At 37.1% G+C, this 108,884-nt stretch overlaps 6 protein-coding genes and 1 non-coding gene across 7 annotated transcripts; 5 read left to right on the top strand and 2 right to left on the bottom strand.

Annotated features, from left to right (window-relative positions):
* Positions 1-6,619: 6,619 nt before the first annotated feature.
* On the top strand, positions 6,620-15,612 carry LOC132712406 (vomeronasal type-2 receptor 26-like). Its single transcript, XM_087893601.1, has 5 exons — positions 6,620-6,898; positions 7,497-8,354; positions 10,775-11,002; positions 11,588-11,714; positions 14,711-15,612. The coding sequence occupies exons 1-5, from the start codon at positions 6,620-6,622 to the stop codon at positions 15,610-15,612; spliced, it is 2,394 nt and encodes a 797-aa protein (XP_087749727.1).
* A 3,641-nt stretch (positions 15,613-19,253) lies between these two features.
* Positions 19,254-23,586, top strand: LOC148113992 (vomeronasal type-2 receptor 26-like). The gene is made up of 4 exons (XM_087893600.1): positions 19,254-19,336; positions 21,206-21,497; positions 22,196-22,852; positions 23,536-23,586. The coding sequence occupies exons 1-4, from the start codon at positions 19,254-19,256 to the stop codon at positions 23,584-23,586; spliced, it is 1,083 nt and encodes a 360-aa protein (XP_087749726.1).
* A 9,416-nt stretch (positions 23,587-33,002) lies between these two features.
* On the top strand, positions 33,003-33,904 carry LOC117668696 (vomeronasal type-2 receptor 26-like). The gene has a single exon (XM_034422758.2). The coding sequence runs from the start codon at positions 33,005-33,007 to the stop codon at positions 33,902-33,904; it is 900 nt and encodes a 299-aa protein (XP_034278649.2). The 5' UTR covers positions 33,003-33,004.
* An 8,168-nt stretch (positions 33,905-42,072) lies between these two features.
* Positions 42,073-53,236, bottom strand: LOC117668695 (vomeronasal type-2 receptor 26-like). The gene is made up of 4 exons (XM_087894505.1): positions 52,370-53,236; positions 51,510-51,728; positions 48,638-48,764; positions 42,073-43,237 (listed from the first exon to the last, which is right to left on the bottom strand). Exons 1-4 carry the CDS (start codon positions 53,234-53,236, stop codon positions 42,339-42,341), a joined length of 2,112 nt encoding a protein of 703 aa, XP_087750631.1. The 3' UTR covers positions 42,073-42,338.
* A 6,868-nt stretch (positions 53,237-60,104) lies between these two features.
* On the top strand, positions 60,105-71,556 carry LOC117668694 (vomeronasal type-2 receptor 26-like). The gene is made up of 6 exons (XM_034422756.2): positions 60,105-60,161; positions 61,925-62,130; positions 63,781-64,072; positions 67,923-68,150; positions 70,012-70,138; positions 70,655-71,556. Exons 1-6 carry the CDS (start codon positions 60,105-60,107, stop codon positions 71,554-71,556), a joined length of 1,812 nt encoding a protein of 603 aa, XP_034278647.2.
* A 4,435-nt stretch (positions 71,557-75,991) lies between these two features.
* LOC117668693 (vomeronasal type-2 receptor 26-like) lies at positions 75,992-76,893 on the bottom strand. The gene has a single exon (XM_034422755.2). The coding sequence runs from the start codon at positions 76,889-76,891 to the stop codon at positions 75,992-75,994; it is 900 nt and encodes a 299-aa protein (XP_034278646.2). The 5' UTR covers positions 76,892-76,893.
* A 15,338-nt stretch (positions 76,894-92,231) lies between these two features.
* On the top strand, positions 92,232-92,338 carry LOC117669058 (U6 spliceosomal RNA). The gene has a single exon (XR_004592361.1). It is a non-coding gene; the product is annotated as a U6 spliceosomal RNA (small nuclear RNA).
* Positions 92,339-108,884: the final 16,546 nt, after the last annotated feature.

The following is a 108,884-nucleotide window of genomic DNA, read 5'->3' as shown; positions in this document are numbered from 1 at the left end:
AATCCAACTACTGGGTCTACCCATTTATTTTTGCAGGCGTCAGTCTACTCATTTGTTTTCTTTTAACACTGATTAGCTGTAGGGCGGCCCTTTGAAGCCCCACAGCAGCTGCAAGGCCAATAAAATTATAAAAAAACACCGAACCATTTGTTAAATTGCTGGCTCACCCACCCCTTGCCCAGTGGTGCGGAGGGGTGGGGCAATGGGCGGGGCAAGCCAGCAATTTAACAAACGGTTCGGCCGAACTGCCTAGAACCGGCAGAATCCCACTACTGAATATATATAGTCTAACCAACACATACTTCATCCACAATGGACAAAGATACAAACAGATAGAAGAAGCACCTATGGGATCACCCCTCTTACCCGTCATCGCAAACCTATACATGGAACACTTTGAAACCAACGCCTTAGATAAATCTGAACACAAACCCAAACTCTGGCTGAGATATGTAGATGACACTTTTGTAATTTGGCCACAAGGGAAAGAAAAACTGGACAACTTCCTCACACATCTCAACAGCCTACACCCCAAAATACAATTTACTATGGAAACAGAAGCTAACAACAAACTTCCCTTTCTGGACATCCTAATCTACAAAAAACCCAATGGCTCCCTAGGACACACCATCTACAAGAAAAAAACACACACCAACCGCTACTTAAACGCACAATCACATCACCACCCTGCACAGATCAACTCCAGAGCCAAGACTCTCATCTCAAGAATCAAACGCCTAGCCGACAAAGACCACCTGAAAACTGAATTCCATATTCTCACAAATGTATTAATTTCTAATGGATTCCAAAGAAACACTATCACCAACCTAATCCAAACGGAGACACCCCCCAAGAACCAAGACACAGAACAGGACAACGACATCGCCCTCCTCCCTTACATCAAAGGCACCACAGATAAAATCAGCAAAGTTATCCACAAATACAATATCAAGACAGTCTTCTGCACTGACCAAAAAATAGCCAGCATCTTAAGAAACCCCAAAGACAAGATCCAGCTAGAAAACCAAGGAGTCATGCAAATACCATGCAAAATCTGCCCAGCCACATACATACATACATACACTAATAGGAGAATAAATGCACGCATTGCAGAACACAAGAATTCAGTCAGAAAAGAAGAAAAAATTTCCTCTCTTTTCCAGCACCTTAAAGCTACAGGACATGAAATTGATTTTGAAGGAACCAAATTAATCTCCAAAACTGAACACCTCAACAAAAGAATAATTATGGAAGCCATTGAAATAGAAAAACGGCCCCATAACATGAATAAATGTGACGATACCTCCCACCTATCAGACATCTGGAAACTAGCCCTTGTCAACAAACGAGTCCCAGCACCCACAGACAGAAAAATCTACACCCCAGAAGCCAGACACCCCCCCCGAGACCTCCAACCAAATCACATTCCAGCCAGCCACAAAGATGAAGCCCTGCCACCTGGTGGAGAAAAACCAACCATACACCCGAAGCCAAGCCAATAGACACAGACTGTGACTCTCAACAAATCAGAATGAAGAGGTGGGGCCATCCCAGCAAAGCAGACTATCAGCACCAGATTTGAAAAGTAACGGCAGCTGCTGCAGAAGACCCCTTGCATAAGCCTGATGATGGCAGATGTGATTCTGTTGAAACGTTGCCAAAGTGCTCTTACACGGGAGAAGACCCGAATACAATATATATATATATATTGTATATCCTCCCTGTAAAGATCAAATATTTATTTTTATTTTGTTCTTTTAATTCGTAGGTTCATATGTATAATACTTTTCTAGTCAGGGTTTTTTCCTACGTAGCTCAAGATGTTTGTATAGCCATAGTGGGGAGATATCACCCCACACCCCACCTCAAACATCTTGAGCTACATAGGAAAACACACACACACACACACACACACACACACATATATATATGTAGGTCTTTGGTTATTCGGGTCTTCTCCCACGTAAAATTGGAAGTGTCTTGGCGACGTTTCGATGAAGTCTCATTCGTCATCTTCAGGCTGGTGTTCTCGGCTTCGTGCTTCCAGGAGCAATGTGAGATCGCAGCTGTCTCTTCCTTTTAACTGCTAGTGGGGGTGTGAGCTGATTGGGTGGGAACTTGGCTGTGTTCTGATTGGGTGGAGGTGTGTTCTGATTGGTTAGGGGCTTGGCTGTGCTCTGATTGGCTGGGGGTGTGTTCTGTTTGGGTGGGGGCTTGGTTGTGCTCAGCTTAGTCTGAGTTGCAGGGGGATTTGAGCTGGTGAGCTGCGTTGTTGTTGTTTGGCTTCGTGTTTGTGGCCGTGCGAGCTCTTCATGGTGGGTGTCAGTCTGCTTCATGTATGGATTGGAGGGGTTTAAAGTGGCTAATGATGCAGCTGCGGTCTGGCTTCTGGTCCTTGGTCGTGGCTCATTATCAGTGTGGGTTTGAGTCTGCTTTCTGCGTGGATGTGTGATGGTGACATCAGGTGTGGCACTCGTGAGTGTGGGTCTGGTGTCATTCGTCGTGTTAGGGACTCGTTTGTCAATAAGGGCGGGTTTCCAAATGGCTGGTAGGCGGGAGGTATCGTCTCGTTTGTTCATGCTGTGTGGGCGTTTTTCTATCTCGATGGCTTCTCTGATTATTCTGTTGTTAAAGTGTTCAGTTTTGGCGATAGTTCTGGTCTTTTTAAAGTCAATATCATGTCCTGTGGCTTTAAGGTGTTGGACCAGGGAAGAAGTTGGTTCCTCTTTTCTGACTGAGTTCTTGTGTTCTTCTATGCGTGCACTTATTCGTCTGTTGGTTTGTCCGATGTATGTGGTGGGGCAGGCGGTGCATGGGATTTCATATACTCCTTGATTTTCTAACTCAATTTTGTCTTTGGGGTTCCTTAGGATGGTGGATATTTTTCGGTTTGTGCAGAATGCTGTCTTGATGTTATGTTTGTGGAGGATTTTGCTTATTCTGTCTGTGGTGCCTTTTATGTATGGGAGGAGGGCCTTGCCTTTTTCTTGTTCTCTGTCTTGGATTTTAGTGGGGGTTTCTTTTTGGATTAGGTTGGTGATCTTATTTCTTTGGAATCCATTGGATGTGAGTACGTTAGTGAGGGTGTGTAGTTCGGTTTTTAGGTGTTGTTCGTCAGCTAAGCGTTTTGTTCTGGAAATGAGTGTCTTGGCTACAGAGTTGATCTGGACAGGGTGGTGGTGTGAGAGTGCGTGCAGATAGCGGTTTGTGTGTGTTTTCTTCTGGTATATAGTGTGTCCTAGGGAGCCATTGGATTTTCTGTAGACTAAGACATCCAGGAAGGGAAGTTGGTTGTTCACTTCTGTTTCCATGGTGAACTGTATTTTGGGGTGTAGGCTGTTGAGGTGTGTGAGGAAGTTGTCCAGTTTTTCTTTCCCATGTGGCCAGATTATGAAGGTGTCGTCCACATAACTGAGCCAGAGTTTGGGTTTGTGATCAGATTTTTCTAGAGCTTGGGTTTCAAAGTATTCCATATAGAGGTTGGCAATGACAGGTGAGAGGGGTGATCCCATGGGTGCTCCTTCTGTTTGTTTGTATTTCTGTCCATATGTCCAATGTCCTTTCCAAAGGATTCAACTTTGCAGTCGCTCCCAAAAGTATCCCCACTGAAACCATTATATGCGGAGTTAAAACCAGCCTGACCAAAATCAACCCCGACGATGCAAACAGAATCAGACTCGAAATCACCAATATCCTCTGCACCAGCAAGCCACCCAAAAGTAACTTACCCAAAGAGGAACAGACAGCACTACTTAACCTGAAAGAAGACACCAGCATAATAATCCTACCAGCAGACAAGGGCAATGCCACGGTGGTTATGAACACATCTGACTACCAAACCAAATTAACCAACCTACTCCAAGACTCCATATACAAACCCCTAAACACAGACCCCACCACCTACCTGGAAAAAACCACCAGATCCAAAATAAAAGCCTCCCCCATCAGCGAAGAGATTCAGCAAAGAATCATACCCAGACAGAAATCATCCAGATGCCCTAAGCTTTATGGTCTCCCCAAGATACACAAAGAAGGAACCCCACTTAGACCCATAGTCAGCTCCATAGGCTCACCTCTACAAAACCTAGCCAAATTTCTCGCCAAACAACTACAGCCCTATGCAGAATCCATCACCTCATACGTAAAAAACTCATTCCAGTTCATAGACATCATAAAGCAACAAAACTTACAGCCCAGTGACCAGCTCGTGAGCTTTGATGTCATATCCCTCTTCACCCAAGTACCAATCAAAGAAGCCTTGACAGTTATCCAAAACAAATATAACCCCCCCAAGCACATCTTAGATCTGACCAACCACTGCCTATCCAACACATACTTCATCTAATATGGACAGAAATACAAACAAACAGAAGAAGCACCCATGGGATCACCCCTCTCACCTGTCATTGCAAACCTCTACATGGAACACTTTGAAACCCAAGCTCTGGAAAAATCCGATCACAAACCCAAACTCTGGCTCAGATATGTGGACGACACCTTCATAATCTGGCCACATGGGAAAGAAAAACTGGACAACTTCCTCACACACCTCAACAGCCTACACCCCAAAATACAGTTCACCATGGAAACAGAAGTGAACAACCAACTTCCCTTCCTGGATGTCTTAGTCTACAGAAAATCCAATGGCTCCCTAGGACACACTATATACCAGAAGAAAACACACACAAACCGCTATCTGCACGCACTCTCACACCACCACCCTGTCCAGATCAACTCTGTAGCCAAGACACTCATTTCCAGAACAAAACGCTTAGCTGACGAACAACACCTAAAAACCGAACTACACACCCTCACTAACGTACTCACATCCAATGGATTCCAAAGAAATAAGATCACCAACCTAATCCAAAAAGAAACCCCCACTAAAATCCAAGACAGAGAACAAGAAAAAGGCAAGGCCCTCCTCCCATACATAAAAGGCACCACAGACAGAATAAGCAAAATCCTCCACAAACATAACATCAAGACAGCATTCTGCACAAACCGAAAAATATCCACCATCCTAAGGAACCCCAAAGACAAAATTGAGTTAGAAAATCAAGGAGTATATGAAATCCCATGCACCGCCTGCCCCACCACATACATCGGACAAACCAACAGACGAATAAGTGCACGCATAGAAGAACACAAGAACTCAGTCAGAAAAGAGGAACCAACTTCTTCCCTGGTCCAACACCTTAAAGCCACAGGACATGATATTGACTTTAAAAAGACCAGAACTATCGCCAAAACTGAACACTTTAACAACAGAATAATCAGAGAAGCCATCGAGATAGAAAAACGCCCACACAGCATGAACAAACGAGACGATACCTCCCGCCTACCAGCCATTTGGAAACCCGCCCTTATTGACAAACGAGTCCCTAACACGACGAATGACACCAGACCCACACTCACGAGTGCCACACCTGATGTCACCATCACACATCCACGCAGAAAGCAGACTCAAACCCACACTGATAATGAGCCACGACCAAGGACCAGAAGCCAGACCGCAGCTGCATCATTAGCCACTTTAAACCCCTCCTATCCATACATGAAGCAGACTGACACCCACCATGAAGAGCTCGCACGGCCACAAACACGAAGCCAAACAACAACAACGCAGCTCACCAGCTCAAATCCCCCTGCAACTCAGACTAAGCTGAGCACAACCAAGCCCCCACCCAAACAGAACACACCCCCAGCCAATCAGAGCACAGCCAAGCCCCTAACCAATCAGAACACACCTCCACCCAATCAGAACACAGCCAAGTTCCCACCCAATCAGCTCACACTCCCACTAGCAGTTAAAAGGAAGAGACAGCTGCGATCTCACATTGCTCCTGGAAGCACGAAGCCGAGAACACCAGCCTGAAGATGACGAATGAGACTTCGTCGAAACGTCGCCAAGACACTTCCAATTTTACGTGGGAGAAGACCCGAATAACCAAAGACCTACATACAAACACCCGCGAAAACCTGAGAAAACATATATATATATATATATATATATATATATATATATATATATATATATATATATATATATGCATATATGTATATATATGCATATATGTATATATTTATGTACAGTTAATATCTCGGGTTTCTTCCCGTGTAATTGTAAACATATCCTTAAAAGGGTAGTAGCAATTACACGGAAAGAAACCCAAGATATTAACTGTACACACATATATACCCGTGAAAACTTACATACATACATACATACATACATAAATACATACATACATACATACATATATATGTGTGTATGTGTGTGTCTGTGTGTCTGTGTGTCTGTGTCTGTGTGTGTATTTGCTTTCACCTTTTCCCATACTAAAAGTAAAACATTTCTTATATAATGTCTTTGAAAATATCAGTAGTTTTACTTTTATCATACCATAAATATCATGCCAGCCTAATTCAAGATTGTGATCTTCTGAAAACAGTAATCTTCTATGTCTAAGAATGATCTACTCTCTCACCCATGTTAATATAGCAGCTTGATAATAAAGCTCCCAATCAGGTTGCACAAATCCCCCATTATTTTTAGACTCTTGCAACATTTTCAATCTTTAGTTATATAGATATTTTTTGTTGTAGCTCTCTGCCAAAGATGTATCAGCAAATCCTTGCTTTGGTGTTTGCTGTCAAGGAGATCAATAAGAACTCTGAGCTCTTACCGAACATCACATTGGGTTTCCACATTGTGAACAACTATTTCCCTGCAAGGATTACCTATAAAGCAATCCTGAGCTTACTTTCTACACAGCAGAAGTTTGTCCCCAACTTTACCTGTGATTTAAAGAAAACATTTATTGCTGCTATTGGAGGACGTTTAACAGAGACCTCATTCAACATGGCCACAGTTCTTGCCAACTACAAGATTCCACAGGTAGATCCTTGGGATGGCTCTCTAGAAATCCCAAGTTTCTTTATTTCTTTCCATTCTTAAAGTACATTTAGGGTCCTTTCCAGAATTGACATTCCGAGAGAAAAAATCTAGGAGAACACTGTGTTATACATTCAATTAATATAAATGAGTAATCTATAGGGATGAGTAATTATTTAGAAATTAAGCACTGTACAGATGATTAAATAGTTAGAAACTAAGAATTCTTTGCAGTTTCCCCCAAATATGGAAGATTAGCAAACTCCTGTTGGCACTGAGTTTCAAAGTGGGTCACTACAGAAAACACTTTGCCTTTCATAGAAGGTACTTGATTCCCTTCAGGTAGTCAAACAATAAGACCTTTGCAGATAATAAATGCTTTGCTTTCAGTTTTGAGCTGTGTTTTAAGTGTTTTCACATTCAGTTAAAATGTACTCCGACACAGATAGACAATACTGGTAATTGATATAATATTGCTGGCATATGAACTGACTGTATAATTTCCAACATTTCAGTGCTGACTTTCTGCCTTACCTATGATGAATATGAATCCCATTTCATATGTAATGGTTCTGATTATTTGCTATATATTGACTTTCAGCTTGCCTATGGAACATTTTCTTCAGCACATGGTGAGAATAATGTATTTCCATTCTTATACCAGATGGTCCCAAATGAAATGCATCAATACACTGGGGTTATTCAATTACTTCAGCATTTTGGATGGAATTGGATTGGCATTTTGGCTGTGGATGATGACTATGGCGACATGTTTTTGCAGAAAATTGAACCATTGCTTTTCCAAAACAGCATTTGTTACGCTTTCATACTTAGAACACCACCGAAGGCGTATCTAGATGAATATATACACTTCATTTCAATGGAAGTAAGATATGATCAACTCTTTATGGATGATAAAGTCAAAGTCTGTTTAATTTATGCCCTATCTCCAGCCATGCAAAATCTGAGAGTGATCATCCTTGTAGCATCTTGGAGTTCACTGCAACCTTTGGGTAAAGTATGGATTGTTACTTCCCATTGGAATTTTGAATCCCTGGCCATTCAGAGACTTTGGGGTATACAGAGTTTCTATGGTGCTCTGTCATTTGCAGTTCGCTCAAAAGAGCCTCCCGGATTCCAAGAATTTCTTCACACTGTAAGGCCATCTTGGACAAAAGAAGACAATTTCATTCAGAATTTTTGGGAGCAGGCATTTGACTGCCCATTGCACATTTCTGGTATAAATGAAAATAACAAGGTATTGTGCACTGGGGATGAGAATTTAGAGACCCTGCCAAGTATATTATTTGAAATGAGCATGAGTGGACACAGCTACAATATTTACAATGCCGTTTATGTTTTGGTACATTCTTTGCATGCATTACTCAAGTCCAGATCCAGATGTAGAAATGCAATAGGAACAGAACAAGTAATAATTCAGAATTTACAACCATGGCAGGTATTTTATTTTATTTCTATTACATAAAAATTGTTTGTTTAATTGTACCATCATATATTGGGAATGATGTTACACATAAACCTATTGGGAATAATGTTACCCAGCACTGTTATACCAATAAATTTTGTTGAATAAAAAACACTTTTCCTTTTGAAAATAAAAGCTTTTATATAAGTAGTTGTTTTGTAGGGATATTTCTTTCCTAAGTGGCAAAAATATAACTACTAATTTAAATTATCTTTGGTTTAGGAGAAGCGTTTTTCTATTCTACAGAATTTACTAGACCCATAGCCTTTATACAGGGATGGCCATTGTTGTTTTTCCTAAAAGCAGTAGTTTTACATATTAATCTGTTTTGGAATCTAAGAGCCATAGAAAATATACAAACTACGAAGTGAGGCTGTTGAAGTGAGAAAGAACAATTATGTTAAGATTAAATATTTATTATGTTTAGAGTTTCAGAATTCAGTAAAGATAAAACTGTGTCTTCTAAATTTCTGGTTGGGTTATTAAATGTAGATCAGTGGTCACCAACCTTTTACAGCTTTGTGGACTGGCGGTGGGGAGAAAAAATGGTTCTGTATGAGTGGTAGGTGTGCAGCTCCACTTGCATAAGTCGCAGGCACTCTCACGTGCACACATGAAGGTCTATTTGTCCAAGCAGTGAGCTTCACAGATGAGAGTGCATGCCCATTGCTTGTGGAAATGGAGCTGCAACTGCACTCACCATCCATTAATGGGCTATAGCCCAGAGGTTGGAAACCAGGGGTGAAATGCTCCCAATTCGGACCAGATCCCCCGATCAGGTAGCAATGGAGGTTGATGGTTCGGAGAACCGGTAGCAAAAATCCCTGCCTCCCCCATTGCCCAGCTGAGCCGCTCAATCATCAGAGGCTTTTTAAAAAAAATTTAAAAGCATTTTTTCTACAACCTCTTTGGAGGAAAAAATGCTTTTAAAAATAATTAAAAAAGCCTCTGATGATCACGCGGCTCAGCTGGGATCATCAGAGGCTTTTAAAAGCATTTTTTCTACAACCTCTTTGGCCGAAGAGGTTATAGAAAAAATGTTTTTAAAAGGAAAAAAAGCCTCTGCCGATCAGGCAAATCAGCTGGGATTGTCAGAGCTTTAAAAAAAGAAAAAGTTTCTGCCGATCAGGCAAGTCAGCTGGGATCATCAGAGGCTTTAAAAGCAGCCGAAGAGGTTGTAAAAAAAATGGTTTTAAAAGTAAAAAAAAAAAAAAGTTGGCCATGCCCACTCAGTCATATTATCCCCCCCCCCACACACACACAAAGCTACACCACAGAACCGGTAGTAACAAATTTTACATTTCACCACTGTTGGAAACCCCTGATGTAGATAATTCATCTGTGTCAATGAGGACTGGCCACTTTGTCATGGAATTTGAGAAACACTATTTGATAATCCATTCTGCAGTGTGTTCATATTTCAGCCAAAAAAATGTGGGTTTTCTAATTAGGCAAATCATTGTGAGTTAATTTCTCTCATGTTCCTGAAAAATCTGTTTATCATAAAACCCATTATAATTTATATAGCATAAATCTTTGCTTTGAACAAGCAAAGCAACAATTACATTTAGTATTTTTTAAAAGTGGGACTCATATAGTGGTGGTTAAAAGGGATTAACAGTCAACAATTAATGAGATGAAAGACAGACAATTTCAATTTCAATTTAATTCAATTTATATGCCTCCCCTCTCCGAAGACTCAGGGCGGCTCACAATACATTTAAAATCCTAATAAAAAAAACATTAAAAAATTAAAAACATTAAAAACTCATTTATACCATTCATGGCCAGATCTCGCCAGATTGCAAGAGCGAGATCAATGGCCCCAGGCCTGCCAGAAAAGTCAGGTCTTCACCACTTTTTTAGAAGGCCAATAGGGTGGGGATGGTCCGGATCTCAGGAGGTACCTGGTTCCAGAGAGCTGGGGCAGCCACAGAGAAGGCCCTCCCCCGTGGGCCCACCAGCCAGCATTGTTTAGCTGATGGGACCCGGAGGAGACCAACTCTGTGGGATCTTACCGGTCGCTGGGAGCTATGCGGTAGAAGGCGGTCTTGAAGATAAGACACTGGTTGTCATCATACATGTTCCATATTGTAAAATATGGAACATATAGGATGACAACCACTTTGGTTAATGCACCAGATTAGAAATTGGGACTTCTACTCCTGGTTAGGCACAAAGCCAGTTTGTGAGCTTAGACTACCCAGACTCTCTTAGTCCTAGAAAGGTTGCAATGGCAAAGCAGTTGTGGACATCTTACCAAAGGACTTGAAGCACATTCAATCCTCATTTGTATTTTTCAAAGCAGGCTAGTTCAGCCTGAAATAGTTTTTAGTTTGTTATGATTACAAAGTCTTGCTGTTAATTTCTTTCTTTTTAAAAAAAATATATAGTTCCATTCTTTCTTGAAAAGCATCATATTCAACAACAGTGTGGGAGACACTATTATATTTAATGAAAACAGACAACTGATTACGGTTTTTGATGTTGCAAACTGGATTACTTTCCCCAATAATTCCTTTTCTCGAGTGAAGGTTGGAACCTTTGAACCTTGGGCTTCACCAGGCAGAGAATTAACTCTTGATGACAATCAAATTGTATGGCACAGAAGCTTTAACCAGGTGAGAAGCAGCTGCAGATTGTCAACTAATAATAGAAGTAAATTGCTCTTTGAAGCAATTGTTACATGATCACATTTCTGGTACATGGCAATTGGCTCAGAGTCCCATGGTCACATAAAAATGATCTGGAGAATTTTTAGCTAATTACCAGCAAACAAGTGCCAATTTGGCAGATTTCCTTAATGAAAATCTGTATCCTGACTTTGAACTGCAGTATCTTATGATTGAAATTCTGCATCCCATTGTGTTTGTATATCTCAGACTATCTGTAGTGCCACATTCTGGTTTTAAACATTCTGGCTGCAAATGGCCCTAGATTGCATTTGCTTATCTTCAATCAAAAAATATTAACTAATCAATCCATTAGAAGTAATCCAAATACCTGTCAGATCCTATGAAAACATAATTTTCTGCCATTCTAGGTCCTCTGATAGAATATCCAAAGAAGTCAATGCCAATTCATTAACTCAAGTCTCATTTGCATTTTTTTCTGGTTCTTCATCCTGGTTGTGGCTTCCTATGTTGGGAAGTTCTATTAATGCAAGTTTTTTATCCTTTGATTCTCACATATATATTATTGTCCAGGTGCTTCCTCTATCTGTGTGCAATGACCACTGCTATCCAGGGTCCTACAGAAAGAAGAAGGAAGGAGAGAAATTTTGTTGCTATGATTGTGTGCCCTGTTCAGAAGGACAAATCTCAGATAAAATAGGTAGGTCAAAAAGAGGAGTTTGGCTTACTGACTAGCAAAAATCCAATCTAGAGCTCTGATTTATTTAAAGAGAACCACATGAACCAGAGCAAAAACAAAAGTACATAAGGAAAAGACCTGTCCATAATATTCTTTCTTTTCTCTCTCGGTTTCTCCTTGTCTTGCTCTCTCATTTATCTCCTTCTCATGCATGTATATATGCAATTAAAATTTTAAACAAAAGTTTTAAAAATAGAATAGAATAGAATTCTTTATTGGCCAAATGTGAGCACAAGGAATTTGTCTCCCATGCATAAGCTCTCAGTCTACATACAAACAATATGTGATATATTATGATCATAGTTATCGGAAAAATACATTCATCATAAATTATAAAATACACTTAGTGATCATCATAGGATACTAAATAAACAATATAAATCATAAGATACAAGCAATAAAGTTATAGTCATAAGAAGATAATGAGATAGATAATAGAAGAATAATAGTAATACAGCCTTACTAGTGTTGACAGTGTTGTAGGAATTAGGAATTGTTTGGCAGAGTGATGGCATGGGGGAAAAACTTTCTTTGTGTCTAGTTGTTCTGGCATGCAATGTCCTATAGCAGTGATGGCAAACATTTTTGGCACCGAGTGCCGAAAAGGGAGTACTTCACATGCATGCAAGCATTTGTCAGGGCCATGACCAGGAAGAGGACGTGTCCAGGGGGCATGTGCGCACACCAGATGAGGTACTTCTAGTTTCCAGCCCATGCATGCACAATGGTCAGCAAGTCTTCCAGTTACTGCCATGCATGCGCCAGCAAGTTGGCTGCCCACATGCTCATGACACGCATGCTCACACGCATGTGTGCCTGGCCAGATGCTTCCAGCCCTAGATGAGGAATCCACAGTTCTGCATTGAGGGGGAGGAGGTGTTTATCTCTGACTTTTGAGATGGGAGGGGCCAGAACAAGGGGCAGCATGAGAATTCTCCTTCCTTCAGCATCATCGGTCTCCAGGCAGAGTCCTTTGGGACTTCACCTGAAGAAGAAGAACCAGTTCTGCGGAGAGAGAGAAGCGGAGAAAGTGGAGAGGGGATCTTGGCCTGAAAAATCAACTTGGGCTTCTTCTCTGCACAGAACTCTCTCCTCCATTGGCTGAAGTCAAGGGAGACTCTGCCTGGAGACCGATGATGCTGCAGAAGGGTAAATTCCCATTGGTCCTCCTTCTTTCTGGACACTCTCAATTCCAAAGTTCGAGGAAGCCACATTCCTGGCTCACAGACCAGCTCTTCCTGTTTCCGGCACTGCTACATGCACAAAGGCCAGCTGATCATTGCATGTGCATATGCACCAGAAACCCAGAAGATATACAGTCGATGCCGTGCATACCAGGTGACATGGCTCCACGTGCCACTTCAGGCACGCCATCATGGTTCACCATCATGGCCCTATAGTGTAGTTTTGAGGGGAGCAGTTGAAACAGTTTATGTCCAGGTTCTGAGGGGTTTGTAGATATTTTCACAGCCCTCTTTCTGGCTCTGCAGGATATAGGTCCTCAGTGAAAGGCAGCTTGATATCAATTGTTTTATGATGACATATTGCAATGTAATTAGCAGGGTATAAATCAATTTTAAAGGAATTCCTTCATGGGCTAAGGCAACACCAGGTTATAAATGTATCTGAGTAATCTGTGACATAAATTTATCCTTCCACTGTTGAAGGACTAGTCTCTGAGCAAAACAAAAAAGGAGATGGGATTGATTTCCATTATTCAGCTATGACATTCCATTTAGTGGAGATGTAGTTCAAAAATATGCTAAAATTAAATTTGTCAAATTAGTACAAAGGACAAATTGCTGTATAATATATAAGATGTGACAAAATATAATTGAGTGAAGTATTACTCTCTTTACATCTGCAATAAAATGAGAATTTAGAGTTTCCTACTGAATATGAATTCTATCTAACAAAAGTAGTCTATGATTCATTAAAACTTTTAATTTGGCTGTCCAATTTCTTGTTCCAACAATTTCTTAAAGACCCGTAAGAGCCTATTAGCAGGGGTGAAATGCTCCCAGTTCAAACCGGATCACCGATCCGGTAATGAGGGTGGCGGGTGATTTGGAGAACTGGTAGCAAAAATCCTTGTCCTACCCATGTCCAGCTGAGCCGCATGATCATTAGAGGCTTTTTTTTTAATTTTTAAAAGCATTTTTTCTATAACCTCTTCGGCCAAAAAAATGCTTTTAAAAGTAAAAAAAAAAAAAAAAGCTTCTGATGATCGTGCAGCTGAGCTGGGATCGTCAGAGGCTTTTAAAAGCATTTTTTCTACAACCTCTCAAAGAGGTTGTAGAAAAAATGCTTTTAAAAGAAAAAAAAAAGCCTCTGATGATCAGGCAACTCAGCTGGGATCGTCAGAGGATTTTAAAAGAAAAAAAAGCCTCTGATGATCAGGCAACTCAGCTGGGATTGTCAGAACCTTTTAAAAGCATTTTTTTTACAACCTCTTGGGATGAAGAGGTTGTAAAAATAAGGCTTCTAAAAGGCTCTGACGATCCCAGCTGAGTTGCCTGATCATCAGACACTTTTAAAAGCATTTTTATAACGTCTTGGGCCAAAGAGATTGTAGAAAAATGGTTTTAAAAGTAAAAAAAAAAAAGTTGGCCACGCCCACTCAGTCATTACCCCCCCCTCCAGCCATGCCCATAGAACGGGTAGTAACAAATTTTACATTTCATCACTGCCTATTAGTAACCTCATTTTACAAATGAAGAGAAGGAACAGAAAACATTTTGATTTGATTTTGATTTTCAATCAATACCTGTGTGCATAATGAAGGAGGGCGGGTTTAAATTTATGAGACTCATGTTTGTTTTTTCATTGAAAAAATAATTGCTATCCTCTCTTCACAAAATAGATCACTTGTATTAACATCAACTGTACTCTATATATTCTATACTGATAGAAAGTTTGATATATTGGAAAGATATCTTCTTTTTTCTTTTTTCCAGATATGGATGTCTGCATGAAATGTCCAGGCAATGAATATCCCAACAATAATCAAAATCAATGTATTTCCAAAGTGTTGACCTATCTCTCTTATGATGAACCCTTAGGAATCCTCTTTGTTACATTGGCTACTGTTTTCTCTTTGATTACAGTCCTCGTGCTTGGAATATTTTGGATGCATCAAGAGACTCCAATTGTCAAAGCCAACAACTGGAGCCTCACTTGTGTCCTCCTCCTTTCCCTTCTACTCTGCTTTTTCTGCTCCTTTCTCTTCATGGGAAGACCTGGAAGGTTGACTTGTCTTCTCCAACAAACAACTTTTGGCATTATCTTCTCAGTGGCCCTTTCATCTGTATTGGCAAAAACCATGATTGTGATTCTGGCATTTATGGCAACTAAACCAGGATCCAGATTGAGGAAATGGGTAGGGAAAGGACTGGCCAATTCTATTGTCCTTTCAGGTTCTTTCATCCAGGTGGGGATTTGCACTGTTTGGCTGAGTACTTCTCCCCCTTTCCCAGATACAGATTGGCAGTCCCTGAAGGGAGAAATCATTATGGAATGCAATGAAGGCTCGGTGATCATGTTTTACTCTGTCTTGGGTTACATGGGCTTCCTGGCTATTGTCAGCTTTAACATTGCTTTCCAAGCCAGGAAGCTTCCCAGCAGTTTCAATGAGGCCAGGTTTATCACTTTCAGCATGTTGGTCTTTTGCAGTGTTTGGCTGACGTTTGTTCCAACCTACCTGAGCACCAAAGGGAAATACATGGTAGCTGTGGAGATCTTCTCTATCTTATCCTCCAGTGCTGGTTTACTGGGGTGTATATTTTGCCCCAAATGCTACATCATTTTAATGAGACCTGAGATGAACAAGAAAGAAAATTTAGTAAGGATGGAACAGTAACTGTCTTTTCCTTTTTGTATTTTAAAAAAATGATTTTTAGATTATCGTGAACTGTTTTTGTGGATTTTTTTTGGTAAATTAATTTACCTTGCTGGAATTCAGAAAAATCACCCTGACCTTGATTTAACTGAATTTATTCATAAAACTTGATATGAAAAAAAGAAGCCTGTAAAATAGATCTATTTCAAGAGCAAAGAATGGATGTGTTCTATTCAGTTTAATGCGAATGATGATTACCTGAATGTAAATTTTGATTAATATAAACATAAGTGTCAGTAATACCAATCTTATAGAAGTTTTCTTTCAGTTTATAATTGAATATAAAATTCAGTCCAAAATCCACATATTTTCGCATTTCTCAATCCTTATATTGTAGCCCAAAAAATTATCCATTGAATCATGAAACCTTTATCATAGTTCTTTTCCAAATTCAATTTCAATAACATTTTGGAAACCTCATCTCTTAACATGTTCATCATTAAGACACCATGCAATTTCAAATTTACTTTTTCCAAATTTAAAGCCACATCTTTTCTTATCTATGTTAAAGCTATCTCTTAATTGTAGATATGTGAACCACTAACAAACTTTTCTTTCTGTTCCCAATTCTTCCTTCTTGTTTAAACTAGGTCACCGTAAATAAAGCATTTTTTTTCACTTAAGGGATTAATCCACCTAGTTGATATTCCATAAAAATAGAAGAGGTTGCTGTATTCCACTTGACAAGTGACCATGTTTTAATAAGAGGAGAGGGATTACTGATCTATGAAATGTTTAAAGAATTTTATTTTGTCTTCATTTTTGCATAAAGTAACATGATTTATGTACAATAAGGGATAAAACATAAGAGACAATCAAAGGATGGGTTAGTCAAAAACAGATAAAGACAATGAAAGCTTATTGTCTTTTTTGACATAGTGACTAAACTAGTGGATAATGCAGTTTACTATATTATCCACTAATTGTAACTAACTATATTACAGTTACTTTTTTCACCAATGAGTTGTATTTTGTTATATGGGGCCCAGTGTTCAACTCTGCCAAGATATTTCTGACTCTTGAGTCTATTATCTAAAGTGTTAGCTATTTCCCACATCTTGGTGTTGTCTCCAGATTTGATGGATTCTCCTTCGGTCTCCTCATGTAGGTCATTTATGAACATGTTAAAGTGTACTGGGTCTAAGACAGAACATTGAGTTACCTTACTAAATAGTTATTTCAGAATAACTATTTAAAAACATGGGGTGAAATTAAAGATATGTGAAGATGGGAGAAACTACAAGTAGTATTGTTGTGAAGAACTGCCGTGATAAAAATGAATGTTCTGCTTAGTACATTGTTCAGTTTTAATCATTATTACCTATTTATTGTGACTGAAGGCTGACTTGTCTATTTCTTAGGAAATTTGATGAAAAAAAAATGTATCATAGCACTTTCAAGAGTCAAAACACTTAACATTCTCTGAGCCAGAGAAAGATTTGATAATAAGCCCATATATTACATAAAACAGTAATTTTGGAAATCGATTCAATAAACCCTTTCTGTCAATGAGTCATAACCTGTTTCTGTCAATGAGTCATAACCTGTTCCAATGCTAATCAAGGCAGGGACAAATGTTGCTCTCTTTCAGTCCCCTCAAACAGTCTTTTTGAATTGTCATTGAGCTTTTTCATGGTAACTAGCAATTGGACAAGACTTAACAACCATTTTGAAGAAGTTAGACTAGTTAAGGGTGCAGAGCATTTCAGGGTTTCCTTCATCTCCTCATGCTGCCCTTCTATAAGTATAACTATAACCCAACTTACTAAACTTTTAACCAGTGGTGTGATTCAAATAAATTAACAACTGGTTCTCTGCCCTAATGCCCATGTCCCCTAGCCATGCTAGTGGGCGTGGCTAGGGGATGTGACAGGCAGCACTCGGCTTCCTGCATCCCCCTGCGTGCAAAAATAGGCCGTGGGGGTCGTGCTTCCCCTTCACCCATTTTGGGCCTAGTAGGCCTCCTGCAGCCTCCTGGAAGCAAAAACAGGCCATGGGGCCACACCGTATCTACTTGTGCCCCATTGTGGGCCTAGTAGGCCTTCCTGCACTTACCTGGGAGCCAAAATGGAGCAGGTGGGGACTCATGAAAGTGGTGGGGCAGAGCCAGCCAGCAATTTAACAACTGGTTTGCCTAAATCGGCCTGAACTGGCTGAATCCCACCACTGTTTTTAACCCCCTATGTTGAGAAATCATTGCATTGCCCAAACTCTCCAACTTTGCTCCTGCAGTTGCATCCTCCATCACATTTTAAAAGAAAGTCACAAAATATTTGATTTATAAAATTTTGGGTAAAGAACATATTTCAGAAAGAAAGAAAAAAGAAAAAAGAAAAAAAAAGAGAGAAAGAAATAATTTTTTTTTAAATTTTTAAAATTTGATTTATATGCCGCCCTTCTCCGGAGACTCAGGGCGGCTTACAGTGCGTTAAGCAATAGCCTTCATACTTTTGTATATTTATACAAAGTCAGCTTATTGCCCCCACAAACTGGGTCCTCAATTTACCTACCTTAGAAAGGATGGAAGGCTGAGTCAACCTTGAGCCTGGCGAGATTCGATCTTACTTTAATTGCAGACAGCTGGTGTTAAATTACAGTGCTTCTGTCTGTTGAGTTAAACCAGGCTCCTACACAAATCGTTTTGTGTATAAATTTTCACATTAACACAGGAATTGCATTGACTGATGAGCATTCGAGATTGGCTGGGTTGGAAATTATTTTACATGGAACTAAGATATTGATACTGAGAATTGAGGACAAAGTAGTGATTTATAAACAATCTACAAGGAATTAAGAGGATTTCTTATGAAAGTTGGTGTTTGATGGGAGATTAGAATTCATTGATTACCCCACAACTGGGCCAAACATCTAAGATAAATATTAAAATAACTCAGGGCAAACTACCAAAACAATTCTTTGATTTTGAAGGACAACTTAAGGCTGACTGATGTATTTACGAAAACCAATCTTTTACCTAGCATGCTTTTCAGTTTTAATCACTTCCATAAATTTATTGTATATGAAGTTTAACTTGGATATTTGTCAGAACATTTTATAAAAAAAGGCTCATGGCACTTTCATGGTGTAAAAAAAAACCCCAAAGCAAGTTACAATAATTAAATACAGATTTCTAGCTCTTTTCTCAGGAGAGATGTGCAAATTATTGAGAATTGAAAAGGACTTGATTATTTCTCCAATCATCAGAATTATAGGTCCCTTCCTTAGCTTATTAAACTCAATTTTCAGAAAACCTAATAATAGGAGTGCTTTTTCCTATCTTCAGAATATAATTTGTTGAATAGTATAGAGAACTAACATTTGAAGCATTTCTATTCTAAGTAAGTAGAAGGTTGCAAATGTTTTAGAGACCATATATACAGTATAAGGATAATGGAAAATGATGCCCTGCAGTTTATCCTAGAGATTGGATATTTTTCTGAATAGGAACAATTGTCAATAATAGGGTGGGATTGACAAGAATGATGCTCCTTGTATTTCTGTTCTGCATTACATGCAAAACATATGCTATCAATTGTAGTATACCTGATGACCCACTTCCAATCCCCCATCAATTTGCTCAGCCAGGAAATGTTATTTTGGGGATGATTACCTCTCAAGCCTTTTTCTTTCACAACAGCCCTTCCTTCACAGAAGATCCCTCTCGGACATTGATCAATGAAGTGATGTAAGGAAACTATTTTTTTTCTTCAGACCAGTAAGTGCAAAATAATTGGGTGAAAAAGAGCTAAGCAGCAGGATTATAAGTCTTTGAAAATTTTCATACCTACAATGTCATTGGGAAGTTGATGTTAATTAGTTTACTCTTTTTCTGAAGTGTAAAAAAACAAGCTACTGAGAGCCTTCACACACTGCACAAAATCCATATATGATTCTTCTGATGTTCACTTTGTAATTCATAAAACATTTGTAATTGTTTATGACAATATGTCAGTAGATCAAGCTAATAATAGCAGTGTTCCTACCTAACTCCAAAATATCTTCTGTTGAATAGTACATAGAGAAGTGTCATTTGAAGCTTTTCTATTCTAATCATCATCAAATTTCTAGTATTACTCTGAGAGGAGTAAGTTCATGCTATTCAGATGTGTGTGTGTGTATGTATTATACACAACACACACACACACACACACACACACACACACAATTTTTATTTGTTTCCCAAGTCAAAGTCAAATAAAAAAAGACAAAAAGAATTCAAAACAAAGACAAAAACAAAGGAAAAAAGTGTATAGGACAAAACATTGTTTTTTCAAAAGTTTCCAATAAGTCTTTAATGTTTAAAACTGCTGTGTCCCATTTATCTTCCTCCCAAATCTCTTTTTGGGTGCATTAAAGAGAATACGTAATATATAATATTCCAAGACTTCATTTATTATTGCTTTGATTTTAATATAGTCCAAGTCTCCCTTATAGCCAAACTTTCTCAGCAGAGTGTTCAAAGACACAGAGAATAGATATTTAGCCACAGAGTAACACAGAAGCAGCTGAGAGAATAATTGTCACAGCAGAAAGAAAGAAAAAAGAGAAAATTTCTGCCTTCTTTAAAATAAAAAGCAAGGATATATTTTAAAAAATTGAAACAAAGGACTTATTTTAGAAAGGCTAATAATATGGAAAATTCTTAGAGTATAAATCAGCTCAAGTCACTTTCAATGCAAAAAAAAAAATCTCACATCACTGACTTTCTTGTGGCAATAGAGAAAGTATTTTAAAACTCTGGAGTAAAATGATGAAAGTTTACATTTTCAATCAAGCAAAGGAATATAGAGCAAATCAGCATATATCCAGGCCAAGGGTGTCAAACTCGATTTCATTGAGGGCCACATCAGGGTTGTGTTTTCCCTCAGGAAGCTGGGTGGGCATGGTCAGCTCAACGTCACTCGTGTCGGGGACACCTGTAGTGGCCCGAGCACTCTGCCATTGAAAACAGAGCTCGGGAGGGCAGCAAGTGGTCCTCCTGTTTTTTTGTTGGCAGAACATTGCAGAAGGCCATTGCAGCCCAAAATGGAGCCTGGGTGTGCCGTGTGCGGATGTCCCAAGCTCTTTTTTCATTGGCAGAAGCACTGCAGGCTGGTCCTTTGCTGTTTCCAGGGAGGCTCTATTGGCCAGATCTAAGCACCGGCCAACATGCATTGAGTTTTATACCCCTGAGTCAGGCTATTAACAATTAAACTTCAAAAGTGATATTAAAAACACCAGCAAATAGATAAATAGAGATCAAACCCTCTGGCTTCTTTTACTGAGAATAGCAACTCTCTAGATTCACTTCTCAGGCAAGTATGTAATGATTCAAGGGTAATCATGGGTAGTTCCTAGCTGCACCATCAAATCTGGGGAGTGCATTCTTAAAGTATTAGCTTTGGCAGCAAAGTCAATTGTTCGTTGGCAGGGAGAAAAAAAATGTTCCGCTGCTCAGTATGCCATTTTCTGGAGCTATTGGCTTACATTATTATAGGTCTGTGTACACAAGTACAAGAGAAGTATAGGATACACTTTTTATGTTGTTTAATTGCATTGATAGTTTTTATTGCAGTTATGTGCCAAATGCGTATCAGCACATCCTTGCTTTGGTGTTTGCGGTCAAGGAGATCAATAGGAACCCCGAGCTCTTACCAAACATCACATTGGGTTTCCACATTGTGAACAATTACTTCCCTGCGAAGGTAACTTATAAGGCAACCTTGAGCTTACTTTCTACACAGCAGAACTTTGTTCCCAACTTTACCTGTGATTTAAAGAAAACATTTATTGCTGCTATTGGAGGACGTTTGACAGAGACCTCATTCACCATGGCCACAGTTCTTGCCAACTACAAGATTCCACAGGTAGATCCTTGGGATGGCTCTCTAGAAATCCCAAGTGTCTTTATTTCTTTCCATTCTTAAAGTACATTTAGGGTCCTTTCCAGAATTGACATTCCGAGAGAAAAAATCTAGGAGAATAGCAATAGCACTTAGACTTATATAACACTTCACAGTGTTTTTCAGCCCTCCCTAAGCAGTTTAGATGGTAAGCATATTGCCCCCAACAATCCGAGTCCTCATTTTACTGACCTCGGAAGAATGGATGCTTTTTGTATTGTCCATTCAATTAGTGTAAACCTGAATAAACTGTACAGATGATTAAATAGTTCTTTGAAGTTTCTTCCAAATATTTGAAGATTAGCAAACTCCTGTTGACACTGAGTTTCAAAGTTGTTGACTTGCTACAAAAAACACTTTGTCCTTCCTACATGCTGCTTGACTTCCTTCATGTAGTAAAACTAGAAGACTTTTGCAGATCATATATGCCTGGCTTTTGATCCTGTGCTATGTTTTAAGCATTTCCATAATCATTTAAATGGGCTCAAAAACATATAGGCAACCTTGTAACTGATACAATATTGCAAATATATGAACTAACTACATAATTTCCAGCAACACTTCAGTGCCAATGTTTTTTTTTAACTTAGTTATGATAAGGATGAATCCCATTTTTTAATCTTATATAATTGTTTGTATATTTGCTATATAATATCTTTCAGTTAACCTTTGGAACATTTTCTCCTATACATGATGAGAAAAATGCATTTCCATCCTTGTACCAGATGGTCCCAAATGAAATGCATCAATACACTGGGGTTATTCAATTACTTCAGCATTTTGGATGGAATTGGATTGGCATTTTGGCTGTGGATGATGACTATGGTGACATGTTTTTGCAGAAAATTGAACCATTGCTTTTCCAAAACAGCATTTGTTACGCTTTCATACTTAGAACACCACCAAAGGCGTATCTAGATGAATATATACACTTGATTTCAATGGAGTTAAGATATGATCAACTCTTTATGGATGATAAAGTCAAAGTCTGTTTAATCTATGCCCTATCTCCAGCCATGCAAAATCTGAGAGTGATCATCCTTGTAGCATCTTGGAGTTCACTGCAACCCTTGGGTAAAGTATGGATTGTTACTTCCCATTGGAATTTTGAATCCCTGGCCATTCAGAGATTTTGGGATATACAGAGTTTCTATGGTGCTCTGTCATTTGCAGTTCGCTCAAAAGAGCCCCCTGGATTCCAAGAATTTCTTCACACTGTAAGGCCATCTTGGGCAAAAGAAGACAATTTCATTCAGAATTTTTGGGAGCAGGCATTTGACTGCTCATTGCACATTTCTGGTATAAATGAAGATAACAAGGTATTGTGTACTGGAGATGAGAAGTTAGAGAGCCTGCCAAATATATTATTTGAAATGAGCATGAGTGGACACAGCTACAACATTTATAATGCAGTACATGTTATGGGGCATTCTTTGCATGTCTTACTCAAGTCCAGATCCAGATGTAGAAATGCAATAGAAACAGAACAAGTAATATTTCAGGATTTACAATCATGGCAGGTATTTTATTTTATTTCTAATACATTGTTTGTTTAATCATATAGTGGGAATGATGTTACATATAAAGCTATTTAGAATGATATTATACAGCATTTTTTCACCAATCAGATTTTACATTAGTAGTTAACAGTTCTTTTCTAATTAGCAAACATTATAACTACTAATTTAAAAGCTTATCTTTGGTTTAGGAGGAAGTGTTCTATTCTACATAATTTACTGGGTCGCAGCCTTTATCTAGGGATGGCCATTGTTGTTTTCCCTAAGAGCTGTTCTTTTACATGCTACTTTGTTTTGAATTCTAAGAGCCACAGAGAACATGGCAGACTATGAAGTGATGTTGTGGAAGTGGGAAATAATAATATATTAAGCTTAATTTTTGTGTTATTTTGGAAGTTCAGAATGTAGAAAAGGTAAAGCCATGCCTTCTAAAGTTCGAGCTGGATTATGATTATATAGATGATCCCTGTGTGCAATGTTTACAGGTCTTTGTCATGGAATTTGAGAAGCACTATTTGATTATCCATTCTGGATAATTTGAATGAACATCAGAATGGATACCGAAATATATTCATATTATAAAATATAAAACATATATGATGTTAACTAGTTTGGTGTGATGGTTAAGGCACTGGGCTAGAAAAAAGGAGAAGTTTCTTCTACTCCTAATTAGGCAGAAATCCAGTTGGTGACCTTAGGCCAGTCACTCTCTCTCAGTCCTAGAAAGAATGTAATGGCAAAGCAATTCTGGACATCTTCCCCCAAAAATTGCAGACTCTGGTCCAGATAGCAGCCAACCCTGACTTGAAGACACTCTCAATCTTCATTTGCATTTTTCAAAACAGGATAGTTCAAACTTGAAATAATTTTCTGTAGTTATTTGATTTCAAAGTTTTGTTGTTAATTTCTTTCATTTTTTAAAAAAAATAGTTTAATTCTTTCTTGAAAAGCATCGTATTCAACAACAGTATGGGAGACACAATAACATTTGATGAAAACAGAGAACTGATTACAGGTTTCAATGTTGCAAACTGGATTACTTTCCACAATAATTCCTTTTCTCGAATCAGAGTTGGAATATTAGAAACTCGGGCTCCATCAGGCAGAGAATTATCACTTAATGATGATCAAATTGTATGGCACAGAAGTTTTAACCAGGTGAGAAGAAGCTGCAGATTCTTAACTAATAACAAAAGTAAGACACTCTTTGGATTAATTGTCAAATACAATTGAAGTAATTGAAGAAAATGATGCTTTGGTGTTTTGGGGCTTTTCAAGCTGATGAGGTATAACATTTTCTATATATGCAATTGAGCACTGATGTATTGATGGTAGGTTTATGGCAAATATTTCCAATTGTGCTTGGGATGCACAGATTACCAATGTAACCACAGATAGTTCTTGACTCATGATTGGTCATTTAACAATCTTTCAAATTTAAAATGGACTGAAAAATAGCTATTTATGACCTGCTGCTGTCTCCCTTGGGCACATAGCAAGTGACTCGGATTAATGAACAGATGTAGTTTCCCAAGGTTACATGACCATGATTTGAAAAGTTTTTAGCTAGTTTCCAGCAAAAAAATGCACTTTAGGTGGAATTGATTTCACAACGAACAGGCCATTGAATTAACAGCCATGGATCACTTTACTGCCATTGGTAAAAATGGTTGCAAAATCAATTTTTTCACATAGTATCTTATCTTTCAAGAGCAACATCTTATGACTGAAATTCTGCACCCCATTGTGGTTGTAAGTCAGGGACTACAACCTGTAAGTCAGGTGTAGTCAATGGTGGGATTCAGCTAGTTAGCATCACTTCGGGAGAACTGGTTGTTAACTTTCTGAGCAGTTTGGCAAACTGGTTGTTGGAAGAAATCATTAGGGCAGAGAACCGGTTGTTAAATTATTTGAATCCCACCACTGGTATAGTGCCATGTTCTGTTTTTAAACAATCTGGCCACAAAAGAACCTGGATTACATTTGATGATGTTCAGAAAAAGTATTAACTATTATATTCATTAAGAGTAATCTAACAAGAGTAATCCTATGAAAAAGATAACTTTGTGCCCTTTCAGTCCTCTGCTAGAACATCCAAAAATTTCAATGCCAATTTCTTCCCCATTTTTATTTTCTTCTGCTTCCTCATCCTGGTTTTGGTTCCTGTTTGGGAACGCTCTATTAATGCAAATATTTTATCCTCTGATTATCTCTTACATATTTCTGTTGAGGTGCTTCCTCTTTCTGTGTGCAATGATCACTGCTATCCAGGCTCCAGCAGAAAGAAGAAGGAAGGAGAGAAATTTTGCTGCTATGATTGTGTGCCATGTTCAGAAGGACAGATCTCTGATGAAATAGGTAGGACAAAGACTTTGGCTAACTAGCCAGCAATATTCCAGTCCAGTGTCCTGATTTATTTAAGGAGAATCATATGAACAACAGCAAAAACAAAAGAAAAAAAACCCCTCTGTCTCCCTTTATCTTGCTCTGTCATTTATTTCCTTCTATGCTTGTTTAAAAGTAGTCCTCAACTTATAATAGTTTATTTATTGACTGTTTGAAATTACAATGGCACTGAAAAAAAGGGAGTTATGCCCATTTTTAATACTTATAGCTGACTCAAATTTATGATGGTCCTGGGTTTATGTGATCAATTTTTGTTTCATTCTGACAAGCAAAGTCAATAGAGAAGCCAGATTTACTTAATAACCATGTTACTAACTTAACAACTGCAGTGATTCACTTAACAACTGTGGCAAGAAAGGTTGTAAAATGGGGCAAAACTAACAACAATTGTTTCATTTAACAACAGAAATTTGGGGCTCTATTATGGTCCTAGGTTGAAGACTACCTGTATACGTAACTAAAATGTTAAACAAAAGTTTTTAAATAATATTATAGGGTATTCAACAGTGCATAAATGAACTTTAAAGGAATTTAGTCATAGGCCAAGGTATTAAATGAACTGAATAATCTGGGCCATATATTTATCCATTCACTGCTGAAGAATTACTCTTTGAGCAAAAAGAAAAGGATGTGAACTGATTTACATTGTTTAGCTATCACTTTCCATTTAATTGAGTTGTATTCAAAAAATATATACAGCTGAAAATATTAAATTTTATCTCATGATCAAATTAGTACAGAGGACAAATCAATATGTAAGATGTGATAAAATTATTATTGTTGTTGTTGTTGTTGTTGTTGTTGTTGTTGTTGTTATTATTATTATTATTATTATTATTATTATTATTATTATTATTATTAAAATTTTTATACCGCCCTTCTCCCGAAGGACTCAGGGCGGTGAGCAGCCAAGATTAAAATACATACAATATGAAAATTAAACTAATTTAAAACATAATTAAATCAATTTTAAACCCCAATTTAAAATATAATTAAGTGAAGTAGTATTCTCTTTACATATGCAATAATATGAGAATTTAGTCTTTTGTATTAAAAATACACTTTTGTCTAACAAAAATAGTTTGATCCATTAAATTTTTAAAATTTGGTTATTCAGATTAAGTTTAGACAAAATAGGGTTCTCCAATTTCTTGTCCCACCCATTCCTTAAAATATCTTATCAAATTGATCTATTAGTACCAAATATTTATAATATTTATTTCTACAAATTTAGTTGTCTCTGAAACTGCAAATATTACTACTCTAAACTGGAATGGCACTATTAGTAACCCCCTTATTTTACAAATGAACAGAGGAGATATAACACTTTTATTTGTTTTTGATTTTCAATCAATGTTCTGTGTGCATAATTGTCACTGCGTTCTTTTTTTACCAGCTGAGCTCATCATTTCTGGACTATCAGACTTTCCGTAGCTTGCCAAGAATCCTTATCAGTAAGCTACGTGTATCCGCATTCCATTCCTTCACACACTTTTCCTTTGTTCTCTTGCCAGAAAGGTCCGGCTGAGAAATAGCCGGCACGAACTTTTTCAAAATGTAACTAATTAGATCAGCAAAATGTTTTATCTTCTTTATAACAAATAAATGAGTTTTCTAAGAATATATCTTCGGGTTTTGTTTTCTTAAAGTATACTTGCAAGGAAAGGTCTCGATCCGCCCCTCGTAATCAGGTGTGATTATCCCAAAAGCAGAATGGGATTAATCAACGCCCTGATATCTGGTAGCCAGAGGATGGTCGAAATTATGGCTTTTTCATTGCTCTTTACTTTGATAAGACCTCTAGGCTAATTAGTCAGATTTTTGTGACTGAGGAACGCTAATTAAATTATCTGCTAAGATGCTGAAAAAGAAGTAAAACAAATACAGAATGCATTTTGCCGAAGATATAGATATCTCTACTCTCACTAATGAAGAAGCGAAAAGAATTCTACAAAGGCTTCAGAAGGAAAATAACAGAAGAGCTACTTTTGAAGATAAAGGCGAAACACTATGACTGAGGTCAGTAACGCCCCCTTCTAATTATGCAAGCTCTCAAACTGTCTCCCAGAACCTTCTGAATTTGTAACGCTTGGTGCAGAGCCAGATTCTCCACAAATGGCAAAGCCTTTTTACTCCCACGCAGAGAGAGAAATAATTCATTATTCTCCTCGCACCCTTGAGCTCACCCTGGATGAGCTGGCTATGAAAGCCTATCATGACCGTATAAAATTCTATGAACATGAGCTATCCCAGGCAAAAATGGCTTTATTTATGCTTGAGCAAGATAAGGAGAATCTCGTGACTTCAAAATCTCTAAAAGCGCCATTTTGGCTTCTTCTTCGGAGCCAAAAACACTCCCCCTGGTGGATTTTGTGTCAGGCCAATCAGAACAGAGAGCTGTGCCCACATGGTGGGCACATTTGTCATATGGTGTTCTCTCTCATCAAATTACATACAATGCCACGTATGCAGAGAGATTATCTGAGCTGCCCGAAACTAAAGGTGCAGCACCATCTGCTGGTGAAAATAATTTATTAGAGATTCAGGCTGCAATGCAACAAGTGTCTCCGCAGGCCCAAACTCAAGCACCCCCTGGTGGTGCTGGTGTCCTTTTAGATGGAACACAACAAAGCTTAATGCAGCAAAGGCAAATGACTGCATCTCCAGCAGGTCATGCCAATATTGCAGCTCAAGCACAAATGGCAGCTGGAACACAGCAGATTCCAGTGCAACAGCCTCAACCACAAATGCATGCACACATGCCTCAAGCTGTACAACCAGGGCCAGCTCCTGGTCCACCTCCAGCGCAACAAGTGCCTTTACTTCCACAGCCAGCACCTCAAATCACATTCCTCACCAGACATTTTCTGTTGCTCCACTAGCTGGTGAGTCAAAATTAAAGATGTCAGGACAGAATTATAAGGCCTGGGTCAGTGAGATTGGATTGCTACTTTGTAGAGAAGGCACTCACTGTATGGTTTTTAATCCGCCTGCTCATCCATGGTCCCCTGCAATAAGAGACTTAGAGACTAAAGCTTGAACAACATTATTGATGTCCATGGATACTGAACTGCAGGTTACTTTTTCACCTGATGCAATGGCCCAACAAATTTGGGCCCAATTGGAAAATTGCTACAGGCCTGTCTCAATTGAATCTTCATGTTTGCTCATGTCTCAATTCCATGGTTCGAGATTGAAACCTGGTGAACAAATTGGAGGACATTTGACCAAACTGAAAGGACTGAGAAGAGAATTAAGAGAAAGAGGATATAACATTGATGATATTCAAATGATCAGCATTATTATTAACTCATTGAATTATGAATGGAAAGATGCCATTACAAAGATTAACCAAGTTCCTATTGCTCAATGCACAGTGGACAATGTATGCAGACTTTTAATTGAAGAAGAAGCACTCATGTTAGCCATACCACACTTGAGAGGACCACCTGCATCAAGAGCTCCAGTTAGGCGTCCCTTCCGAGGAAGGACCTATGCTCCAAGGATGCCAAGATGCTACATCTGTGACCATGTGGGACATGCCACCCGGGATTGTCCCCAACGAGTTCCAGCTCCTGTCACGTACCAGCCGAGAGGAACAGACGCCAGAGGCAGAGGCAGAGGCGGAAGACAAGGTCGTCGTGGTCCCCGGCATGATCCACAAGCTCCACTCACCACATTGGCTTTAACCAATGATCCACAAAGTCAACCAGAGTACGATAGACAACTCCTATGGACTTTGGACAGTGGTGCAGCATTGCATGTTACCTATAGAAAGGAACTTTTCACAGAGATGCACGAGCCTGAACCTGAACTACGTGAACCTTATTCTTTTTCAAATCATCCTTGTCAGGTCAAAGGAAAAGGAACTGTTTATGTTGAAGAGCTCAATGCATTCATTCCTGATGTTTATTATATACCAACAGCAACCAGTAATTTGCTTAGCCAGAGTCACTTGTCTAGAGCATTAAAATTCCAGGTTCATCACCTTGAAAATGCAAGTTACATAGTTAAAGATGGAGATATTGTTGCTGAAACCATATTAATTGGTGGTGTTTATTACTTAAAGCCAAAGCCTAAACTGCAAACACAGGCAAGTATACAAACTCCAAAAAGGGAGAGCACAGGCCCAGAGAGAGATGCTCCAGAGAGAGATCATGTTGCTATTCCAAAGGCTCCTAAAGCCAACAAAAAGAAAATTGGGAAACAGGTTGCTCAGAGCAAGCCTGAGGTTCCTCATAAAACTGTTAATGTTGAGAATTCACTAACTGGTAAACCTTTGCATTCCAGGTGTATCCATAAATGGCATAGAAGATTGGGGCATGCCAGTTTCCGTGTTCTTAGGAAGATGCTGGAGTTTGCAAAAGGTTTGGATCTAAAGGGGTGTAAGGTGTTTTTGGATTGTGCTGTCTGCAAAAATGCCAAATCCAAAGCAGCAGCCATTCCCAAACGCGCTACACGCCTGTCAACATGCATTTTTGATTTGGTTCACATTGACATAGTTGGTCCTTTTCTGCCATCATTTGGTGGTAGAAAATATTTTCTAACAATTGTTGATAATTACTCTAGATATGAATATGTATATCCTATGAAAGAAAAATCTGAGACTTTTCAGATCTTTAAAGACTTTGCAGCCCTTGTTTCTACCCAACACCAAGTCCGCATCACCAGAATCCAGAGTGATCGTGGTGCTGAATTCATGTCTCAGTGTTTCCAGGACTGGATGCGTAAGAATGGAATTCTTCATCAGACATCGGCTCCTTACACACCGGCTCACAACGGAGGGGTACTGCAAACCCTGATGCGTTGTCTCCTAGAAGATGCCAACCTTGATATGATATACTGGGGTGAAGCTATAAAATATGCAAATTACATTGTCAACCGTACTTGGAGCAGTGTAATAGATCAGACTCCTTTCTTCATGTTGTATGGCTACAAGCCCGATCTTAAAAACATCCATATTTTTGGTTCATATGCTATGGTGAACATTCCCTTAGCTCAAAGAAGGAAAGGAGGTCCAGCAGCAAAGAGACTGAGATTTATGGGTATTGATGATAACTCAAAATGGAGCAAATTTTTTGACTCTAAACATGTAATTGTGATTTCCCAATCTGCTAATTTTGAGGAAGATGTTGACTGGTCCAGGATTCATTCCAATGATCCTGGAGTTTATTTTCCCAGAGATGATACTGCTGATGCCACGCAGATTGATGATCAAGATTCCACTGGTTCTTCTCAACCTGATGTTCCGTCTTCGCAAGCCGTGGATGCTGACGCTAGCGACGAATGTGAGGATGAGGACGAAGCAGAAGAAGACTGGACTGTTTTTCCGAGACATTCCAAGAGGGCCACAAAAGGAATCCCTCCACAACGATATTCTTGGCAACTGACAAAAGCACCCTTGCCTTTGATTTGCAATGTTACACTTCCACCTGATAATTTCACACAAATCAAGCAGCTTCCTGATTCAGAGCAAGACAAATGGTATGATGCAATGCAGGTTGAAATGGACAGTCTAAAGAAACTTAAAGTGTTTACACCTGCAAAACCTCCAGCAAACAAAAAGGTCATTGACACTCGATGGGTCTACAGAATCAAAAAGAAGCCAAATGGTGAGTCATTGTACAAGGCCAGACTTGTAGCTCAGGGTTTTGTTCAATGTTATCCTGAGGACTACACAAATACTTATTCACCGACAGTCCGAACTGAAAGTGTAAAAATTGCTTTAGCAACTGCAACTATCCTTGGTTTAGAAGTTTTCCAGTTCGATGTTGACACAGCTTATCTGCATGCAGACCTTGATGAAGAGATCTACGTGAGAAGTCCTCCAGGATTCCGACAGCAAGAAGGGGATACCTAGTTCCTAAACAAAAGTCTTTATGGTCTGAAACAGTCTGGTTTAATGTGGTACTTATGTCTTACTGACAAACTAAATTCAATGGGCTTTATTAAGTCTGAAACTGATGAGTGCGTGTTCACAAAAAGATCTAACAATGCATATGAGATACTTCTTGTTTATATTGATGATATTATTTATATTGGTCCAAATAAGCAAATGAGTGAAATTTTTGCCAAAGCTTTGCAGAGATACTTCACATTGAAATTATTGGGTCATATTAGCATTTATTTAGGTGTTCAGATTGAAAAAACACAGAAGGGGTTTAGTCTTTCACAAGAAGATAAAATTGAACAAATTTTGCATCATTGCAACATGAAAGATGCTAACACAACAAAGACACCCATGCAAACAGATTTTCACAACTTGACACAAGAAGCCCTGAGTTCGAGGATCAAACACTTTATCATTCAGTTATTGGGTCACTGTTGTACATTAGTAGTTGGACCAGACCCGACATTGCACTTAGTGTTAATCTCTTATCTCAACACGTAGGTAAGGCAAAACAGTTTCATTGGACATGCGTTAAGAAATTATTGAGATACTTAAAATACACTAAACACATGAAGTTATTGTTAGAACCAACACATACTGATAATGCAGAATTAAGTTGTTATGCAGATTCTGATTGGACAAGTGATAAGAAATCACTTAAAAGTACTTCAGGTTATATGATGTTCTTAAATGGATGTCCTGCAAGTATGTAAACAGAATTTTGTTTCTTGTTCCTCTACTGAAGCTGAATATGTTTGCATTTCAGATGCATGTAATTCTCTAACTTGGTTTCATGCTTTAGTCACAGATATCTGGGCACACCCGATCAGACCGATCACAGTGATGGAAGACAATGAATCGGTGGTTTATATTTCTGAGTCACATTTCACAGGTTCTAGGTCCAGACACATTGACATCCGTTATCAAAACATAAAACATTTAGTGAAAAAAGGTTTTGTTGAAATGCAGTATGTATCTACACATGATCAAATTGCTGATATGCTCAACAAACCACTTCCAACAGCTCAACACGAGTATCTGCGTAAGAAGATGTGCCTTATTTGATGATGTACCTCATATTCGCTCAACTGGCAAAAGAAGGGGATATGATGTCAGGGCGTTGATTAATCCCATTCTGCTTTTGGGATAATCGCACCTGATTACGAGGGGCAGATCGAGACCTTTCCTTGCAAGTATACTTTAAGAAAACAAAACCCGAAGATATATTCTAAGAAAACTCATTTATTTGTTATAAAGTAAATAAAACATCTTGCTGATCTAATTAGTTACATTTTGAAAAAGTTCGTGCCGGCTATTTCTCAGCTGGACCTTTCTGGCAAGAGAACAAAGGAAAAGTGTGTGAAGGAATGGAATGCGGATACACGTAGCTTACTGATAAGGATTCTTGGCAAGCTACGGAAAGTCTGATAGTCCAGAAATGATGAGCTCAGCTGGTAAATAAAAGAACACAGTGACAATAATGAAGGACCTCAGGGTTAAATGTAGACTGATGTATGTTTTTGAATTAAATAATAATCATTGCTATTCTCTTTTCAAAAAAACAGGCAACTTGTGTCAACATTAATTGTACTCTATACATTCTAGACTGATAGAAAGTTTCATATATTGTAAAGATAACTTTTTTCCTTTTTGCAGATATGGATGTCTGCATGAAATGTCCAGACAATGAATATCCCAACAACATTCAAAATCAGTGTATTCCCAAAGTGTTTACTTATCTCTCTTATAATGAACCTTTAGGAATCTTCTTTGTTACATTGGCTACTGTTTTCTCTTTGATTACAATCCTGGTGGTTGAAATCTTTTGGCGGCATCAAGAAACTCCAATTGTCAGAGCCAATAACTGGAACCTCACTTGTATCCTCCTCCTTTCCCTTCTTCTTTGCTTCTTCTGCTCCTTCCTCTTCATGGGAAGACCTGAAAAGATGACCTGCCTTCTCCGGCAAATGACTTTTGGCATTATCTTTGCAGTGGCTCTTTCGTCTGTATTGGCAAAAACCATGACTGTGATTCTGGCATTTATGGCAACAAAACCAGGCTCTGGAATGAAGAAATGGGTAGGGAAAGGACTGTCCAATTCTATTGTCCTGTTGGGTTCTTTCATCCAAGTAGGAATTTGCACTTTTTGGCTTAGTATCTCTCCTCCTTTCCCAGATACAGACTGGCACTCACTGAAGGGAGAAATCATAATGGAATGCAATGAAGGCTCAGTGATCATGTTTTACTGTGTCCTGGGTTACATGGGCTTCCTGGCTATTGTCAGCTTTAACATTGCTTTCCAAGCCAGGAAGCTTCCCAGCAGTTTCAATGAGGCCAAGTTCATCACTTTCAGCATGTTGGTCTTTTGCAGTGTTTGGCTGTCATTTATTCCAACCTACCTGAGCACCAAAGGAAAATACATGGTAGCTGTGGAGATCTTCTCCATCTTATCCTCCAGTGCTGGTTTACTGGGGTGTATATTTTGCCCCAAATGCTACATCATTTTACTGAGACCCGAGATGAACAAGAAGGAATATTTAATAAGGAAAAAAATGTAACTGTCCTTTTGTGTTCATGTTTAATGAAATATCTTTAGAATATTGATGAAATATTTTTTGAATGTTAATTTAGTTTGAACAAATTTAGAAAGATTTTTCTGACCTTGATTTAACTTCATTCATACATAAAATGTGATATGGAGAAAAGAAGTCTTTAAACAGGTATCTGTTTTAAGAGCACAGAATGGATATATCCTATCTACATATGTAGTTTAACATGAATGATGATTACATGAATTAAATTTTGATTGACAAATGTCCACATATGCCTAAATGTGAAAGCATTGCCATATACAAATAAGGAATTTTACTAGATTTTGTGTGGCCCCTTTGGATATTATAGGATAATGGGATAGTGAATGTTCCTTCTTTGGCTATATATTGATTGAAATATTCATGCCCTGTGTAATCTGCAAGTTTTGAAACAAATTCTCAGCCAATCACAAATATTAATTTTAATTAAATCACATACTCCTTCAAAATAGTCTTGACTACTTCTATATATGGTAAGTGCTGTGTTATATACTTACCAGAAAAGATGTTTGATGCCTACCTGGGAAACATGAATAACCAAGCTGTGGGATTATGCTTTGAGTTTTGAATAACTACGAGTTTAAAAACATACTTAAAATCAAAGTATGTTTTGCTGTTCAAAATAAACATGCATTAAAATATATTTCAATTATATTTCAATTAGAATTAAATTAGAGAAATAAGACAGACCTTCACTGGAATCTGCTTTGTTTATTTTCAAAGAATGCAATATATAATAACAAAGTTCTATTTTTTTTAAAAAAAATTATTTAAAAAGTACAAACAAAAATACGACAATACAACATACAAAACAAACAAACATCAATCAAGTCTTACGACTTACTCATAAAGTTGTCACATCGGTAGACTATTTTTCCGTATTTATCTATATATCTGTATATTTACCTATTTACATGTAAAATATTAATATACGTTCCATCCTTAAGATTGTTACTTTCCTTAACTGGTATTCAAAGTTTTGTCCCAAAGTTGACTTTATTCTTTAGTGTTTCTATAAATGTATTTCTAACTTTTTCTCCAACCGGTTATATCATTTTTGCCATGCTAAGTAGTACTTTGTATCATCTTTCTCCTGTAGTTCTTTTGTAAGTTTATCCATTTCTGTGCATTCTGTGATTTTAGTGATTATTTTGTTTTCTGTCGGTATATGTTCCTGTTTCCAATTTTGGGCAAAGAGTATGCGAGCTGCAGTTAGGATATGGATAATTAAGTATTTTATCTCTTTCTCATACTGTGCTGTAATTATTCCGAGTAGAAAGGTTTCCGGCTTCATTTACAACTTCTGATTTGTGATTTCTTCTATCATTTTCCTTATTTCATGCCAATATTGTTTCGCCTTTTGGCATGACCACCATAGGTGGTAATATGTTCCTTTATGTGCATTACACTTCCAGCAAATTGGTGAGGTGTTTGGGAACATTTTTGCTAGACGCGCCGGTGGGAGGTGCGATCGATAGAATATTTTAAACAGATTTTCTTTGTAGGGTATAGAGATTGTCAGTTTATAATTTACAGTCCATAATTTCTCCCATTTGTCCAATTCAATATTATACCCGATTTTTTTTGTCCAAATTATCATGTTTTCTTTAACCACTCCTTCCTCTAATTTATATCTTAATAAATAATTGTATATTTTGGTTATCATTTTCTCGTCTGTTCCTTGTAAAATTTTATCCAATTCATTTGGTTCATTTTGAAATCCGAACTGTACTTGATCTAATTTATACCTTGATTCTATTTGTAAATATGGCCACCAGTCAATGTCTATACCCTGTTCTTTCAATTCTTGTCTCGATTGTAATTCTCCTCTATTATTCAATAGTTCTTTGTAGTTTCTCATTTTCTCTGTGTCCATAGTGTTAGGATAAATCAGTGCCTCCATAGTCGATAACCATCTCAGAATTTTGTTGTAATGTGTTTTTCTGATCTCTTGCCATATTCTATGTAATGATCCTCTAATAATATGTTGTTGGAAATATTGATGATGGTTATCTCTTCCCTCCACAAAAATGCATGCCAGCCTCGTTGTAGGTCGAACCCCTCTAGAAGTAGTGTTCTCTTATTTTTAAGATCTATCCAGTCTCTAATCCAATTTAATGATGCGGCCTTATACACAATTTCCAGTCCAATAACCCTCATCCTCCTTTCTCCTGGTTATCTTGCAAGCATTTTATTTTAATTCTGGCCTTCTTCCCCTGCCAAATATACTTTGCTATCATTTTATTGAAGTCTTTGAAAAAATCCTTTCCTGGCCAAATCGGAGTTACTTGGAAGAGGTATAGCAGTCTGGGTAGTATATTCATTTTAAGGGATGCAATTTTCCCTAAGAATGACAATTGTAATTTACTCCATGTTTCCAAATCTTTTTTAATCTGTTTTGTTAATTTAGTATAGTTATCCTCTCTAATTGATGTTGCTTTATTGGTGAGCCAAATTCCCAAATACTTTATTTTCTTTACTGTATTCCTAAATTATACTCTAATTCTTTCTCCTGTGCCTTTGTCAAGTTCTTCGTTAATGCCTTGTTTTTTATTTATTGATTTTAAGACCAGCCACTTTTCCATATTCCTCTATTTTCCCTAACAATTTAATTCCTGTTGTTTCTGGTTGTTCCACGATGAACACCACATTGTCAGTGAAGGCTTGCAGTTTATACCCCTCTTTTTTTATTCTCAGACCTTTTATTTCTTTGTTCTTCCTAATTTCATTTAATAAGACTTCAAGGGATGTTATAAACAGTAATGGGGATAGAGGGCATCCTTGCCTCATTCCCTTTGGTATCTCAAATTTTTCTGTCATATCCCTGTTGATCATAATTTTAGCCGTTTGGGAGGAGTATATTTTCCTAATCATGTTTAAAAATTTATCGTCAAATTCCATCACCTCCAATTGTAGTATAAGAAAATTCCAATTTAAATTATCGAACGCCTTCTGCACGTCCAGGAACAAAATTCTATTTTTTAAGCTGTTTGCTACAAAAACGAAAAGGAAAAGTTTTGTTTTCATTTTTATATTTATTTAATTTTTTTATTAAGATAAAAATCTGATACAAATATTTTCTTTGTCATAGATCCTCTAGAGATATTAAAAATACCTTCTTTATAATTACATTTCCAGAATATATTTGAAACGTCTTTATAGATCTTTGACAATTTTTCAGTCCAATGATACATCATCTTATATAAATTTTATTTCAGATTATAATTGAATATAAAACTCAGTCCAAACATTCATATATTTTCCCATAGGCTAATAATTATATTATAGCCACAATTTTTTACCTATTGAATCATGCAGGTAGGATAGATAGTACCATCACCAGATAAGTGGTGGGTTGCCCCCAGTTTGCACCGTTTCTATAGAACTGGTAGTAAAACTGGTGGAGGTTCCACCCACTGACCCTGATGTCATCAAAATGCTTCTGCGCATGCACAGAAGAGTGCGCGCGCGCGCGAGCGAAGCAAGCACGCACACGGGGCCCTGCTGCAAACCAGTAGTAAAGGTAAAAAGAATCCACCCCTGCACCAGATGGATTTGTAACTAGATGACCAACCACATTCAATGGTTGGAACTACACCTACATGGAAGAAGCATTCAGTGGGGTATCTTGATGCTTTCTCTTAGGCCCAGTATTCTTCAACATTTCATCAATCATCTAAATGAAAAGATAGAAGGAGAACTCATCAACTTTGCAAGGGGGGATAGCTAACAATTTATATAATAGACTCAAGATTCAGAAGGACCTTGACAGATTTGAAACCTTGGCTCTATCCAACAAGATACAATTTAGTGGTGAGAAACAATTGTACCACAATGTTTTTTGTTTGTTTGTTTGTTATATAAGAGAGAGTATTTTCTGATAACATATTTTCACTGTCTTAGTGATTTCCTTTCTAGAGTTCTTATTTTTATTAGAATTGCTTTAGAAGAAAGATTGGACTTTTAAAGCAAAGAAAACAAAAGTGGACTTTTAAGGTTTTCTTTGTTGCTGGGAGATAAACTATATGATTTTTAATACATATTTGTCTACATATCTACATTTTTTTACAGTATTTGTTTTTATGGATCTTGGCATTTTTTTTCTTTTTGCCTACTTTCCCATGTTTTTTTTGCTTATCTATCTCTTTATGGATTGGATTGGAGCTCAGGAAATTAGTGATTCAATACCTTTTGTTTTAATTTATTTCCTTTTTCTGACAATCTAGCATAAATTACTTTTCGATCAATAGAGGGAGCTACTGCCATTGGCATTGAAATATGGCTCAAAAACAAAAACGAAAAAAAAATGTATCTTTTTTGGAACACTTTCCAGCACAAATGATGGGTTTGCGATTGGAAGAATGGGAGAAAGTTCTAGATTTAAAAATGGATAGATTGACTGCTGTTATCAAGCAAGTCAATAGTTGGATAGACCTTGAGAAAAATAAAATGAATAATTGTTGGAATACAGTGTACTGTACAACAACTACAGCAGTATTCTCCAACCAGTAGATGGCAGTAGATGGCTTATGCAGTCCGTTGGGCTCTACTAACTTGGAGACAGTTTGTATAGGGCAGCAATAACTCTTTCAAAGTGTGGAGTGATCACAAAAATTTGAAAGCCCTAAAAACTCCAAGGATATTCTCCCCAAAACAAGTTAGATGGCTGCAATACTTCAAAAGATTCAATTTACAATTAAAGAACCTCCCAGGGGAAAAAAAAAACTATTAGCAGAAGCACTGTCATGGAAGCTCCAATTTAATAGCAAACGAGAAAAAGTAATTCACCCAATAATTCCACCTTCCCCCCAGAAGGCGGCTCAGGTGATTACTAGGGCATCAAAGACAAATCAAAAATAACCACAAAGTTACAGAACGAGTTGACCACAGACATTTGGTATCTGGAAAATAAAACCCTGTTAACAGGCAGGGATGGCATAGCATGGAAAGGGTCCAAGTTATATGTTCCCAAAACCTTTTGCCTTCACGTACTTCAGAAAAGCCACAATTCAAAACAGGGAGGACATTCTTTCCCATGGGAACAGGGGCTGTTCTTGCTGGAGGTGGAATTTTAAGACACCAGGCAATATTGAATATACTTTCATTGGCAAATGTGACTTTTGTGGGATGTTTCTAATTTACAATATTATGTGATCTGGTTTGTGTCAGATCCGGAATTACAACAGACTTTGCCAATTTGATACCTACCTAAATAAAAGAAATTTGTTTTGGAAGATGGACTTTGCATATTTCTTTTTTGAATGGATTTCATCACTGGGAAACCTGACAGGCTTGGGTTTAGGTGGGTACTTGACAACTGGCTGAGCCTTTCTGGCAGTTATCCTAGGGTTTGGCAATGGGCTGTGATCTGATACTTCCAATCCCGGATTCAATAAGGTTCAGGGAACCCATCGACCTCCATTCTAGGATTGTAGTTCTTGCCTCCCTGGTTGAGGTGATTGGGCACTCTCCCACTGGCATCTGGAATCCAGACTGGTGGCCAATGTCCTCCTCTGCCTGGTAGAGCTCCTGAGTGGTCGGCCATTTGTTGCGGACTTTAGGCTGGGTGCCCACCTAATGTGTGATCTCTGCCACTGCCTTCTCCACTCATTGAACCTCTGAGAGAGTTGGCAGGATTTCCAGGGTCCCTCCACAAGCTCTGTACACACCCGCGACTTCTCCAATTTTTTCTTCCATTTCCCCTGAGTCTTCCTGCTGCCCAAGAAGACAGGGTAACCAGTTGGGGCTCAGGACCCCTGATAGCAGCTCTGGTTGGAGTTTGGAATTTATGGGAGTCAGTTTAATGTCAGGGTTCCAAGTAATAGACCCATAGCACTCTGGTTCCTAGAGTGTTATGGGTCTCTATAGAACTCTGAGGCAGGTAGATTCCTCAGGAATCTAGCTTTATAGGATATATCGTATTGATACAGATCCAGTGAAAACTGTTTCTGAAGGTTCCCATAGTTTTCACCTAATTAAAAGTAAAAAATTGTCACTTTCTCAAAACAATGAATCACATTGTCCAATCACAGTGCTGTCTGGTTGCCTGGTGATATCACTCTACCTTCCACCAACCGGGTGTGAGAATGTCCTTGGTTCCCAAGAGAAAGTATTTTGTTTTGGCTACAAAATCCCAGCTATCTAAAATCCCCCCTCCCTATCCCTCAGCTCCAGTGTGGCAACACTGAAGATGTCAAGATGGCTTAGGTCAGGTCAGCTTCAGAATTGAAAGCTGCATGTGTTTGAGGAGGTATACTCTTCTAATAGCATTGGCAAATATTCCTGATAACACTGTTGATCTTGACAGTATCAGGAAGATAAAAATATCCCATCCATTTTTATATAGTGAGCATTGGAGAAAGAAGGACTTAAAAGTCTCAATTTGCCCATTTTCAGAAAGGGCCTCAGTAGCAGGGAAAGTTACTTGAAATATCTGAAATAATGCTCCCCAAGCATTGAACATCTTTGATCACTGGGCCACACCTGCAAGCCCTACATGCTTCTGTTTAGTGATATTATCATGAAATGTCACATGGCATTTTTCACATAAACGTCACATAAAAATATTATCATGAAATGTCACATGGCATTTTTCACATGAAATGTCACATAAATATTTTTTGATATTAAAAAATAGATAGGTACCAGGAGAGTGCTCTGGCAAATACACACCAAGTTCTCAAAAATATGATTTCAGAGAAGTGCTCTTAAAACAAGGTTGAAATTACAGAACATGCTAAACCCCAACTTAGTTTCTTTGGTTTTGCTTAACAGTTTATGATAGACCAGTGATGACGAACCTATGGCACACGTGCCAGAGGTGGCATACAGAGCCTTCTCTGTTGTCACTTACACTGTTGCCAGCTCCTTTTCTGGTTTCCAGTGCTCTGGTGCATGCAAAGACCAAACCCAAAGACTAAGTGGCCAGTGTGCGCATGTGCACTGGCCACCTGGTCTTTGGGTTTCCAAATCCCAGCGTGCACATGCACATTCTGGTTTGGGCATTCAGTGCCAAAAAGATTCGCCATCACTGTGATAGGCCATAAATTGGATCCTGGAAGCTCTTCTTTCTTGGAATATAATGGATATACCCTTCTTCCTTAATAAAGATAAAGGAATCTTAATTTTAATATTTATATACCATACATATTAGAATTTCCTCTCCCCAATTTTACTGATACGGTCAAGCCAAAAGGCAAGCCTTTTCTTCTAGGGACTATTATATTGGCAAGACATGTAATTGGGATATGTCACAAACTCGAAAATGTCTATGCAAATTCACTCTACTGTTTTCTCTTATGAAGCAAAAAGGTTTTTTCATGGCAATTTATATATTTGTGGGCAGGGATATAGGCTTTATTCTTGCACCTTCAAGCAGCCTAAATAAATATATTTGGGAAGACAAGCTGACATCTCTACCCTTTCATTAAAACAGATTCAACTTATTTTTATCCTCAATAATTATCTCCTTCCAAAATTTAAAATTTATTTATTTTTTGCTTTTAAATAACAGAAAAAGGAAACAAAGCACAAAATAATTATTTTTAATAAATAATAAAATTTTAATAATAATAAAATTTTATTATTGAATATTGAAAACTTACATACATTATCAAAGAAAAAAAGCATAACAACTGCTTTAAAATGTTCAAAAATACAACAGAAAAAAATAAAAGAAAAGTATAATATAACAGTAAACAGTTTCAATTCTACATATACCTAATGCAAATATTATGCAAACATATCTCTCTGGGTGTTTGTGTGTGTAACTATCATGCTTTTTTCTCATCTATTGTATTTTGCAGAATAAATGAGTCCCATATTTTAAAATAGTTGTCCATACAATGTTTTCATACAGTTTATAGGCAATCTGATCATCAATGGCAAGTATACAGGCCTTTGATCCATTGATTGAATGGGGTCATACATTTATTATGAATTTATTATTATAATATGAACAGCACATAAAATCACAGCTTGGTTTGGTATTGGTCTTTATTCACATTGAATTTTTTCCAGGAATCTAGGATGCCTCATTGGTGTAGTATATGTGCAGATCCAACCAGTGAGACCTTATTTTATTTTGTAACTGACAATCAATTATTATTATTTTAGAAAGTTTTTTTAGAACAAGATACTTTTAACATAATTGAAAAATTTAAAAGTTCATTATCCAACAAAAAATTGATAACACTTCTGGCAAAGATATGAATCAACCCCAATGTTTAAAACTACATCAGAAGTATTTTCAATTAATTAATTCAATTAGTAGAAAGAAACCCATGCTAAATATAATCAACAAAATGAAAAGGACATATGATACATAGCTCTTTCTATAGAATTTTGAATGAAAATATGTTGTTAAATAATAAAAAAGTAAATGTCAGCTAATACATGAATGCTATTTCTTTCTAATGAGCAGATCCTTGCTGTTTAATACAGGCTGAAACAGAATTATATAGCATTTAGGGAAAAAAATACAGCCCAATAATCCAGCACTAGAAGCCAAGATGGAAAAGACCTCCACAGCCACCATGTATTTTCCCTTGGTGCTCAAGTAAGAGGGAATAAAAGAAAACCACACACTGCAAAATACCAACATGCTGAAGGTGATAAATTTAGCTTCATTGAAAATATCAGGCAGTTTCTTAGCAAAATAAGCCACAGTGAAGCTAACAATGGCTAGAAAACTCAAGTAACCCAGAACACAATAAAACATAACATCTGATCCTTCTTTACATTCCACCACAATTTCTTCAGCCAGAGCATGAAAGTCAAAATTTAGGAAAGGAGGAAATGTCCATAACCATACAACACAAATCCCAACTTGAATCAGGGAGCAGCCAAGAAGAATGAAGTTGGCCAGTTTTTTTCCTATCCATTTTTTCAATTTGGATCCTGGCTTTGTGGCCATGAAAGCAAGTACCACAGTGACAGTTTTGGCCAATATGCAAGAAATAGCTACTGAAAAAATGATGGAAAAAGTGGTTTGTCTCAAGTAGCAGGTCAGGGTGTGTGGTTTTCCAATGAACAGGAATGTGGAGTGGAAACACAGCAGGAGGGATATAAGTAGATAGTAGGTTAGATCCCGATTGTTGGCTTTGACAATGGGAGTGTTCTGATGCATTGTGAATATCCAAAAGACCCAAACTGTGATTACAGATAACATCACAGCCAAAGAAAGTAATGTGATCCCCAAAGGTTCAGTGAAAGAGAGGAAGTTCATTCTTTTAGGAAGGCATTGATCTTTGTTTTTGTTTGAATAATGATCTTCTGGGCATTGGAAACAATCATCTGCATCTGAAAGATAGAATACATATTGTGTTAATTTCTAGCGAAAGACATATATTGCCCTACTATTGCCATGAAATATATGCTTGAGTAAGCAAGTTTAACCAATTTTTATTTTTTAAATTGTCCTAAACCTTAATGTAAAATAAAGTGTGTGGGGGCATTTCTGAATTGGATGTGAGCCCAAATTTCTCACAAGATATCAGAAAAAACAATATGAAACTAATTTCTAACTCAGTCATAACAAGACTGAGTGGCTGGGAATATTCTATTTTTGGGATTGGGTGGCATGGCATTTTTCTCTTTCCACTTTCCTCCTCAAGGCTGATAAATAATCTGGGAGTCTTCTTGGATGGGTAGTTGTCAGCGGTGACCAGGAAGATCTTTGCACAACTTCATCTGATATGGAAATTGGCCTCTTTCCTAGATTGGGTGCCCTTCAGATACTTATGTCCTAGTGACCTTGTGGCTTAAGTGTGCAAGGTGCTGTACATGGGAGTGCTTTGAAGATCACCTGGAAACTTCCATTGGTCCAGAATGAAATGGTGCAAATAGTAATGGTCTTGTCCATATAACACTTCTGCTTCATGGGCTGGAGTAGCTATCATGTAATTCAAAGTTTTTTTTTTTAAATTGATACAGCCCTATATAGCATATGGGGCTGATTATTTGAGGGCATTTTCTCCCATAACATCTGGCCAGCCAATTTTACAGGATTGGCATACTCTGGGGTTTTTTAATAAATAATTCCAAGGTCTATTAGGATCCTGGAAGCAGCATCTAACCACTGTAATGGAATCCCACTTGAGATTGGACAGCCCCGCTCTGCTATTGTTTAGAAGAGCCATGAGGTCATGGCATTTCACCCAAATCTTAAGTGAAGGTGATTACAGCTTCTCACATTATCACACTTGGCATTTTTATCCAATGGCATGTAGCGAAGAGGGGGTTGAGGGTTTTTTTACCTAAATTTTTAATGAAAATTTTAAGGGGACCCAGGAGGAAGGGAGGGGGTTGTAAAGGTAGATCTGGGGGGGGGGTCCAGATAGCCACTGAGCGGGGTGATGGGTTGATTGGCTGCAGCAGAGGGGTCATGGAAGGAAATTTAATTGAGGAGCAGGGGGGCGACAGGAAGGGCAGTGTAATTGAAATAATGAGTGAGACAGGCGCAGGGGGCCATATCATGTGTCGGGGGTGCGCACACGCTGTTTACAAGCAATTGCGCACTCCATCCCCCAATGCGGGACTCGTGTCCTGGGTTGCGCAGAGTCTCTGGCCCAGGGTCTGCGGCTGATGTTGTGTAATGCCAGGTCGGTTGTTAATAAAGCCCCCCTCATTTGTGATCTTATTATGGAGGGGGGGTGCGGACCTGGCAGGTATTACGGAGACCTGGTTGGGCCAAGAGGGGAGGGTCCCCCTCATTGAAATGTGCCCACCAGGTTTCCATGCATTTCATCAGCCAAGGGCCCAGGGGAGGGGTGGAGGAGTGGCGGCGATTATTAGGGAAAGTCTTTGTCCAAGGGAGACAACTGTTCCTCAGATAGCCAGATGTGAGTCCCTTTTTGTGAAGTGGGGCCGTGGGGTGCAGATGGGTCAGCTGACTATGTATCTGGCTCCCTGCCACATAGCGGCAACCCTGCCCGAGCTGCTCGATGTTATTGCTGGGGTGGCGGTTGATACCCCCAGATTTATTGTCATGGGGGATTTCAACCTACCATCCACAGGTGAGGCGTCAGAGGAGGCTCAGGAGTTCATGGCTTCCATGGTGGCCATGGACTTGACCCAGTTAGTTCAAGGACCCACTCACATAGGGAGACACACTCTGGACTTGATTTTTGTCTCTGGTCAGTGGATCAGAATGATCAGAATGACCTTGGTAGAGGGGACCTAGATATCAAACCCTTGTCACAGACAGATCACTCGCTCCTTCACTGATCAGATGGTTCTGATCAGATGGTAGGCACCTGATGGATCCTGAAAGGTTCCTGACAGAGCTTGGGTCATTTCCTGAGACCCTGGCACACAACTCGACTGAAGAGCTGGTGGCCACCTGGGAGAGTGTGGCCACTGGAGCTTTGGATCACATCGTGCCTTTGCGGCTTCTGACCCGATGCCGAGCTCAATTGGCTCCTTGGTTCTCTGAGGAGCTGAGAGAGATGAAGTATCAGAAAAGATTATTATTATTATTATTTATTCAATTTATATACCGCCCTTCTCCTAGTGGACTCAGGGCAGTGCACAGCCAAAACTAAAATACATAACAATACAAAATTTAAAATTAATTAAAAGAATTATATACTTTGGCCCGAATTAAAACAATGCGAATTAAAACCCATTAACAGATTAAAACTAAACAATTAATAACCATTAAAAACTAAAAAAGGGGGCGGGGTTCACGCCAGCCCTGCTTGCTGGAAAAGAAGAGTTTTCAGGGCACGGCGAAAGACCCGGAGATCCGATATCCTTCTTATCTCCGGGGGCAAATCATTCCAGAGGGCGGGAGCTGCCACAGAGAAGGCCCTCCCCCTGAGGGTCGCCAGCCGACATTGCCTGGCCGACGGCACCCTGAGGAGTCCCTCTCTGTGGGAGCGTACTGGTCGGTGGGAGGCTATCGGCGGCAGAAGGCGGTCCCGCAAATACCCAGGTCCTATGCCTAGAGAGCATTTGGAGGACTAGTCAATCCGATTCCGACCGGACACTGGTGAGGTCTTATATCAAGACCTACCTAGGGGCAATAAAAGCAGTGAAATCTAACCATTTTTCTGCTCTTATCGCATCTGCAGAGAACCGCCCAGCCGCTCTGTTTAGGGTGACCCACTCCCTTCTTTGGGGGGGAGTATGGGAAGACCCCTTACAGGATTGAGCTGAGGATTTTGTGCAATTCCTGCATGATAAAGTTGCTCAGATTTGGGAAGGCTTGGACTCCAATTGGATGAGTCCAGGGGAGGAGACGAGGGTAGGTCTTGAGAATATTATCTGGGAGAAGTTTGATCCTGTGGCTCCCAAGGATGTGGACAGGGTTCGGGGTAAGATTAGTGATGCCATGTGTTTATTGGACCCGTGTTCCTCCTGGTTGGTACTGGCCTCCCGGGAGGTTACACGAGGTTGGCTCCAGGGGATTATAAATGCTTCTCTGAGTGAGGGTGCCTTTCCTGCCACCTTGAAAGAGGCAGTGGTGAGGCCCCTCCTCAAGAAGGCTTCCCTGGGCCTGGCTGAATTAGCTAACTACCGTCCGGTTTTCAACCTTCGTTTTGTGGTGAAGGTTGTTGAGAGCATGGTGGCACAACAGCTTCCCCGGCACCTGGATGAAGCTTTACCAGCTATACCTGGGTGACACATACCAGTCCAGATAGATAGTCGGGCTTCAGGCAGGGGTACAGCACAGAAATGGCATTGGTTGCGTTGGTGGATGATCTCTGGAGGCTCGGGACAGGGATTGCTCCTCTGTCCTGGTCCTATTAGATCTCTCAGCAGCTTTTGATACCATCGACCATGGTATCATGCTGCAGGGGTTGAGGGGGTTAGGAATAGGGGCACCGTTTTGCGGTGGTTCTCCTCCTTCCTCTCCGACCACTCTCAGTTTGTGTTGGCAGGGGAGCAGAGGTCGACCTCGAGGTGCCTTGCATGGGGAGTGCCGCAGGGGTCGCTCCTCTCGCCCCTTCTGTTCAATATCTATGTGAAGCCACTGGGTGAGATCATCCGTGGTTTTGGGGTGATAGTCCACCAGTACGCAGATGACACTCAGCTGTACATCTCCACCCCAGACCACCCCAATGATGCCCTTTATGTGATGTCTCGCTGCCTGGAGGCCATGCGATGGGGATCCGTGGTCTGGATGGGGAGAAATAGGCTCAGACTCAACCCTTCCAAGACCGAGTGGCTGTGGCTTCCGGCGTCCCAATATAGTCAGCTGGTGCCATCGCTGACTATTGGGGATGAATCGCTGTCCCCCACAGAGAGGGCTCATAATCTGGGTGTCCTCCTGGATGCATGGCTGTCTTTTGAAGAACATATGACGGCTGTGGCCAGGGGGGCTTTTTATCAGGTTCACCTGATTTGCCAGTTGCAGCCCTTCCTGGACCGGGATGCCTTGCGCATGGCCACTCATGTCCTTGTCACCTCCCGGCTGGACTATTGTAATGCTCTCTACATGGGGCTCCCCTTGAAGAGCACTCGGAGGCTCCAACTGGTCCAGAATGCAGCCACGCGGGTGGTTATGGGCGCAACCCGTTGTGCCCATGTGACACTCCTCCTGCATGAGCTGCACTGGCTCCCAGTGGTCTTCCAGGTGCGATTCAAGGTGTTGGTTACCATCTTTAAAGCGCTCCATGGCATAGGACCCAGGTACCTTTGAGACCGATTTCTGCCACCAGTAGCCTCCCACCGGCCAGTTCGCTCCCATAGAGAGGGTCTCCTCAGGGTGCCATTGGCCAAGTTATGTCAGCTGGCAACACCCAGGGAGAGGGCCTTCTCTGTGGGAGCCCCAGCCCTGTGGAATGAACTGCCCCCGGAAATGCGTAAGATCTGCGACCTCAGGGTTTTTAGCTGTGCCCTTAAGACCCTGCTGTTCCGCCAGGCTGGGCTATCAATGTAATGATTTTAAATTGGATGTTTTAAATTTTGGGGGGTCTTAATATTGAGCCGAAATTATTTAATAATTTTAAATTATTTTAATTGTTGTTTGTCTTTGTGCTTTTAATAGGCTGTACACTGCCCTGAGTCCTTCGGGAGAAGGGCAGTATAGAAATGAAATTATTATTATTATTATTATTATTATTATTATTATTATTATTATTATTATTATTATTATTATTTTATTGGTTTCATTGTAATTTGTTTGATTGTTTGTGTCATTTGGAGACAGTGAAATTTTTGTAAATGATTACCTAATGATGCTGTTATTAACAGAAAGAATAGTAAGCTATTCTTAAGTATAATTTAGGTGTATTAATTTAACTGACTGAATTTCTGTGTGATTTAATCTATACTTCATCTTTGGAAGAAAGAAAAGGAGTGAGAGAGGGAGGGAGGGAGGAAAGGAGGAAAGGAAGGAATAGTTTTCTGACTGCAAATGCTGATTTAGAACTTTGGGGAAAGATCAAGTTGGGAGTATCATGTTTCATATCTGATTTTTTAAACTAGTGGTCATCCCAGGCCATATTGTGTTAATTATTCATACCCACTTTCACGTAATAAAACATATGCTATATATTGATTTTTTTAGCTTTGATAAATGGGATAGATTTTCTTTTTTTCAAAGCTATTCATGTAGAGACACACAAACTTTTTCTATCTTGCCCATTTCTCCAATTAACATGGATTCATATTAATAAATATACAATGCCATTAAGGGGTATCTCTTTAAGGGATGGTTAAGTTGTAAGCTATTGGTATTATATCTTATCCTACCCATCTGATCTGAAATTTTTCCATCTGCACATGGGACACAATCATAGCAGCAAAATGGCTTCCCCTCTTTTTTTCTTCTGTGGTAACCCAGATGGCAGTTCTCATTGCAGAGAGAAACTGGTTGTACCTGCCCACAAAGGAAAGCATAGAGATGACATAAGCATTATGTCATGAATGCTGCAATTTTTCCTAATGTCATATGAGGTCATACCTGAATATCAGATTCCTTGAAATACAGCATAATTAAAATAAAGATAATAAAAAATATTATATAAATAAAATAACAATAAAACAATAATAAAATAAAAAAAAACCCAAGTGTTCCCACCTCCTACATGAACCTGAAGACCTGGTTCTACCAGTTGGCTTTGGGTCCACAGACCTCTGTATATTCTTCTTTCTTGTCCCCATTGTCAGTTATAATTGATGTTTTATTATAATTTTAATGTGATTATTGTTATTTATTCATATATTTATGGTTACATTTTAATGTTGTAAACTTCCCAGAATCACCTTGTGGTGAGATTGGTGGCAAACAAGTTAAGTAAACAAACAAATAAATAATTTGACTTCTGGTTGACGTCATAGCGCTATCGGACAAGAAAAGCGGGGCTCTATGAACTCATGCCAAATCCCTTCATTGGACGGCACCATCAGGGACTGAAGTCACCTTGTAGAGGTGACGAAGAGTGGAAGGGCACCCTGCAGATTGTGGAGAGCATCAGCTTTCCTGCTTGATCCAGGACTAATTCCCTCTCAGCCGACAATACAGAGGAGTGGCAGCCATTGTGGTTACTGTGAATCTGGGGCAGATGAAGAAACAAAGACCTGCTGGAGCATTGTGTGAACAGTGACTGGAACTGTGTGATTTTTTTTCTTTTTAAAACCTACCCCCAAAAAATAAATTCTGGAAAAGGAACTCTTTGAAGAGTTTGTTTAAGTGGTGACCAATTGCAGAGACAAAATTCATAGACCCAAAAGAAAAGAAAAGGGTATTAAGAAGAGAATGCAGAACCTTTAAAAACACAGAAAGATTGGATTTTTAATTTTTATTAGCAGCATTTTAAAATGCTGGAATTACTTGTCAGAATTTATACAAACGGAATTTGTTAGAACCTATGCAATGTTGAAGTTAATCTGAAGGTGCCATCTACTATTGAATGGAACACATTTCATCCTTACAACCTTGAGAAAAATACTAATAAAACAGAGGAGAAAGTGGAAATAACACCTGGGGGATGCTATCCATTGCTTTATACTTATTTATTCCATGACTATTGGCGCTCTAACATTGAAAATACGGAAGACATCTAAGTAAAGTGGCTTTTAAATATCAGGAGTTATGATTGAATTTATAGCAGGGACTTAAGGAGACATTTAGAAATTTTCTTGGATTGCCTAAAAAGAGTTAAATTGACTAACTGTGGAACATAAAGAACCATATCCCTGTATTTCCAGAGGAGCAACACCAGGATTGAGTGGTTTCCAGATCAACTTTCTGAGGGCAAAAATAATTTAGACACTGGGGCAGTGATAGATTATCACTGATAATCTGACAGATGACAATCTGACAGATAATCTGACAGATTATTGAGTGATATTTGGATTTATCAAAAAAGAAGGCAAGATATAAGTGGGTTGCAAAAAGAATTGGTGGCAATGTTTCAAAGCTTCCAGGATACTATGACAAGGAACCACAGGGAGATAATGGACTTAATGAATAACATAAATAGGATGTTAGAAAGTGCTCCACAAGGGATAATGAATAACGATCAAAAAGCCCAGGAAATAGAGGAGACAATGAGAGACCAGGAGAAAAGACAGAACTAAATAAACAAACAAACAAAAAGAAGAAGAAGAAGAAGATAAGAGGGAGAAGGTAATAAAAACTTATGAAGCAATTCTGGGAAAATACATGTTAAAAGACCAAAAAATGATACTAGATAACCAGAAAGATATCTTTGAAAAGAAAATGGACAGTTGGGCAGATCCTCTGGAGGTTTGGCAGCAAAAGATAGTAGAGATGGAAGAAACACTTAAATTAAACAGGAAAGATGTAGATAGAGAAGAAGACCCAAGGGATGAATTTGGGAGGCAGATCCAAAAATGAATAAGAATCAAAATTTTAAAATGGGTAAGAGATGATAGATAGAGGAAATGTTGTGTAACACAATATTGGCTTTACTAGGAACTAGAATAGAAGCAAACACAAGAAATAGGGGGAATAGTATTATGCATATTTTTATATAATATATTAAAAGTACTAGCTAGATATAAAGATTAAAGGTTGAAAATGATGATACTATGTACATTCTAATGATATTGTTATTATTATTGGAATAGGGGATTAAAATGTTGAACAATTAAATAATGAAGGCTTATATTTTAATACAAATATGTATAAGAATGTTATTAAAATTACGTAAGTATGATTTAAATAACAAATAGTATTAATACTATCATTACTACTTGTATTCAAATGAATGATACCCAGATGCCCCGCTGTTCATGTATTGATATATATTTCAAAAATAATATTAAGATAGATTCCAAGAATTTTAAAATGAAGAAACTGGACACAAACAGATGAAAATATATAGGCAACTGAAAAGGGAACATAAGGTCTGGAATGTTTTCAAAACATTCCAGACGACTTTTCAAATAGTCACCTGGAAATAAATTTTTTTTCATGTGATGTGTTTTAGAGTTGGTGAAGTAATGAGATTGAGAATGTTAGTTACAGTGATAAATAATTACCAGTGAGATGGTATTAACTGAAATTATTCAAACAAGACATGGCAAAATTGTCAAAGACCATTTTAAGAGAATTTCTCAGCTAATTTGACATTTCTGAAGTCAAACGGCATCTTACCTGGTTAAATGAATTACGCCATGTGATGTTATCTGTTTTAATGATGAGTTCTTTGTCCTGTGGATCCATCTTTCCTACTCTCACTCTTACAAAGGTTTGGTTTGGAAAAACAACCCAGTTTAGAATATCATATCCAGCTGTTAATTCACCATTTTCATTGAAAGACACAATATCCCCAGCACTATTATTAAAAGTGATGCTCCTCAGGAAGGGGTTAATCTATTGAGATAAAGGCACATTTCTTTAATCACTGTTTCCACTACATTATTCTTGTTTTTATCTCAGTTTAGGGATTCATTCATACAAGTTTAGATTTTCAGACTTATTATGTAATCAGTCAAGAAATTGAATATTAATTTTATACAGGCATCTATTATTGTAGTCTGAAGATAATAGGCTCCTGCACAGATACCGGCTAAACTGAAAATCAAATTATTTATCATCAAAATTCTTTGATCATGCCTTCTGAATATAAATAACTTGGAGTAGCCTTATCTCTTCATCTAACAGGATAGTCTACTGGGATCAGATCAGGAATCCATTTTTTAAAAGGAAAAGGGATATTTTATTATGTTGTTTCTTTTTTCAAATATTAAATAAAGGGATGCAGGAGAGATATATTCAGCAACCTATTCAATAGAAATAAACAGAGATTGCAAATAGAAATTGATGTCTTAGTATGAAAATATATTAGCATGTGCTTTTGGTAATGAATATACTAAAATATGTCATGCAACTCTGAAACAAATATTGGAGATGCAAAAAAAAAATCAGCCAAAATACCCCACCTATAAAACTATCAATGCTTTATACTACTTTTCGTCCATTATATCAAAACTGAAAGAACAAAAATACATTACCTGCCAAGGTTTCTGATCCAGATGATGTCTATTAAATATAGCTCTTGTTTGTGGACTGGGTTTGTAGATGTCATGCAAAGCATATGCTAAGACATAAATAGCATTGTAAATTCTGTAACTCTGGGAAGTCATGCTCATTTCAAAAACAACTCCTGGCAAATTGCTCAGCTTCTCTTGCCAGGTGCATTCTTTTTCATTATGACTAGAAATTGAACAGCCAAATGCCTGTTGCCAGAAAATCTGGATAAATCGATCATTGTTATCTGAATGAGGATCTAATTCCTGCAGAAAATGGGTGAACCCCAGCAGTTCATTGGAGTGAATTGCAAAAGATAAGGCACCATGGAAGAACATCATATCAAAACTTTTCTGCAATAGGTCTGTTGAGAAATCCCAATGGGCTGTCATAATCCAGATTTTATTTACTGATTTAGTATCATATTCTTCCAGGAGCTCATACATATACATCAACCATTTAATACATGTTATAGTTCTATGGTTTGCATGTAGCACAAACACATTAACTTCAGATGAGATTAATAACATGGATTCAGGTGAGGTGTGCATCAATAAGTCATAGTAGTTTAAATAATGAGATAATGTTGGTATATTTGCAATGATGGCTGGGCAGATGCCATGCTGAGAGAGCAGTGGAGTTAAGGTCTGTACAAAATTTTCTCCATCATCATCATCTGTTGCAATGATCCCAACCCAAGTCCACTGGAAATGCAAAAGAAGTTGTACAATGCCTGAATACTGAACTATATCACTTGGCATCATTCTATACAAGAAAGGGAGAAATTTGCTAGCATTCATCATTGGAGCAAATACAGAATAGGCAATCTGCCAAGAGAAAAAAGCAAACATGAATTTTCTCAAATACTTGTCATGACTTTATTTCCTTTTTGGTGATTATTCTAACATGTTTAGCCACTCCACTGAATAAATTATTTAGAATAAGACATCTGTTTTTGAGACCAGGCATACATGTTTATTGTGACTGATTTGAACATTCTTTAAAGATATAAGGATATCATCACAATAATTGTATTTAACATGATTAGCCATTCCACAGAATAAATCATTTGGAATAAACTCTTTGAAAATCCTTCATCTTCTTTGAGTGGAGACATTCACAATATTTCAAAGATACAGTATATCAATTTCTCAAAGTCTTTTAAAAAAATATTCTCATGAGTTACCAAATCTTTCCTCTGTGGCGAAAATATATCATATGGTACAATGATCAAAGATCTTAAATCCATTCATATTTAATGACATTTCACAGAAGACATCTTTTTTTGAGACCAGACATACATTTTTCCTATGAAAATATTGACGCAGTATCATTTGGGAGAATAGTAACAACTAGAGGATGCAAGGCTGCATGTAGTCATCAAGACCTGGTAGGAAAATGTCATGTTTATTGTGACAGATTGGAACATTCTTTAAACATATAACACAATTACTGTGTTTAACATATTAAACACAATAAATTGTATTTAACATATTTGATTAAAATGTAAATTATATAAATGCAAATTTTAGTTTTATCTTGGCTTTACTAAGAAGTAGAGTGCATCACCCAATGATCAAATGCAGCTGTTGATCTGAAAATTGTCTTTTACAAATAAAAAGATAAAATATGGAAAAGTTTTGTGAAGCAGTCATTATATTACCTGAGGAAATTTATAGAGACCTGTAAGCGTAGCCATGTAGAAGGAGGTGGAAGAGTCTAGCCCCCCAACCAGGGCTATCAATTTTTTTGTCTTGTGACAGCTATAATTAGGAATGGTCCTTTTCCAAGTGGAAAGAAGCTTCAAAGTATTGTAATAAGTCATCCTTGCACTGGAATAACTGTCATAGATGTGGAATCCCAGGGTAAGGTTTGGTAAGGTTTGGGAATTCTCATTGATCTCCTTCACTGCAAATGCCATGGTCAGGACATGCTGGTAATTCTTCAGTTTCACACTAAAGCAGAGTTACATTATGAAAAAAAATACTGTCATTTCTTATGGAACCATTTGGTTGGTTTTATGTCAGTTTATATATAGAAAACCAGTCCTAGTCCATATGGATAAGGAAAGATTGACATCTGAACTTTAGCAAGAAGTAGAGGGACACTTATATAGATAAGTTATTCATAAGTTCTTCCTTATTTACAAAAAGGTAAATTTATATGCCTCTCCTCCCCTCCCCTCCCCTCTCCCCTCCACTTCCCTCTCCCCTCCTCCCCCTCCTCTCCTGACAAAAAAGACTTAATTTTTAAAAAAATCCTGAATATAGAGAAACTGCAAATCTCTTTATTTTCTAATATATGTTTATTGTGTATAATTAGTAATTCACATTATCCATGGTCTACAACTCATTTTCTCTAATGTGTAAATCTGTAAAGATTGTAAATATATTTGTATATTCTCCTCCCCCCCAAATAGTACAATTTGCTTTTTAGGTTGTTAATTAATTTCCTGAAAAACATAACATAAATGACTCAGTATGTTCACAAAGATTCATATACATTTTGAAATATGAAATGTGTTAAATTTTCAGATGTCAAAAAATCCCTCTCTTTTCATTTCAATAAAATCACCTGAGAATTTCAGCCAAGCTTTGCAGATAAATCTAGTGGTGGGATTCAAATAATTTAACAACTGGTTCTCTGCCCTAATGATTTCTTCCAACAATCAGTTCACCAAGCTGCTCAGAAAGTTAACAACCGGTTCTCCTGAAGTACTGCAAACTGGCTGAATCCCACCACTGGATAAATCCACAGGGTAATGAAGATAAAGAATAAAAAGGAACGCTGGATATGATGAAGGATAAAAAAGTATAAAATATAAAGCTATGAGAAACTGAACAACAATAACAAAATGCAGAATCATTTCTAGAAGTCAAGAGCCATGGCAATAGCAGGAAACTTGAAACTCAAGGTTAAAAATGAGATTGATTAACAGGATAAGATAGAAAGAAAGAAAGAAAGAAAGAAAGAAAGAAAGAAAGAAAGAAAGAAAGAAAGAAAGAAAGAAAGAAAGAAAGAAAGGGATAGAAAGGGAAAGCTATATGGTGTCAAAATTAACACAAACAATGAGTTGGATCTAAATTTTGGAGCAGACCTCAGCTTAGGTCATACCAAACTTAAAATTCATTGACCCAGATCATAATATAGAACAAGACTGATTGCCAAAAATTCCATTGCAAGTTACAAAAATATTCCATTTTTGTCTATTTGTGTTTTGAATTTTAAAAAAGAAAAAAGTATCCGTACACAAGGTCACATAAAGGCTTCATTCTGAAACTTTCATTGAAAAATGGCATGTCAAATACACAGTTGTACTGAGTTGTAATTGCTCCTATGATTAAGTCCCCTGTCTGACAATATTCATTCAATATCTGGATGGGCTCAATAATCATACATATAGTACTGAGAGTTTTGCATTCAGCTGAATGCTGCTGCAACCACAGTATGAGCAGGAGCAACAGAAATATTTTTGCCATTCCATCAAAAAGTAGTTCAGATTTCATACATCAATAGTGCCATCCATCATTAGCCTGGCTATACCACATTGTCTTGAGTGGCTTCAGATACTTTTCAAAATGGTAAATTTTTAGAGGTGGACACGCTTCAATAGTCACTCAGTTCAAATTGGAACCACCCAGAGATACAGTAGTTAATATAAGCTTCCACAAAGTGCTAATGTTGTATGTGTGTGACTTCAGGAAAGTATCATATGGTTTGCCAAGATGGGGATAATTACTAGATTATAGTGTAAGCTACTCTGTGTTACACAGGGGAAAAATAAACATAGTTGTTCAATTTCTCTCTAACTTGAGACATCCGTGGCAAGCGTAAACAATAGGATCTAGGTAGAAATAAGAACATTTCTATGCTTATGTCAGGATGAATTGGATTCTTGCAGAAAATGGTCTGTATAATAAGTAGGACAGGTCACTACAATGGTCGCTTTCTTATCGTACCTGAACATACCTAAAATAACTTAATAATTAAATCAGGTGGGATAAACATAGGAGTTGTAGTAATGTTTTCCAGTCAAGTTTGGGTTCCCAACCCTCTTTCAGAGCCTTAAAGAAATTGTGCTTTCCTTCTACCATAGTATATTAAAGGAGAATATTTGTAGCTCAGGGTTGAAATGTGGGGTCCTTTCTGCTCTCTGAGCTTGGTTGCTTTCTTTTATTACCCAAATTAGGGAAAATCATCACTGCTAGTTTAGACTACCTAGCTTGGATAATGAAACGTCTGTAAGAAAACAACCAACTGTGATCTGTACATTTATTATCTTTCCCCCCTTTTCATTTACTTGATATTTATGCTATGGCCTGAGTTGTATGCCATATAATATTTGGGCAACTATTTCTGCTGTAAATAATAACACATGGGACATATTGTTGCTTATGAAATTTAATTATTGTTTGTGTGCTCTTTGGGCAGTAGAAAAGACATATAGGTAGTCCTCGACTTACAGCAGTTCATTTAGTGAACAGTTTGAATTTACAATGGCACTGGAAAAAAATGATTTATTGCTATTTTTCACACTTATGACTGTTCCAGCATCCCCATAGCTATGTGGTCAAAATTCAGACGCTTGGCAACTGATGCATATTTATGACAGTTACAGTATTCCTGGATCGTGTCATCTCCTTTTGTGATCTTCTGACAAGCAAAGTCAACAGGGAAGCCAAATTCATTTAACAACCATGTGACTAACTTAACAACTTAGGTGATTCACTTAACAAATATGGCAAGAAAGGTAATAAAATAGTGTTGTGACCAAGGCCCAGGTAGTGATTACCAAACACAATTCAGTCCTCAACAAACTTATTTTATTAAAACAGCTGAGAATTAAATCATTTTCATCTTAGCCCAAAACAAAATTCTTAATAATCAGCACGTTGGTCTTATCACCAACCTTTGATGTCTTTGGCAAACTGCCAAAGGCTTTTCTTGGCAAAACCCCCACAAAGTTCAGGAGATGCTGACAAGAAGCACAGAAATCAACACTACAGAACTCAACTATAAAGAACCCAGCAGCTCGTTGCTGCTCTTTTAAGCCTCATCTTCTGGCCTTACTCCTGAGTTGTCCTTTTTTCTTTAGCTGCTCTTGCCTTCTGGCAGCTCTTTGCATGCGTACATAAGGAACAGGCTCCTCCTGATCATTTGCCTCTCTGCTGTCTACCTTTAGAAGCTCTGTACTCTGTGCATTACTCCCAGATGGCCTTGGCCCCATCTCTGCGTCCAACGCAGAGCCCTCATCTGGGCCTTCCCCTGACTCCAGGACTGGGTGACTTTCCTCTCCAGCCTCCTCACTGTCCGACTCCACTGCCAGGTCTGCAGGGTGCTGGCGGACCACAACAAATAGGGCAAAACTCATTTAACAAATTTTTCACTTACAGCATAAATTTTGGCTCAGTTGTGGCCATAAATTGAGGACTACCTGTAGTTTACTGTTAATCTTTAATGAAATACTATGCCCAAATATTTAAAGCAGGTCATCACGGCAGCATGACCTGTGGCGTATCATGACTTTTCCCCCCTTTGCTAAACTAGGCATGGATGACCAGTGTGTGACGCATCTAGCCCATAGGCTGTGAGTTTGACAGCCCAGATTTAAAGCATTAAATCTGTTCCAGTTCATGGGAATCAACTGTCCATTTGTACTTTTGTTTTTTGTTAGAAAAGATTAGCATTTTAGAGTTGTCGTAATTAATTATTAATTGTCTGAAACAAGAATTATCTTGCACTAACACAGCCATCACAAAATCATATTTAAATGCTACCTTCCATGGATGCACATCTTGGTGATCCAGTCTACCTCTACCCTTATCAATTTTGATGTTGATTTCAATGAAAGAGTTTTATGTAAAGCATGCACTATGATATAGACTGCATTATGACTGCTATAGCTTTGGCCCGTCATGCTCATATTAAAAAGGGAAAGTCTCGAGTTCCTTATGGTCAGTGCATAAGTCTGTGCTCTCATATCTGTTTGAACTGGAAGACAGGCAACCAAATAGCAAAAGCAAAACTATGGTTTCAAATGCTTATTCCAGAAGATCCTGATGAATCAGTCTCCTTTCTCAATTAGTACAAATATGGATTTTGAAGAAAATAGTGAAAACCCAGCAGATTATTTTTATTGATTATGAATTATAACATTCAGTGGAAGATGTGGTTATCCAAATCTTTATGTACTGTCTGGGATAAGAAATTAGAGTTGGCTGTTATAATCCATATCTTACTGATGGATGCATTTATCAAGCCTTGGAGAATTCCATAATATAGCAACCATTTTACTTTCTGAGAACCAGTATTCACAACAAAAACTTTGATATTACAATTGGCTAATGAAAAAGCCATGCTTATTAAGAGTTCTAAAGACTGGAATTTCTCTAAATCATCAGACAGGAATGGTGCTTTTATAATGTTGACAGTATGGATGTCATGTCTTATAAAGCAATGGTATTAATCTCTGCACAGTTTTCTTCTTTGTCATTGCTGGCTGTAATTATCCCAATCTATGTCTACTGAAAATGTTGAAGAAGCTGGACAAACCCTAAAAATTGAAATCCTTCATTAGGCAACATTTGGTAAAAGGAAATAAAATGGCTTCTAATGTTCATTCCTGGTGCTAAAAAACAGCATGCTATATAAACAAATATAAATTGTTTAATTTTTTTTAGGTAGGACAGGATGCATATCATTTTGTAATATCATAAATTTTATGGAAAAAGAGAAGCTACATATATTTTCATATAGGTCAAAATCAGAAAGAATAGAGATACTAGAATATAAAATAGGAGCAAACCCAATTCCCTACAGCCCTAAGGATGTTATCTAGTTTGGGTAATGAAATATCTGCCGGAAAATTATCAAGCATACAGACTACCAAGGACCCCTAATTTCAACCCTGAGTTATAAATATTCTCCTATATTTATCTGAAGAATTTTGTACTTTTTTCACATAAATTATAAAAATTCAGTGTTCAATGTTCCTTCACTTTTTAAAATAATCTATATAAATAAAAATGTAAATGTCCGTTGGTATATAACTGCACATCTCCGAAAGTTATTCACCAATTGCTTTCAAATTTTGACACAACATTGCATTCGACTACGGGCATGTTTTTATATACCTATATTATATACATGTCACACCTGTGACAGGTAAAAACATGAAAAACATTGGAAAACATTGAAAGAAATTGACAAACATTGAAAAACAGTGCCATTTGCTGGACGTAAAACCAACATGGCAGCCTCCCAGCCCTGATTACGCTCAACAGATTTCTGTTCCTTATATTTAGACTCTCCATATTGCTTCCAAAAAACTGCGCATTTGGAAGGCAGAGATGCCCGAGGGCCATATCCTGCCACCAGGTTTGGCAGGTAGGCAGCTGGCTCCCCTCTGGGAAGCCCTCGCAGCTGGCGCTTCCAGGGCTGGTCTGGGTGGGGCCTGCCAGAGCCTGGCTCTGACCTTCCCCTCCCCCGGCCACCCCGTGAACTAACCTCACCTGCTGCTGCTGCCCATCCCCCTCGCCAGCCGCTCTTGGGGCTCCTTCCAAAGAATACCTGGCAACGAGGCTGCCTGGGTCCACTGAGCGGGAACACTCCATCCCTCGCCTGGCCTGAATTGTGCTTGGCCCAGCGCTACCACAGGCCCTGAGGTCAGAAAGACCAGCCGTTAACTGGCGCTATGCAAATCCGGTTGGTGAGCAGGAGATGGAGGCAACTGGAGCCTTGGGCTCACCTTTGACCAGTGCTGCCTTTGATTCCCAGGTGGGTGCTCTGGCAGTTCACGGAGTCTACACGAAAATTTAGGCCTCTGGCAGAAAAGGGGCTCTGGGGAGGCTTGGGGGGGCAGAAACGGCCAGGACGGAGGATGGCCGGCCCTCCTTCGTTTCACCTGGAAGAGCAGGGGATTTAATCATTCCCCTGCCCTTGGCAGGCAGGGGAGGAGAACTGTGCAGCAGGGGTCCAGTGGGGTGTGCGTGGTTCCTGGCTTTGCTGCTTTCTTCCTTTGTCCGGGAAGCCCCAAACCAGCCTCGAACCCCCACCATACCCCCTCCCTCCCTTCCTTCCTTGCTATGAGTCTCCCCATCTAGCCCCCAGAGAACATCGGTGTAGAGAGGATGGAGGGGGCCCCTGAGTTTCTGCTGTAGTGCAGACAGCTGCGAAGGCCTGGCCTGAAAAGGTAAGGGCGATGGCGGGGGATGCAGAAGAGGCCAGCCCAGAGACAGAGATAAACAGAGAGAGAGGGAGAGAGAAACATAGAGAAATACAGAGAGAAGGGGGGGGGGAGAGAGACACATATAGAGATACAGAGAGAGAGGGTGGGAGACAGAGAGACAGAGAGAGATACAGAGAGGGGGGAGAGAGAGAGACATAGAGATACAGAGAGAGGGGGAGAGAGAGACACAGAGAATACAGAGGGGGGAGAGAGAGACAGAGAGAGATACAGGGGGAGAGAGAGAGACAGATACAGAGAGAGGAGGTGGAGAGAGACACATAGAGAGATACAGACGGGGGAGAGAGAGAGACATAGAGAGATACAAAGAGAGAGGGGGAGACAGAGAGGGAGGATTTTGTGGTTCCCATTGTTTTTTAGCAACCGGTTCTCTGCCCTAATCACCAGCTGGGTAGGCGTGGCTCGGGGGCTGTCATGTGACTGATGAAAGTGAGTGACATTGAGTTGGCTACACCCACCAAATGTTCATGGAGAGTTTGGAACTTCAGCCTCGCTCTTTTATCCCAGCGGAAGCACCAGACTGGGCCACAGCAACGCGTGGCCGGGTACAGCTAGTATGAAATATAAATATTCAGTTTTGTTTTATTTTATTTTGTTTTGTTTCCCATAAAGTTGTCCATAGTAAAATATAAAGGATTACACCATTCCCCATGGACAAGTCTTTGAACATTGTAATTATTTTAGATTATTATAGTTTATTCTTCTTCTGCCAAACTCAGATGCATTTTCTCAAGCCAGTGAACTCCTTCAGTAACAACATATGAAAGTTAATATAAAATATTGTGGTGCATTTGAAACTGAAAAATAAACTCCAAAGATAGGCAGGGTCCAATCAGTCTGATATTTCATTTATCAGAAGAATTCAGTACTGTTATATCTGATGACCTTCAGAATTTGTTTGGATCAAACATTTTGTAATTAATTAATCTAAATTGCCTTTCTCAGCCCAATATATCGAGAATAAGCTGCTTATTTGGATCATACATTCTGATTTATATGTTGCACTTCTGCACTTAAAATGTACTGCAAATTTTAAAAAGAAAGAATGAAGAGAAAATATGCATTTGGGGAAAAATAAATCTAAAACGTGCAGGGTAGCTGCATATATTTAAGGAGAGATCCAACCCCCCCCCCCAATTTTATTAAAATTGCAGATTGATTGAAATATGATTTTATTATCCTTTTAAAATTTACAGTGTGATGTAGACTGAATATTGGCAAAACAGATAGACACAAAAAATAGGCAGTAATGGACAGTGTCTTAAACCAATGCATGCCTGTATTTTTGCTGCAGCTTTTCCTTTGGCAACTGCCCCACCTGGTCCTAACCAATTTCAATGCACAGAACATCTGTTCTATGAGTGATCCCTTCCAGTTCCCATATGAGTTTTCCAAACCAGGGGATATAATAATCGGAGGGATTGCTGCACAATATGATTGCCTGCTGGAAATAAGCAACTTTGAGGAACATCCCAAAACAAAGGTGGTAGAAGAACTCATGTAAGGAAATTTCATCTGGAGCTGGCAGTGACTGGAAGTAGGAAGTATTCTGAGTATGATCTAATTCATTAAAAAAAGTTTGAAAAAATTATTTTTGAAATGTTTGTTGTTAGTGTTACAGAAATAAATTTTAATTCACTTGGTTCTACATTCTATTTCTATATCATGTCAAGTTTTGCTTTTTTCTATCATTTATAGTTCTTATCTTACAACTTCCTTCAAGGTAGTATCTGTGTTTATTACTACTTCTTTCAGATTTCATCTTCTAGTGTTTCTATGTTTGTTTTTCTGAGTCTTTTAATTCACTTTCCTTTTTTAAACAGATTACAGTATCATATTTTATTGTTCAAATTTATATGTATTTCAATTTATATTGATTTTTTTTATAATTTGTTAGGATCAAGCTAATTTGTTTAAAGGTACCTGTGACTGTACAAATATCTACATTTTTACCTGTTCTATTGGCGTTACATAGATTACACCCTTTCCACTGATATTCCACAGATACGAGTTTCAATGCATAATAATATAACACTGCCTCACTTAAGACACTTTAAACTCATTCATTTTAATAAGGAAGAATTATATCACTTTTTGGGGGTGGGGGAGAACAAAATTCAAAAGGTACAACTTTTCCCTTTCCGTGAGGAACCAGCCTACTATCTCAGAAAAAAATTGAATATTGGATACATCCTACTTTTGAATCTGTTTCCAGTGTGACATAGCTAGAAGCAGACAGTGAGAAAGAGAGGATAGGGAGATGGGAGAAAAGAGAAGAAAAGAGAAGGGAAGGGAAGGGAAGGGAAGGGAGGAGAGGAGAGGAGAGGAGAGGAGAGGAGAGGAGAAGAGAAGAGAAGAGAAGAGAAGAGAAGAGAAGAGAAGAGAAGAGAAGAGAAGAGAAATCTTATCTACACTTCTTCTATTCTTCAAGGAAAAACTCAGCAAGACATTACTTCTGTTGAAAGTTTTGATCACTGTAGCAATAGAAATATATTTTTGCCTCTTAATTCTATTATTTTTAAAAAATAAAGACCTAGATACAGGTTGTTTTTGTAGTTGCAATAGTCCAATCACATTCTATTATTGGTTGGATTTTAAAACTTTTCTTTGCACTTTCAGATAATCTATAATCCATAGTTTTCATTGCTATTGAATAAAACATCTATATGCGAAATAACTTAACTTTACCTTTTGGTTTTACAGTTAATATTTAACCACTTATCTACCCTTAATTGGTTGTAATGACTAAGAGTTTTCAGGCTTGCTTATTATTAGGAGAGGAATCTATAGGATTTCTAGATTGGATTGTTGATTAGACTGTAAGTAGAGAAAAATCACTGATGGTAGAGACAGGTTAGTTCAATAATGCTTGAAAGAAAGCTATATTTGTGTCCTTGAAAACTAAATCAAGCTTAAATTTAGAGCAGCATTTTTTTTTATTCAACATGGCTTGGAAAAATTTATAGCTTAAAATTGAGTCACAAAAATGTTATTATTTGTCAGACAGTACTCAAAATATATCTATGAAAATTTATTTCTATATAAGCCTATTTGGGACTTTTCAAACATTTAAATTTGCTTATAGATGCAGTAATATGCATACAAAATAATGTGGTAGTTATTTCATATGTTATATACATTTTTTCTTAGGGCAATATTAAAGAATTACCAGCATGTCCTTTCATTAATATTTGCTGTGAAACAGATCAATGAGAATCCCAAAATATTGCCAAATATCAGCATAGGGTTTCACATTTATGACAGCTACAATAATGCAAAGATGTCTTATCAGAACACCCTGAAACTTCTGTCTGCCCAGAGGAAGACTATTCCAAATTACAACTGCAAGAAGGAAACTAATTTGATAGCTGTCATTGGAGGACTTGATGCCAAAGTCTCTCTTCATATGGCTACTGTTTTAGGTATCTATAAGATTCCACAGGTATGTTCAGGTGGGCCATGAAGTTTACAATGCAATGCTGCTTCTTCAGGTAATACAAACTGAAAACAAATGTCTGTGTGAATTAAATAAAGGCACTATGATTAAATATACCTCTTTTGGGGCAAAAATAATGAGAAAAGGGGGTGGGGGACTACTAGTCTTCTTTGGTAAATCTTTATGGAATAATCACATTGAGAGTTTAAATAAACCAGGAATGTAATTTAGGGATAGTTTTATGGAAGTCAATTTTAGATCTCCCCTCTAGCTTCACATTCCACCAAAGATTATTAGATGCAGATATGATCAGTTAAATTTACTTCTCACCCATTTTACTTCTAAAGTTTTTAACAACAATTTAGCTTTCAAGAATTCTTAATCCTTGTAATGCTTACAACATTATGTAATCTTAAACTATTTTAATAAAATTACATCCTCATGTGGATTTTGGAAAAGATTCCCATTCTTTTCTTGTTTTGCATTCCTTTCTGGAAGAAGGAGGAGATTACAGGGATTACAGGAGAATATAACTTTAGTTCAGTCATGAAAAAGGGCAATTATTTTGTTTCAACAAATGTAAAATGATGTGAGATGTTCCCATTTGCAAATAATCATAGACTCAAATTACCGCCTTTGATGGTGGTTTTCCAAAAAGTATTATTTCTTGCCTCAAAATCTTTTATCAGGACAGTTTATTCAGAACTAAGTTTATGCCCATTGTATGGAAAAATTATGCTTTAGAATATTACAACCAATTTTATAGTAAAATAAGACAATTTTCTTCAGATATGTGTTTACTACACAGGAAATAATTGTGATAAATTATTTTTTTATAATTCTATCTGTCTTTCTTTCTTTTAATAACTTTTTGTTTCTTTTGGTTTTCCTTAGATTGCTTGCTGTGTGTTTTCTCCAGTGACGGACATTAAAACACAGCTCCCTTTTTTTTACCGGATGATCCCTAGTGAAACAAATCAATACCTGGGACTTATTCAGCTGCTCCTTTTTTTCCAATGGAAATGGATTGGAATTATTTCACCAGATGATGATCAAGGAGAAAAATTTGTGCAGGCCTTCTTACCCATGCTTTCCCGGTATGCAATCTGTGCAGCAATCATTGAAAGAACACTAACCCTTTCTGGTGTTTTAGAGAATTTTGAATCATTTGAACCTGTTTTTGAAATGGCTGCTTCATTATCCAAATCCAATGTTAAGGTCTATATAGTAAATGCAGAACCCCAAGCTGTCTCATGCTTGAAATGGCTAGTATATGTTTATGGGACAATACAAAAGTCAATACAATTAACCATAGGCAAAGTGTGGCTTATGACAGCCCAGTGGGATTTCTCATCAGAGACATTTCACCGAGACTTTGATATACATTTTTTTCATGGTGCCTTGTCTTTGGCAAGTCACTCAAAAGAAGTGCTTGGATTTACAGAATTTCTACGTACTCTACAACCTATGTGGTCAAAAGAAGATGGGTTTATTAGGATCTTCTGGGAACAAGCATTCAACTGCCTTTTTCCTAACTCTAATGAGGACAAAAATAATAATAATTCTTGCACTGGAAAGGAGAACTTAGAAAATCTTCCTGGAACTCTTTTTGAAATAACTATGACCAGTCAAAGCTACAGCATCTATAATGCAGTCCATGCCATAGCACATGCTTTGCATAAGATGTTCTTATATTCCATCAGTAGGTTAGATCCCTCAGATCTGTTACATTGGCAGGTAATGCTTTTCAAAATGTAATTCTCTTTATTATTATTTAGCCAATATATAATACCTATTGCTTCTGAAAGATTATTAAAAAGTATATATTTATTTACAATATTCTGTTTTCTTGTCTGTGATGAAATATCTTTGTTCGCCAGTCATTACAGGCCACATAGAAGCAATGAAACTATATTCTAGTTCATGGGATTAATCCAATATTCCTTTTCCTATTCTTATCTATCTACCTATTTGTCTGTTTATCTAATTTTCTGTCTATCTATCATAAAGCATGGTATACAGCATATATGCAATGATAAACAACAACAACAACAACAACAATAACCATACATCAATGCAAAAGGCCACTTTACTTGGAACAGCTTACATGCTATGGCAACATTTTTAATACTATCTGCCTATGTCCAGTGCTTGGGAAAAACATAATAGATGGATAAAAATAATAAAGTCTGTCTAAATATCTGACTGACTTTGTAAACAGACATGATAATGAACAACACATAAGCTGACTAAAAACAACACATGACAAAGTAGCAATAATGGTACACTGGAATATCTTTAAGTAATGCAATTTGTCTACAAGCAAGAAATGGTGGTAACATAAAACACACAAAATAATAGGAAATCAAGAAGCTAAATTCATCTAAGACTTTAGAATTTAAACAGACAAGCCATATATCACCTAACACATATCACCTCATACTTAACAATTATCGATATGAAAGAGAGAGAAAAAATCTGGATAGTAGATGCTGCAATATCTACAGATAGCAAAATAGAAGAGGAAGAATTGGAGAAACATATAAAATACAAATGCTGCAAATAGAAGAGTTATGGCTGGCAAAAGGAAGAAAATATGCTATTAATAGTAATAGGCATATTGGGTGCAATCTCAAAACATTCTGAACCACCTCTTCAACACCATCAACACTGAAGAAATGATGCTAATTCAGTTGTATAAGGTAGCTTTATTTGAATTAGTTTACATCCTGTGACAGTACCTTTGACACTGTGAAACTGCATTTCCCAGGTTCTTATGAAAGACTCAAAAGAAAGACAAAACTGTCAAAACTAATCTAAACATCTGGTTAACATATATGCTTTGTATGCTCAGAAACTTTGGACAGCACACTAGTTATCATGGTGCAAGGGACATTAAATCTTTGCTTCTTGATGAAAGATAAAATATTCCTTTCCTTTGTTTTCTGTTTGTACGAATTTAAGATATTCAGTAGATTTCATTTCAAGCATAACTAGGTTTCATATGGGTAGAAGTAATATAATGTGTTTCAAGTGTATTTGGAAAGTTGATAAATATCCTGTCAACCATCTCAAAATGGTAAATTTGAGTTCTCATTTGAGATTCAAAATAATCTTAAATCTGTTCTTCATGCAATATTCTGGAATAGGGCAGGATTGTATTCTATCCCTTATATTTTTCAAAGACCAAGGTCCAAAAACATTTGAAAACTAATTTAACAATAATATTAAGTGGGATATATTACAGATAATAATTGTACTTTAGCTCAAAAGTTAATGGCTGGTGGTAATAACAAAAGTATGGATTGCTGGATTTCTCAGTAACAGTGATAAAGAAATACATAACTATCCCTTCTAAAGCTAACATGATAAAACAGGAAAATGAAATGATTCATTTCCACCCTTTCATACTTGGTTGATTTGTACCTCTTGGCCTACCTTTGTGAATGCCAATGGCCAATTGTTGGGCATAGAGAAATGAGGTTGTTATTAATCTCATAGGATTTTCATCAGCTTCCCAAATCCTTCTAGGTACCTGCCACATGAACTGAATCAGATTAAACTGATATGTATTGATTCATATAGCATAGCTTTTTATTTAATTAATTGTTAATTAATTAATTTAATTTTTATTTAACATATTAACATAATAATTTAATAATAGTGAAATAAACTACTTATTAAAATGAAGGTGGCAGGACATGTATTGCTTCTTTGTTTTGTAGATATATTAATATATTAATATTATATTAATAATATAATTCAAAACTTGAACTTTCTATGTCAGGTTTAGAGTGCTGACACTCTACTAAACAAAGTTTTAATGTTTTAAAGTTGTTTTTCTCTTTCATTTCAGCTTCACCATTTTCTGAAGACCATGACATTTAACCACAGTGCTGGAGATACCATATCTTTTGATGAAAATGGTGAATTGGTAGCTGGATTTGATGTTATCAACTGGATCACTTTCCCAAACAAATCTCTTCTTCGTGTGAAAGTGGGATGGCTGGATCCAAAAGCTTTAAGTGGTTCTCAATTAACTCTTCACAAAGAGACCATCACATGGCACAGTTCATTTAATCAGGTAAAATACAAATAAAATTTCAAATATGGAAAGCTTAATGGGAAAGTGCCCAGTGTTTGTAATTCATAAATTATTTCTAGCCAATAGAGCTTAGAAGTAAATCAGTGAATATTTTCTTATACTAATATGACTCTAAATGAGCTATAAACAGAAAAGAAAAAAATATAATAAGTCCCAGGAAACTCAGGAGATCCAGACAGTTCAAATGAGTATAAAAATTTATTGTAAGCTTAAGCTTTCTATAAGAATTTGAACTACTAGTGGCCAAGATAAATTAGTGGGAGGTAAGAGTAGAAGGAATTCAAGGTGGACTGAATTTAGATCTCTTGTGGGAAGGAAGAGGCTCATGACTGATGTTACAATTGATCCTTTCCTCAGGCTCAGTCTGGTAATCTCCTACAAAGTATTCTTTTGATTTGTTTCCCCCCACCCCGATTCCAACAACATAAGTGTTTTAGAGTATTTAGAATGACTGCTTTATCACTTTCTTTTACATACGATATCAAATCACATTCATTTGGTGTTTAACTTGTTGATACTGAAAGGCTCTTTATAAAATGAACATATTCTAATCTAGCAGGCAAAGCAAATAATAACAAGATTTGCAATGGCTAAAAGCAGGAAAATTGAAGAAACACAGATGCTAATTCTGACTGCATAATGGTGGTGGGTTGCTCCCGGTTCTGTCTGGTTCTACAGAACCGGCAGTAAAAGCGGCGTGAGGCTCCACCTACCTGCCCAGATGTCATAATTGACAATCTGTGCATGTGTGCATGCTCCAGTTGTGAACCGGTAGTAAAGGTAAGTAGAACCCACCCCTGCTGCATAAGACCAAGCCTTAAGAACAAATACATACAAAGCCAGCATTGAGAAGTCACCCAGAGATGCAGCCAGAATTAGCAAATGCCATTTCTACAAAGAAAGTGAAGAAACAATGGACCACCTAGTTAGTTGTTGCTAGAGTAACTACAAACAATGGCATAACAAAATAGCAATAATGGTACATTGGAAAAAGGTACTATTGACCTGCAAGTGAGAATTAGGGGAGCTATAAAATAAAGAAAATCATAGGAAATGAACAAACTACATTGCTCTGGGACTTTAGAATTCAGACAGGCAGGCACCTGCCACAAAACACCCCACATTTAATAATTGCTGATAAGAAAGACAAAAAAGTGTGGATAGTGGAAATGGCAGTATCTGGAGACAGCAGAAAATAAGAGAAAGAACTGGGCAAGATAACTGAATACTAAGACCAGCAAATAGGAATAGAACAACTCTGACAAAAGAAAGCAAAGGTAGCACCAATAATGTACAATCCCAAACAATTGGAGCACCGCTTGAACACCATTGACAAGATTAACATCAGTCAACTGCAAAAGATGCTTTACTTGGAACAGCTTACATTCTATGATGATACCTTAAACACCATCAAACATCAATATCTGCCTATCATTCAGAAGGACTTGATAGATGAATGAAAATGTCAAATCCAATTTGTATATCTTGCTGACTGTATGAGAAACCATAATAATAAACTTATAATATTTAGTGTGGGAACTGAAGACTACATCATTTATATAGAATAGTCAAGATTATTGGCTAAAGGGGCATGTAATATTATATGTTAAATATAATATAAATCTTGAAAAGTAGAGAAATGCTGGGAACATTAGCTGTGATTAATATCTGTTTAGGAATTGTAGTCATTGACCTAATGTTGAATTTCCAAACTCACCTAGATTTTAATTTTTCCACTCAGTTACAAAAAAATGCTCCACAGATTAAAAAAGTATTCTGCAGTATGTAGACTACTATGTTTTAAAGGACATGCTTATTTATTTATTTGCTCTGTGAATAGATCCTGCCTGTTGCTCTGTGTAATGAGAAATGCCATCCAGGTTACAGACGAAAAAAGAAGGAAGGACAACCATTCTGCTGCTATGATTGTGTTCCCTGTCCAGATGGGAAGATTTCAGACCATAAAGGTAGGAAACATAATAATTAATATTATGAATTATAAATTGAATTACACAGGTAGGAAAAAGAAAACACAATAATTTATTTACTGGTCCTCTAGGATATGCTTACTTTTTCTTTGATTTAGAGTTTGGGTCAAAGCAATTAATTGTTACAAACCATAATTAGATACCATTAATGACACTAGTGAAAATCCATAGTAGGTTTAGAACACAAAATGCTTATTAGGTACTAGGTGTGAAGAATCATCTCTCACAGTAATACATGCGCCATTTGGTCAGTTCTATAAAATAAATACACAACATTCTTATAAATGTATATATTTGTAAAGTAACAGATCCCAGAAATTGGCTCTTGACTTTAGGGTAAAATGTCCTGAATAGAATTAAGAGAAAATCAGCTATGGCTAATATTCTGACACTTCAAACTTAATTTCAATGTCTTGTCAAAAGTTTTTATGTAAAATCTGGCAGAAAAGGCTATTCAGTCCATTACATTATATATCTGCTTATATTTATTTTTAGACATGGACAACTGTTTCCAATGCCCAGAAGAACAATTTCCAAATGAGAACAAAAATCAATGTATTGCCAAGAGATTACATTTTCTCTCTTTCCTACATCCTTTGGGGATTATTTTAGCATTTTTGGCTTTCTTTTTTGTTCTGCTCACAATTCTGATACTAGGAGTTTTTGTCAAGAACCAGAACACTCCCATTGTCAAAGCCAACAACCGGGATCTCACTTACTGTCTGCTCATCTCCTTATTGCTTTGTTTTCTCTGCTCCTTGTTATTTATTGGCCAGCCACAAATAGTGACTTGCTATTTACGACAAATTACTTTTGGTATCACCTTCACAGTGGCTGTTTCTTGTATATTAGCAAAAACAATAACAGTAGTTCTCGCTTTTATGGCCACCAAGCCAGGATCTAGGATAAGGAAATGGGTTGGGAGCAGACTGATCATTCTCGTCCTGTTTGGTTGTTCCTTCATTCAGGCTAGTATTTGTTCTGTATGGCTATGCACAGCTCCTCCTTTCCCAGAGTTTTATATGCATTTCCTTCCTGGAGAAATTATAGTGCAATGCAATGAAGGATCCCTTGGTATGTTTTATTATGTCTTGGGCTACTTGGGATTTTTGGCTGTTGTCAGCTTCACTGTGGCTTTCCTAGCCAGGAAGTTGCCAGATACTTTCAATGAAGCGAAGTTCATCACTTTCAGCATGCTGGTCTTCTGCAGTGTCTGGCTGTCCTTCATTCCTTCATATCAGGGCACTAATGGAAAATATATGGTGGCTGTGGAGATCTTCTCTATCTTGGCATCTGGTGCTGGATTATTAAGCTGTATCTTTTTCCCTAAGTGTTACATCATTATCCTAAAACCTGAACTGAACGTCAAGGAACAGTTGATAAAGAGAAACACTTAAGCAGTAATTTCAATTTATAATAATCTAAAATATTATTAAATTATTCCAAAATATTCCATTACAGATACCACTACTTTTTTTTTTCAAGTTTTGAGGCATTCCTAATAACCTAATCCTTAACTGACTTCTGTAAAGAATCGTATAATTTGAAATTAAGGTAAGAATGACTTGGTGAACTTTTAAAGTAATAGCTGAAGCTTTTTGCCCAATGGTTTCATGTAGCTGTTAAAAGAAGCTGTACCACATAAAAAAGGGGGCATGAATTGAACCTCTTGCTACTATCAATACTGTTTGGGACTGATCGTGGAAGAAGAAGTGAACTAGAACAAAGTTTGTCACTCATCCCAAACTCCCTATGATAGATTTAAAGTATACTATGGTTTATAGCAGGGGTGTCAAACTGGCAGCCCACAGGCTGCATGCATCACTTGTAGGCCAAGCACATCCCAGCTCCGTGAATAGGAAAAACATCACAAACCCTCATGTGACAGCAATGTGACACTATGAGTCTGACACCCATGGTCTATAGTATCAAAAGCTGCCAATAAGTCAAGAAAACAAGGATGGATACAAAATCTTCATCCCACTCTCACCAGAGCTCATCTGTGATAGCAACAAATGCTATTTCTGCCCCATACCCTGGCCTGAAACATGATTGAAAAGGGTCCAGGTAATTAGTTTCCTCCATGAAACTCTGCAGGTACAATGCCACTGCCTTATCAGCCAACTTCCTAAAACAATAATGGCATTTACATTCTGGAGGATCCTGTAAACTTCCACAGGTTCAGCAGAATCAAACCAATCCCATGTTGATGATATTGATGATGTGACTTATGCTGATATCACTTTGGTGGCACTTAGAGAATCTTTCACTGAAGATGAAAGAAAAGTGTGCAAATTAGTCTGTTGGAAAATATTAAAAAGCAGGCATAGTCAATCTATTCCAAGAGTTTGAAGTGACAACAGACCTAATCTTCCTAGGTTCTGAATCTCATGATAATAAAGAGTTTACTCAAAATGGTACACAATGTTGAGACTGCATCTATCCACGGTTGTACATATAGTTGTTAAACTCTGAGAATGGATTAGGTAATATAAAATGATGCCTTTAAACTGTAGTGCTGGAGAATATTCTTTAGAATATCTTTGTGCATACGAAATACTACAGTACTAATTAAATAAAACCTAAGTATTCATTTGAAGCAGTAATAACAAAAGTAAAACTTCAATATATTAGATACATTATGTGAAGGCACTAAAATAGGCTGAAGCTTTGAAAAACTGAAGGCAAAAAATCTGAAAGAAAATGAGATAGGAAATACTGGCAGAAATCCTGTTGGAATGGTCTCATTGGAACAGTGAGTTAGAAATGATTGAATGATTGAACAATAAAGTAAAATAAAGTTCCTCTTGACAAGAGTCATATTTTACCCATGAACATTTCTAGATTCTCAAGAATAGTGGCCATGTTAGGTGAAAGATCAGAATTAAGTCCTCCTCTTATATCAGTTGGATTATTTAGTTCAGGGCTGTCAAACTCCCAGCCCGTGGGCCAGATGTGTCACATGCTGGCCACACCCCTGCCTGGTTTAGCAAAGGGAAAAAAGTCCTGATACATCACATGATGTTGCCATGATTTTGACACCCCTGATTTACTGTATCACAACAGAAGTTGCCATAATCATTTTCCACATGTATAGAAATTTTGAAATGTTCTGAAAAGTCATCTTTTCATTGTAACAAAAGAGAGAAAGGACAAGGAGGCTCTCATAAACATTGCAAGATGGTTCAAGTCTGTTGCAGTTCACTTCAGCCTAAAAAGAAACCTACCTGCATAGTAGTATTTAGTAGCAAATCTGCAAGAGTTGCAATTTATGAGATCAAGTCTGTAAAGGACTTGTGATTTTAAAAAGAGTCAAGTCAGTGTAACAGAATTTTCAAACATTATGATGAATCAAGTATGTCCCAAACACTAAGGTAATCAATGATAAAATAAAATCATATCACTCTTAGAAAAAAATGTTTCATTCATTTTTTTAAAAAAAATCAGTACCTTTTTAATAAATATGACATAGTTTGTAAAACTGTAAAACTGGTTTGAAAATGAAACCAGTTTTACAGATTTTAGTATCTTCCTTCACTTTGGTTATATATTGTAGCTCTTAATTTACTTTGGTTATTCCTAGATTCTATCTTCTATTGATTTCAATTAAGGCAATGCCTTAATAGAACTCTAATTTGTACCTCTTTTTACCCTGTGAATCTATTGCTAGCTGTGTTTTCTAATATATTGTATTTCATTTATCAGAGATCTTTTCAGGGTTACATACTGAATACCTTGTGAATAAATATTTTTGTTACTTACAAGAGAAGCAGGAAATTACACAATTTGGGCTCTATAACCACTGAAACAATTTACATTCTAGCAGAATATTTCTTTTGCTTCAGATATGAAAAACTTTATGTCATGGGCCAGGATTCAGATTTAGAAACTGACTCCAATTCTTACAACATTGCTCCAATCAAGAAGGACAGCTAGAATCTTTAAGTCATGATTCATCTGAAAATACTGAATATTGAACAAATATAAGCATTTTCTGATCAGTTGGCATAACTGGATAATGAGGTGTGTGACCCCCCTAAGTCCCAAGCCCTGAAGCATGAAGAGCTGAGCAGAGCAATGACAGTCAATGAGGTTTCCCACTAGGCAAAGTGTGAGGCTCGAGCAACTGCATCCAGCCAACGCTGCAGACAGGTTTATGTAGTATTCTGCCTTTAATCTTTCTTGAAAACAACCATTTAGAACCATTTTGGACCACTCTATTGCTGCTTAAACTTCAAATGGACTTATTTAGGCAAGCTTTCTTTGCACAAATTTACAATCTTGATGGCCAACTGTTGTTGGCTAGCTATTAAGTCATTGATTGTTGTTTACTTGAACCAGCATGCCCTTGGGTCCTAAGTATCTAGTAAGCTGGTGGTAAATCAGAAATCCTATTGACTGACAAAGTGCAGTTTTCCAGGCTTCAATTATTTCTTTATCACTTCTAGCGGAAAAAAAATGCCTTACATGAGCCTGTTTCAGAATTTTTATCGAAATTGCTTACAGATAGTCCTTCACTTACAACCACAACTGAGATCAGAATTTCCATAGCTAAGCAAGGAAAGTGAGTTGTGCCCAATTTTACAATCTTTTTTTGCCATGGTTGTTAAGTGAATCACACAGTTGCTAAGTGAATCACACAGTTGCTAAGCAAATCCAACTTGCCCCATTGACTTTGCTTGTTAGAAGCCATCTGAGAAGGTTGCAAATTGTGATCATATGAACCTGAGATGCTACAATCGATGTAAATACATGTGGTTGCCAGGTGCTGGAATTTTGATCATGTGACTGTGAGGCAACTCTGACAATCATAAGGGCAAGAATCAGTTGTAAGTTTCTTTTTTCACTGCCATTGTAACTTCAACTGATCACTAAACAAATGACTATAAGTCAATGGCTGCCTGTATTTCTAACAGGCAATCAAACTGTGAACACTCACTTTGATCATTATATTCCTGGTTCTGCAATGCTCTTAAAGGAACTGGAAGAGGTCACTCATAGAGAAAATGATATTTTCTGTTTTCAATTTAGTTAGGACAGAGTGGAATAGTTGCCAATGGAAAAGCTGCAGCAAAAACACCCTTTCCCTGCCATAGATTATGTTACAACACTGTACAAACTATTGTTTATTTCTTGATTCTACTTGTTTTGCCGTTAATCTGCATTAGGCTGTGTATTTTCAAAGGATGCATAAAATTGTATTTCAATCAAACCAATAAATTTAATAAAAATTTATTTGTATGTACATCATCCAAATAAATAGATTATTATCAATATTTTAGGCTAAGAAAATCAATTTATATTATTTCATTACAAATTCTCAAATCCATTACTTGTAACAATACTAAGTTTTCCTGAGAAAGTAACTGATTTCATTTTGCTTGTATTCTAGCCTTTATTATTTTTTTTACTTTAAGTGCACCATAGAATTCTACATAAGCATAAACTTTCATAAATACTACTATTTATCAATATATTGTTGTTTTTACCTGGTGTTTTATCTGTTGTATATCACCCTGTTAGTTTTGGTGAGATGGCCAGCTATATATTATTTATTTATTTATCTATCAAATTTATATAAATAAAACTTCATCTATCATAGATCATATGTGAATTAAGTCAATCAATCATTCAATAAAATATTGTAACTGAAAGTATTTGCTGACTTGATAAAATGCCTAGGCAGAGGATAAAATGCAGAAGAGTAAAATAGATCAATCTGACATAACCACAATGTTCCAAGTTATGTTCTCAAGGAATGGCAGTAGTATGTTGTGTTGTATAATCTGCAACAAATACCTATAATTAAGGAAAGCCCACAAATAGCTTATTTTATCTTTTTCGTTTTATTATTTCATCTCTTTTGTTTAGTTCTGGCCTCAGCAAAATAATGTAGCATTTGGGGAAAAAGATGCAAGCCAGAAGTCCAGCAGTGGAAGCCAACATAGAGAAAATTTCCACCACCACCATGTATTTTCCCTTGGTGCTCAAGTATGTAGGAATAAAGGATATCCAAACACTGCAAAAGATCAACATGCTGAAGGTGATGAACTTAGCTTCATTGAAACTGTCAGGTAACTTCCTTGTAAAGAAAGCCACAAGGAAGCTTACAAAAGCCAGGAAGCCCATGTAACCTAGGACACAATAGAACATGGCAGTTGACCCTTCATTACACTCTAAAACAATTTCCTCAGCCATTGAGTGCATATCAAAATCAGGAAAAGGGGGAGTAGTAGCCAACCAGATAAGGCATATACCTGCTTGAATAGAAGAACAGAAGAGAATTATAGCATTGGCTAGTTTTTTCCCCATCCACTTTCTCATTCCAGATCCTGGTTGGGTGGCAAGGAAAGCCACAATCACAGTAACATTTTTTGATAGCACACATGAAATAGCCACTGAAAAGATGATTCCAAACGCCACTTGGCGGAAGAGACAAGTCAATTTATGAGGTTGGCCAATAAAGAGCGATGAAGACAGGAAGCAGAGGAGAAGGAAAACAAGGAGGATGTAAGAGAGGCTTCTGTTGTTGGCTTTGACAATAGGTGTGTTGCGATACTTTATAAAAATCCATAATATCCAAACTGTGATGAAAAAAAAGAAATATGCAGAAATGGCTAACCCCATTCCCAAGGTTTCCTCATAAGACAAGAAGGAAAACATCTTAGGGATGCATTGATTTTGTTCCTTGTTAGGATAGTGATCTTCTTGACAAGTGTTGCAGGCATCCATGTCTAAAAGAAAGAAAAATTGAACTGTAAATGTTGTTGTTTTAACCATTCAGTCATGACTGACGCTTGGTGACTTTATAGGCAAGTGCTCACTATGCTGTCCTGTCAAGCACAGCTTCTTTTAGCTGTTGGATGTTCATCTTTGCATCAGTTTTGACATCATCAAATCATATGTGAATAAGGTTTTACATGTTCTGTTTTTCAGCTGCATAATTTTTGCCAAGGTATATTCTTGATATCCATTATGGAATCAGAATTCAAACTGGTATGGTTATCCCTATAGTACCATAACAAATTGAATAATACTTTCCCTCCTAAATGTTGCTCATAGTAGTACTTTGTGCACAGAACTTGGAGGAATAGGACTATTTGAAAAGAACTTAGATACCTAGTGATGCCATCAACTTGGAAATGAAGGATTAAGATAAGAATTCTAAGAGATCCCAGCAAAACGTACTGAAGGAAAATTCCAGAGCAAGGTGATTTATCTTCAGAACATTGGAATGTTATAGTTCCAAATGAATTCACTAGGTATTATTCTTAGATATGTCAGCGTAAACAGAACATTTAAGAGTGTAGGAAACTGCCACTTTTATCTCTTTTCTTTTTTATTAGAACTGATCTACACAGAAGGCTTAACAATATCATGGACTAAAAATATTATACCTGCTTGAGGAGAAACTTTTCCTTCTGGACATTGAACACAATCATAGCAGCAAAATGGCTTCCCTTCCTTCTTTTTCTTATGACAACCAGGAGGGCAGATGCAATTGCAGAGAGAAAGGGGTATTACCTGTTTGAACAGAATGAAGACAATACTACAAAGAAATAAATCCTTTCAGAATCTTTAGTTTTAAATGTAATAAATATGGTCTCTCATTACATAAAAACATCACTTTTCTGAGTGTTGTTTCTTTGGATTTGAGAAGAATAAAACATTTGGAGGTTTTATGTTTTCTGATGTGATTTCCATTAGTTTATATACCCAAGATAGTAGCCACAGTAAGTAATTTAGTAATTTAGTAAGTAATATAGTAATTTACAATATATTCAGTGAATTTTTAAGACTATCAATTTAAATTGCCAATGGATCAACTATTTATATCGCTGCTATAAATTTTATTTCATCCCTATGATATTCCATTCATTGGATAGGATTAGTTAGCAAAGAATTGTATAATAAGGTCACTTTTAGAAAATCTTTTATAAATGAATGTTTGATCCTAGAAATGGTAAGAAACTCCCACCTGATTAAAGTTTTTAGGCCAGATGATAGAATCCTCATTGACACTGAATTCTGCACCTTGACCTGTCCAGGGATTCATTTTTCCAACTTTTATTCTAACAAAGGATTTATTAGGAAAAGTTATGACATTTGTAATATCAAACCCAACAGTAAATTCTCCATGCTCATTCAAGTGAATGATTTCTCCAGCTGTGTTGTTAAATGAGAAGTTCTTTAGTATGAGATGGAGCTAGGAGAACAAAATTCATGACTGGTTTAGAACAATAATTCTAATTTAGAGAGCTGATTTTTTACTTATGGCTCAGTTATTTACAGCATAATTCTAGGCATGCTTAAATGTTTCAATCCTCTCTGCTCTATAATGGTTAAAACAAGATATATTAATCCAATATTATTAGATTACAAGAATTAACTAGTTGTTTAAAGATATACCATAATATAGATTCTCTTGAGCTTAAGTCCCAATGACTGCATGTTTATTGGATGCTCTTGGCAATAATATGGACTTAGCTTATAAAAAGGTCATTTGGAAAGTTTGGGATATCTGTTTGTGTCTTCTGAATATTAATTATTCAAGTTAGAGCTTCAAAGAACAATACAAAATATCTCACTGATTTACTTAATACATTGTCTATGGGGTCATAGTATATTTCCATTGGTATTGTCCATGGGCATATGTACATTGTCCTGGGGCCTGTATGGGTCCCTGGATACATTTTTCATGGGTACATATACATTTTGTCCATAAGTATATGAACACCGCATGTTGTCACCACAAATCTTTTTAAACCGGTGCTCTTGAAGAATTGTTCCTGAGGTGCACATAATTAAATCTGGTGAAATGTTTCTTGCCATTTACCTAAGGTCAAGTGTGTGTAAAATATCAGGCCGAATACCCCTCATTATTCTTCTGCTCACAATTATCTACTGTAATTTTGTATAATTGTAAAGTACATTTATTTAAAGTACAAAAGTTCAATATAAAAATAATAATGAATGACATTGAAGATTATTGTGGAGCACGTCAATATGTTCTTCAAAATATTAAGAGAGGATATATATTTCTGCAATGTATGTAATCTTTACAAACTCATTTGAGCAATAACTTTTAAAGGCAATGACCTGTAATGACATCTTAATTAAGAACTTGCCATAGATATTTAAGAGCTATTACCTGCCATGGCTGCAGAATCCCATTTTCTATTCCCCTTCTGGCAAATCTTCTTTTGAATGCTGAAATGCTTGAATCAATGATATGTATAGAATTTGCCAAGGCATAGACTGCATTGTAAATACTGTAACTGTGGCCAGTCATGCTCATTTCAAAGAAAGGGCCAGGTAAGCGTTCTAGACTCTCTTCCCCAGTACAGCTGTCATCAATGTTCTCCTGAATATTAGTGTTTAGAAAGGAACAACCAAATGCCTGTTCCCAAAATGTCTGAATGAAGCCATCTCTCTTAGCCAGATAGGGATTTAGGCTTCGAAGGAAAGGATGGAATCCTGGTATTTCATGAGTGTGAGGTGTAAAGGCTAAAGCACCATGGAAGATTTCTAGATTCAAATCCTTATGTAAGACCAGTGCTGCAAAATCCAACTGCCCTGCCATAATCCATACTTTACCAAACAATTTCTCATCATCAATATGTCTTGAATTCAGCACAATCATCAAAGATAACATGGTCCTAGTTTCTCCATGGACAAAAATAACATTGGCCTTACTCTTTATAATATCTAGTAATATTTTGTGCCATTTAATTTGTGCATTTGCATAGTCATCGAAAAAAACTAATACAGAAATCCTTGCAATGAAGGCAGGACAGATGCCATTTTGAAAAAGTATTGGAAGCATGTTCTTCAAAAAAAGCTCTCCACCATCATCATTGAAGATCATTAGGCATATCCATTTCCATCTGAAATGCAGAAGTAACTGGACAATTCCCTTGTACTGATGAATTTCATTTGGTACCAGCTGATAGAGAGAAACAAAATGGGACTGATCCCTCATCATGGGAGCAAAATCACCATAACTAAACTGGAATTGAGGGAAAAAAGTGAAATCATTGTTCTATGAACAAACTAGACACTCAGATAATATATCTATATTCTTATATTTTGAAATGTTAAGATTTGTTTTTTAAATTATTTCTGTTTCCTTCTGAATAAAAGTTTCAAAATAATCTAAACTCTCCTTATTCTGGTACTCAAAAGATTTTGAAAGACGTTCGTTAAGTTTTCACAATTGATTTTCTCATATAAATAGTATATAATAAAAATAACTAAGCACACCTGCAAACTATAAGGAGATTTGTAATGAGTTCACAGCAAGCTAGGATGCTGGATCATGATCAGCAAAATGTCTCTGGAAAAAGGAGACCTTGTGAGATTGCCCATAAGTGACTTCAGAGACTGAAAGTCAAAGGATTCCATCTTAATTCAGTGATAATGCAGCCTTTATAGACAAAAAGTCCAACTGAGCATAATTTCTTAATCACTTTTGGAATTATTTTTTTTATTCCTTTTGAAATATTAAGAATCTCTGGAATGATTAGGTTTTTATCACATTCACATCAAAATAGTACTTATAATGTTGCTTTTGGAATATCGAAACCAGACTAGGTATCTGGATGGATTTAATATAAGAATTTGAAATTAATTATAAGAACCCTTGCCTTTAGGAAAATATAGTTTTGGTTTTGGGGAAAAGTACATGAGATGGGACTTTGAATGTCAGATATTGAGGGAATCAGGAAAAAAAGCTAAAGGTTACAATTAAAGGGGAAAAAATTAAAATGCTACTACAGAATGGAGTTCTGTATGGAGATTTGTAAACAAAGGACTCAAAAATTAATTTTAAATATATTTAATATAATAGATCAATGATATACAAAAGATGTTACAGTAGAGGAACATGATATATTGGATAAGACTGGAATTGATTTGAATGTGGATTTAAGCATGACAAATTACAAGACTGATATGAAAAAAGTTGATATACTGGATACATAAATGAAATTGGTTCACATTTTAGTATTTAAAAGGGGTGTACAAATAAAAAAATAGAGGGCTGATTTAGATAACCTTTTTAAACTGAATTTATAAAAGAAATCTTAAAAATATGAAGTTTTTTTCTGAGAAGAAACAAAGAAAAATGAAAAGAAGCAAACTGAGGATATTATTTGAAGGAAATAAAAATCAAAATGTTGAAAATATAGAGAAGGACTATAGTATGCTTGTTTGATCAAATTTAAAATAGATGTGATGTTTCCTCTGGTAGCCCTTAATGAACTTTTGCTGACTAGGGATGAATGATGTGTCACTGCGTTTTTTTATTTACCAGCTGAGCTCTCATTTCTGGACTATCAGACTTTCCGTAGCTTGCCAAGAATCCTTATCAGTAAGCTAAACGGTGCATGTCCTCCACCCACATTCTTTCTCACACTTTTCTTTCTTCTCCTGCCAAGAAGTCCGACCACAGAGAGGTGACCGGCATGAACTTTATCAAAAATGTAACTATTAGATTAGTGAGATGTTTTATTTTCTTTATAACAAATAAATGAGTTTTCTTAGAAGATATATCTTCGGGTTTGTTTTCTTAAAGTATGCTGGCAAGGAAAGGTCTTGATCCACCCCACTTAATCAAGGTGTGATTATCCCAAAGGCAGAATGGGATTAATCAGCGCCCTGACACCTGGTAGCAGAGGGCGCTTAAAATTATGGCTTTTTCCTTCCTTGTTACTTTGATAACACCTCTAGGCTAATTAGACAGATGATTATTTTTTGCGACTGAGGAATGCTAATTAATTGTCTGCTAAGATGCCGAAAAAGAAGAAAAAGGGCAAAATGAAACTCAGAGCATTCCCTATTAATGATTTCAACCTCTCCTACGAAGAAGAGGCAGAAAGAAGATTTTCAAACTTCCAGCCCCTTGCTTCAGCCACATGCCTGGAACAAGAAGCCGTGGGAGAAGAAACAGATGAAATGCTCTTAAAAAGAGTTCAGAAGGAAGATAAAGACAGAGCTGCCTTTGAAGGTGAAGCACTACGACTGAGATCAGTAACGTCCCCTTCCAATTATGCAGGCTCTCAAACTGTCCTCCCAGAACCTTCTGAATTTGTAACGCTTGGTGCTGAGCCAGATTTTCCACAAATGGCAAAGCCTTTTTTCTCCCACGCAGAGAGAGAAACAATTCATTATTCTCCTCGAAGCTCTCAGCTCGCCCTGGATGAACAAACTATAAAAGCCTATCATAACCATATAAAGTTTTATGAACAGGAGCTATCCCAGGCAAAAATGGCTTTATCTATGTTTGAGCAAGATAAGAGAAAGTCTAGTGCTTTCAAAATCTTTAAAAGTGCCATTTTGGCTCCTTCTTCTTCGGAGCCAAAGACACACCCTCTGGTGGATTTTGTGTCAGGCCAATCAGAACAGACAGCTGTGCACACATCACATGTCTTACATAATCACTCCTATTCTAAAATTACAAGTGCCACATATGCAGAGAGATTATCTGAACTGCCCGAAACTAAAGGTGCAGCACCATCTGTTGGCGAAAGTAATTTACTAGAGAAAGCTGAAAGGCATCGCAGTCTACATGAACATTTTGAACTATTGCAGCAGTCTTTAGCAAACATGTCCTTAACTCATTCAGATATTCAGGCTGCAATGCAACAAGTGTCTCCACAGGCCCAAACTCTGGTGGTGCTGGTGTCCTTTTAGATGGAACACAACAACGCTTAATGCAGCAAAGGCAAATGACTGTGTCTCCAGCAGGTCATGCTAATATTGCAACTCAAGCACAAATGGCAGCTGGAACACAGCAGATTCCAGTGCAGCAACCACAGCCACAAGTGCATGCACAAGTGCCTCCAGGACCATTTGTTGGTCCACAACAAGCACAGCAAATATCACAGGTATCTTTACCGGCACAGCCAGCATACCAAATGCATGTTCCTCACCAGGCATTTTCTGCTCCACTAGCTGGTGAGTCCAAATTAAAGATGTCAGGACAGAATTACAAGGCCTGGATCAGTGAGATTGGATTGTTACTTCGCAGAGAAGGCACTCACTGTATGATTTTTAATCCCCCTGCTCAGCCATGGTCTCCTGCAATAAGAGACTTAGAGACTAAAGCTTGCACAACATTATTGATGTCCATGGATACTGAACTGCAGGTTACATTTTCACCTGATGCAACGGCCCAACAAATTTGGGCCCAATTGGAAAATTGCTACAGGCCTGTTTCAATTTAATTTTCATGTTTGCTCATGTCTGAATTCCATGGTTCAAGACTGAAACCTGGTGAACAAATTGAAGGACATTTGACCAAACTGAAAGGACTGAGAAAAGAATTGAGAGAAAAAGGTTATAACATTGAAGATATTCAAATGATCAGCATTATTATTAACTCTTTGAATTATGAATGGAAAGATGCCATTGCAAAGATTAACCAAGTCCCTATTGCTCAACGTGCAGTGGACCATGTGTGCAGACTTTTAATTGAAGAAGAAGCACTCACGTTAGCCATGCCACACTTGAGAGGACCACCCGCATCAAGAGCTCCAGCTAGGTGCCCCTTCTGAGGAAGGACCTATGCTCCAAGAATGCCAAGATGCTACATCTGTGATCGTGTGGGACATGCGACCCGGGATTGTCCCCAACGAGTTCCAGTTCCCATCTCGTACCACCCAGAGGAACAGATTCCAGAGGATGCAGAGGCAGAGGCAGAAGACAAGGTCGGCGTGGTCCCCGGCATGATCCACAAGCTCCACTCGCCACATTGGCTTTAACCAATGATCCACAACCTCAACCAGAGTATGACAGACGACTCCTGTGGACTTTGGACAGTGGTGCAGCATTGCATGTTACCTACAGAAAGGAACTTTTTACAGAGATGCACGAGCCTGAACCTGAACTATGTGAACTTTATTCTTTTTCCAATCATCCTTGTCAGGTCAAAGGAAAAGGAACTGTTTATGTTGAAGAGCTCGATGAATTCATTCCTGATGTTTATTACATACCAACAGCAACTAGTAATTTGCTTAGCCAGAGTCACTTGTCTAGAGCATTAAAATTCCAGGTTCACCACCTTAAAAATGCAAGTTACATAGTTAAAGATGGAGATATTGTTGCTGGAACCATATTAATTGGTGGTGTTTATTACTTAAAGCCAAAGCTTAAACCATAAACACAGGCAAGTACCCAAATCCAAAAAGAGAGAGCACAGGCCCAGAGAGAGATGCTCCAGAGAGAGATCCTGTTGCTATTCCAAAGGCTCCTAAAGCCAACAAAAAGAAAATTGGGAAACAGGTTGCTCAGAGCAACCCTGAGGTTCTTCATAAAACTGTTAATGTTGAGAATTCACTAACTGGTAAACCTTTGCATTCTAGGTGTATCCATAAATGGCATAGAAGATTGGGGCATGCCAGTTTCCGTGTTCTTAGGAAGATGCCGGAGTTCGCAAAAGGTTTGGATCTAAATGGGTGTAAGGTGTTTTTGGATTGTGCTGTCTGCAAAAAGGCCAAATCCAAAGCAGCAGCCATTCCCAAATGTGCTACACGCCTGTCAACACGCATTTTGATTTGGTTCACACTGACATAGTTGGTCCTTTTCCGCCATCAATTGGTGGTAGAAAATATTTTCTAACAATTCTTGATAATTACTCTAGATATGGATATGTATATCCTATGAAAGAAAAATCTGAGACTTTTCAGATCTTTAAAGACTTTGCAGCCCTTGTTTCTACCCAACACCAAGTTCACATTGCCAGAATCCAGAGTGATCGTGGTGCTGAATTCATGTCTCAGCGTTTCCAGGACTGGATGCGTAAGAATGGAATTCTTCATCAGATGTCGGCTCCTTACACACCGGCTCACAACGGGGTCGTAGAGAGAAGACAAGGAGTACTGCAAACCATGATGCGTTGTCTCCTAGAAGACGCCAACCTTGGTATGATATACTGGGGTGAAGCTATAAAATATGCAAATTACATTGTCAACCGTACTTGGAGCAGTGTAATGAATCAGACTCCTTTCTTCATGTTGTATGGCTACAAGCCCAATCTTAAAAACATCCATATTTTTGATTCATATGCTATGGTGAACATTCCCTTAGCTCAAAGAAGAAAAGGAGGTCCTACAGCAAAGAGACTGAGATTTATGGGTATTGGTGACAACTCAAAATGCAGTAAATTTATTGACTCTAAACGTGTAATAGCGACTTCCCAATCTGCTAATTTTGAGGAAGGTATTGACTGGTCCAGGATTCATTCCAATGGTCCTGGAGTTTATTTTCCTAGAGATGATACTGCTGATGCCACACAGATTGATGATCAAGATTCCACTGGTTCTTCTCAACCTGATGTTCCGTCTTTGCAAGCCATGGATACTGACGCTATCGACGAATGTGAGAACGAGAACGAGAACGAAGCAGAAGAAGACTGGACTGTTGTCCTGAGGTGTTCCAAGAGGGCCACAAAAGGAATCCCTCCACAACTATATTCTTGGCAACTGACAAAAGCACCCTTGCCTTTGATTTGCAATGTTACACTTCCACCTGATACGTTCACACAAATCAAGCAGCTTCCTGATTCAGAGCAAGACAAATGGTATGAAGCAATGCAGGCTGAAATGGACAGTCTAGAGAAACTTAAAGTGTTTACACCTGCAAAAACCTCCAGCAAACAAAAAGGTCATTGGCACTCGATGGGTCTACAGAATCAAAAAGAAGCCAAATGTTGTGTCATTGTACAAGGCCAGACTTGTAGCTCAGGGTTTCGCTCAACGTTATCCTGAGGACTACACTAATACCTACTCACCGACAGTTCGAACTGAGAGTGTAAAAATTGCTTTAGCAACTATTCTTGGTTTAGAAGTTTTCCAGTTTGATGTTGACACAGCTTATCTACATGCAGACCTAGATGAAGAGATCTACGTGAAAAGTCCTCCAGGATTCCGACAGCAAGAAGGGGATACCTGGTTTCTAAACAAAAGTCTTTATAGTCTGAAATAGTCTGGTTTAATGTGGTACTTATGTCTTACTGACAAACTAAATTCAATGGGCTTTATTAAGTCCGAAACTGATGAGTGTGGGTTCACAAAAAGATCTAACAATGCATATGAGATAGTTCTTGTTTATGTTGATGATATTGTTTATATTGGTCCAAATAAGCAAATGAGTGAGATTTTTGCCAAAGCTTTGCAGAGATACTTCACATTGAAATCATTAGGTCATATTAGCACTTATTTAGGTGTTCAGATTGAAAAAACACAGAAGAGGTTTAGTCTTTCACAAGAGGATAAAATTGAACAAATTTTGCATCATTGCAACATGAAAGATGCTAACACAACAAAGACACCCATGCAAACAGATTTTCACAACTTGACCCATGAAGCAAGTCCTGAGTTCAAGGATCAAACACTTTATCATTCAGTTATTGGGTCACTGCTGTACATTAGTAGTTGGACCAGACCTGACATTGCACTTAGTGTTAATCTCTTGTCTCGACACATAGGTAAGGCAAAACAGTTTCATTGGACATGTATTAAGAAATTATTGAGATACCTAAAATACACTAAACATATGAAATTATTGTTAGAACCAACACATACTGATTATGCAGGATTATGTTGTTATGCAGATTCTGATTGGGCAAGTGATAAGAAATCACGTAAAAGTACTTCAGGTTATATGATGTTCTTAAATGGATGTCGTGTTTATTGGCAAGTACGTAAACAGAATTTTGTTTCTTGTTCATCTACTGAAGCTGAATATGCTTGTGTTTCAGATGCATGTAATTCTCTAACTTGGTTTGATGCTTTAGTCACAGACATCTGGACACACCCGATCTGACCGATCACAGTGATGGAAGACAATGAATCGGTAGTTTATATTTCTGAATCACATTTCACAGGTTCTAGGTCCAGACACATTGACATCCGTTATCAAAACATAAAACATTTAGTGAAAAAAGGTTTTGTTAAAATGCAGTATGTATCTATACATGATCAAATTGCTGATATGCTCAACAAACCACTTCCAGCAGCTCAACATGAGTATCTGCGTAAGAAGATGTGCCTTATTTGATGATGTACCTGATATTCGCTCAACTAGCAAAACAAGGGGATTGTCACTGCGTTTTTTTATTTACCAGCTGAGCTCTCATTTCTGGACTATTGGACTTTCCGTAGCTTGCCAAGAATCCTTATCAGTAAGCTAAACGGCGCATGTCCTCCACCCACATTCTTTCTCACACTTTTCTTTCTTCTCCTGCCAAGAAGTCCGACCACAGAGAGGTGGCCGGCATGAACTTTATCAAAAATGTAACTATTAGATTAGTAAGATGTTTTATTTTCTTTATAACAAACTAATGAGTTTTCTTAAAAGATATATCTTCGGGTTTGTTTTCTTAAAGTATGCTGGCAAGGAAAGGTCTCAATCCACCCCTCTTAATCAAGGTACGATTATCCCAAAGGCAGAATGGGATTAATCAGCGCCCTGACATGATGAGCTTTAAAGTTTTTGTTTATACTTAAGATATGAAATATGAGGAAAAATAAGAATTGATTGTATTTTAAGATAAATTATTAAAATTGTTTATAGTTGTGATGAAGGGGAAGTTATTTATAATTTTCTTTTTTTTCTTTTTCTTTTTTCAATTTTATGGATTTTCTTTTTTTCCCTTTCATTCTTTCATTTTTGTTGTTTTGTATCAGTTCTTATTTTATTAATTGTAATCTGTAATAAAAATTCTAAAAAAAAAACACACTGTAAGAAATTATTTAAATAATTAAGAATCATTCTTAATTATTGCGTCATCAGATAATCGCCCGGCTGCCCTGTTTAGGGTGACCCACTCCCTGCTCCACCAGGAAGCGCGGGAGGACCCCTTGGAGGGAAGAGCCAAGGATTTTGTTCAATATCTGCATGACAAAATCACTCAGATTTGGGAAGGTCTGGACTCCGACTGGGTAGGTCCAGTGAGGGTGATGGAGGCAGGTCTTGAGAATGTTATCCTTGAGAATGTTATCTGGGACGAGTTTGATCCTGTGACCTCAGATGATGTGGACACGATTCTGGGTAGATTGAACACGACCACATGTTTGTTGGACCCATGTCCCTCCTGGTTAGTGCTGGCTTCCCGGGAGGTGACGCGAGGCTGGCTCCAGGGGATTATAAATGCTTCATTGGGTGAGGGTGCTTTCCCTGCCGCCTTGAAGGAGGCGGTGGTGAGGCCTCTCCTCAAGAAGCCTTCCCTGGACCCAGCAGTATTGGCTAATTATCGTCCAGTCTCCAACCTTCGCTTTGTTGTGAAGGTTGTTGAGAGTGTGGTTGCGCGACAACTTCCCCAGTACCTGGATGAAACGTCGTATCTAGATCCGTTCCAGTCAGGTTCCAGACCTGGGTACAGCATGGAAACGGCATTGGTCATGTTGGTTGATGATCTCTGGAGGGCTCGGGACAGGGGTTGCTCCTCTGTCTTGGTCTTGTTAGATCTCTCAGCGGCTTTTGATACCATCGACCATGGTATCATGCTGCACCGGTTGGAAGAGTTGGGGGTGGGAGGCACTGTACTACAGTGGTTCTCCTCCTTTCTCTCTGACCGGTCGCAGTCTGTGTTGACAGGGGGGCAGAGATCGACCCCGAGGCCCTCATATGTGGGGTGCCGCAGGGATCGGTCCTCTCGTCCCTTTTGTTCAACATTTATGTAAAGCCGCTGGGCAAAATCATCCGTGGTTTTGGGGTAAAGTACCATCAGTACGCTGACGACACCCAGCTGTACATCTCCACCCCGGACCACCCCAACGATGCCCTTGAAGTGATGTCCCATTGCCTGGAGGCCGTACGGATCTGGATGGGGAGGAACAGGCTCAGGTTCAACCCATCCAAGACTGAGTGGCTGTGGTTTCCGACGTCCCGATATAGTCAGCTGGTGCCATCGCTGACTATTGGGGGTGAATCATTGGCCCCCATGGAAAGGGCTCGTAACTTGGGCATCCTCCTGGATTCACGGCTGTCTTTAGAAGAGCACTTGACGGCCGTGACCGGGAGGATTTTTCATCAGGTTCGCCTGATCCACCAGTTGCATCCCTTTCTAGATTGGGACTCCCTACACACAGTCACTCATTCCCTCGTCACCTCTTGTCTGGACTATTGTAACGGTCTCTACATGGGGCTCCCCTTGAGGTGCACTCGGAAGCTCCAACTGGCGCAGATTGCGGCTGCGTGGGTGGTTATGGGAACAACGTGGAGTTCCCATGTAACACCTCTCCTGTGTGAGCTGCACTGGCTCCCGGTGGTCTTCTGAGTGCGCTTCAAGGTTCTGGTTATCACTTTTAAAGCGCTCCATGGCTTAGGACCTGGTTATCTACAAGACCGCCTGCTACCACCAATAGCCTCCCACCGGCCAGTATGCTCCCATAGAGAGGGGCTCCTCCGGGTGCCATCGGCCAAACAATGTCGACTGGCGGCCCCCAGGGGGAGAGCCTTCTCTGTGGGGGCACCTATGATCTGGAATGAGCTCCCCCCGGAGACACGGAGGATCCCGGATCTGCGCACCTTCCGTCGCGCGCTCAAGACTTTTTTATTTCATCAAGCTGGCCTGGCCTAAATCTTCTCCCCTTTTAAATAAAAATTTTAAATATAAATTTTAATTTGTTTTAAATTATGGGGTATTTTAAATTCAGCCAAATTATTTAATTCATTTTTAATCTATTTTAAATTATTGTATTTATGTGTTTTATCTTGTGGCTGTTCACCGCCCTGAGTCCTTCGGGAGAAGGGCGGTATAGAAATTTAATAAAATAAAAATAAATAAAATAAATAAATTCAACACTTGTATGCTTTGTGAGTATTTAAATGTGCACATATACTACATTGCTTTGAGTAAATATTTATCAGGTTCTGCTACATTTTTGTGCTCCCTATCTATTTTAAACTCTTGTTTAAAAAAAAAAACAATTTCTTCCCAATTTTCTTTCACAAGAGTTCTTAAAGAAGAATGGAACACAAGTTTAAACAATTTTCAGCAACTCCACTACTTTCAGTTTAGAATCCAATCTATCTATCAGCTTACTAAATTGGGAACCTTTTCAGCAATTCAATTCATGGCTTCTCTATGAAGCAGTGAGGAGATTCAATTCCATAAAACTGAGTAATATGAAGGTGGATAAAGAACACATCTATTGCCACTACAAGAAATGATTAAGAAAAGTATGATAATTAATTAGACTATTAGTCTAATACTAGTCACAGTCAATCAGATGTTTAGATGGGATTGGCATTTTTACCCAGCCACTGAGTGCTTCCCAAGGATTTGGGATAGGCAGATGTTTGATAGTATTAAAAGTATTGTCATAGAACATATGCTGTACATTATTATTGCTAAATATGAATGCTTTTTAACATCTCTATGCAAAAACTTTCATTCAATTCCCTTTCTGATAGGAAAGTAAAACATTTATCATGATAAATCGTGATAAAACTTGATATTCTACTTTCTCTTTATACCTGAGGTAACTTATAGATGTTCAAAATGGCAGCCAAATTCCGGGAAGTATCTGTGCCCAATCCCCCGATAACTGCAATCAGACTGCTCTGATTATTGCACTTATAATTAGGAATTAGTGTATGCACTGCTGAGAAAAAATCTAGGGCGATGTGATAGTATCTCCTGGCACTGAAATAGCTCTCCGAGATGTGGAAACCCAAGGAAATATTAGGCAAGAAATGTTGATTTTCATTGATTTCAGTTACTGCAAATACCAAGGCTAGCACATGCTGATAATTCTTTGTCACAACTCTGTAAAGAAGAAAGGAGGAAAGAAATTCCCAGTATTAGCAATTAAAGAAATGGGATATTTCTAGTGTTTTAAAAGAGAAAATATTTGTTTTAAAAGAGACAATATTTACCAAAAAAAATAATAATAATAATATCAAGAATATTTATGCAGAATATACTTTTAATGTTTACTGACTAAATCATAGAATCCTGGTCAAGGAAGAAGGAGGAGACTAAATTACAGGATGTCCAACAAAAGATTTCTCATCTCCACTTGAAAGTATCAAATGAAGTCCATTATCTATCTAAGTGACCAGCTACATGTCTCACAGTATAATCAAAAATGATTTTATCATTCATAGGTTTACTGATGAATTTACTACTCTTAAAGATTGTCTATGGAGATTCTGAGTCATCCAGGTAGTTGTCCCAAAGATGCTTTTTCAAGACGCAACTGTACTCTTAAAGATTAATTTATCTTTTTAGAGTATAAAATTTGATGGATCAAAAAGCTTATATTCCATCAGATTTATAGAATAAATGGATTCATGAATGAATGAATACATACACACACTTACAAATGGAGAGTGAGAGCAAAAGAAAGTTCCATGTATCTTGTTGTATATATTATTAAATGAGTTTATACATTCTAAAAGTAAAAAAAATAAACTTTTAAATCAGCAATCCAGAAATTTGTTAATATTTGAGTAGTAAACATACAGAAATAGTTGACAGTATATGAGGAAAACTGCAAAGATAATATTAAAAACAACTGATTCATTTTAAACAATGTTCAGCTACAGGAAAAAGAAGAAAGAAAAATATACAGATTCTTGCTGCAGGAATAAAAGCCAAAGTTTTGGAAGTTTTCTAACAGAGAGACAAAGAGAGATTTATAATATTTGTTATTCATATACAGTATATATGTGCTAAAGGGAAATAATTTTCTGGCCAAGTATCACATATAGAAGAAATACATAGAGAGAAGGTTTTCTGAGGGTTTTTTAAAAAAAGCTTATATATAGACTTCTATTCTGTGTTCCTTTGCTTCCTCAACCAATGTTCTGGAGCTGCATATTGAGATCATAGCAAAGGATAAACATTTTTCTGATTCTAGATCCATGTGATAAGGTGAAATTCAGTGGCTCTTCCATGTTGAAGAGCCCAAGTGAGCCTTGTTGCTTCAGGGAATCAGGATGAAGGTGTCTGCTGACTCTTAAGAAGGCAATGTACTGGTGAATTTGGAATCAACTTTGGCAAGGCTCGCCTAACTCCCTGGCGCTATAACACCAGTGGAAGACCTCAACAGGCCACTGCTTCATGCTCGCTTCGGCAGCACATATACTAAAATTGGAATGATACAGAGAAGATTAGCATGGCCCCTGCACAAGGATGACACGCAAATTCATGAAGTGTTCTATATTTTTGGCAAAATACATTGAATTGTTAGATGAAAGAGTAGAAGAAATTAATCAGTCTAATTTGAATTTGAAAAATAAAATGGATGAAGTTCAGACCAAGGTGGATAGGGCAGATGATGGTGATATTACAATATAGAGCGATGGAGTTTGCCCTGAGAGTAAGAGGTCTGAGAGAACACAATTGAGAGAACTTGAGAGAGATCTTTGCAGAGGCTTTTGCAAAGATAACTGGGCAGCAACAAGCAGAACTCTCATTGCAAATTGACAAAATATATTGTGTTAATTCCTGGTTTGCTAGACAGAATCAATTGCCAAGAGACATTGTGATTTACTTTACAACAAGGAGGACCCAAAATGAAATTTTACAAGCTTTCTATAAAAATAAACTTCAAATGGCAGGACAAGAGGTTCTAGTGCTGAAAGAAATGCCCCCCAAAATGTTGAGAAGCCGAAAACAGTTTGCTTTTTTGGTGGATGAACTTAGAAATCAACAAATTCAGTTTAGATGGGATGTTCCAGCTGGACTGGTGGTAAATTACATGGGAGAAAGGCATCGTCTTAACACAATTTTGAAGGCAAGAGATTTTTATGCTAATGTATTAAAGACTGGATGCCCACCATCTCAGGAAATGAGGAGGAGAAAAGAAGAGCTGGCAATACAGGGACAGAAGGAAAGTAAACAGCCACAAGCTGCAGGAGAGACCTCGCTTATTGAAGAAGATTTATTGCAACTTTTTGGTACTGTTCAACCTTTGGAAGTAGCAGAAAAAAGAGAAGAACCAAAAGATCAAAGGCAGACCCGTGCTGCAGCAAAGCAAAAAGAACAAGATTTAAAGATGTAGCAAACCCAAATGAAAGCTCAAGAAGCTACAAAAACAGAAGCAGTGGGAGGAACAAGGCCGAAGAAAAAGGTGCAGGAAGATCTTCAGCTGGCGCTCTTAAAGCTTCAAGATGCCAAGAATGGTAACTAAAATTTTGACCTGGAATGTCAATGGTTTAAATTCACCACAAAAGAGAAAGAAGATATTTCATTATTTGAAACAGTTTAAAAATGATGTAATTCGTCTACAAGAAACACATATTAGAGTGACAGATAAAAAATATTTGATAAATTCAAGATTGGGGACACATTTTGTTGCATCTACTCCAGAGAAGAAAAATGGTATAGTTATATACCTAAAGACAGATTTAACAGCCAAATTAATTGAGGCAGATGCTCAAGGAAGATATATTGCAATTGAATTTCTAATAGAAAGGAAGAAAACACTTTTAATTGGAGAATATGCTCCCAATCAACAGCAAGAAAAATTTTATAAGCTTTTGCATACCAAAATAATACAATGGGATTATAAATCGTGCATATTAATGGGTGATTGGAATGGAGTATTGGATACCCAAAAGGACAAAAAAGGATTACTTCAAAATACCCAAAATCGTGCAAGATTGCCCAAATCTTTTTTTGATATGATGGATGATATGGAGTTGAGAGATATCTGGCGGGAACGAAATGTGGAAGAAAAGGATTTTACTTTTTTTTCTGATAGACATCAATCCTTTTCTAGGATTGATTTTATATTAATCACTAATTATTTCTTTTCTAGGGTAAAGAAGACGAAGATATGTTCAAGAATTTTATCTGGTCATAGCCCGGTGTGGATGGAATTAGAGTAGGAAAAGGGAGCTAGAAGGTCTTGGAGGCTAAATGAAAATTTATTTAGATATGAGGAAAATGTGAAAGAATGTAAAAAACAAATGAAAGAATTTTTTGTTATGAATATGCACAAGGGTACACCTATGGAAATGGTTTGGGATGCAAGTAAAGCATATATGAGAGGAACCTTAGTACATTTGAATGATAAATATAGACGTAGACAAGAAAAGAAACGGAGGGATTTAGAAGAGGAAATAAAAAAGAAAGAGCAGGCACTTATATTGAATCCAACAGATAAGAAAATAAAGGAAACAATAAATTTGTTGCTAGGGCAGTTTAATATGTTGATGGCAGACCAAGTGGCAACTAACTTACAATATGCTAAACATAATACTTTTTGTAATGCAAATAAACCAGGTAGGTGGTTGGCATATTTGTTAAGGGAAAAACAAAAGTTACGCACTATAGAGAAAATAGAATAGAAAGGTAAAGAGGTATATCAACAAAATATGATTTAAAAAGCCTTTTTAGAATTCTATACAAAGTTATATGCTAGTGATACAATTCAAGGCAAAGACATAGACAGATATTTACAGGAGGAGAATATTCCTGTAATTACATCAGAGCAAAGGGAAGGACTGAACCAATCAATAACTTTGGAGGAAATTATTTTAGCAATTAAACCATTAAAGGGGGGTAAAGCTCCAGGCACAGATGGACTGACAGCTGTTTATTATAAAAATTTGCAGTTAGAAATGGTAGAACCGCTTAAAAAACTATTTTGTAAGATTCAAGCCAGAGGAGATGTACCCCCTTCTTGGAGAACAGCTTTTATTTCACTGATACCAAAGGAGGACCAAAATCGTAGTCAACCTAAGAATTATAGGCCAATATCGCTTTTAAATACTGATTATAAGATTTTTGCTAAAATATTAGCAAATAGGTTAATAGTAATATGCAACAAATGATTCATAATGATCAATCTGGATTTATTAGTGGGAGACAAATGAAATGTAATGTAAGACAAATTGTAAACTTATTGGAGTATTTGGAAAGGAACAACCAATTCCCTGCAGCACTTATCTTTTTGGATGCAGAGAAGACATTTGATCGATTGAATTGGCAATTTTTATTGAAAATAATAGAAAAGATGCAGTTTGGAGAATACTTTACACAATCTATTAGGGCAATATACCAGAGACAAACAGCACAAATAATAATTAATGGTGGTTTAACAGAAACCTTTAAAATTGAAAAAAGAACAAGACAGGGATGCCCTTTATCACCATTATTGTTTATTTTAACTTTGGAACCTTTATTGAATAAAATACGAGGGTCAAATAAAATAAAGGGAATTAAAATTAGAGTTCATGATTGTAGATTAAGAGCATTTACAGATGACTTGGTTGTTACTTTAACTCAACCAGTACAATCAGTTACAGGTTTAATGGATATAATTACCCAATATGGACAAATGTCTGGATTTAAAATAAATAAACAAAAAAAACCCAAAGATAATAACTAAAAATATGGCAGTAAAGCAAAAGAAGAACTAGAAAGATTAAATATTTAGGGGTATATATTACAGCTTCAAATGTAAAATTATATAAAAATAATTATGAATTGTTATGGCAAAAAATACAGAAAGAGATGGAGAATTGGGGAAAACTACAATTATCTCTGTTGGGAAGAATAGCAGCAATAAAAATGAATGTTTTGCTTAAGTTTTTATTTTTGTTTCAAATGATACCAATACTCAAGAAAGATGAAAATTTGAGGGAATGGCAGAAGGGTATTAATAATTTTGTTTGGACAGGGAAAAGACCTAGAATAAAGTTAAAAATAAGATATATGTGAAAGAGGAGGTCTTAAAATGCCTAATCTAAGATTATACTATGAAGCAGCTGTCCTAACAATAATTAGTGACTGGATTAATTCAACAGAAGAAAGAATATTGAATATTGAAGGATATGATTTGTTATATGGCTGGCATGCTTATTTATTATATGATAAAAAGGTGGATAAGACCTTTAAAATCCATATACTAAGGAATGCCTTGTTACGAGTTTGGAAAAAGTACCAATATTAGTTAAATTATAAGATACCTATATGGCCAATACCCAGACATACGATAGAGAATATAAGTGTAGAACAAAAGCAAGAGGTGATTACCTATAAAGAGCTTCTTAAAATGGAAGGGGGTATATTGCAGTTAAAATCTTTAAATGCATTAAAAGAAGAAAGAATAATTCAAGCTTGGTTTCAGTATGGACAGTTGCTAGCTAGATGGAAAGAAGGTCAGAGAATTGGTATCATGCAGAACGAGGAAAACTTAGTAAAACAAATTAGAGATCAACGTCAAATGCATATAAAAAGATTATATAATATATTGATAGAAATAGATTCAGAAACGGAATTAGTTAAGGATTGTATGATAAAATGGGCACAAAACATTCAGGAACCAATAATGATGGAAACTTGGGAAAAAATATGGGTTAGAAATGTAAAATTTACGCAAGCACAAAATTTAAGAGAAAATTTTTATAAAATGTTTTATAGATGGCATTTAGATCCTAAAAAGTTGGCTTGAATGTATCCGAATTTGCAATCTAAGTGTTGGAGATGTGATTGTGATGATGCCACTTATTATCATATATGGTGGACTTGTAAAAAAGTTAAAGCATTTTGGATTAAAATATGGTGGATTATTCAAATTATTCTTAAAAAGAAGATAAAGTGTACTCCACAATTGTTTTTGCTGGGCATAATCACAGATTGTACAGTTATAGAGACTAAATTGATTTTAAATTTAATAACTGCAGCTAGACTTTTGGTGGCGCAATATTGGAAGAAGGAAGATTTGCCTACTATTGAAGAATGGACATTAAAAGTAGCGAATTTGGCAGAAATGGCAAAAATTTCAGCATATTTGAAAGATCATTCACAAGAAAGATATATATCAGAATGGAGAAGATGGATTGATTATATTCAAAACAAATATCGGACTAAAAAGTATCAAATAGCTTATGAATGAATAGAAAAATTAAGGGTATTTATATTTAGTTAAGTAAAAGGAGAGTTAAAGTGTGAAGGGGGGGATAGGAATCCATAGTTAGTTAGCCTAGTTTAGCATATGATTGTTAATTGTTATACCCTGTATTTTGTTCTGGGAACTTCGGGGGGGAGGGGTTGGGGGGGGGTAAGGAAGGGAGGGAGGGATGGGAAAATATTTGTAATTTTTTTTCTTTTTTGTAAATTTTTTTAATAATAATAATAATAATAATAATAATAATAATAATAATAAAAAAAAACAGGCCACTACTTCCATGAAGGTGACACTGGTTAGGCTGAATTCCAATTGAGTAAGGATTGTGGCTTCAAAAGGGATAACGAGATTTCTCTCTGATATGAGCAAAAAGGATGACAAGTGAGGAACAAAGCTTAAGCTTTGTTAACAAGATCTGATTTTTTTTTCAGAGTCACTACAGCTGGAAGTCAGTATAAAAAGTGGACAATAGCAGAACCAGAGAAAGATCAACCTAGTCAAATGGGTTTTTCTTTTTCATTTTAAAAGATTTGTCTGTTCTGAAGCAAAAGTATTACTAGTCCAGGTAACCTTATTATCCTGTAAGAAACCAAGGAGAAAGAACAAGCAAACAAGTAATCAAAACAATTTACAAACTATGGAAAAAAGAAGAAAAGCAGATATGTCTCTGACAAGCACATGACTTTGACCAACTTAACAAATAAATATTTTAACAGCCTTGAGATAATTATATCTATAACTCTATATATCTACATCTATACATCCATACATTTATATCTATCTATATCTAAAACTAATACATACTTACATTGGAGAGTCAACATCAGGAGCAGGATATTCCTTAAAAGAAAACTGATCTATAAATACTATCATTTGAGAACTGGTGCCACCAATCACAAAGTCACCACTTGTGAAATATTTATGAGGAATATAGACTCTGTTCTGAGTAGCACAAATAGCATCAGTATTTTCCCAGAATTCAAGACATGGCATCTGCAGAAGAGAAAAAAATAGTATTTTCAGCCACCCCATCTTGCTTTTCAGATCCTTCTAGGTGCACCACTCTGACTTTGTAGTTCTATTATATCAGCTGTATTGTTCTGCTTGTCCATCTTGAAAGGCATCTGACTTAAGTGTTGAAATATTTGAAGCTCTTGACATGTTTTCTCCCCTTTAAAAATATAATAAATAAAATAATAAAATGATGAAAAGAACTAAAGTGAAAGAATCCTGGATAAATTCTAGTTTTCAGTATTGAGAAAAGCTTTTAAATACATTTTTTGCAACTTTACTGTATTATAATGTTGCAATTTCAGCAAATCCTCATGAGGGTTTGATGAAAATTTGATGTGGGGGAACATATTGAATCATTCATAAGCTCCAGAGATTTTTGTGACAATTATGGGATATAAATGGAATAAAAAAGATATATGATTATTGCCTCCCTAGAAATTTGGCCTAAATGCCATTTTCCTTACAACACATCACAGTGAAAAATAATAATAATAATAGTAAAAGTTAATTATCCTGAAGGAAATGTGTTCTGACTTTGTATTGTAAAGTTACTTAATGAAAAATATGCTTTAAAGGAACTATAGAAAGTTTTGTTTGTTATGGAACTACCTATTGCATATGTGCTAGTTTGCTAAGTAATTTCATTTTTAATTCTGGAAATTCTTTTTATTTCTATCATCCATCTTGAAGATGTAGTAAAGAATTTTGTTTTTATTGATTGTTAGGGCAAAGATGGCAATTTTTTAAATTATGTGCGCATATGTTTACTTGTTTACTTATTTGGCTTAATCTAATCTTATAGAAAACCAGATGCAGAATATAAAAAACCTGGCATCATTAAAACTATCTGGTAGTTTTCTAGCAAGGTTAGCTACAAAAAACTCTCTAAAGCTAGGAAACTCATATAGGACACAAGAAAATATGCTCAAAGTTTCCTCAGTATACTCCAACTTAATTTCTTCATCTGAGTACAAACCTTGTTTTCCCGAAACTATGCCCTCTCCCGATAATAAGCCCAATTGGGCTTTCGAGTGCATGTGCTAAAATAAGCCCCTTTCAAATATAACCCCCCCAATATTTAGACAAATGTGCAGCTGCCCGCAAATAACATGGTATAAGGAGATGAGGCTGGAGAGGACCTGGCTGGGGGGAAAAAAGGTGGAGCCTGCAGTCCCAATGAGCAGATTTTGCAAGCAGCCTTCCTCCCTCCGTTCCTGTCCTGACTGGAAGGCAGCACAGGGGGATCTCACCTTGATTCCCTGCCCATCTCTCTGGCTCCACACAATGGGAGGCACGGAGACGTCCCACTGCTTCCCCATGTGGAAAGGAGCCCCCCATGGGTGGTGATCAGTCCCCATGGATACCAAAAGCCCTGCGGCAGAGGAGGAAGAGGAGGAGATCTTTCAGCTGACCCTGGGGTTGCCAAGGGAGAGGTGGGGGATTGCCTTCTCATTCTGCCCGCTGCCCGCTGCCCGTGTCCCCAACCCAACCTCACCCTCAGCAAACCTTTTTCTGTGTGTGTGGGTCGGATGCTAAAAACAGCCTCAACCCACCAGGAACAGAGCTCCAAGATGGAACTTTATAAAAGGAGTAATTGAAAGGTTAATCGGCATGGGAGCTGACATCTGAGGTTAGCTCCCCCCCTCTTTTTTCTCTTTATAATCTGCTATTGGCAAATGGGAAACAGAGCGGTTTAGGGGGAGGGGCTGCTCTGATAAGCCCACCAGCTTGGGTGGCAGAAAGGGGTGGGGGTGGGGAGAAAGCAGCCATGATGATGATGCCGACAACAATGCCGGGATGCCAGAGTCCCCGGGGCGGCCAGTCCGGTGTCTGACTTAGCTAGGCAATTCCCAATGAGCAGAAGCCAGAAAAGGGAAGGAGGAAGAGGAGGAGGGTCTTGCTTCTCTGCTGCCCTACCCCTCCCCATCTGCCACTCCCCATCACTGGCTGAGATTGGCAAGCCAGATTTGAGGAACTGAACGCACTGCTGCTGGCCAGGAGGAACAGAACATGAGAAATGGGCTCTCTCGTAGGCCTCCTCTCTCTCTTCTTCTCCCGAGTCTGGTTCACCGAATCTGGCCTGCTGAGGTTTAGGGATAAGACACCCCCCCCCCCAATAATAAGGCCAAGGCCATATTTTGGGGGTCAAAAGAAAATAAGACCCTGTCTTATTTTCGGGGAAACATGGTATAAACACCTGAGCATTGGAGATACCACATACATGCTAAAATAACTCCTTCAAACCTCTTTCAAACCTCCCAATTAATCCTCGTATTTGGAAACAATCAATTAAATAAATGCTCTTAGAATATTTGGGCAAAGCAATCTTAATTTAATCAGGTGAAGTTTTAAGTTAAAAAAAGAAACATTTATGTAGATAGAGTATAGGAGTTAAAGCACCTTGGAAGATTTTAATGTCCAAATCCATATGAAAGGCCAAATCCAATTGTGCTGCCATAACCTATATTACACCAAACAGTTTCTCATGAAATTTACTTGCACTAAGTATGATTATCAAATATAACACAATTGCATTTTCTGCATGGATAACAGTAGCATATGCCTTATCATCTAGTCATATTTTGTGTCACATTTTTTCATAGAGGAACAATCTTTAAAAAACCGTAAACTCTTTTTGATGAAGGCAGGAAAGATGCCATTTTGAGAAAATATGTAGGTTCTTCCTAAAATGTTTTTCACAAAATTATCCAAAAACTTTAGGCATACCCATTTCTATCTGAAAGGCAAATGAGAGAAATATCATTACTGAACTGAGAAATCTGTATTTCTAGTCTGTGAACTCTTCCTACTTAGAACAATCTATACATATCCAAAATGGCAGTTGCCTTATGGAAAATCTCAGAACCTTGTCAATCAGTTACTGCTATTAGGTTGATGTTAACGTTACAATTATAGTTGGGGCACTAATCTTTTTGTGTAGAGAAAAATATCCAGCACAATCTGGTAGAGCTTTAGTGGAAGGAAGAAATTGTCCAAGATATGAAATCTTAAAGAGATTTAAAGTTTTGGTAACTTCATTTGCAGCAGTACAAAGACTAAGAGCCTTGGTGGTGCAGCAGACTAAAGTACTGTTAAGGAGCACCAGGTGCCTGCAATTACTGCAAGTTCAAATCTCACCAGGCTCAAGGTTGACTCAGCTTTCCATCCTTTCGAGTAGGTAAAATGAGGACCCGGATTGTGGGGGCAATAAGCTGACTGTATAAAAAAGAACACCGCTTAGGGGAGTTATACTGTCAAAGCCTAAAAGTAAAAGCAAAGTATATATGAAGCAGATAGAGACTAAAGACCATTTAAAATGAATTTCAGAATAGGATTTTATATATCTTTCAATTACAGATAGTCTTTCATTTACAACTACAATTGGGACTTTTAAAGTCTCAATTGTAATTAAAACATTTGCTGCTAATTTGTTAAATGAATTCTATCTAATTATTCAATCTTTTTTTGCTGCAGTTGTTAAGCAAATCTGGTTTCCCCATTGACTTTGCTTCTAGATTAATGCCTGTTGCTAAATCCTTGAATGTCAATCACATGACCGCAGGGATGTTGCAAGAATTGTAATTGCAAAGAACAATGATCAGTCACTTTTTTCAGCAGTGCTGTAACTTCGAACGGTTATTAAATAAATGGTTATAAGTCTGTTAGGAATACATTACAGAAAAATCAGAATATCCAATTTGCAATAGACATACAAGGATTGGAATATCACATGCTTAATAGTTCTAAAAATAATAACCAGTTGAAGAAAAATATGATCACATAAGAAGTAAAACTCAGGAATAGGTTATTCACTGATTTTTGAAATAGAATCAACTGAAAGGTTGTTCTGTAAATCACAAGATCACCTGTTTTGTAAACGTTATGAAACATATTGAACTAGGGGTGAAATGCTCCTGTTTTGGACTGGATTGCCTGATCCGGTAGTGATGGAGGCAGGTGGTTCGGAAAACCGGTAGCAAAAATCCCTGCCCTTCCTCCATGCCCAGCTGAGCTGCACAATCATCAGAGGCTTTTTTTTACTTTTAAAAGCATTTTTTCTACAACCTCTTCGGCCAAAAAAATGCTTTAAAAAAAAAAAGCCTCTGATAATCGCGCAGCTCAGCTGGGATCGTCGAAGGCTTTTTTTTTCTTTTAAATGCCTCTGACGATCCAAGCTGAGTTGCCTGATCAGCAGAGGCAGCTCAGCTGGGATCATCAGAGTCTTTTGATCGTCAGAGCCATCAGGCAACTCAGCTGGGATCGTCAGAGCCTTTGATCGTCAGATCCTTTTGAAAGCATTTTTTTACAACCTCTTTGCAGAAGAGGTTGTAGAAAAAATGGTTTTAAAAGTAAAAAAAAAAAATTGGCCATGCCCACCCAGTCACATTACCCCCCTCACCAAGCCACGCCCACAGAACCAGTAGTAACAAATTTTAGATTTCACCACTGTATTGAACAAATCATCTTGGAAGACATACAGCCAGATTGTTGTAATATCTAAAGCTTTCAGCATGTTATCATCTTACTGTTAAAAAAAGAGAAGTAAACTAAGAATTTGAGTGAATCAATTCTGCTGTCTTCTTTTTTCTGAATATTAAGCAAATATTTTAAAACATATTTGGGGAAAGTTCTCATATTGCTAAGCTTTAGTAAATTCACATGAGGACTTGATCAAAGGAAAAAGTATTGTAGGATCCAAAGATACCTTTATTAAAATTGTGATATGTAATTTAAATAGGAAAAGTCACATGATAACCATCTCCTTGGGAATAATGAACATATTGAACCAATTCCCAAATACATGCCAAAAACAGTTGAAGGAAAAAAACCGAACAACCCGAAAATATGTACTGAGGCATAACAGTACCGTGCAATACAATTGTGACCTATAACTATGAAGCTATAGTTGACTATCATACTATAAAGGTGCTCTGCGTAAGATGTTTTGCAAATTATGTCTAGGAGGAAGAGCTGAACTTAACCAGTACTCTTAATATGACAATTTGACTCTTTAAATTAATTATCAACTGAAATATTGGATGTATATGTATTATATAACTATATATTTCTAAATGCAGATTCTCATTTCGCTGCTGAATCTGCCTTGCTTCAACATAACAAACACCTATTCAAATTCCAATTTGAATTCCAATTTAAATAACTTTGGAGACAGATGTAATAAACATGTTTCTGAGTACAGTTTTGCAGAAACCTCATTAACTGATTAGCAGTTATTTCCTCCTGCATTTATCAAATGAAATGATTATGATTAATTCAGTTCTTGCCAGATCCCTGTAGAGCTCTAACATTTGTCTAACATTTAGACTACTGAAACATAAAATGTTCTATATATATCCCTTGCATTATTCTGAGTGATAAATATTATTATATACCTGCCAGGTAGGGCTTTATCTTAACAAAATACTTTTTCTTAAAAGTAATTCGTTCTTTCAAGCAATTAACTATATCCAAGTATTATCAGTGATGCCTATCCAAGCAAATGTTGGAATATTTGCAAAAAAGATGATGGTTTTAGTGTTTTTGCCTCATACAGTATGCATAGCAAAAGCAGAGAGCTGCACTGTAACTGAACCAATTCCTATTCTGCACAAATATTATCAGTCAGGTAATTTTATCATTGGTGGCATTATTCCTCAAATCCTTAGGCCATATAATCCAATAGACTTCAGTGACCATCCCCATCATGCAATGATTGATGACCTAATGTAAGTAATTAAGGTTTTTTCCCCTGATATATCCTATTTAAGGGCACAATCTAATCTAGACCTAACAGAATTATTATAAATAATGTATTTACTTATAGTAAACCATTTGGCATCCTTTACTCCTCATTCCATAAGTGCTTGGCATAAAATTAAAAGGTTATTAAAACAATCCTGAACCATGGTTCAAATTTAATGTAAAAACACAATATCAGATTATTACCAATAATCAACTTTAAGGATTTAAAAGAGAAACACTAGAATCTTTTCATGTCCCGCAACTGAAGATTTAACACAAGAATAATTACTTCGTTATAATATATTGACATGACTTTATGAAGTTACCATCAACAGCATAATGTTTACTATAATTTTTCCTAATATTCTGTGTTATTTTATAAATTAATAAACTATTTTTCTTATAAATTAATTTTATCCGTTTGAAATGTCGTTATATTATTAAATTTATCAAATTATCCCTTCTTATTTTGCTTGTGCTGCACACTTGTCTCTGTTGTATAGAAGGACATTGTCATGACATTGTCTTCTTCCTTTACAGCTAACTCTTAATAAGACTAAATATATTATACAAAAAAGCAAAAGCTTTATAATTATTTATGTGTACTGTAAATTGAAGCCATTTTTTTTTGTTAAGGTTTCTTGACAGGGTCATTCTTCAAGATTCTCAGTAATACTGTAATTATAATTGTTTGTTGCAAAATATGGATTTGATATTTTTTTTTACTTTTAAACCATCACTAGCCATTTACTTTATTTTTAATTGTTGGTTGCAAGGAAGATTTTTAGAATTGAACTCTTGATTGGTGTTAAGTTTACTGATTTACACTCAATTAAAAGTTGGGCAGAAATGGACATTCTTATTGTCTAGGGATTATTTTAGTACCCACACTTATATATATATATACAATATTTTGTTAAATCACTTTGCTTGTTAATTTTTAACCAATGAAAAGCTGTTCTTTTTGGATTATAAAATGTAGTTATTGCAATAGAAAATGTTATGTGATATTCTTTGAATACTGCTAAGAATGTTGTATAAAGACTAGTTATGATTGCCTTTGTCTTTGAGTCAGCAAAGTTTTTCGTTATCTCATGTTTTAGTTTGAATTCTTAGCTGTGTCTAATTAACTCTAGCAATGACTGCTTGTCAAAGAAGCATATGTTATCCTTGAAGGTATTATCAATATTTAGAATTAATCAAGAACTGTCCATATTTTACACATGGCAGGTAGCCAAAATCATTCTTATGCAATGCAGTGTAATGAATTCATGTTTAATTTGAAATAGTGGTTTACTGTTCTATGCTACTTGCTCAAACATTCTCTTTATTATCTGTCTGTCAAAAGTGTTCAAATTCCTCTTGCATTGTTTTGCCTATATATATATTCAGGCATTTTTTCTTTGCATTATTTATGGTACATATGCTTCTATTGCTAATTAAAACTCTGTGCTTGGTTAATATTTGTATAGCAGTAAATTCTGAATATGTATATCTTTGAGATTGCCGTTATTGTTTTAGTCTCATTAAAACTATGTTTATTTATTTGATAAAATTTTAAAAAAAGGTTTTCTGTTCATACTAATAACTGTATAAAAGTTAAGTTTTAAGGATTCAACTATATAATACAAAAAATGTTTATATCATTTTTGATATGTTAGAATTTCTAAACACCAACTTGCTTTTGCTTTCTTTTTTTTAAGCTGTATTTTTGCCATTCTATTAAATACATGGGGAATAAATTTGTTCAGATTAAAATAGTTTTATCTTCCAGTGGAGTGCCAGCATTAATCTTTCTCTCCCCCCTACCACCTGAATTTTCTATTTGTAAATGAATCTATTTATTTTAAAATATTTTTAGAGCAATTATCCTCAGGGTACTCTGAATAGGATAAGGTAAAGGTTCCAGGTAAGTAAGCAATATCACACCTTGTCTGCATATCTGATTAAGAAAAAAACCCAATAGTTGATTTGGTGTAAGAAAAGATTTAAGTAATAATAGTTATTACTATCTTGCTTTATTTTCTGGGAACTGTAGAAGACTGCAGTTTGAACAAAGATAACTTGTTTTTTTTTTTAATTTGATTTATATGCCGCTCTTCTTCTCAGGGCGGCTTATAATGCGTTAAGCTTCATACTTTTGTATATTTATACAAAGTCAGTTTATTGCCCCCATAATCTGGGTTCTCATTTTACCCATCCTTAGAAAGGATGGAAGGCTGAGTCAACCTTGAGCCTGGTGAGATTTGAACTTGCAGTAATTGCAGGCAGCAGATGTAAGTGGATGTTAATTAGTCTGCTGAGCCACTAGAGCACAGCTTTTAAGTTGTGTATAACTCTAAATTACTCCTTATCGCTTATTCTTTTCTCTGATAATACACTGTCTTTGCCTTTTTTCTAGTATTTTAAGAATATCTTATTCTTGTGTAACTTTGGTTACATCTGCTAGTTTTTGCTGTCTGTCCTTTCTCTATATCCCTGGTTCATCCATTCACAGATACAACACTTATGCTAAGTCTGCATTTTATTGAAGGTTATACTCTGAAAACTATAACTTCTGACCAGAGCAAATGCAACCCAATCCAATCCATTGTGTAGAATTTCCATGTGATATGATGTATCTCTGTTATTTTCAGTGTACTGACTAAAAATTATCAGCATACGCTGGCCTTAATATTTGCTGTAAAGGAGATAAATGAACAACCACAAATCTTGCCTAATTTTACATTAGGTTTCAACATTTATGATAGCTATTATGAAGCGAGATGGACCTATCACAGTGCAATGGAACTTCTCTCCACACAGAAAAGATTTATTCCCAACTACAGGTGTGACATCCAGAATAATCTGGTAGTTATCATTGAAGGGCTAGATATTGATGTCTCACTTCCTATAGCAAATATTCTGAGTATCTACAAGTTTCCACAGGTTTGTTGAATGCTTGTTATGATTTCTTTTATTTTTCTAGATTCTATCATTTGAATTCAATAAAAATGTGCACTTGAGATAAATAGGGAATTTAATTACTTTTAAAAATAATATAAAAATAATTGAATCAGTTCATTCTCTGGACCTTAGAGGAGACACATTCTTAGCTGTATGAATACTTTTCTAGTAGTCAGGAAGTCAGATGAGGTTCTGATAAATTGAATGCTTGCTTATAATATTTTATTTATCTGCCATAATTCAAAAATAAGACTGTTTTTGCTTCAATTGTTTAACAGGGTTTCTTCAAGAGAAATCATATAATGTTATGCTCCTTTATTCAACTCTTCTAGCAGTGCCACTTCTCTTCAATGAGCTTAAAAAGGAGATTTATTTTCATGTGAAATTTTCAGTTTTTCAATGCCTAAGATGTATATGCCACATATATAAATATATTTTAAAAAACCTACTTTATTTTTAAAATGTAGTCAGGCTTTTTTTTTTTTTTTTTTGAACTGGAGAAATATTGTTTGGAAAAATATAAATATCTTATTCTCAGTATAAATATTACAGTGTCATCTCTGACAGTGACGACAGTGTAATATTTACACTGATTGTAAATATTCTCCTGATTGTTTAAATTTTCCAAATGACCAACTTTTTCTTTCCTTCATTTGAGTTCTTTGATTAGGACTATATATAAAAGTATATTTTTGAGAAGGATGATAGCTACTTTCTTGGAAACCAAACTATACAAGTTTTATTATAAATACTAGAGGTTTGCTTTAGATTTATGAATTTGCTGTAACTTTTTAGTAAAATACAGTTTGTGTAATATAATGATCATGAGAGGTATATTATGAATCCAACTATTTGCCAGTATATATTTCCCCAGATATCAGGGTATTAAATTATCTCAGACTTGATATTTGATTTTAGGATTTGATCTTAATCAAAAATCAAACAAAAGTCCTATGTGAATAAACACCTTACTCTTCAAATGCATTTATTTTATTCATGGCGAATAATAAACTATTTAAATATCCTAGTCCATAATAAGCACAGCCATGTAATAAGCAACTAATATTTATTCTGGACAGGGCCAACTGAAAAATTTAACAAATAGGGTAAGTTTTTCATAATCCAAATATAGTCAGCAAGAGGTTTCCTCATCCCAACTAATTACTTTCACTTAAAGAAACATTATATCAATGTTTTTTCAACTTTAACAACTGCATGGAGACTTCAATCTCCAGAATTTCCCAGCATCCTTGTTCTATCTACCGGTAATATTTATTATTTATATTGTTCATAATGGGCAAACACTACTCCTCTTCAGATTTTCTGGTTGAATATAAATTCAAAGAAATTAATTATTGTTACTATATATATGAAAAAAAGAAATTACAGAAGAATACTACCCTATACCAGTGTTAACACCCATTCCGTGACTGCTGGAAGAGAGCTAGCATGTGATTTAAATTAAATCTGTTGCTGTTGATAGACAATTGTAAAATCCTAAAATAAGTAAATACATATTCTAAATCCATCTCTCTCCGTCTCTCCATCTCTCTTTCTCTCTCTCTCTTTCTCTTCCCCCTTCTCATCTTCATGTATGGTTGTATAGTTCACATATGGGTCCACTGCAGTGATGAATAATCAAAGAGAATCACTCCCTTTCTTTCGGATGATTCCAAATGAAATTTTGCAGTATAAAGGTATTCTTCAGTTACTTCTGCATTTCAAATGGATATGGGTTGGAATCATGGCAATAAATGATGACAACGGAGATAGATTTGTGGAGAGAATTCTTGCAGGATTTCCTATGAATGGTATCTGTTTTGACTTCATAAAGAGAATCAATATTCCTTTCCTTGATGATTATATTAGTTCAGTTAGTGAAATGGTTGAAATTATTGACAAAATTAAGAGGAGTGAAGCCAATGTGTTGGTTTGCTATGGAGAAACTCGAACAATGATATATTGGAGATGGATGTTTCGACTATTTGAGGTAAAAGGCAAGGTATGGATTATGTCAGCCCAGACTGATCTCTTCTCCTTACCTTATCAAAGAGAATGGGACATTGAATTCATCAATGGAGCGCTATCTTTCACTGTTAAATCATGCAAGCTTCCAGATTTCCAATATTTTTTTCAAAGCAGAAAACCTTCCA

This window comes from Pantherophis guttatus, chromosome 4 (genome assembly GCF_059756535.1).
Source record: "Pantherophis guttatus breed Tessera chromosome 4, ASM5975653v1, whole genome shotgun sequence".
In the NCBI taxonomy this organism is placed as follows: Eukaryota; Metazoa; Chordata; class Lepidosauria; order Squamata; family Colubridae; genus Pantherophis; species Pantherophis guttatus.
This window is presented reverse-complemented; position numbering and strand designations above follow the sequence as displayed.

What these genes read in the sequence shown, in the direction of transcription:
- LOC117668694 (XM_034422756.2), top strand. Translation starts at nt 60,105, where the DNA reads ATGGAGGCAACTGGAGCCTTGGGCTCACCTTTGACCAGTGCTGCCTTT. An exon ending in GTATCTATAAGATTCCACAG is followed by an intron (nt 64,073 to 67,922) that starts GTATGTTCAGGT and finishes CTTTCATTTCAG; the next exon opens with CTTCACCATTTTCTGAAGAC. An exon ending in GAAGATTTCAGACCATAAAG is followed by an intron (nt 70,139 to 70,654) that starts GTAGGAAACATA and finishes ATTTATTTTTAG; the next exon opens with ACATGGACAACTGTTTCCAA.
- LOC117668696 (XM_034422758.2), top strand. Translation starts at nt 33,005, where the DNA reads ATGGATGTCTGCATGAAATGTCCAGACAATGAATATCCCAACAACATT.
- LOC117668695 (XM_087894505.1), bottom strand. Translation starts at nt 53,236, where the DNA reads ATGTTTGCTTTTTTCTCTTGGCAGATTGCCTATTCTGTATTTGCTCCA. An exon ending in GGCGTAATTCATTTAACCAG is followed by an intron (nt 48,765 to 51,509) that starts GTAAGATGCCGT and finishes CTTTGTGGGCAG; the next exon opens with GTACAACCAGTTTCTCTCTG. An exon ending in AAAAATTTCAGATCAGATGG is followed by an intron (nt 43,238 to 48,637) that starts GTAGGATAAGAT and finishes TCTATCTTTCAG; the next exon opens with ATGCAGATGATTGTTTCCAA.
- LOC132712406 (XM_087893601.1), top strand. Translation starts at nt 6,620, where the DNA reads ATGTATCAGCAAATCCTTGCTTTGGTGTTTGCTGTCAAGGAGATCAAT. An exon ending in CCAACTACAAGATTCCACAG is followed by an intron (nt 6,899 to 7,496) that starts GTAGATCCTTGG and finishes ATTGACTTTCAG; the next exon opens with CTTGCCTATGGAACATTTTC. An exon ending in GGCACAGAAGCTTTAACCAG is followed by an intron (nt 11,003 to 11,587) that starts GTGAGAAGCAGC and finishes ATTATTGTCCAG; the next exon opens with GTGCTTCCTCTATCTGTGTG.
- LOC148113992 (XM_087893600.1), top strand. Translation starts at nt 19,254, where the DNA reads ATGATTACCTCTCAAGCCTTTTTCTTTCACAACAGCCCTTCCTTCACA. An exon ending in ACATTGATCAATGAAGTGAT is followed by an intron (nt 19,337 to 21,205) that starts GTAAGGAAACTA and finishes TTTTTATTGCAG; the next exon opens with TTATGTGCCAAATGCGTATC. An exon ending in GTATAAATGAAGATAACAAG is followed by an intron (nt 22,853 to 23,535) that starts GTATTGTGTACT and finishes CAATGTTTACAG; the next exon opens with GTCTTTGTCATGGAATTTGA.
- LOC117668693 (XM_034422755.2), bottom strand. Translation starts at nt 76,891, where the DNA reads ATGGATGCCTGCAACACTTGTCAAGAAGATCACTATCCTAACAAGGAA.